General features: G+C 54.4%; 12 protein-coding genes and 1 long non-coding RNA gene across 23 annotated transcripts in view; 2 read left to right on the forward strand and 11 right to left on the reverse strand.

The window, feature by feature from the left end:
- Nucleotides 1-1,324: 1,324 nt before the first annotated feature.
- Nucleotides 1,325-4,987, reverse strand: LOC137844574 (keratin, type I cytoskeletal 16-like). Its single transcript, XM_068661045.1, has 8 exons — nt 4,507-4,987; nt 3,647-3,729; nt 3,316-3,472; nt 2,963-3,124; nt 2,568-2,693; nt 2,233-2,459; nt 1,987-2,075; nt 1,325-1,598 (listed from the first exon to the last, which is right to left on the reverse strand). The coding sequence occupies exons 1-8, from the start codon at nt 4,978-4,980 to the stop codon at nt 1,579-1,581; spliced, it is 1,338 nt and encodes a 445-aa protein (XP_068517146.1). The 5' UTR covers nt 4,981-4,987; the 3' UTR covers nt 1,325-1,578.
- A 4,570-nt stretch (nt 4,988-9,557) lies between these two features.
- LOC137844575 (keratin, type I cytoskeletal 13-like) lies at nt 9,558-15,738 on the reverse strand. The gene is made up of 8 exons (XM_068661046.1): nt 14,966-15,738; nt 14,091-14,173; nt 13,480-13,636; nt 12,708-12,869; nt 12,246-12,371; nt 11,790-12,016; nt 10,613-11,007; nt 9,558-10,160 (listed from the first exon to the last, which is right to left on the reverse strand). Exons 1-8 carry the CDS (start codon nt 15,731-15,733, stop codon nt 10,135-10,137), a joined length of 1,944 nt encoding a protein of 647 aa, XP_068517147.1. The 5' UTR covers nt 15,734-15,738; the 3' UTR covers nt 9,558-10,134.
- A 6,604-nt stretch (nt 15,739-22,342) lies between these two features.
- On the reverse strand, nt 22,343-28,619 carry LOC137844566 (keratin, type I cytoskeletal 15-like). The gene is made up of 9 exons (XM_068661034.1): nt 27,921-28,619; nt 27,240-27,322; nt 26,484-26,640; nt 25,904-26,065; nt 25,295-25,420; nt 24,875-25,101; nt 23,965-24,284; nt 23,354-23,455; nt 22,343-22,864 (listed from the first exon to the last, which is right to left on the reverse strand). Exons 1-9 carry the CDS (start codon nt 28,617-28,619, stop codon nt 22,839-22,841), a joined length of 1,902 nt encoding a protein of 633 aa, XP_068517135.1. The 3' UTR covers nt 22,343-22,838.
- Nucleotides 28,620-34,720: 6,101 nt separating this feature from the next.
- LOC137844617 (keratin, type I cytoskeletal 13-like) lies at nt 34,721-39,771 on the reverse strand. The gene is made up of 8 exons (XM_068661089.1): nt 39,131-39,771; nt 38,176-38,258; nt 37,448-37,604; nt 36,853-37,014; nt 36,284-36,409; nt 35,927-36,153; nt 35,322-35,452; nt 34,721-35,012 (listed from the first exon to the last, which is right to left on the reverse strand). The coding sequence occupies exons 1-8, from the start codon at nt 39,617-39,619 to the stop codon at nt 34,987-34,989; spliced, it is 1,401 nt and encodes a 466-aa protein (XP_068517190.1). The 5' UTR covers nt 39,620-39,771; the 3' UTR covers nt 34,721-34,986.
- A 4,768-nt stretch (nt 39,772-44,539) lies between these two features.
- Nucleotides 44,540-49,696, reverse strand: LOC137844618 (keratin, type I cytoskeletal 13-like). Its single transcript, XM_068661090.1, has 8 exons — nt 49,112-49,696; nt 48,097-48,179; nt 47,375-47,531; nt 46,973-47,134; nt 46,475-46,600; nt 46,130-46,356; nt 45,672-45,817; nt 44,540-44,892 (listed from the first exon to the last, which is right to left on the reverse strand). Exons 1-8 carry the CDS (start codon nt 49,694-49,696, stop codon nt 44,867-44,869), a joined length of 1,512 nt encoding a protein of 503 aa, XP_068517191.1. The 3' UTR covers nt 44,540-44,866.
- A 7,221-nt stretch (nt 49,697-56,917) lies between these two features.
- LOC137844620 (keratin, type I cytoskeletal 19-like) lies at nt 56,918-61,333 on the reverse strand. The gene is made up of 6 exons (XM_068661093.1): nt 60,011-61,333; nt 59,561-59,643; nt 59,140-59,296; nt 58,893-59,054; nt 58,457-58,582; nt 56,918-58,262 (listed from the first exon to the last, which is right to left on the reverse strand). The coding sequence occupies exons 1-6, from the start codon at nt 60,542-60,544 to the stop codon at nt 58,002-58,004; spliced, it is 1,323 nt and encodes a 440-aa protein (XP_068517194.1). The 5' UTR covers nt 60,545-61,333; the 3' UTR covers nt 56,918-58,001.
- A 5,049-nt stretch (nt 61,334-66,382) lies between these two features.
- LOC137844569 (keratin, type I cytoskeletal 14) lies at nt 66,383-71,513 on the reverse strand. Its single transcript, XM_068661039.1, has 8 exons — nt 70,786-71,513; nt 68,990-69,072; nt 68,533-68,689; nt 68,114-68,275; nt 67,899-68,024; nt 67,574-67,794; nt 67,172-67,221; nt 66,383-66,670 (listed from the first exon to the last, which is right to left on the reverse strand). Exons 1-8 carry the CDS (start codon nt 71,302-71,304, stop codon nt 66,573-66,575), a joined length of 1,416 nt encoding a protein of 471 aa, XP_068517140.1. The 5' UTR covers nt 71,305-71,513; the 3' UTR covers nt 66,383-66,572.
- A 4,175-nt stretch (nt 71,514-75,688) lies between these two features.
- On the reverse strand, nt 75,689-80,765 carry LOC137844570 (keratin, type I cytoskeletal 14-like). Its single transcript, XM_068661040.1, has 8 exons — nt 79,969-80,765; nt 78,698-78,780; nt 77,998-78,154; nt 77,308-77,469; nt 77,093-77,218; nt 76,768-76,988; nt 76,289-76,326; nt 75,689-75,956 (listed from the first exon to the last, which is right to left on the reverse strand). The coding sequence occupies exons 1-8, from the start codon at nt 80,476-80,478 to the stop codon at nt 75,859-75,861; spliced, it is 1,395 nt and encodes a 464-aa protein (XP_068517141.1). The 5' UTR covers nt 80,479-80,765; the 3' UTR covers nt 75,689-75,858.
- Nucleotides 80,766-93,999: 13,234 nt separating this feature from the next.
- On the reverse strand, nt 94,000-96,639 carry LOC137844607 (uncharacterized). 8 transcript variants are annotated; one of them, XR_011089953.1, is made up of 3 exons: nt 95,282-96,639; nt 95,052-95,127; nt 94,000-94,278 (listed from the first exon to the last, which is right to left on the reverse strand). XR_011089953.1 is itself a non-coding variant. In XM_068661077.1 (2 exons), the coding sequence occupies exon 1, from the start codon at nt 96,605-96,607 to the stop codon at nt 95,327-95,329; it is 1,281 nt and encodes a 426-aa protein (XP_068517178.1). In that variant the 5' UTR covers nt 96,608-96,639; the 3' UTR covers nt 94,905-95,127; nt 95,282-95,326. The 8 variants fall into 8 exon arrangements, 1 of the variants encoding a protein (XP_068517178.1); XR_011089955.1 differs by having other exon boundaries at nt 95,052-95,119; nt 95,222-96,639; XR_011089951.1 differs by adding an exon at nt 94,393-94,739 and having other exon boundaries at nt 95,052-96,639.
- Nucleotides 96,640-97,697: 1,058 nt separating this feature from the next.
- EIF1 (eukaryotic translation initiation factor 1) lies at nt 97,698-99,104 on the forward strand. Its single transcript, XM_068661028.1, has 4 exons — nt 97,698-97,866; nt 98,119-98,282; nt 98,427-98,528; nt 98,883-99,104. Exons 1-4 carry the CDS (start codon nt 97,836-97,838, stop codon nt 98,925-98,927), a joined length of 342 nt encoding a protein of 113 aa, XP_068517129.1. The 5' UTR covers nt 97,698-97,835; the 3' UTR covers nt 98,928-99,104.
- Nucleotides 99,105-103,395: 4,291 nt separating this feature from the next.
- On the forward strand, nt 103,396-104,386 carry LOC137844394 (uncharacterized). Its single transcript, XR_011089891.1, has 3 exons — nt 103,396-103,493; nt 103,850-104,082; nt 104,191-104,386. It is a non-coding gene; the product is annotated as an uncharacterized lncRNA (long non-coding RNA).
- A 106-nt stretch (nt 104,387-104,492) lies between these two features.
- On the reverse strand, nt 104,493-118,473 carry HAP1 (huntingtin associated protein 1). Of its 4 annotated transcripts, none has more exons than XM_068660745.1 (17): nt 118,149-118,466; nt 114,849-115,096; nt 114,159-114,353; nt 109,613-109,689; nt 109,372-109,488; nt 109,176-109,276; nt 108,914-109,022; nt 108,692-108,770; nt 108,469-108,599; nt 108,293-108,367; nt 108,075-108,212; nt 107,917-107,984; nt 107,652-107,819; nt 107,107-107,426; nt 106,781-106,999; nt 106,253-106,355; nt 104,493-105,526 (listed from the first exon to the last, which is right to left on the reverse strand). In XM_068660745.1, exons 1-17 carry the CDS (start codon nt 118,199-118,201, stop codon nt 105,145-105,147), a joined length of 2,583 nt encoding a protein of 860 aa, XP_068516846.1. In that variant the 5' UTR covers nt 118,202-118,466; the 3' UTR covers nt 104,493-105,144. The 4 variants fall into 4 exon arrangements, with proteins under 4 accessions (XP_068516846.1, XP_068516847.1, XP_068516849.1 ...); XM_068660747.1 differs by lacking the exon at nt 104,493-105,526 and adding an exon at nt 105,574-105,895 and having other exon boundaries at nt 118,149-118,473; XM_068660748.1 differs by lacking the exon at nt 106,253-106,355 and having other exon boundaries at nt 105,251-105,526; nt 118,149-118,465.
- A 2,349-nt stretch (nt 118,474-120,822) lies between these two features.
- The window catches only part of JUP (junction plakoglobin), a 19,342-nt gene continuing 6,834 nt past the window's right edge, over nt 120,823-133,330 (reverse strand). The window contains exons 2-15 of the mRNA XM_068660750.1: nt 129,179-129,408; nt 127,889-128,142; nt 127,205-127,443; nt 126,309-126,510; nt 125,666-125,810; nt 124,925-125,028; nt 123,960-124,298; nt 123,403-123,558; nt 123,143-123,262; nt 122,821-122,971; nt 122,568-122,689; nt 122,255-122,294; nt 121,792-121,962; nt 120,823-121,710 (exon numbers count right to left, since the gene is read on the reverse strand). Of these exons, the coding sequence (XP_068516851.1) occupies nt 121,817-121,962; nt 122,255-122,294; nt 122,568-122,689; nt 122,821-122,971; nt 123,143-123,262; nt 123,403-123,558; nt 123,960-124,298; nt 124,925-125,028; nt 125,666-125,810; nt 126,309-126,510; nt 127,205-127,443; nt 127,889-128,142; nt 129,179-129,408 (2,248 nt within the window). The 3' untranslated portion in view covers nt 120,823-121,710; nt 121,792-121,816. The remainder of the gene's footprint in view (nt 121,711-121,791; nt 121,963-122,254; nt 122,295-122,567; nt 122,690-122,820; nt 122,972-123,142; nt 123,263-123,402; nt 123,559-123,959; nt 124,299-124,924; nt 125,029-125,665; nt 125,811-126,308; nt 126,511-127,204; nt 127,444-127,888; nt 128,143-129,178; nt 129,409-133,330) is intronic.

Below are 133,330 nucleotides of genomic sequence, written 5' to 3' on the forward strand. Positions count from 1 at the left end.
CAGTGCTTACTTATATGCACTTACTGGAGTCCAGGTCCCCATAACCCTGCTCAAAAAGGTGTCTCCACAAGAGGCTTTGACTGTATTAAGTACAGCTGAGGCGTGAGCGAATTCTGGCAGCCTTTGGAGGTGAAATTCGTGCTTGCATTCGCTTTTCATCCCTTTCTCTATACTTAGAACCTTAAAGGAGCTTTTTGCTTTGGAGAAGGGCTTTCTTCATACAAATTTCTAATTCTGGCCTGAAAAAAGTCGGTTTGGAAATGCAGTTTCTCAGCATGAACGGGGATTATCTCCTCTTTGTGGATACTTACTGTAGACTGCAATTACGGTACTGTGGTGGCCGAGCCAGGCCACGTAATTACCGAGAGAAAACCTAACCTAAATAACATTCTTCTAAGCTGTTTATGATGAGAAAGCCTTTCATTTATTACCCTAACAGAACAATACCCTCAGCCCTAAGTGAAATGGCAGGTACTAGAGACCAGATTTGATCGGGGAGAAGGGAACGAGGAGCCCTTGGAATGAAAGCTGTCTGATTTTGTGACATTGATGTACGCGGTTATGGGTTAAAAAGGGGCTTCACTGTGATCTTCAGAAAGGAAAACATATATAAAGTACCAATTCTAATTTAGTATTGCCCTCTCGTCTCCAATTGTATTGCATATTCTTTGTCTTCTTAGAGAAGCAGAAACATGCAGCATAGGAAATACTTCCAGTGCATGAAATGTGTCTGATTCCCTGGAAGGTCTTGTAGCAGCCAAGTGATAATACAGACAAAAACTGGGTTCTTGCCATCATAGTGGTATTTAAATTGAAATTTCTACCATAAAACAGAAATGATTTTGGGGCATGACACTGAGTGAAGCAGGCACATTGCCTTGTTGGCTGGGTTTCCTAACAGGAGTTGGCAATACGTAATTCTCTGCATGGTCAAAGGTGGAGAAATACATGATGTCAGGAAACCTATGTGTGCTGAAGCAACCTATCCTGAGTCACACTTCCCATAGGAACTATACCAATAATGAGCTGAGTGAAGCCAAAGGTGAATGGATTCAGATGAGTCGGAGCTGTGGCATTAAGCAGAGTTTAGTACATTAATGGTTAATTAATCTTCACGGATTACCCGTCGTTTTCTTTCTCCTTTCCTGTAGCTCAGTGACACCTCCCAGGCATGATGTCCATTTTCTTAAAGCAAAACAATTTGTTCTCAAAGTATGTTACAAACTCTGAAAGAATAACCTGTATTTTATTGCACAGCTTGGTAAATCTTAATCAACGTGTGTTAAATTAAATTTCTGAGACACATTTTTATTTGCATCAAAGAAGTAATGTTTATTGGAGGCAGTTTTATCAGCAGAATTTAAGCCTTTAAGCAAGAACCAGTTGACAAAGACAAGTTGAGTAAGACAAACATTGCAGAATGGAAGAAGAGGTGACGAGGCAGGGGGCCAGGCACTCCTTCCAGATCCTTCTGGTTGCATCGGCTGAGCTGCAGAAGCGCTTGGGTTCTATCTCTCGTTGTCCATGGGTCACTTCAGTGCATCTTAGATGAAGGATGCCAGCATCACTGCTGTCGCTCTAGCACACTCTTGCCTGTCCTGTGGAAGACCAGAGCAAATTACAGTCTTAAGAGGAAATCCGATTTTCCCTGCTTATCTGACTCTTTTCACCTAACCTGCAGTGTTAGCAAGAGAAGAATGGGAGGAGCTCACAAGGCTCCAAGCCCAGCGAGACCCTAGACAGTTTCTCAGAACTGTAATTTTTTAATTCCAATGTCCCGAAGAGCAGATCCTGTCCTATAAAGTTTATAATCTGTGTTTTACATTTAGGTACAGGGAAGGGCAAGACAAGGCTTGTCCGAGACAAAATGGTGATGTTGTTTCTGGGCTCCTCAACCTGGGAATTTTGCCCAGCCCAGAATAAAACATTTTTTTTTTTCTGACAAAATGTATTGTCATCAGGATAGGGGTAACAAACTATTCTTACCTGAAATGTCACCAGTCTGGGAATGAGAGTACGAAGTAGAAGAATAGGAATGGGAGGATTTACCACCTTGGAAAGCTCCCTGGGAGGCACTGTGAAAAGAGAAAAATTCACCAAAATTTAACAGCTAAGCACTGGGTATTCAGTCAAAAAAGATACTGATGTAGCTGCATGCACAAGAAGTCTCTGTTGGAAATAATGTGCTCAAGGATTTCTTTTTATACCCGTGCTCTAATATTGTATACATACACAATGTCCTGCTGTCCCTCCTGCAGCAGTGAGCGGTACTGAGCGATCTCCTGCTCCAGGCGGGTCTTGATGCCCAGCAGCATCTTGTACTCCTGGTTCTGGCTCTCCATCTCGCAGCGGATGCTGCCCAGCTCCTCCTCTACGGAGTTAATCTGCCCTTGGATTTGTTGCAGCAGGCAGCCGTAGCGAGATTCGGTTTCTGCCAAGGAGTTCTCCAGCGAGTTTTTCTAGGAGAGGAAAGGCAGGAGGGTAGCACCGGAGCTCTACGTCCCCTGCCTGATGAGGGAGCTTCCCGTTGTGAGGAGGAGAGAGCCTGAGCACCCCTGCCCCAGTACCGTGCTGAGCTGCGCCTGCAGTTCGATCTCCAGGTTCTGCATTTCGCGTCTCAGTTCCGTGAGCTGGTGGGTGCTTGTCTGGATGTCCTGGCTGCTGGAAGTGACCTGGCGGTTGACCTCTTCGATCTGCAGGAGCAAAGCACCAAGCACATTGGGAGTTAGAAAATCCCTTTGCAGAGCAGTTGGCTGGCTGAGGGTCAGGTAGGCAGCAAGCCTCCCCCTTTGCTTGGCCCCTCATGGAGGACATCCCAGTCTTTGGTCCACAGCCCCTGGCTTTCCATCCGTCCTTGTCCCTCAGACCTGGCCTACTGCCCTCCCCACTGCAGCCTTTTCCTTCGTGGCCCTCCCTTGCCGTGCAAGGGAGATGATGGGAGCACTTCAGCATTGCTCCGTACCTTGACTTCATACCACTGCTCAACCTCTCTGCGGTTCTTCTCAATGATCTGCTCGTACTCGTTTCTCAGGTCGTTTAGTATCTTTGTCAAGTCTTCACCAGGAGCAGCATTGACCTCCACGCTCACGTCACCACCGGTCTGAGACTGCAGCTGTCTCAGTTCCTGCATGGAAAGGAGGAGAGAAACAAAGAGCACCGGTCATTCCTTCTGCTGAGGACAGCAGGTGAAGCAGTATCAAGGTAGGAAAGAATGATAGTCACATCACATAAGGCTGATTTTTGATATTTAACTTCAGGAAGCCCCAAAAATCAAAAGAATATTTCTTGAATGTGCTATTGATTTCTGGATCTTACCTCCTCATGGTTTCTCTTGAGAGCAATCAGCTCATCCTTCAGGGACTCAAGCTCAGATTCCAGTGAAGACCTGACCAGAGTCAGATCATCCAGGAGATTTCTCAAGCCATTGATATCAGCCTCCACAGTTTGACGGATGACCAGTTCGTTCTCATACCTTTACCACAGACAACAGAGACAGATATGAGATGATGACAGTCAACAGCACACGTATTTACATGTCAGTATCCCAATAAACATGGAGGCACACCACACAACTGTGCAATGTGTTGTCTACTGAATTTGTCAACGGGACAGAAAATACATGCAGGGTTCCCAGTGAGATACTCACTTCATGCGGAAGTCATCAGCAGTCATCTTGCTGTTGTCGATGTCCAGAAGCAGCTTGTTGTTGTCCACAGTGGCAGAAATGATCTGCAAAAGAGGAAGTTGGAGAAGAGTTTGAGTTCAAGACATCCAGGAGAAAAAGAAAGGAGACCCAAAGCTTTGAGAGGGCTTTGTTGTGGATTTCAGACTCATTTCTCACAAGGATGTAGGGATCATACATGTATGAGAGGATTAGCTACAAATTTACTTGTCAAGGTAACTCAGGCTGCAATAGAGTGACCTCCAAACTCCCTTTTCTTTTATTCTGTTTCTCTAACAGTTCCCCACATCACCCAGGGAATGTGTTCATCCCTTCTCCCACAAAGTGCTCCTTCTCAGTCTGTTTACTGTAATTTCTTGGTACTGATGTAAGATAGCTGTAAGGGAAGGCCTCGGTCCATCCAGGTGGTTTATGTAGGAGTGTGCAAAACCAGAGGGAATTCAGATCTTGCAGCCCTTGCAAGATCTTTGTGCTTTGGCTTTGCACTGCATCCAGCTGAACGGGTTGGGAGTGCTGTGGAAACCCCCCTGGAGCCACCGGCACAGTGCGGGGTTTGAGCTGCATGCACCAGCAGGTTTGGGCTGGTGGAGCACTGCTCGGTGCCTCGGGCTGTGCCCCCCAAGCACAGCCGTGCCCTTGTGGGATGGTGAGAGCTTCGCTTGCCCAAGAACTGGGCAGCAGGCTCAGCTCTGCAGGCTTCTGGCTGTCGGGCAGCATTAGGCTGCCCCCGAGCTCCCTGCCAGCCCCCAGGAGCCAGGGCAGGAGCAAGTTCTCACGCCAGGGCGTTATTAAGGGCTGAAGCCACGTGCGTTGGTCTGACCTACCTGGTTCTGGAGCTGCTCAATGGTCTGGTAGTAGGCGCTGTAGTCCTTTGAGGCGGTGGGAGCTTGCTTCCTGTACCACTCACGGATGTGGTGCTCGAGCTGAGCATTTTCTTCCTCCAGCCTCCGCACCTTGTCCAGGTAGGCAGCCAGGCGGTCGTTGAGGTTCTGCATGGTGACCTTCTCATTGCCACTCAGCAGGGCGTCTCCCCCCATCCCAAAGCTTCCTGCAAACCCACTACCAAAGCCTCCTCCCAGGCCCCCAGCGAAGCCCCCAGCAACGCTGCCAGCGCTCATGCCGCCCCCGTAGCCGATGCTGCACACTCCCCCTGCAGAGCTCCCCCCGCCGATGACGGAGGAGGCATATCGCCTGCAGGACACGGAGGAGCTCCGGCCACCACTGCCACCACCGCAGATGCCTCCAGCTCCTCCGCTCCTGTAGGAGGTACTCGATGTCCTCTTGATGCTGCAGCTCATGGTGGAAGCTCTCAGATGTTCAGCCCCAAATGCAAAGCCCCTGCACAGCTGGATAGAGAAAATCAGAGTGCTGCCTTCTGCCCTCTCCGGTGCCTTTTTATACGGTGCTGGGTGGGTGTCACCTCTCAGGCAGCCCAGCTTCCCATGAGGTTTGCCAGCCGGAGTGCTCACGCCAAAAGTGATGTGCTAATGAAATTTTGGTCTTGGGTAAGTAATACGCATTACCGTTCTGCTCAAGTATGTCTGTGTTGATTCACACAAGGCATGTACGATAATTTTATGTGGGTGGCTCTTTGCTAGATATTTTTGTAGGATAATACAATATCTCATAGCTTTTATTAATCTGGCAATATATCTCTAGTAATAGGAGTTAATGAAGGCTCCGCCTTGGTTGCCTGTCTCCTTCAGTCTTCAGTGTGGTGAAATTCGGTATTTCAGCCTTTGACTTCCTTCTTCCATCATAGGCAATGAGTCCTAGCTCCGGCAGCCTCCAAGTGGCTCCCCATTCATTACTTTATTTGGAATTTACATTCGCTATGTGAAAATCTGCTTACATTTACGGAAAGAAATGGCTCATTTTAAAAACTGTGTTGCCATGCCTCATAAAAGGGAACTTTACACGGGACTTTCTACTGTCTTGCTGCTGCTTAAGTCAAGGAAGTTCTTGCTGGTATTTATCTTTCACTTATTTTTTCTGACAGTGCAGGATGGTGGCAACAGTCATTTTCCTGTTGTAGAAAATCGGGTTCTAGCCACAGAATTAATATTTTGCAAGGGAAAACATACTGAATATTTTCCCATCAAGCAGCTACCGATTTTATTTTAGCTGTTTAAAACAGACTTGTAGGGAACTGAGAGGAGAAATCCCTAATATTTCAGATTTTGTAGTCATATTAAAAATAACCATTTCTCAAAATACACTGTAGAATGATGTAATACAGTTAAAAAATCATTTACATTAAAGGACATGGTGCCAAAAACTACATCTGAAAAAATACATTAATTATCTGGACTCGTTACAGTGAATTGTGTTTGCCAGTGGTGAAAGAATATTTTGCAACACGAAACAAGGTGTAAGAAACACTTCTATATATTTTCCAGTGTCTATGCAATATCAGATCTTCAGTGAGTTGCTTTTTCCATCTTCACCTATGAAGCTTTTATCAAACAGAGAAAAGCCTTGCAGGGAAGCATGTTCTGGTTTCCAGTTGTCCATTAAATACCGGCACTGTAACCCCTACACAAGGCTTCAGCTAGCACAAAGGAAGCCCACGGAGCTGGTGGGAACTGCTGTGAGTTGCAACATCAGAATTGGCTTATCCACGTTGAGGGAAGATGAATTCAGCCTAGATTTATTTTCAGGAGAGATTTGGTAGTACAGAAGGAGAAATAAACCCACTAAAATTAGCAAAAGGAGAATGAGAAAGGATTAGGTTGCCTTGCACATGAAGGTAAGCATCAGAGGAGTGTTTGAATTGGAGGACAGTGTGCCTGTATGTGCCATGCGGCTGTAAAGGAGCGGGGGCTGGAGCACTGAGCAGGGGCAGCTTTTAATTTTGCTGTGCTCTTGCTCCTGGCGACTGCTTTTTCCGCTCTGAGACACGCGGGGAAGCAGCACTCCTCTTTGCCAGCCTGGAGCAGCGCAGGCACCGAAGGGAACCAGGCACAGACACGGCTCCTGCCGCCGCACCTCCGAGCACCGACAGGCAGCTACTTGAAAACAGACAGCTTCAGCCGGGGAGAAGCTGTATTCTTGCAGAGTCTTCGGTTTTGTGGGCTGGGTTTTTTAGGTTTATTGTTTTGCAATAGTTATTTTGTATATCCATGCGCCTCTTTTTCTTCTGTAGTCAAAAGAACTCTGTTGGCTTACCAGTAAAATGCTGTCAAGGTGGAATGGGAGGGATGTGAACTGTTACCACTGGAATATCCTCTGCTACCTGTAGAGGTGCTTGGTGCTTAGAAGCTTAAGACGTGATGAGGTATAAACTCGAGGTGCTGAATCCCAGCACTTGAATTCATCTGCCTAAAGGCATGTCCTTGCCTGTGGCTTGCAAAGAAGCTAGAGATGTTAGCTTTGGCTTCTGAAGGAAAGGGACGTCAAAAATGAGTAAAATAGTCCTTAAGACAGAAATAAATTTTTGAGCTTGAAGTGAGACTGAGTCATGAAAAGATAGCTACAAAATTATGATGTAACAGCTTTAAATCGACTAGCTTTAGTTAGGAACACCTTCATGTCAGTCCTGATTTTGCAGACTGCTGTGTTTAGACAGAATGCTGTCATATCCTTGGGCATCATGTGCCTCTTTCCAAGGCTGAAACACTCTGGGATACTACCTGTTGTTCATGCAGATTTTTTTTTTCTATGCCTTTTCCACCATTCTCTGAATCTTCTTCAGCTCTTCCGCGTTATTTATAAAGTGTCACCAAAACTTCCCACAGCACTCACAATAGAGCTCATGGTATCCTCGCACCCCAGATTGACAGTGAAATAAATGATGTTCTTCATTTTGATCTTCTGTACACCAAGCAGAGAACCATCCCTGTGGCCATAACCTTCAGTGGGACCTGGTGCCAAGTCTCACAGCTGACAAACCCCAGCTGTATGCCGTTCATCCAGCATTCCTACTCTCTAAATCCACAGGGTTTTCCTCATCTGTGTAAGACACAGTGAGATTCGTCATGCTTCTCATACTCTCTTTCAGTTTCCTGAGTCACAGCAGTGTCTTTTGCCTGAAAATGCTTCGTTCCCTCTAAGCAGCCTGCTGACTGGGTGCTGTCTCCACCCTGTGTATTTCAACGCCTTCAGACTTCATCATATGGTGCGTAGGGCTCGGTGCCCCTTAGGTAGCTATGAGACAGGAGAATAAATTCGTTGTAAAGGTTACTCTTTAAGTGTGGTTTAAATACACTTCAAAGAGTAGATTGACATCTGTGGAGGCAGTTGTACCATACAGGGTGCAAGAGGTAACGACACAATGCCCTCTAGGGGAGTGTGGCATAACCACAGGAGATTACTTCGGAATAATCTCCCTGCCGTTCACTGCGAGCATCGCTTCTCTGTCTAGGTGGTGCATGCAGGTAGCACTGGCAATATTTGTGTAGCACGGAATCTGTTTAACAGGCCTGATAAAACTTGCAAGCACAACACAAGCAACTGCAGAGTTCAGTTTGGTGAAGATGAGGTATTTCTATTCCCCTGAATGGTTTCCAAGGGTTGAGAAAGTTTGCGTGGCACCGTGACATGTATTTCTGGAATGTATTTCAATTTTACATCTATTCTCTGCGTCCACACCCTCGTGCGTTGGCCTATTAGGTCTTCAATCAGTGGCACTAGTGTCTCTTGCACAAAAACCACATTTTCTTTGAGCTCCACTAGAGGCCAGTCCCTGAGCGCACAGCCCTCCGTCAGCAGTTAGGCCTGCAAGACCACGTACGGGTGAGATTTGTGCAGCCTTGGGGAAATTTTGGCTCCATGCTTGCCCTGGGTACTTGCCAGCCTTTGGAGCTCTTACCTCTGTGTGCCTTTTTTTCAAAACTTGGATTCACCATCAACATCCCAGCTTGGCCTGGGTAATGCAGAGCCTTCTGTTGTCAGCTGTGTGAACTGAACCTGCCTCAGAGGGGATATTTTGTGTTCCTTTCCTTCTTTTCCACTGCTCACATTACTTGAGGACTGCACAGCCTAAAGTTGACTTCTCTTCTGCATTGTCCAGGTGGTAGCTGTACAATGGACTGAGCCTTTCAAATGAGTCTGAGGAATTTGGGTGCTGCCTGCTCATTAAAATTACTAAAGCTGTGGTTCAAGATCTGTCTAATCTAGCAGCCATCTCTCCTCTAAAGTAGCACGCAGAAATTCCTGAGATTCCTGAAACGTGTGTGCCTGAGACTGCTTTGGAAGGCCGAAGACTGGTTTTCATTTCCTTTGATCTCTGAAGTTGTTCGGCTCCAGGAGGAAAGGTCATTTGGTCAGCCAAGTCGCTGGAAATGGTTTTATCCCAGGGGGTGGGCTGCAGTGAAAAAGCTAGCTTTGTTTTTATGAACAAAATTGTCCCAGTCACTGGAGAACGCTATGCTGTAAGTTCTTTGAAGTACTGAATATAAGGAAGCGTAGCGCACGTTCAGCTGGACAGAAGCAAACGCAGCCTCCAGAGAGAGCTAATGACAAGAGGGAGCTTTGTGGTGTGTGGTTTGTTGGGCTACTCCGAGCTGTTTTGCAAACTGGAGTTAGGAAAGTTTTCAGGGAACAGCTGGATGAGGTTGAAAGAGTTTATGTTAATTTTCTTCACAGTACAGATCTTCTTATATCTAAAAATAAACATTCCAGTTACTTTCATGCCTGCTTCATTTGACATGGGTAGGGCCCAAATGTTGCGGTTAATATATAGCATTTTATGGAGTGGAACTTGGTAAAGATCCTTTAAATTATGTTCCCCTTTTTTCTCTTTTTCCCTTCTGTTCAAAAACAGATCGCTAGTTTGTACATTTCTAGTTCAAACTGATGAGTGTCAGATAAGTTTTTGCGACCACAAATTGAAACCGCTTTCATTCCATGGTCACAGTCCTGTGATTGTTCATGTCTCTTTGTGTTTCAGCTCCACAGGAGTATCAGGCACATTATTAAAAACCAAAGGTGTAGCAGGATGCTGTGGAAGATTATGATCTGCCCTGAGTGCTCAGAAATTGAGCTTTAACTCTAAATTTCATTATCAGCTGTTGTAATGTATCATCAGCCTTCCTGCCTGGAGGCAATCATTGGCTTGGCTTTGTACTTTCTTTTTAAGTGTTTATACTTGCAGAACAGGAAAAAAAAATCGTAGACACAAGATTCTGGTTGCATCAGACAGAAATGAAATTTTATTAGCGACATTTTCCTGATACAGAACAACGCAAGTAACAAACTGGTTGAATCTGTAAAGCAAGAAGTTCAAGTGCAAATGATTGAACCCACAAAGCATTCTAGGTAGAAGAAGCACGTAGCATGCGTGGCAGGTGGTCCATCTGAGTAGCTCGGATGGGCCTTTTTGGATAGATGGCATCAGCAGCACTGAGGAACCGTGAGGAGCATCTCGTTCCTCCGGAGCGCGGGGAATACAGAGGATTTGGGCCAACTGCTGTTTGAAACGTCTTGCGCTGCAGGATCCTCAGGGTGTGTCCTTAGTCGAAAGATTTTCTTGCATAACCTGTGTAGAGATAAAGAAAACATTAATTTCTTCGGTACTGGCACCCAGTCTCTGGGGCATCAATATGTACCAGGCAGAAAAGAAGCTTGATTATGTGACAGATGACCATAAGCTGTTCCAGAAGCATAAAGGGGAACTTTGGCACAGTATGAAAGCAGCATTTTTAGGAGCTTCTGCAACGAATTAGATGAGGAAAACCAGCTGGAGTTTTAACTACGTGCTATGGTGATACCATCCATGAGATTGGATAGAAATTGAATGTGTGCATCTTAAGTAGGGTTGGTCCTTCACGTATAGATAAAAAAGAATTTTCAATAAAAGTAAAACCAGCACTTTCAAGAAGTGCTTGTTTATCCTCAGCACTGTTTGCCCTCAGGAGAGGATGTTGATGTGGTGTATAAATTGTTAGGGATGGGACTGCGAGAGCACTGTGTCCGTGTAACAGTTCTCACCTTGGCTTTCACCACCGCTCCTGCAGGCCTGAGACTGGGAAGATGAGGAGTAGGAGTGGGAGCTGCTGACACCTCCTGAGATTCTTCCTCCTCCGCTTCCTCCTCCAATAACACCGCCGCAGCTTCCTCCACTTCCTCCTCCTATTCCTCCACTGATTCCTCCACTGATTCCTCCGCTTCCCATTCCTCCGCTTCCCATTCCTCCTCCCATTCCTCCTCCCATGCCGCAGCTAGAAGAAGAGCTAACACCTCCATAGCCACCGCTTATGCTACCACTTCCTCCTCTTCCTCCTCCAGAATAGCTACCACCTCCTATTCTGCCACCTCCCATTCCACCTCCCATTCCTCCTCCCATTCCTCCTCCCATTCCACCTCCCATTCCTCCAGCTGGGACTCTGTGAAGAGAGAGAAAGAAAGAAAAAAAAAAGTTAATCACCCGCATTTTTGATCTCAGAAAGAAACCTACCTACAGGCACTGCACCCAGGCCTGTCTGTACTTTGCCTTTTTGGAACCTCACACAGATCAGAAAGACAACTGATGCGGTGCCAAAAATCAACCTCCCTTTCAATTTCGGCTTGAAGATGGGAGTTTCTGCTTTTTCCACACACTCCTCATAAACTTCTTATAAGATTTAGCGCTGCTGCTTTATGAATTGCACTACTCTAAGGATCACCATGCTCCAAAGTGGAAAGGCAGCACATGAAGCTTCAGCTGTTCTGTCAGGCACCACGTATGAACAGAAGTGGGCTGGCTGTGTAAGGGAAACCAGAGGAGCCTGAGCTTCCATGGAATCGCACCCTGAGACTTTTATGGAAGTCATCATTTTTCTGCTTCTATTTTTTTGAAGGAGATTTCTATTTGTTGAACTCCTGGCCTTTTCTGGAATCGGTAAAAGTAAGGCCATGTGCATGGGTTTCCTTTTCCTTATCCAGCCCCAAATTAGTAGGTCAGAATTTCTGCACTAAAATTTCATCACGTAATTTTTACCCTGAATAGACTTGCCAAGAAATTTATAGTACCTCAAACCTGGGAGGTGATTGGTCAAGATAGCTGAATTAGCCCCATTTCAGTCCGAAACCTGCTTTGCAAGTCTAAACTGTTCATTTACTGTCTTTGTGACTAATTAGGCAGCCCTGGGATTCACATAACGCTGTGTTCTTTTGTCAATGTACATACACAAGGTCTTGCTGTCCTTCCTCGAGCAGTGAGCGGTACTGAGCAATCTCCTGTTCCAGGCGGGTCTTGATGCCGAGCAGCATCTTGTACTCTTCGTTCTGGCTCTCCATCTCGCAGCGGATGCTGGCCAGCTCCTCCTCCAAGGGGCCGATCATGCTCTGGATCTGCTGCAGCTGCATGTTGTAGCGACGTTCCGTGTCATCCAGGTTGGATTGCAAAGAGTCTATCTGTAAACGGAAAAAAAAATAAAAATGCAGTGGTTATGGGAATGTGGCAAGTCTAACTCATTTTGGTGGAAAAATAGATCTGCACAAAACAGAGAAAAGCATGTCTCTGATGATGAAGCAATCCAACAGCCCATTCTCTACAGATGGAGTAAAGTCTAGGCATAACCAATCTCTGTTTATTCTGGTGGCACATACTGCCTGTATCACAGAAGCAAACACCTTTACTTACCATGCTGATTTGCGACTGCAGCTCGATTTCCAGGCTCTGATATTCACGTCTAAGCTCAGAGATCTGTTGGTTGCTTGATTGGATCTCCTGGCCGCTTGAGTGGACTTGTTGGTTAACTTCTTCCATCTAAAAAATACACATATAAATTTGAGATATTTCTAATTATAGGAAAGCAATTGGGGGGGCATCATAACAGCATTTATAAAGCAATGAATATGTGTAAAGGGAGATGTAATGTAGACTGTGTATATTTCCCATGTGCCAGTCCACTAACCCACACCAACCCTCTGTGTAATGCTGCCGGAACACACGTGTTTTCCCATGTAATCCTCCAGAACTGACTTGTTACAGTAAACTGCTTAAAATCATTTAAAATGAATGTCCCTTACTTAATGCATGGGGACATCCAGTCCTTCCAATTCTTTGTGAAAGAAGTAGTAACTAAAAAACCTTGTTCTTTACCTTGGTTTCATACCAGCTTTCCACCTCTTTCCTGTTGTTCTCAATAAGCCGTTCGTATTCACAGCGCATTTCATTCAGTTTTTCCATCAGATTAATACCAGGAGTGGCATTGACCTCCACATTGACATCACCACCAGATTGTGTTTGCAGTCCTTTCATTTCCTGCAAAACACAAAAAAGCCCCACCGGATTCAAAAAAAGTTGAAGGAAAAGAGAAATGTCATAGTTTCAAATAAAGAAAGGGACACAAATCCTCACAGATCCATATCACTCCTTCATCTGCCCTTGTGAAAGAAAGCAATTTTGCCATTGCTAAGCTAAACTTCACAGTGAGCAGTAGCCAGGCACCACAAACTCCTTGATCCTGAGTTTTTCTCTTCGGGAGGATAAGGAATTCTGTGCAGCATGCTCTTTGTGAAAATCCTGCTGTGTATTGTTCTTCTCAATGGGAAATACCACTGCAGATAGTATGAATGTTTTCCTTTGACTCCTCCATATATCCTACCCAATTATCCTTCTGTGATTTCAACAAGAAAATTGTGCCTGGTACTGAAAGCCATTCATTTCCCCGACCCCATTTTTCCACACGTTGACCTAGGTGTCTGGTTGCAGCTGTGGCTGCTGCATACCCCTGCAAATCAAAGCCAGATTGGGTCAAGTCGGATGATCAAAGCCAGCCAGATCTGGTTACTGCTAGCAGAAGAAACACACAGGAAATTCTCTGAGGGTTGAGTTTTCATTAGTTATTAATTTAAAGTGCAGAGAAATTTACCTCTTCGTGGTTCTTCTTCAGATAGATCAGTTCTTCTTTAAGGGATTCAAACTGTGTCTCCAAGTCAGACCTGGCTAGAGTCAGTTGATCCAGAAGTGGACGTAATCCATTAATGTCACTTGCCACACTCTGGTGGAGAGTGTATTCAGTTTCATACCTAAATCACAGACAAGAAAGATTGTAAAGCTGCTGCCAGAGCTCTCTGTTGTCCTGCTTATGAACAGCTCCCACCAGTACATCTTTGGTTGTTAGTCCCATTGCTTAGTTCATAAGAGAAAGGACCTAATTCTCTTTCCATCTCCAATAGGTTTGTTTGATTTCAGTAGAATTATTCTGTGGGATTTATTTGAGGAGGATTATGCTTATAAATCTACAAGCAAAGGTGGAGAAACACAGAATGTAGCCCTTTAAGCAGAACTCCTCAACAACTTCTCTGAAGCAAAATAGCAATGAAAAGCCCTTAAAGTCATTCTCACAATGCTCTTCCCAACAATTATCTATTCTGTTGTTGGAGCCAAGACACTGTAGTATCTACAACAGGAGAGTGGCAATGCAAATTCATGGTGGTAAAGGCAGGGAAGATGGCATGAGCCAGGAAGGGAAAGACTCACTTCAGTCTGAAGTCATCCACAGTCATCCTGGTGTTGTCGATGTCAAGAAGGATCTTGTTGAGGTCCACATTAGCACCAACAATCTGGAAGGGAGAAGGCAGATGTTGATCAGGCAGCTGTCTTTGCAGTCTGACACACAGATAGGAATAAAATACCTGTGCTTTAACACTTTTCAGAATATCTTTGTAAGCCTGACTAGTGCTGCTGGTGCTATACAGAGAGGTTTATTGTCCCCAACCAAAAGAGAGTGCCTTTATATAACATCAGCACTGGTTGGTGCCTTTACTGTCAATTTTAGTTTACAAATATCCATCAAAAGTGCAATACCTTGTTGGAAAAAATAATCAAATAAGCTCACCATACTCCCAAAACAGTGGGAAAACATTACCCTTGCATCTGACAGCAACAATATTCAGGTAGGAGAGCAAAAAATGGCTGAGAGCTAGGATTAGACTAAACACAGTGGCCCACATGTTAGCTCATGCTGTATATTCACCAAAAAGATTCAGTTTATCTGGCCACAGGTAACACAACGTAAGCAAGCACTGATTCTATCTCCTGCTTTAGAGATTGAGGAGCAAATGAAAAAGGGCACTGCATTGAAGGAATGGGACAAGCCTCCCAGTGGGAGCACTACTAAAGGCCTGCTGTTGCACCAAATGATGCTACATGTGCCAAATACAAGTGTGCCAGAGCACCCGTATCACCAAGAGCAAAGCAAGACTGGTAATCAGGCTTGGTCACCACACCAGGATGCTCCTGGCTAAAGCAAACCAAGGAATACATTGCCCCAAATAGGAAAATGGTGCCATAGCAGGCAAGTGCCAGGCCATGCTAAGGAGAATCTACCCAAAGTTAGTCAAATTTTATCATACCTGGTTTTGCAGTTCTTCAATTGTTCTGTAATATTGGCTGTAGTCCCTGGTACCAGTGGGACCTTGCTTTTGATACCACTCCCTGATCAGACGTTCGAGGTGAGCATTTTCTTCCTCCAAGCCTCGGACTTTATCCATGTAAGAAGCCAGGCGGTCATTAAGGTTCTGCATGGTCAGCTTCTCGTTCGTGGAGAGCAGCCCGGAATCTTCACCGAAGCCCATTCCACCGAAACTACCTCCACCAAAGCTGCCACCACCAAAGCCACCACTGCCACCACCAAAGCCACCGCTGCCACCACCAAATCCACCGCTGCCCCCGAAGCCACTAAATCCACCTCCGCTATATCCACCACCACCGAAACTGCCTCCGCTCATGCTACCTCCATAACCACCTCCCATTCCCCCAAAACCACCTCCACAAGATCCAAATCCTCCTCCCATGCTTCCACCCATTCCTCCTCCGTAGCTGCCGCTGCTTATTCTCCCACCATAGCTGCTGCGGCCAATCCTTCCGCAACTGCCGCTGCTAAATCCCCCTCCATAGCTGCTCCTGGAGCCTCCTCCACCAAAGCTTCTGCCAGAAAAGCCTCCGCTTCCTCCAGAAGAGGTGTATCTTCTAGAGGAGACCGAGGAGTATCCACCAGACCTGCGTATCCCACAGCTGCTGCCCCCGCCACCACCTCCGCTGCTGCATCCGCCACCACCACCACCACCACCACCGCTGGTAATCTTAATGATGCTAGATGAAGATTTAGTGCCACAGCTCATCGTGACAGCAGGTAGGAGGTAAACCACAAGCTCAAGTCTAGGTGCACAGCCTGATAAGATGCAGGACTGTAGATTTTCATCCCCAGCTCTCTCTATTTATACGTTTGACAGTGGGTGTCACCACCAGGGTGTTTCCTTCTCCCAGGGCATTTAACAGCCTTGTTGTTTGTGCCAAGAATAATTTGCTGAACAATATTTTTGTGCTCATATCTCAGGCAATCTGGCCTATTGCTGGGTTTATGGTATTTCTTTAAGACCAAACATTTCCCTTTCTTTGGGTGGCATTCTCTTCACGTAGCTTTTCTGGAACAGGTAGCCTGATGCAACCTAGATCTGCTTTTCGATGCAAAAATCACCTTAGCAGGGTCCTGCTGAAGCTAATGTTGGAACTGATGGTGCTACACAGAGAGAATTGTTCTCAGTTCTTCCCTAAAAGAAAGAAGATGAAACACAAATCTCTCATGCTAAGACTGTGTGTTTATTTATTTCTCTATTCATCTGCATTCCTTGCTCAGTTCTATGTAGCTGCTGTTGTCCAAGACTTCTGCTCTTCTACATTCTGTGCATTTAAGATCCTTTATGCTTCTTGTATTATTTTATTTTTATTTTTCACACTATATGTGATAATGCAAGAGTTTTATTACTAGGACAGTGTGACTTGTCTATTTAGATTGTCCAATTTGTGTATCCCTGCCCTCACTGAGAACACATTTAGTGGTGAGAAATCTCCTTCAAGCAGATTGGCATTCGTATTGAAAAATCAAAATTCTTCCTTTGTGAAGAAGGCACCAGACCAGTGCACAAGATAGCTAAAAAGTGGAATTCAAAGAAAATACATATTTTTTTTTCCCACCAAAAAGCTGTTGATCTAAAATAATGGGAAGAGTAGGGATACTTTAATTATGCTGTAAAGTCAATTGTAGCACAATTAGAAGCTTTATTAAGCCAGGCAATGACCTATAAACCACTGTGTGGAAAGACCTGTAAGGTTTAATATAAACAGCTCATTCTCCCTATTGTTTCTGTGTCGTATATTACAGAGCACAAAGTAATTGTGCATGCTGCTTATGGCACGGAGATCCTCGAGGCTCTAAAACAGTAGTCAGAGGGAAAAACCAAAAGGTTTTTTTATACAGATCAGTAGAAATCACGCTGTTGAGACCACCAAAGAAATGAAACCATTCTTCAGTCATGCACTGATCCCCAGAAGTTTACCCAAGATGTTCCCAAGAGGTTTTCACCCTCAGCTGTTAGATTTGGTGGCAGAGCAGAGTATCTGAAGACAGAATTGCACGTTTCTGAAAAAGCTGTAAGAAGATTCTGAGTTTTGGCAAGTGGTGCTTGATTCCAGATGTCTGTCACCACCTCCAAAACTACGTTTACGTTGTGATGTTTCATCTTTGTCCAGGGTGAAAGCTAAATAAGTTGGTTCAAATGCAAATCTCTTTTTTCTCAGCATCTGCTTTGCTCTATTCTTATATTGCTTCCTTTTGGGAGAAATTTCCATCCTACTTTTTAACACAGTGGATATTTCATTCGTGCAAACAGCCAGACCTTACTGCTTGACTGTACGCAATGGCAAAGCCAGCAGCACCTTGGTCTTGCTGGAGAGATGGACCCCGAATATTTGCACACAAAATGGGTAAATTTTTGCACTTTGGCTGGAAGAATGTGTACATTTTTACAGCGACTGTTTTGTTGGATGTTACTGAAACTTCTTTATTGCTCTTCCTCTCTGGTTACTGATCTTCTCCTGGCTGCAAGGCGTTTGTGCAGTTTAGTTCTCCCCTACAGCTGAGGTGAGGGGAGCAAAGAAGGGGACATCTGAGGAACCGTTGTCTGCTGTGTGCTGCCCTTTTCTTGGAAGCTTCAGAACAACCTCTTGTAGCTGGCAGCTCAGTCCTTGCTTTCCAAAGGTGGCCTCGATCTACAAATTCATTATGTGTTGCTGCTTTTTACACCCTGCTGTCAGTATCCATGTGCGTATTTCTTCTACAAGCTCCATTTCTGCCCTTTCTGGTCTTTTTACATGAAATTAAGCATCATTGAACATTTTCTGACTGGCTGAATCCATCGTCCTGTCCTTCGTGCCGTGGTTTTGCCAACATTGCTGTATTGCTGCTTATGCAATCTCTTTCAAAAGCTTTCTGATCTTATCTTGCTATTTTATACACTCAATGGCTCAAAGATGATGAAAGTTTTCAAGTAGCTGGCGATGTGATAATATCTCCTGTTTCACAGCTGGAGGATGGTGGTGTCACCTCAGCAGCGTAAACACAGTTTCTGGGCTTCTGCTTGTTCTCTTATTGGTGTCGAAAGATGTAGTTTACTAAGGAAAAGTGATTTTTGCTTTTAATTTTGTTTTGCCCCTGTGTCTGGGTAGTGTGATTTTGGGCACTGGGGGACCTTTTTCACAAATTCCACCCCAGCAAGTAAAATTGATCATCACATTCAATTTTCCATCACTGATTCTAGAGATAGTCCTTGCTGATACTTTTCACACAGAGCAACCTATAGGTTTGTTAGTGGTAAGGAGCAAAAAACCTCTCTAAAATTATTGCAACAAGAGGAAGAACATTTGCCAAAAGAGTCTTTTAATCCATTTATGTACTTTCTGAGAACATACATTGTTTTCTCTTTTATTTATACACTTTTCCTGTACATACTCATTCACTGCAGGGACTTGTCCGTGCTGGAAGGTTATCCTGATAAAGCATCTTAATGTATGCTTGGAAAATACTTAACAACAAAAACAAAATGAAAGAAAAGGGAGAGTGAGGGTGGAGAACTTCAGACAGCCTCAAAATTTCATTTTAGCTCTGTATTATCACTACTACTTATCTGTGACGAACACAAACAGAAGAACTGCCTTTAGACCTTTGGTGACTTTTTTTAAGTCACATGCTGGTGGGATGTTCCTTTTTTTGTGTTGCAGTTATTTCATTTTTGTTACCGGTTTGATCTTAGTGCCCTTTACAGAAATCCTACTGGCTGTTAGGATCTGCTCTATTCTTTCGAGCTGAAAAATTTCCCCTGGGGTGGCTTGTTTCTATCACAGTCACTGAGCTCTCAAAAATGTAGCCTGTCTCTTCAGACCCTAATATTAAGTACCCGAAAAATACAGATGAACTGTGATTGTTTCATCTCCTTGTAATGTTGTGTACGTTGTATTCCCTCCTGGTGTATTTTAACTTATTGATTATTAAATATTTAACTGGGTAAATATCTACAGATCAGAGCAGACCTGTTTTGTGGACAGAACGATTGTTTTCTTTCTGAGCTCATGAGCTTTTAAGCATTTTTGTTCTCTGATGCTTTCCATTACTGAGTTTTATGGATGATGTAAGGCTTAGAGTTTACTTAAGAACCTAATGGGACCTGGCAATTTTAGGACCTCTTCTCACCTCTTTCCTATATATGATGCACAGCTTAATCCTTCAGGCTTTTGTGTTGCTGCAGCACCCGGTGTGCTATATAACATTCTTATTTCCAAGTCAGCCCAGAACAAGGACATTTATTGCCACAGCTCCCAGCATTACTCAGCCTGCAGAGTACCCAGCTGTTTTGACACTGTGCACTGCTTCTCGTTGAGCTCAGCTCAGGCCACGTTTCAAGTACAGCTGACATTCTTTGACGCTCTCTCTCAGTTATTGTTTTCCTTTTGATCAGGCCTCCATGATGTATATCAAAGAAGTGACTGCCCAGAATCAGAATGAAGACAAAGTCTGCTACTGAACACTATAAGTCAATGACTGCCCAAGCAATGTGTGTTCCCTCATCATGAAAGTGAACAAAAACCAGCTGGACATAAATGTTGAGATGGGTGGGCTCCAGAAAGACTTGCTCATTTCTTCCTCCCCCCAAGCAGTGCAGGGAAATGGCACATCTTGCTGTACTAATTCTGGGCAGAACGCAGCCTTGTGCACTTGCACATGGGCTGACAGTCAATGCTGAACAAAAGAGAGATCAGCAAAATATATGCATAGGCAATTTTGAAAATTTGAAATTGCTTCTGTGCGTTCAAATGGACAAATGAATTGCTCTGGGAGTTCTGAAGCCAAACAGGCAGGAGTGTGTGCCCACATTTATTTTTGCCTAAGGAGGTTCTGAAGGTCTTGTTTCAACACGCAGTGCAATTTTCCTTTCAGAGCACTAATAGGAACACCAGATAAGTATCTAAATTGCAACATTTTTTGCTCATAAAATTAAAGCTTATTATGCTGATTAATGCCTAACAAAATGCATGCAAATAAAAATTGCAAGGCTATCCTCCCTACTCCTGATATTGCTGGAGTCCCACTTTAAGCATGCCCTAAACTTTGACACCCGATGCTACAACATTTGTAATTTTTAGTCCTGGTTTGCAGTAGTTTTGGTTTCCTCGCTCTGTTTGGTCACATAAGGGTTTTTTTCATTGTTCTTATTATCAGCCTGTTCTCTCAGTAAGCATATGTGATTCTGTGATTCCATGCTATGTCAGTGCACCCGCAGCCTAAATGCAGATTCTGTATAAGTAAAGTGGAGAAAGGACAGAATTCTTAACCTCGCACTTTTCTTCCACTTTCTGGTAATGCTAGGAGCATTGTAACAACACCATTTTAAGACAGGTACACATTTTAATTAAGGAAGAAAAAAATAGTATGGACAAGGCTGAGTAGTAAAAGTAGTAATAGTGATATCATGCTATTTATCCTAAGTACTCAGAATTTTTTCCTTATTTCTGTGTGTGATTATAACATGCCAATGTAACACTCAAGCTAGCAGCAGAATTGCACCGCATGTTCCCAGACATCCCATCCTAACGTTGCATGTTCATGCTGCTGTACGGCTTTCCCAGCTGCAGTGATGAGCTCCATGCGTCCAACTCTTCAGGCTTCATTCTGTGCTGGTCCCCCAAGGGCTGCATCACTGGGGTTTCTTCTGCAGGGCTGGGTGCATGGTAATTAGGTAAGTGGTAGTAAGAGCGTGAAAAGGAAGCTGTGGTTTTGGAAGGAGGTGTAGGATCAAGGAAAGGGAGCTATCCTTAGTCCTCAGAGCTGCTCCTACAGCGCAGAGCAGCACATTGCTCCACGCAGACGTCAGTAACCTCTCCGGTGCTGCTGTATGGCCACAGGTCAGGTGGGTACAGTCAATCGCCCTATAAAAGCCAGGAAGCACGAGCACAGCAGAGATGTCGTGGCTCTTGGAGGAGGTATGAGAAGCAGGGCTGCTCTCTTGAGAATATTATTTAATTTGGGCTGTTAGTTTATGACCCCGTCTAGTCGGGTGTTAGAAAGAAGTTGTCACAGCCTCCAACAGGTGGAAAAGGAGCAGAGCAAACAGGGAAGGTGTGTTTAGGGTTAGCTAGCAATATAGAGGCACATGGGATTTGATGCTGCAGAGGGTTTACAATGAAGTAGGTGATTTTGCAGTCAGATGGAGTTGGGGGAATTCTTGCAAACGGGATCCACATTGCCTCTTTGCATGTCAGATCAGAGATATCAATAAATGTTTATGTATATGAAGTAGTCCTTTATATATATATATATATATATATATACCTTAGACAAAGGTTGGCCAATTGCTCAGACACCCATAGCGGCAGTGGTCAGGAGAATTTTATTTTATTTTTTTCAAGACTAGTCACACTGGCTGAGAGCCTGGTGTAAGGCAATGCAGTGAATCACTGGCACGTATCTGCCTCCAACCCGGGCGTTCAGGATTCCCGTTCCCACGGTCTCCCACTCGATCGGCGTTTCTCAACCTCCTCCAGCAGGTGATGCCTCCCTCGGAGTGAAACAGCACAGCTCATGACTCCAGCGTCTTCTGCAAAACCAAGAGAGAAAGACTGATGCCAGTGATAATCCTATCTGGTTCATTTGGTTTGTGTTCAAGGAGATGAATCAAGAAATGCAAAGGATAAAAAATGAATTAGTTAAAGAATTAAAGAATGGACAGGGCTGATGTGAGAAGCCGTCTGAATTATTTTCAAGTGAAATTCCCCCCAGAGTTCATTTCAGCAGTTCTGCCCATGGAAGTTCTGCTCTAACAGACCCCACACTTGAATTATCCTCAACAGAAATGAAAAGCCCTGTATGGGGTGCAGCATGGGAGCAGGCAGAGGGAACCCTCTGGCCCTTTAGCACCCATCCAGGGCATAGGAGAGGGATCCGTGGCTATAATTAAAGCAAGGAGAGGCTCAATCTGTATCTTTCAGAGCACCTTTACCCCTGTGAGCCACCCCTCTGCTGGGAGATCTGTAACCAGCCCCTAAAACCAGCTTGGGAATCCTTTCCCTTGGATTTCTTTTTGTTTCTCTCAGCCTGCCAAGGCACACTGGGTTTTGTAAAGGTACATCCTAAATGTGAATAGTTTGCCAGTCTTTACCTAAAATCTCTGTTCATTCATATACAATAGAGATGCCCTGAAGTGGAAACACAGAGAAGAGGCCAAGTATTGCACAGCTCCCATGGCTGTGCTCATTAAAACCAGGCTGAGAATCCACCTTCTGTAAGACCGTACACATGCAATTCGGTTCCTACTCCAGCTTTATGAATTTATTTTACAGTGCAGATAGCTACTGCCGCAAAGTAGAGTTAGGCTATTGCTGAACTTTGCACTCTTCTTATCTGATGTGAACCCACGCAGGCAGCACTCAAAATGTGTTAATTTGTAGTCTTCAGTGTTTTGCCTGGTTGCTCTTAAATGGTGAACGTGCCGCTGTTAACTTTTGGGTCTTTTGCATAACCTAATTGAGTTGTTATTGTGCACTCGTGTGGGGCTGATGTTTGTAACCAGTTCATATAAAGATGTGTGCTAAAAGAAATTGTGTCAGACACGGCTTTCTGGTTGCATCAGAGAGAAGTAAAGGTTTATTAGAGGATTTTTCTTTCCACTAGAATACCAATCACGGTAGAGATTAACTCAGGTAACAGTGATTAGGCACAGAAAGTCAGATGGAAGAAGCGGGTGGGCCATCCAGAGAGTTGGGATGAGCCCACGGAGAGGACAGTGCTGAGTTATAGAGCTAGGGCTCGCCCTTGCTCTTCACAGAGCTGTGATCAGGTGTCCGGGTACGTTCTGCTTGGTCAGAAGGTCCTGCAGTGGATGATGCCAGCTTTGCCCATCAGTGCTCAGACTTCCTAAAACTCCCTGTGGAAAGAAGAAGGAAAGCAGGAAATGTTATCTCATTCAGGATTTGTAATCTTTTTGTTACTTCGTAATTAAAGGCTGGGCAGTTCTCAGTGGATTAGAATTTTTCCCAGTGTCAGGCTTCATATTTGTCCATACATGCTCATCTGCAGCTTTGTCACTGAATATATGGAACTGCTTCTACTCTTCCCTCTGTAAGTGCAAATCAGGAGTCACTTTAAATTTAGAGCAGCTGTAGCAGTATAAATCTAATACAGATGGGCTTAGAATCTGTATTTGTTTGCTGGGGTATTTACACCAATTCTTTAAAAATTAAAGTAGGATGGCATGTCATATATTTCAACCTTGCCTACCAAACATTAACACACACAGGACTGCTGCAAGTCAGGTAGACTGTTTGATCAAAGCTTTCTAAAAATTATGACCTTCAGCTCATTTTCAGTGTTTTCAGGCATTTGTTTGAGATGTTGTCAGGACCAGAATCCTTACCTGATCTTATAGTTTTTATGGCCTCGGACACTTCCTCCATTGTTGCTCCTCTATCCAGTGTTCTATTCCCTTCCAGGCAGAGCTTCAGGTTTTCAGCACCTCCTGGAACCACAGCCATGAAATCAGATATGGAAAAGACCTTTTGGTCACTCCCCATCTTTTGCTGCTTTAGGACTTTGGCAGCTAACGCTCCTTTTATTTTAAGTGTCATGATTGTTGCGGCTACTTCACTCTGCTTTAATCATATTGCTCCCTTAATACCCATTACATTTCTAACATTTGGCTTCATTCTGATACTACTGACTTCTCTGGTTCCCTGTATGCTTTCAGTTGGGCTTTAGTTTTCCTTTTCCTCCTTTATTTCCTCCTACATATCCTCTGATGAATCTCTTCATAACATCCTTTACACTTGAGTCGCTTGTGAAAATGCCACCGTGTTCATTGTGTTACTGTTTAAGAACAAATGTCGGAGTGAATTTAAAACATGATGGTGAAAGAAACAGCAAAAACGTCTCCAGGTTTCCAAATGTGGAAGGAAGTTGTCAAACCCTTCACTGCCATTGCAAGGGAGAAGTTAATGGAAGGAGGTACGCTTTTATTCCAGTTCTTACCTTGGCTTTCACAAGATCTGCCAGAGTGGGAGTGGGAAGACGACGAGTGGGAGAGGCAGGATTTTCCCCCTCCTCCTCCACCGCCACCTCCTCCACCTGAAGTTCTTCCACAGCCTCCCCCTCCAGCTCCTCCTCCACTCCCTCCTCCGCCGCCTCCAGAAGCTTTTCCGCAGGATCCTCCAGTTCTTCCTCCACTGCTTCCTCCACCTGAGGACCAACTGCTTCCTCCTCCACTGCTTCCTCTCCCAGAAGACCAGTTAATTCCTCCATGGCCACCTCCTCCTGAGGATCCGCCGCCACCACCTCCTCCCTGCGAGGAGCTGTAAGAAAGGAACAACACACACACAAAATTTATTGCAGAAGGACTGAGGTCCGGCATCCTCGTGACTTTATCGAGGCCACTCTAGGACTTTTCTCTATGGTTGAGAAAGCACTACCATGTGAAATGTGTTCTAGAGAACTGTTTTTGAACATTCCTAAGTAAGAACAAATCAACTGATGTGCACAGAGGAAGAAAAAGAAAGAGAATGAATGGCTTTGGCTGTCTTTCAAAAGTCAAAAATTTGTACTTTGGATATTTAGAAAGTACAGTTATTCTCTTGCTTGTCTTTCATTTTCATACATAACTTCATAGTTCCTGATTGGACTTAGTGGAACAGAAGGCAAATGATAGTTTTAAAAACTTTTCTACATGTTTTTGTCCAGTTCACAATAAGTGTAGAATAATACAGCTTTGTGCACTGCCAGCTAAGCTGTAGATTCAGTATGAATTCTTGTGGTTGTAGTAAATATCCTGATGATGAATCAGTTGCACTGGTTCCCAATATAAATATTATTACTGTCATCTCTTATTGCTGTCATCTCCACCTGTTGGCAGAGTTGGCATGTTAATTAATCTGGATGTACGTACCCAATGCCATGCTGTCCCTCCTGCAGCAGTGCCCGGTACTGAGCGATCTCCTGCTCCAGGCGGGTCTTGATGCCCAGCAGCATCTTGTACTCCTGGTTCTGGCTCTCCATCTCGCAGCGGATGCTGGCCAGCTCCTCCTCCAAGGGGCTGATCATGCTCTGGATCTGCTGCAGCTGCATGTTGTAGCGACGTTCCGTGTCTTCCAGGTTGGATTGCAAAGACCGTACCTGAGAATGGAAGAAAAAGTACAGTGAGTACAGGGCTGTGGCAAGATGAGCCCTTCCTTATGCCCAAAATGAGAAAAATCTTTGATGGTGTCTTATTCTTTATGTGTAGAGTCTAGCTATAGCTCCAGATAGCTGTATCTCCTGTGATTCCAGCAACTCGCATTTCAGAGGACCAGGAGCAATCGTTGCATACCATGCTGAGCTGAGACTGCAGCTCGATTTCCAGGCTCTGATAGTCACGTCTCAGTGCAGAGATCTGCTGGGTGCTTGATTCCAGTTCCTGACCACTTGAGTGGACTTGTTGACTCACTTCCTCCATCTGAAAAATGAACATACAGGCTTGGAGTTTTTTGGTTTACCTATAATAAGTCACCCCTCAGAGGGATTCTACTATTTTTATCCTAAAAGCAATTGAATAACTGGCATTCGGGGTATCATTCATCTACAGGAAGTTCTTACCAAAAGTTGGTGTTATTTTGCTTTTCTAATACGAACATTCAAACCTCAATCTTTCTGGGGTGCAGATGAGACACCTAACCCCCTTTTGTTAGAGGGAAACATGGACTCAATGATCTTTGTGGGTCCCTTCCAATTTGGGATATTTTATGATTCCATGAGAAATAATAAGTTTTCATTCCATTGTACTGATTTCTACTTATATAAACTATGTGAATTCTAGATGCTTCTGACTATATTTGTAATGAAATAAATCAAGAAAACCTGCTTCCTTACTGCAGGGACAGTTCAGATCAGCATGCCTTAGGACAATTACTTTTTTAAACTTTCAGTGCTCGTCATTTACCTTGCTCTCATACCACCTTTCAACCTCTTCACGGTTTTTCTGAATAATATGCTCATATTCTTGTCTCATATCGTTCAGTTTCTTCAGCAGATCCTCTCCTGGAGCAGCATTGACCTCCACATTCACATCACCACCAGATTGGGTTTGCAGTGATTTGATTTCCTGCAGAGAAAACCCAGGCCCAAGGCAAACAAACAAAAAGGTGAAATTACATCGTGAAAGAGTTTTGGAGTCATTTCACTTCCTCTGAAGTCATAAACCATCCTGGAGCCTTTCAACAACATACGTATCTGTATGTTTTGTTTTGTTGTTTTTGTTTTTGTTTTTGTTTTCTTGTTGCAATTATTCAGCCTTGACTTCCCAGACACTGCTTATGGAGGGGACCTGTGCTAAGAGATGCCCTGGAAGAGCCCGGGCCTGGCACTGAGGCTGTCTCAGGCTTCCCCTGGCTGAGCTGCTGCACATCAGGGGGGCAGGGAAGGCTCCTTGGTGCATCAGATGTCACCTGGGAAGCCTTTATTTCTAGTATTGGAAGTGTTCTTGTTTTCCCCTCCAGTTTGAGGCAGGATCTGGCTCTCACCTCCTCATGGTTCTTCTTGAGGCCAATCATCTCCTCCTTCAGGGACTCAAATTGCATCTCCAGGTCAGACCTGCTCAGAGTCAGATTATCCAACAAGGGTCGCAGGGTGTTGATGTCAGCCTCCACGTTCTGCCGGAGACCATACTCGGTCTCATACCTGCACCAAGGAGAAGGCAGAAACGTCAGCCCTATTCTTGGGCTCTCAGTCCTTCTCCTGCTGACTTTATTTACAAAAAAGATCACATATTGCGGTGTCTCAGTGCCTGCTTTTGTGCCTGTACTCTGTAGCAAACAGCATCTCTCAACCAGCAGAATTATGAAAGCTCTTACTTAAAGTTTAATGTTAATATTAAACTTTAATATGAAAATGCATTCCGTAGTCTATTTCATCACTTCTCTTTCTGTAGATTTTGTGTAGGTTTCTTGTGTCTGCTTCATTTGACCTTCAGTGAGAGACAGTCACAATTTTTCTACCCTTAAAAGTAAAGCTTTTTTAAAGCTTTTCCCTAAGCACACGTTTTAAAAAAAAATCATGCTTTGCTTCCACAGTCATAGGAAGTATTCCCATTGAAGACTGTTACAGAAGCAATGAGAGTTTTGATGTCTTACAGATTATTTCACATCTGCTGTCATGGAGCCAGCAGGAACCGTAGGCTCTGTGGATTGATATTTCTATGTTGAATGAGTTTCTGAGAGAAGGTTGGGGCAAGCAGGAGGGAGGAAGTCAAAGCCTGGAAAAGAGAAATACGTATTTACTTTATCCTGAAGTCTTCTGCAGTCATCCTTGTGTTATCCAGGTCCAAAAGTATCTTGTTGGTTTCCACAGCCGCAGTCACAAGCTAGAAGAGAAGACAGTAGTGAGGACAATTGTCCCTGTGAATCTCTCAGATTTGCACAAGAGACACACATAGGAATGGGATGTCCCAGGTGTCTGAGCGTTTCCTACATAGAAGGGCCTAGAAAGGTCATCTATGGTGCAAAACAAAGAGGTACCATTATAAAAACAGCATCAGAACTGCAAAAAAAAACTACTTGGGGAATGCAAGAGGGGAGTGAGGAGTCCAACCAAGAGGCTTGGAGCCATCACAGCAGCTGCCATGCCCGTGGGCCAGGGGCTGTACCCAAATGTCAGACACTGCACACCCTGCAGGGTAATTGTTGCTGTTTTTTGTAGGCTCTAAGACCCACTGCAGGCAGCTGAGAGCCTGCACTCACTGCCAACGGACTGGGATGTCTGTAGGGGTGTGCATTGTTTCTCCACTTTGGGCTGGAGAGAGTTGGAGGCATGCACAGAAGGCAGAGTTTCAAGCACACGAGGTACTTGCAGTGAGACACTTAGTGAATGTAAAATATCCACATTGGCTGCCTCAAAGATTTTTCTCAATCGCAAAAGTCCATCTGATGCTTCTTAAGCTTCTGCGATGAAGAACACCCTACCTGATTTTGAAGGTCTTCGATTTCCCCGTAGTAGTGACTGTAATCCTTTCTGCCAGTAGGGCCTTGCTTCTGGTACCACTCCCTGATTAACTGCTCAAGCTGAGCATTTTCCTTTTCCAAATTTCTGACCGTGTCCAGGTAGGAAGCCAGGCGGTCGTTAAGGTTCTGCATGGTCAGCTTCTCGTCGTTGGACAGAATTCCCATGCTCCCTCCACCAAAGCCACCACCGCCAAAGCTGCCACTGCTGAAACCAGCAGCACCTCCACCAAAGCTTCCTCCATAACCACCACCAAACCCGCTCCTGGCTGATCCGAAGCCTCCTCCCATGCTGCCACGGCGCATTCCTCCTCCGTAGCCACCACCGCTCATCCCTCCGTAGCTGCCACCACTCATTCCCCCTCCAAAATATCCGCCCCCACCTCCTCCTCTGCAGCTACCGCCGCTCATTCCCCCTCCGTAACTGCAGTGCCTGATCCTTCCATAGCTCCCACCGCTCGCTGCTCCCCCGTAGCAGCTTCTGGAGCTTCCTCCACCACAACTGCCACCAGAAAACCTGCCGCCACCACTTGTCCTAGCGGTGTATCTTCGAGAGGAGGCAGAGGAATATGTGCTGCCCCCTCCGCCACCGCTGCCGCTTGCGCCGCCACCGCTGCTCCCTCGGTGGCAGCTTGTAGAGGTCTGCTTGGAGCCACAGCTCATAGTGGCAGCAGGGAAGGATTCAGCTGGTTTTACAATTGTTCTGGAATCATAGCTCCGAGTCCTCCCCTGCCTGGTCTGAATTTATACCTGAGACAGTGGGTGTCACCAGCGAAGGGAGTACCTTGCCATGTGTATTCGCAAGCCGTGCATTTTATGCCAAGAGTAATTTGCCAAAGGGAGATGTTTGACAGTGTCAGGAAGCTTAGCCCATACTCGGAGTGTTCCTGACCGTTTGTTTGTTAATACAAAACATGTAATTTCTATTGGGTGGCTCTGAATTAGGCAGATATTTTCAGTGATCTAGTCCACTGACTTACAGTAAACAGAGTTAAACTCATCCCACTCACCTCGTCCCATTTGCATCTCCTTCAGCACAACAATAAACTGCCACAGCATGAGACAGTGATGGATGTTGCCATCTCTCTTCTAACATGGTCATTCCTCATGTTCTTTCCCCTTTCAGTTATGTGTCAAGGAATCCCAGCTAATTCTTTATACGCAGGCAATATCTTACTACGTTCTGGTTTATGGGTATCTTCTGCCACGTGCTCCTTATTTTTAGTCTTTTGTCGCTTTATGCCTTTAGAAAACATCACAGGATGTATTTTGTAGGTACACTTGAACCATTGAGACTTCTTAATTTCTCCTAAAAACTTAGTGAACATTGGCAAATATGGTACATCAGCAGTTTGTCCCAAACATCCAGCTGCAGTTATGTTTTAAAAACAGCTTATTACGAAAAATTTTATGTCAACAACTTGAAAATATCTCTGTGCAAAACTGCAAGGAAGAAAAATGTGATGGCTTGTTGCAGGAAATATTTGCTCAGACCAACTGAGGTTACAGCACAGTTGAGGGACCCGGGGAAGCATCCTGGCTCTGGGCTGGTTTCTCTTGGCACATCGGTGAAGGTGAGCGACGAGCAGTGAGGATGTGTCCCCGCTGCTGGAGGGATTGCAGAGTTTCAGCCAGGATGTTTACTTGTCTCAGTGCACGTCCAAACATCCTCCCCCCTGTAGGAGGAGGTTAATGCACAGGAACACCTGCGCTGCATTACCTGAGTATATGCGGGCTGGGTTTTTATTGGGAAAAGGCGGTCATGTACAGTAACTCGGCCTTACACTGATGCTGTGTGCATCGTGTACAGAGAAGGTTTTGTAAACTTACATTTTGCCCTGGGATTTCTGAAGAGTAGTGACAGCGTGGAAGATACTACTAAAAATTAATGTGGATATAACAAAAAAAAACCACAAATAAATTGTGAGTTGGAGTTCTGATAATGACAGGATGCTCAACTGATGGAGTATAAAACAAATAGAAACATGGACTAGAAGCACAGAATGAGTGAAAGATACAAATGGTAATGTCAATGCTCTGTTAGCTGGCACCGTGTAGGCTGAACTAGTTGGGTGATGTCCAACTTCCCCTATTGATTGGCTGTTTTATTTTTTCCTCATTAAGCCTTTGTGATGTTGATTGTTGCTAATTTGGAGGTTTGGTTGTTATGGGCTCATAGCAAGTGTTTGTGGAAACATCTTTTTATAAACACCCCTCCCAGCACACCCTCACCCACACTGTTGGGCACACCTAAAGTTTCAGCTCCCGCTCCGTGTCATGAAATGTCCCAGGAAGCCAGGCCTTCTGCAGCCTGGGGAAAATGAAATTGTTCACTGCAAAACTTGGTGGAGTCTCAGTGATGAGAATTTTAGCTTGTTCTGGTGAGAAATCCTTGTCTCTTGAAGCTCATGCGTCTGTCTCCTGTCCTAACAGCTGCTTTGGCACACGGAGCTGTGGGGTTACCTTCTGCCTGTTGGCTTCCAGTCGCTGACGTCCGTGTTATAGGAACATTGCTGGGTTGTTCTGTGTAATTCTGCAGAAGGGAGAGGCTTACTTATTTATTTATTGGAAGGATGCTTACTGCATCTATTGTATTAGTTATTCCTTTTGGTTAGACTAAGCTCTGTGTCTTCCGTTCCCAAGCAGAGCACGTTTGCTTTGTTTGAGCATCAGTGAGTATCCTTGGGCACAACGTACTTCACAGCTCGATGCTCAGTTAGTGAAAGGAAGACACGGTGCCACTTTCCCCCCTGAATCCTTGCAGGTATCATACCTCCAGAGTGACGACTGGCTCCTTAAAACTCAAGAAGCCTGATGGGTTCTGTGTGTCTGCACTCATTGGGATCAGAGAGATGTTGTGGAGCAAACGGTTCCTGAAAGGAATGTTTTATTTCAGATTGGCTGTGGGATGGAAGTCCTCTCCACCAGCTCTTTTATGAGATGGTAGTTACCTCTGCAGTTATGTCTCATACAACTGTCTAGGCATCTGTGAGCATACTGAGCTAATCAGAGGATTTTAGACAATGTCTTCTGCAAAACCCAGAAATAAGTGCTACCAGAGAAGCTGTGATGCCTGTGCCTCACACACCGGTATAGGAAAAGAGGCGTGGACTGAACCGTAAGCTGAGATTTAAAACATGGGCCTTGTTTTGAATCAGAGTATTGTTTTTGGCACTGAGCATAGCTAATGGAGAAAACATACAGTCACAACATACCCTCAGAGCCGAGAGTTTCATGACATTCAGGACAAGCTGCCCTTGTGCATTGACTGACATGCTTCAGGGCACAGCCAGAATGGAAGAGGGTGGAGGAGGAGGAGGAGGATGCTTTGAGGGCAGATGACACCACAGCTGCTTGCAATGAGGTTTCCTCCCTTTCCCTGTGATGGAAACGTTACGAGTTGCTGCCCAGGAGAGGTTGGTGGACTATTTAAGCCTGAAAGGCTCACCCAGTACACCCAGACTGCAGGATGGCCATGTGCTGTGCAGCAGGGCAGATGTGTCCTGGCTGCGAGCAGAGGCCAGCAGAGAAGGAAGGGAGTCTCCTTCCTCTGGGGGGCAGGAGTAAGGGCTGGAAAAGCCACCGTGGCCACCTGGAGGGTGGGCTTAGCACATGGAAGGTCCTGCCTGCTCCCGTGGCACTGCCTTTTCTGTGTTCACAACCTGCTTTGGGGTTTGGGAGAAGGCACTGAGGCTGCTGAGCACATTTGTGGGGTACAAGGGCCCTGGTACCCAGCCTTCGTTGTGCTTTTGTGTGATGAATCCTTTTCAGTCCTTCCCACCTCTGGCCAGATCTGTCAGAAGTCATTTTGCTTGTGTTCCTATAGAGAAAAACCGTGGAAGATCTATCTGGGGAACGTGACTCACCCACTTAATTATACATTATAAACTAACTCCCATTATATAATCATCAAGCAATTTTACTAATACCAGGTAATTCCGGGGATGGTATTTCTCCAGAGTGAAGAAGAAACCCAGTCCCTGCAGCATGACGCGGCTGGAGGCAGCACGTGGTCCTCGTTCTGAGGAGGGACACTGCTCTTCCACTGCGGGTCAGCATGGAGCTGCTCTCCTCTCCATTACAATGCATATGGCAAGATTTTGTTCTTATCTCAGTAAAATCCAAATGTTTGAAAACTGGAAAATCTGAGAAAAACTGATTTGGATTAGTTGAATCGTATTAGGGCTTGGTCGTGCTTATTATTTTAGAAGTGCATCAGCTGAGAGTTGCAAACAAAAGGTAATTGCTACCTAATGAGTCCCAGGTTTTTTCCTCTGTAATGAGGGCACAGAGTGCTTTGAAATCTGTTGTTCCCACAAACACAGCTGGTGGTGCCTGGCAGCAATTCCCACCTGAATTTTGGGGGTTCAAAATGTCAGTACTAACAATTTCTAGCAAAAATTTCATTTTCTCTAAGTTCATTTTTGTATTAGAAATTGTTGTATTAAAAAAAAAAAAAAGAAAAAAACTGCCCCATTCTCGTCCTAGCAGTGAGATTGATGGCTGAGAAAGATATCGTGTTGTTCCCACAGCAGTTTGTACAGCTGCCACGAACCCAGAAGGAGCATCTTCAAATATTTTTAGCATTACTTAGTGGCACAGTACACAGAATGCGTCGTTCGTTCTGCTTCTGCTTGTGTTTATTTCTGGCCACATCTCCTAAAACAAAGCAGCGCCTTCCCAGAGCTCCGAAAAATTTAGCCCATCTGCGTACGGCCATTCCCTGCATGCCAAAATACTTCTACAGAAGCGAAGGTTTTTAAAATACCTGTTTTGAAGTGGGGGAGCGAGGCCCCACCTCTGCTGCGCTGTTCTGCAATGCAGGGCGTAGCCCTGGGCACCTGCCCGCGCCCCGTGATGCGCGGCCAGGGGGCTCTTTGTGCCTACAAGGCACCCACCCAGTGCCACTGGCAGCCCGAGCATGGAGTGTTCCCCACCCCACAGCCACCCCACAGCCCCCTGGTTTGGGGTCTGCGCTATCCTAGCCAGCAAAAGCTCTCCAGCAGGAAAACAAGCAATTCCTGCGTGCCGCCTTCTGGATCTGTTACTCATTCAGTATTGCAGGAACCAGCGCTGATGAAACCATAAAGGGCACCTTCAAAAGCTCCACCACCCACTGGAACGATGGTGATTATGATAGGAGCAGTAATTAGGTGAGTCAGGGCTGTGAGAGGGACTTGGACTGTACAAACCCTTTGTCGGGGACTTCGTTAGTTCGGGTCTGAGCAGCCCTTTGCGCAGCCGGCTCGGTGCTGCCTCTTTGGCAAGACCTTGGCAAGGGCTTGGAGCTGCAGCTCTGCCACCCTGCGGAGAGCCTGGCTGCCACCACACGCTGCAAAACCAGCCCAGCACCATCCGAAAAACATCCGTGGGTGTCAGCAAATGGGTGCAGCGAGTTTCGGGGTGGCTTCAGTCCTGGGCACAGCCAGGCAGGGGAACACATTCGGGGTCTTCAGAGGCAGGAATAAAACCCGCGTTGTGTCCTGCAAGTCACTTTTGCAGAATCAGGCCACATCAGCCTTGCTTGCCATGAATGTGACCGATAAATGGAGCTGGAGGGGAGCTTCTGTCTGTGTGTTTGGCTACCGGCATCCCTGCAGCACGCCTCTGCTCGGGCACCCGCTGAGAGCCCCCGGAGCTGCACGTTGGTGGCCTCCAGCCTTACCCACGGCCCTGGCAGTGAGAAGTGATGTGTGGGGACACCTGGGGATGTCGTGGGGACGTGTGGGGACACATGGGGACACCTGGGGTTGTTATGGGGATGCATGAGGATGCACGGGGACACCAGGGGACACCTGCAGACGAGCTCCTCCTGCGTGCTGGGGGCCAGCCCGGCCAGCACCCACCTTCCCAAGCACTCTGCGTGGCTCTTCGCGTATCGCAGGGCGTTAATTCCCTCATTTCCCTGTACCGCACCCTGATTTCATCGCCTACCAGCACCGGCCCCAGCCCTCCTGCAGCGAACGGCTGACACCTGGCGGAGCCGAGCCGTGCCGAGCCGTGCCTTGCGCGTCCCCGTGTGCTCGTGCCCGTGCCCGTGTGCGCGTACCCGCAGCTCCTGCCCGCTCCTCCCCGGCCGCGCCGCCAGGGGTCGCGGAGCTCCGGGCTGTTTTGGGGAAACTCGCTGGGTTTGGGCTCCGGGTGTGTTGTATTTCTTCATTTCTCGGCGATCCCCAGATCTTTCCTGCAGCTCCAGCTCTGAGACATGATTGTGCTGTGCTGCTCTGGGCTATGAAATGGGCTTTGGGGTCATCTGCTTTTCCCACACGGATTTCTCACTCGTTTCAGGCTTTTGGTTGTAAAGGGGATACGTTCAGACTGGGCGTTAGGAGGAATTCTGCACTGTGGGGGTGTGAGGAACCGGGACAGGCTGTGGCTGCCCCATCCCTGGAGGGGCTCAAGACCAGGCTGGATGGACCTTGGCCAACCTGATCTGGTGGGTGGCATCCCTGCCACGGCAGGGTTGGAGTTAGATGAGATTTAAAGTCATTTCCAACCCAAACCATTTCATGATTCTGTGCTCTGCCTGCAGGGGCTGCCCGGGAGGAGCTGCTCGAGCCCTGCAAAGTTCACGAGGTCACTCTTTGGCTCCTGCTGCCAAAGCCAATTTGCTCCCCATGGAGCAGATCCCAACCATTTCTGGGGCCCCTTGTGCGTGGCTTCCCAGCTTCTGCTGGCCGGGGATGTGGTTTGCACCTGGACCAGCCCCTGCTTTGCTAAAGGAACTCAGCTTGCAGACACGGGTTTCTTGATTGCATCAGGCAGAAGCAAAGTTTTATTAGAGAAGGTTTTTCACCAGCAGGTACAGTAGTGATCCTGACTAACTCAAGTAACTTCTAGGGGTTGCAGCATTACAGAACAGAAGTAGCAGAACAAACAAAAGGGAGGCCCCCGAGAGGCCCCCTGAGATACACGGCAAAGCATCGCACCATTACTTCTACTTTCCCTCCGTAGAGGCGTGCAGGGAACAGCGAGTGTTCCTGTTTTGTCTGTGGGGTTCTCTGTACGTCACCTTCTAGTCCATGCATCCTCAATCACAAATTCTCCTGCAGGTCACTGGAGAAAAAAAAAATAGAGAGAGAAACATTATTTTGATTCAGAGACAAGATCTTTCAAATAACAACAAAAATCAGCCAGGAGTTGGGCTCCATGAACCTTATGGGTCCCTTCCAACTTGGGATATTCTGTGATTCCCTTATTTCAGGAGCAGACTTTGTTAAGCAAGAGCACGTGGCAGACAAGCCAGGGAAACCCAGAAATTCCCTAAATAATTGTGTTTAGTCGGGAGTTTGCTTTGCCTGGCTTTATTGCAAAGGAGCAGACTGGAATAAAAATGTTTTCTTCTTGTGGAAACCCGACTCTTACCCTGTATGTCTCCGGTCTTGCAGGGTGGGACTTGCGGCTGGCAGTGGGAAGACGAGGTTGTAGTATAGGTGTGGCTTGTCCTAATGACTCCTCCTCCTACGCCAGTTCCTACTCCGATTCCTCCTCCGTGACTAGTGAGAGAAATTTGGTGGAAGAAATAGGCAGTTTTAGAATGTTACTGGACACTACTGAGGGCACAAAGTGTCAAACTACGTCTTTACAGGGGTTAGAAATGTCTGAGTATTTTACACAGCGCTCTTTTTTTTCATTTTGCTTTGCATTTGTGCCCCCTTTTGGCATGGAAATGGCAGAGCACTGCAATTAATTTTCTTCTGACAGTTCTCACCCGTCTTATTACAGAACAGAGATGGTGACAAATGCTAACAGCACTAATAGCTACAGGGCTGGAAGATTTGGTTCCTCTGCTTTGCAGATCCCAAGGAGTAACTTTTAGTTCAGACTTCATAGTAAGGCTGCTCGTGAGACAGCTTTGTCATCTCAGTGAAAACATTAAGATGGGCCAAATGTGGTGTCAGATTCCAAATCCATAATTCAGATCCTTGATATTTTCCTTTATTCTCTAACAGATTCAGGGATTTACGTACATAAGGTCCTGCTGTCCTCCTTCCAACAAGCAGCGGTAGGTCTGAATCTCCTGTTCCAAACGGCACTTGACATCCAGTAAGGTCTTGTACTCCTGGTTCTGGCACTCTATTTCCGCCCTAATTTCAGCCAATTGCTGCTCCACGCACGTGATCTGGTTCTGTAGCTCCCCGAGGAGTGTGTTGTACTGGCACTCAGTCTCAGCCAGAGAGGATTCCAGATTATTCCTCTGGTAAACAGGACAAACAAAGAAACAAGGTTCATTTAGGTGTGACCATGGAGTTTATTATTTCCAGTGCAGAAATGGAAGAGTTATTCAGCAGTATCCAAACACAGCTGTAAGAGAGCACGCCACCCACCTGGCTGAGCTGAGCCTGCAGATCGATTTCCAGGGCTTGCAATTGGCGTCTCAGTTCGGTGACCTGGTTGTTGCACGTCTCGACCTCCTGACCGCTCGTAATAACCTCCCGATTCACCTCCTCAATCTGCAAAGCACCAAGCCAGAATAAAGATTGTCAGAGTATATCTGTGTAATTTGGACTTCTTTTACTGAAGCAGAACACAGTGAGCTGCTAGCAAAACCAAAAGTGAGCACGGTGAGTTCTCTGAACTGGGCGTTAACCACCGCCTTCAACTGCTTGCTCTTTTACAAATCGCATTAACCTCATGGCTATTAAGTCTCTTTAATCCAAATGTGGGGTATTTCAGTTCCAACACCACACCACAAGGCCTCGCGGTTAATGCTGCCGTTCCAGATGGGGCATAGCAAACTGGTCAGGCAGGCCCGGGTCTCCTGCAGAACACAGGGTGTAAATGAGTGCTGAGCCTGGGCTTCATTGCAAAGGGCAACTGCTTATTTTCTCTGAAATGCTCCTGTGCTCTGAAATGTGCTCATCAGTTCGTTTCACAGCAGGTGTGTGTCGCTTACCTTGCACTCGTACCAATCCTCAACTTCCTTGCGGTTGCGCGCTATCAGTGTTTCATACTGGCATCTCAAATCCTCCAAGATTTGCCTGAGATCTGGTCCAGGGCAGGCATTGACCTCCACACTCACATCTCCAGTTGATTGTTTCCTCAGACAATTCATTTCCTGGAAATACAACCCAGATTAGACACATTTTGGCTTTTAAAACAGCACAGAAGAGCACAGAAGAGCAGAGCTCGGTGGCTGAGAACAGCTCTCCCTGCCCGGGGTGCCTCCCAGCTGTGGCTGTGAACCACTGAGAGATGGTGCAAGTGTTTTCCCCAATAAATCTGTTGGGTAATCTCTTTTCTCACCCACTGCAGACAGCAGCAACTTTCACCCCCTCTGGCTCTCCCAGTGCCAGTCCCAGAGAGGAGCAGCTGCCTCGGCCTGAGCTCCTGCACCACCCAGCAGGCAGGCAGGTCTCAACCCCAGACCTGTTTGATGGGAAAGCTGTGGTATGGATCGGCTCCTCTTTGCTTCTACATTCAGAGCACGTTCTTGTAGGCAAAATGATTTATGCCAGGGCTGTGGTGCTCCTAGAGGAGCAGGAGCCTACCTCCTCGTGGTTCTTCTTCAGGCAGCAGAGCTCCTCCCGCAGCGACTCCAGCTGTGCCTCCAGGTCAGACCTGCAGAGAGTGAGCTGATCCAGGACTTGGCGCAGGCCGTTAATGTCAGCCTCCACGCTCTGGCGAAGGGCCAGCTCCGTCTCGTACCTGGATTGTGCAAAAAAAAAAAAAAAAAAGAAAGAAAGAAAAAGAAAATCAGAACTGAAACATCTCCACTCAGCTTCTGCAAAGATTTCCTCTTCCCATCTGCCTGCTCCGTACTTCATTTTGCTGGCTAAGCTGGATGCACTGTGTTTGATTTCTGCCCTGCACTTGATGTCTGTTATGTGCCAGCTCTTCTTCCCCATGTCTTCCTCCCCCTTCTGATAATTCTGTGTTTGGTATCACTCACCCAGCTGCATTTCTGCTTTGTTGATCCCGATCTGCACTGGTCTGTGATGGAAATGCTCCCAGTATACCACTAAGGGCCACTCCCTGCAGTGTCAGTCCCAGGCCCTAACCACCAAACATCATTGCCCAATGTTTTACCCAAGAATACTAATTATGGGATGTCTGAGGACCAGGAGCAAAATGCCTTTCATCACTCCATCCTGCCCTAACGTGGTGTTGCAGGAGACTTGTCCTCAGCCTCTGCATGGGGTGTGCTGGGACGCCGCGAGTGAGATGCGAAGGAGCAGGGAGGAGGCAAGGGGGTGCATCGGCACGGAGGGGCACTCACTTCACACGGAAGTCATCAGCAGCCATCCTGCTGTTATCAATGTCCAGAATGATCTTGTTGTTATCAATGGTTGCGCAGACAATCTGGAAAAGAGCAGAGCATGAGAGATGGCTCCCTTCTCTCTGCTGCAGTACTCTACAGGTGTATCTAGGGGACAGTTAAGTATTAACTCTTTACAATTTCCTTTTTCCATCACCTTTCTACTTAAATTGCTTTGTTCCTTGAGCAGAGCAGCTGCAGGAGGTAGCTGTGCCTCCTTGACTAGCAGGCAGTAAAGAAGAGAGGTAGGGAGTTAGTGAGAGGGGAATTCCCAGTCTCAGAGTATGAAAGGAAAGTTCCAAAGATGCTTCACAAAGAGGTGAGCATAAAGAACCTTCCTTGAGACATCAAAGCTCAGCTGACATTTAGGCTGGCTTGTTCTTGACTTCAAGCTTAAGGATTTTCAGGGAAGAGAGTTAGAAGGTACCTTGAAGCCTAAAGCTCATCTACAGCTTGCACTGAGGATATATTAGTGTCAGGGTCTTTGTGCCACCTCTGCAATCAACAGACAATTTTAAATACTCAGCTTTTTTCACATAGCATTTATAATGCTTTATTTGATACATTTTCTATGTGTGTTTTCCTCTTGCTCTACAGTTCTCATTGCTTTGCTTTTCTTACTGGGCTGACACCACTGCATTTCCTCAGAGCACAGTCAGTAATATTCAACTATACAGCCAAATCCCGGCGTAACAAGGCATCCTTTTTCCTTTTTAAGAGCATTATCCTACCTATATCACCTCGCAGTATGCGTCCACACTCATACTCAACAATGTCACAGAGGAAATTGCTACAACTGATGTTTGCAAAGACATTTTACAGCAGTAAAAGTATCTTAAAGAATTGCAGTAAGTTCTAAATGCGAATTAAGAAATGAACCTTAACGATGGCAGGAACAACTGAAAAATGGGGTTACCTGATTCTGAAGATCTTCAATTTCTTTGTAATAGCAGCTGTAGTCCCGGGGCTCGCAGGAGAGGCCCTGTGTAGCATACCACTCTCTGATTCTGCATTCCAGTTCAGCATTTTCCTTCTCCAAGCACTTCACCTTGTCCAGATAGGAGGCCAGGCGATCGTTGAGGTTTTGCATGGTCACCTTCTCATCGCAGGATGAAAGCAAACAGTCGCCACCAAGACCACCAACAACCACACCGCCTCCAAGGCCAAACCCGAGGCCATTGCCATAGCAGTTGCCACCTCCATAGCTCCCACCAGCCAAGCTACCAACACTCAGTCCCCCTCCATAATTCACTCCACCGCAGTAGCTCCTTCCAGAAAAACCTCTGCCACTGCCTATCCCATAGGAAGAAATCCGTGCTCCACCACCACCACCAATGATACAGCTGCCACCACTGCTCCTGCCTTTGCTAGACACAGTAATAGTCTCCTTAATGTTGCAACTCATGGCGACAGCAGTTGGAAATGCAAGCAGAAGCCCAAAGCAAGTTGCACAGCTTGATATTGAATCAGACTGCGAGTTGTCCGCTGCCACGAAACTCTATTTATACCTTCCACAGTGGGTGTCACCACTGGCTCCTCTTCCCATAAGGCTGGCTACTCCAGCCATTGGTGCCAAGAATAATTTCTCAAAGGGAAGTTTCCTTTCAAGATTCCCCATAGACAAGGAAGATACTTTACATGTCTCTTGCTTATTTCAAAAATACATTAGCAATAATGTTTTATGAATCATCAGCTTTTTGTTTATGATGCAAACTTTACAACATTAAGCCAGGAAAAACACTGTCCTAAATTATATACCAGGAAGAAATCATTAAAGGTTATTGCATCAAAGAGCTCTTTATCTCTCATTAATTTATTTTCATCTTATTTTGAGTTGAATAAGCAGTTTTCTTACAGGGTGCTGATGTTTGAATATGTAAGATGAAAAAGAAAAAATACATACGAAGTTTGACTCTCGAATGATGTATGAGGAATGATGTAAGAACTTTGTGGAAAGATCAGAGACAGAAAGATTAACCTTTAAGTCTCTCCACTGGTGAAATAATTCCCGAAAACTCAGCTATAAGACGTGACGCTTGTGGAGTGGGCTCTTAAGGGCCACGGACAAAAGATTCTTCATTTGTGAGCTGGGCTCTCCGGCAGTTCACGAAGGTTTGCTTCTTTATATGGAGAGCATGAAATAACATCCTAGGATTTTAAACATTGTCCTGACATTCAGTGAAAGATGTTTCTGTAGTTTTCATCAGTATGGATAGTGATTGTTGCTGGGGAAATATGTTTTGTTTTGTTTTGTTTTTTCGAAACAGTGAATGGGGCTGGAAACATCCCATGGGCAATGTCTCTGTCAATATGTGCTGCGTGCTTCTGAGAGGTTTGAGACCACTGTCCTAGGAAATACAAAGACAGAATTGCTGATGAAGCTGGCAGAAAAATTGTTCCCCACTACACTTCTGGACTGGTTTGGAAAAGATGGATTAAATAAAACCAGAGGTTATTCTCTACCCCTAATGTCTCCAAATCTTAGCTAGGCAGAGAAAGGAAAAAGCAAGAATCCTTCCCCTCTTCTGACATCAAAATCCAGGCTAAGCTCATTTTCCTGAGGTATTTGGCTAAGACAAAAGTGCAATGTCCTTCTCGGTAGGGAGAACCTGTTTTTAGCCACTTGTTGAGCAAGAGGCAGGCATTCCACAGCTCCCTGAAACTAACCGTTCCCTGTAAGAAATTCTCCAAGCTTGTTTCCCCAGAGAAGAAGTGAGACGAAACTCCTGCTCACATCCCTACTCCATGTCAGGATGGCAGATTGGAGTTGCTGTTATGGCAAGTAGCTAATCTCATTTACTGAAGGACTGAAGTGTCCCAGTGTTCATGGATTTTACCATCACTTTATTGCTCTTACTCTAGTTATTCCTTTGTAAGGACGCGTCCTCTTATCTCTGCATCCTTGGATGTCACTGTGCCAGCAGTGAAAGCTGGCAGTGATATCTCCAAGCAGGCTGGAGACAGAGGTGTGGAGGCACTTGCTCCGAGTGCTTTACTCAGAGATAAGGAGCACGCCTCTGGCAGAGTCTGGGGATGCTGAACCCAGGTCTCCTGGATCTGTCTGCAGTGCCTGAATGTCAGCCTGCCCTTCCTTCCACCTTGTGCTCTGCTCAGCGCCTAAATGCAAAGGAGCCGAGCTAAGAATAGGTAAAAAACCTTAATAAAAAGTTACTGTGCATAGAAAGGAATATCTGAATTTCATTACTAGGACTGGAGAGCATAATTGGAGTCAGGGTGTGGTGGTAGGAATGAACCGAAACTGATGTAATGCTGCATTGCTTGAAGCTTTGCCTGTCCTGCGTATGATTCTTCAGGAGTTTCCCAATAGCTGTCTGCAGCAAGCATCTTTCCTGAGTGAGCACACATTCCTTCCTCTCCTTCACAGTTATCATTTTAGCACATCAGAATAATGCAGGCAGAAACGTGGGACTTGCTCCTTTGTGGGAGTGGAGGACGTCTACATGCTTATTGTGGTAATTGCTGCAGAGAGGATGGCTCCGGCCCCTGGGAGCACGCTGGTCCCCGGGGGGACCTTCCCCTCGGACCCTCCTCTTCGTGCCTCTGCCCGGGATCCTTGCATGGTGCACTCTTGCCCTCTGTTTTGCTATTTTTCCTTTTTGTCTTCAGGAAAAGGGTGCGCTAGTTAAGCTAAGATAAAATTAAATCACTGCTCTGAAGATCTAAAAAAAAACACAAAACAACAACCCTAACCTTTCCCTCCTTATTTTCATTCAGTTGTGTGCGCTCATAAGCTTCCTGGGTCTAGTCTGCGTGGCACAAAGAAGTATGGAAATCTCATGGAAATGTAATTTCCAGCCCGGGGCTTGCAGCTCCATAATTTGGAGCTCCCTAATGTATGGGTTGTTTCCAGGGTGTTTGCTGCTGGGGAACTGTTTATCCCAAGCCACCTTCTCATGAGCTGCTTCCCAGACGCATCCCGACTCGTAGGTCCGGTGTCTTAGGAGCTGAGTCTGTAGGTCCCTGGGGGCTTTCCAGAGGCATAAGCATAACCTCAGGATCATTACAGTCCTGCAGCCTGTGTCATTAGGTCTCTTTCACCTCTCAGGAATTTAGGACAGCTCCTTTGTGAAAGTGCGTGCGTTGTTCCTGCCGGACCTTGTGCGCCGGGTGGGAAGGCCTTTGATGTGAATACAGGGAATCCGATGGAGCAGCTAGATGTCAGTAGCAGGTTGCAAGAGAAGGAGGCTCCCCGGCTGGTGGGAATCAGCTGGGGCTCCCAGAAGAAAGCAGCAAGCTTTTCTCCTTTGGGGGTAGCCTGGAGTCTCCAGCAGACTGAAAACTGGAGGCATGTCTGTAAAATGTCCTTGTATTTTTAGAGGAAGACTGGCAGATTGGGAAAGGTCAAGACCAGAAAGGGAACTTACCAAGACCAAGAAGGGGATTATCTGCCTGTCTTTGCACTGAACAAGGCAGGAGAATACAAAGGGAAAGGAACGTGGAAGGACGTCCTTCCAACTGCTCAGCTGGAGCTCTGGGAGCAACTGGGATATACGCAGAGGAGTCCGACCACTGGAAAACTTCCAGTATAACCACAATAAGTACCTCTCTCTCTGCTGGGAAGCATCTGCCAGCATATCCCTTGCTATACACGTCTACCAAGGGATTCCTGCATCAAGTCCAAGACTTTCCCTAGGACTGGAACTTGTCTTTGGAGAAGACTTGATTTAGAGTCTTGGTTTAAAAGCATCTACTGATGGCAGCTGTTCTGTGTCAGTTCGCAGTAGTTCCAGTGCTGCATTTTCTCATTTCTCTTTATTTCTTTTTATTTCTTACTATACTCTAGCCACTGGATAGTCATGGATTTAGTGTCTCATAGATAAAATCAAATAAATACCACTTACTCATCTCTCCATGCACTTCTAGAGCAGGAGACGGGCATCCTTCACCTCCCTGACATACCGATGGTGGAATTTCTTCAGCCACTTGCTGCCTGTGAGCCTTTGAGAGGACACTGGCCTGGAAGGTGTCAGGTTGTGTTAAGTCTATTTCTGTAGCAACAGAAAAATCAGTTCCTATATAAGAGGTGAGGCTAGAAAAGTGCCACACCAGATTGCACATGTGGTCCTGAAATGTTTTTGTCTCTATACCCTTTCTCCTTCTCCCCATGAGGTTGACCGCTTCGTAATCTCCAGCTTGTGACAGCAAAGGAATTACCGGGGGGGGTTGCCTTGACAAGTCACCCCATAAGTGAGTGTGACTCTGTAACAGCCACATCACAGCGCACCAGAGGTGACAGCAGCCAGTGCTTTAGCTGTAAACCTGCAGGATGGAGTGAGCGTATAAAACCAGTCGCTGCATGGTTTTCTGCTCCAACAAACAGTGTAATGCTCAAACCCCTCCAGCTCGTACTGGCTTTTAACTGAAAATTCCCCAAACGCAGACTGACCCCCGTAAGCCCGTGGCTGCACCCACCAGAAGAGCTGCGGGGCTGTTACCGAACTGCTGCCCTCGGTTTTCTGCCCAGGTCAGCCTCAGGACGCACGCACACTGCCCATCTACACCGACTCAGCACCAGCTACCTCTGCTCTTTGGGGGCAGAGGAGGGGCTGATCTTTGTCTTGCTTGTGAGGTTTAGGAAATAATGGCTGTGTGTATCGAAAGATGCTAGCTGGCTTTTTTTCTCTATCGTGTTCTCTGCTGAGCTGCACTTTTTCAGCCCCCACCCTGCCCCCTCTGGTTCTGCAGGGGGTGTGATGAGCGTAGAGCTGCTTCTGCAGCAGTTTCTGATGCTTGGGTTGAAACTGCTTGAAACAGGATGCCCGGTCAGTGACTCAGTCCCCAGGTGAGAATAGGTAGGAAATGAACTTTTTGCCACCACTCCTTTTCTCAGTGGGAAGGTTCCTATAACATGAAAGGGCTGGGGCTGAGCAGAAGCCATCTCAGCAGAAATTAAATCAGTTGTGGGACCAAGATCTGTGGGCTGGATGGTGAATTACAGCAGGCACAGCCCAGACGCGCCACCCAGGGCTGAGGCTCTCTCTGCCTGTCCCATCACTGACCTTCTGCCAGTTCTCTTTTTTCTCCTACATACTTTTCTGTAATTGTGCTTTAGCAAAGTGCCCTGTGAGAGGAACGCAGGCATCTCCCTGCAGGGGCTGCCCGGGAGGAGCTTCCCGAGCCCTTCGAGGTCCACGAGGCCGCTCTCTGGCTCCTGCTGCCAAAGCCACTTTGCTCCCCATGGAGCAGATCCCAACCATTTCTGGGGCCCCTTGTGCGTGGCTTCCCAGCTTCTGCTGGCCGGGAATGTGGTTTGCACCTGGACCGGCCCCTGCTTTGCTAAAGGAACTCAGTTTGCAGACACGGGTTTCTTGATTGCATCAGGCAGAAGCAAAGTTTTATTAGAGAAGGTTTTTCACCAGCAGGTACATGAGTGATCATAGTACTGGTTAACCCCAGTAGTAGTCATGGTGGCTGGGCACACGCAGCAATACAGACTGGAAAAAGCAAATAGCAAAATAAAGCAGAATGTGGCCCAACGCTCTGCTCATCCCTCTGACATATTGCTTAGCATCGCTGAGTAATACAGAAGGGCACGTTCCTTGCTCTTAGCAGAGGCATACAGTAAATATTCTCTCTCTTCATCCACGGCTCTGCTGCAGGGATCTCTTGTTGTATACTCTCATTTCTCTGCTTAATCACAAATCCTTCTGCAAGGCACTGGGGAGATCAAAGAAAACATCACTTTGTTTAAAGCAAGAACAGATTCTTTCCCACACTGTCACGCCGCACACATACGCAGCACGGTCATCCCACAAGCCACCTCAGCTGGAATTTCGGATAAATACCGAAAGGAGAGGCCTGGTCGCTGCCTGCCCATCGGGCAGATGTGCTCTGAGGCTGCCCTTTTACACCGGGATGCCCAAGGTGGGAGCTGCAGACCCTGCACCCCCAATAACCTGGGTGAGGGACCAGCACCAGGGGCCCCACCAGCTCGGTGCCCCTGCCCACACCCATTCTGCTGGACCAGCTGCCACCACGTTCATGTATTTTGCTTTCAGTTTGGCTGGAAGTTTCCCCCTGAAATAGTGCTAGTAATTTTCTACCAAAATCCTCATCGTTCCTACTTCTTTTTTGGTTTTCACTCCTTTCTCCTGCTCTCCCTTTGCCCTAGGTTTTGTGCTGGTTCTTTCTCTGTGTTCTCTGCCTGTCTGTGGCTTCCCTTCACTGCCTCTCTCCTTATGTCTCTCCCTCTTCCTCCTCACTTTTTGCAGTTCTCATGCTTCTGAGCAGACTGACAGCTGCTGCCTGCTTCCTGAAACCACTCGCAGCCACTCCTCTGCCTTTCCCAGTAGCTTCGCAATAAAACAATAAACACCCCCTGTAAACTGCATTAAATACCCCCTGTAAACTTCACTGGAAAGGCCTTTGTTGCTGCCTGTCCGTGTTGCACGAGGAAGGAGAGGACTGTGGAAATCTTGCCGTGTTGCAGCTCTTACCTTGTATCTCCGCAGCTGCACAAGATGGCATCTGGGAAGACGAAGTGTAAGTGTGGCTTGTTCTAATGATACCTCCTCCTCCTATTCCACCTGTTCTTGCAACTCCTCCTCCTAGCCCTGACGATTGACTGATTCCTCCTTGCTGACTGTGGGGACAAGAAAGTGACATTGAGTGAAGGGTTTGTCAGATAAATCAGAATTATGGGTTGCTCGTTGGCCCTTCTGCTCTTGATCTGTTTTCCTCTTGGGCATAAAATGGGCAGAACTGGCACAGGATAGGGAAGCAGATTATCCTCACTGCCTTCCAATCACCCCAAATAAGTGAGGAAGGGAAAGGAGCTGGAAGAAAAAGGAAAAGGAACTGGAAGAAAGCCTCCACCTGTAGCTCACTTTGAGGCTGTTTCAAGATACCCAGGACACAGGTATTGTGCCTCTTGGTGTGTCTAGAGGGTACTCACATGAGGTCCTGCTGGCCGCCCTCCAGCAGGCAGCGGTATGTATGGATCTCCTGCTCCAGGCGGCACTTGACATCCAGCAGGATCTTGTACTCTTGGTTCTGGCACTCCATTTCCGTGCGCAGGTCAGCCAGCTGCTGCTCCACGCACGTGATCTGGCTCTGGAGCTCACCAAGGTGGTTGTTGTAGCGACACTCTGTCTCAGCCAGGGATGCTTCCAGGTTGTCCCTCTGTATTAAAACGTGGCACGTTAGAAATACAGCATAGGAAACACTGTGTTTACCCACAGAGCCTTCCACCAAAGAAGAACTGTGCACCAGCTGAGCTGTGCAGCAGCACACCACCCACCTGGCTGAGCTGAGCCTGCAGATCGATTTCCAGGGCTTGCAATTGGCGTCTCAGTTCGGTGACCTGGTTGTTGCACGTCTCGACCTCCTGACCGCTTGTAATAACCTCCCGATTCACCTCCTCAATCTGCAAAGCACCAAGCGAGTGTACAGGCATTAAGGGGATGTCCCAGTGTGAGCCAGACTGAGGATTAAGGAAAGAGCAGAGGAGCTAGCGAAAAACACGGAATGGGGAGAGTTTGGGTGAAGTCTCTCATCCTAATGAAGTAAACCCTGCGTGTAATTCCTTTTCTAATAGTGCCACTGCCCAGTCCTTCACCCTCCTCATCTGCTTCGTGAAGAGCTCCTGCCTCGAGTCCTGATGGTAGGTGGCAGAGGGGCAGCATCCCCTGCGGCACTTGGTCAGCCGAAATCAGTGCCAAATGCTGTTGGTTTTGCTTAAGTTAAATAAGTGTGGAAGCATTGCCTGGAAAAGTCAAAGCTGAGTAAATTTGCTCACCTTACACTCATACCAGTCCTCAACTTCTTTGCGATTGCGTTCGATCAGTGTTTCATATTGGCACCTCATCTCCTCCAGGATCTTTCTGAGGTCTGGGCCAGGGCAGGCATTGACCTCCACGCTCACATCTCCAGTCGATTGTTTCCTCAGGCAGTTCATTTCCTGCAGAAAATCAAATCATTTTTTTTAAAAAACAAGGAAAACAACTGCAAGAACCCAGTTTCCCTGTAGGGAAGAGCAGAGCCCCCCGCAGAGCCCCTCTCTGGTGGGCATTCTCAGCTCCTGCGTGGCATGCGCCGTCTGCATCCATCACTTGCAGCAGAGGAGGAGAAACCCACCCGCAGCCAGCAGTGGCTGCAATTAGCAATTAATGCTTTTTGCACGAGAGGAGCAGGAGCCTACCTCCTCGTGGTTCTTCTTCAGGCAGCAGAGCTCCTCCCGCAGCGACTCCAGCTGTGCCTCCAGGTCAGACCTGCAGAGAGTGAGCTGATCCAGGACTTGGCGCAGGCCGTTAATGTCAGCCTCCACGCTCTGGCGAAGGGCCAGCTCCGTCTCGTACCTGGGAGTGAGAAAGGAAACAAGACAGAGCAGTCAGAGCCTGACCTCACCATCCACTCTTTTTTTTTTTTTTTTGATGTGACCGTCCATCTTTCTTGCAGTGGTTTCCTAGCAAGCCTCCCAGGACATTAGGGAAAGCAAATCCGGCTTGCTCGGTCAAAGCCTGCCCTCAATCCACTTTCTCTGGAGCTTTCTCACCGGGGTGGAGGTGTCACTCACCGCGTTTCCGTGCTCCAACAAGAAAAAACAAAAACTTCCCTTCTGCAAGGCACCGCGTGCCAGAATGGCAGCTCAGGTGAACCCGCGCCCATCCCTGTCTGCGAATCCCTGCAGCTGGCTGCTTTCTAAAAACCTCCGAGCTCCTCACAAAGCCTTGCTATTGCCCCAACCTGGAAGTGCCACCAGTGAAGGCAGCTCAGAGGCACTGGATGAGAGTTTTCCACGTAGCCTCCAGCCTGTCCTGGGCACAGGGCTCGGGGGACCTGACCGAGAGCTCCTTGCCACGAGGTTTTAGGTGGGGGCACGGTGCCAGAGGCAGGGGTGCTGCGTGCTGGGGGGGTACTCACTTCACTCGGAAGTCATCGGCTGTCATCCTGCTGTTATCGATGTTCAGAATGATCTTGTTGTTGTCTATGGTTGCGCAGACAATCTGGAAAAGAGCAGGGTTTGGTACTCAGTCCTGAAGCCTCTTCCCTGTGTCCCCAGGCTCAGGTGTGCCCAGAGCAGACCCCGAGCTCTCCCTTCTCTGATGCTGGCTACCAGGCAGCTGAGCGTGGCAGTCACAGGGACGAGTGAAGTACCGTGGAGGCATTAAAATGCTAAAACACACAGTTCAGACAGCTGGGGAATTATAATTAGTGTTGTCCAGAGCCTGCCACGATCCACCCAACCTTTTAAGTCTAAATCTCACTTTCATGGATAAGAGATACAAAAGCTTTGTTCCGAGACTTAATTATAAGTCTGCCTTATTCTGTCTGTTTCCTGGATTCTTTTCACTTTATTCCTCTTTGTGCGTTGACATCCTAGAATTTTTGCCAAATACACTTTGCAGGGAAATGTTTTTAATTTTAAATTGCATACTCAAAATGCATTCAGGCAATTCTCTCCTTGTTCTTGTTATTAATTACACGTCCAATACATCCAGTTCTCTGTGAAAGAGTAAACTTTAAATAATAAAAAAAGAAATAATTTTAAGCTGGATATCTGCAAGACTGGTGACAGCACAATATAAATTCACGTCACTCATTATTTATTTCTTGTTCAGTTGTTTTCTTGGCATACATCTGTTTGAACATGTTGGCACAGATCTAGTTCAGACTACTGAGCCAAGCAAGTTGTATTCTGTGAACCTAACACTTTCCCTTTCAAATATATCTGACGAATAAAAGCAATGGAAACAGTCCAAGCACCCAAGATTTTTACATTTCAGCTCTAGGGCATTCTACGGGCAGTCGTCTTAATGTCTGTTTACAAAAAGCATTGTACAACGAGGAAATGTTACTCTCGATAACTGCAGTAAGTTGTGAATCAACAGCATGAGAGAAGCTTACGAGGGAGAAAGCAGCCGAGAAATGGTGTTACCTGGTTTTGAAGATCTTCTATCTCTTTATAATAGCAGCTGTAGTCCCGTGGCTCACAAAAAGGGCCCTGCTTGGCGTACCACTCCCTGATTCTGCACTCCAGGTCAGCATTTTCTTGTTCCAGGCACCTCACCTTGTCCAGGTAAGAAGCCAGGCGGTCGTTAAGGTTCTGCATGGTGACCTTTTCGTCACCAGAAAGAAGAATGCCATCACCAGCAAAGCCACCTCCAACTACCCCTCCACCAAGACCGATACCAAGGCCACCTCCAATGCCACCGCCGAAGCGGGCACTGCCACCGCTGAATCCGATGCCCGGACATCCTCCGAGGACGGCGGCTCCTAAGCCACCTCCATAGTTTCCACCAACCAAGCTGCCAGTGCTCAGTCCTCCTCCGTAATTCACACCACCACAGTAGCTTCTACCAGAAAACCCTCGGCTACCACCTATCCCACAAGTCGTGTATCTTCCAGAAGAGACTGAGGAGATCCGTGCTCCTCCACCACCACCACCGCCACCAATAACACAGCTGCCACCGCTGGTCCTGCCCCTGAGCGAGCCAGTTGTCTGCTTAATACTACAACTCATTTTGAGGACAGCTGCAGATCCAACCCAAAGCCCAAAGCAAGATGCACAGCTTGATATTGAATCAGACTGCAGGTTGTTTGTTGCCGCAGATCTCTATTTATACCTTCCAAAGGGGGTGCCACCTATAGGGTGTTTCTTCTTCCCACGGGGCTGGCTAGTCTTGCTGTTTATGCCAGGAATAAATAGCCCATAGGCAGTTTCCCTCTAGAAATCCCAGTTCACAAGGAAGATACTTTACATGTCAGCAGCTTATTCCAAAAAGTAAAATAATGTTTTATGAGTCATCAGCTTTTTGTATGATGCAAACTTTACAAGAAGTCAAGAAAAAAAAGTTGCCCTAGATTATGTACAAAGAAGAAACATTGGTATTTATAACATCAAAGTCCCTTTTATCTTTTATTAATTTGTATTTATTTTATTCTTAGTCCAATAAACATTTTTGTATCACATGCTATGGTACAGTGTGTGGAATAAAAATGGGAAGTTAATATAAATTCACACTTCTGAAAAGCATGAATAATAGCGACTGTAGTAGTGAAAAGGCAAGGGATATCATGATGTAGATGTCTGCCACCTGGCACAATGAAAGACAGTAGGTCTAATACATGCTTTGCCATGAGGTTTCTTAAGTCACTCTGTCCCTGTGGGTTTAGTTCCCCATTTGTAGCTCACATTGCTCTGGTCGTGCAAGCACCAAAAAACAACTTGCTGTCATGGTCTGCGAAGAACAAGCCAACTAAATGTGGGACGTTCCTGCTTGTCCCAGACTCGGTGCAAGCTGACACGAACAAAGTACCTCTCTGAAGTTATTTTTCAGTTAAAGTAATTGTTCTCCATGCTGCCTCAATTTGTGGTGATCACAGATAAAGGAAGAGATGAAGGAAAGGGAATATCCATGAGCAATTTAGCCGGTTCCCTGGCTGGACTGTGATGAGATCCGGCAGGTCATTGCCATAACTACTAGCCAAGATTTTATCGAGCACAAAATAAAAAGGAGAAAAGTTTTCCACATGTATTAACTGAGTTTGTCGGAGCGGTACCAGGTAATGGCACAGCCTGGCCATTGCTCACAGCAGAGCAATCTCCCAAACCGGGCAAGCGATAGCCAGAGGAGCCTTCGGAGAACTGGCCCAGCCAGTGCAAGTGTCTTTCTGCGGCAGACTGCCATAATGAGAGGATATTCTGCTCTCCAGGGGACACAGGCTTCTGTTCCCTACAGCGTGCAATTCCCCGGCCACTCTTACTCACAAGCAGCCTTTGACTCGAGGACGTCCATCTACCCGGCTACAGGAGCGGCTGTGATCGGTCCCCTTTGGAGGTGAGTGTGACACCTGCCCGAGCAGCCAGCACCGGCGGGGAGAAGGGCAGAGAAAACCCCACAAGGGTGCTCGGCAGCTGCTTGGGTGCTCAGCCACTGCTCCCTTGCTGGTGGCTGGTGCTGTGCCTGCGGGTCGGAGAGGGTCCCTGAGCACACAAGGATGCGACCACCTTTTCACAAGCACGTTAGGGCTCTCTACTCTCCAGTGAGCTAATTTACTTCTTTATTTAGATCAAAAATGATAAAAGACGCCTACCCAAGGCTGGCAGCATCCTGGAATATTCATTATTCATATGGTACAGTGAAATAACTTGCTCAAGGACAGAGCTGGAGTCTCCCAGAGCTCACATTTCTAAGACCGCAGTGCCTGAAATACAAGTCCATCTTCCCCTAGAAACACATCCCCCGTGCTCCCCACACAGCCTAGACTTACCATAGTGAAAATAGGAGCAAAAAAGGAGGATAGGGAGTAAATCTGGCTTTCATCAGTCATTTTGAGGAATATAATTGAAGACAGGGTGTGGCTGTGAGAGCCTAGAAAAATTAATATAATGTCTGGATTGCTTGGAGCTTCGCTTCTGCTGTGTAGGTTTTCAGAAGTTGCCTAACAGCAGTCTGCAAAGAGCAGGGCTCTGCTCTGAGGTCGCCTTTCCCTCCCTTAAGGTTTAGGGGGACGTACTGGGGATACTGGACATCACTCCGCAGGTGGGCACAGGGCACTGCCTCACTTCATCACTTACAGGTCTTGGCCACGAAGCAAACTGGTTCACATCATTGCTCAGCCTTTTATGCACGTCCTGCCTCAAAGGTCCACAGGCTACAGGGTCACATTTACCGGTGAAGGTTAGAACCAATCCTACTGCTCTTCCAAAGGACTCGTGCTGGGGATCCAGACACATCCTTTGGAGCTTTACTGGGCTCCTGCCAGTTTCACTGGGAGATGGACATGGGGCTGGTGCAGCAAATGCACCCAGGAGCCAGTCCGTGGCCAACCAAGCTGTATTTTAGAAGCAGTTTGATGTTTGCTCCATGTGCTGGATGGCTGCCGTGGTGTTCGCTGGCAGGCAGGCAGCTTGCAGAGCCATGGGTGAGCTTCACTCCATGCCATGCAGGGCCGTGCTCTTCCTTACGACCATGACAAGGCTCCAAGCTGAGACCTCACCATGGATCAGGTGAAAATGTGCTGTTGTGTTTGCTGGCTACATGGCACTCTGTGTTCTCCAGCTGTGCGCCACCATCTTGTGCTGAAACATCCCCCAGTACCGGCTCTTTTCTCCACTAAACTAATTCCTTTTCCTCCTGCAGCTGTTATTTGTGCTCGTGTAGACCAGGAGCATAGCCTCGGGGCAGAGCACTGCGTGGAAAAGGACTGGGCAAGCCCGAGACATAAAAATGTCCCCCAAGGATTTACAACCCAGACGTGATGGAAGGAAGCAAATGGTTTCGTACAGGTGGAAGTAAAGGAAACAATGAGACTCGGTTCACCAGCAGGATTAGCAGTGCTGTCAGCACAGTGTCCGTGCAAACACTGGTAACTTCTGTGGTCATTAAAGAGAGATGTGAAAGCAGATGGGGAGGCAATGCGGGTAAATACCGACACAGGGATGGGCACTGGGGGGGCAGCAGGACAACGTTACATTTTCAAGGGATGCGATGGGTGGTGGGGTTTGGTCCTCTGGCCCCATGGCCGTCCCAGCACCCAGCCTTTTTGCCGATCGTCAGCCTGTCTCCTCCACGTTCTGCTCGCTTTGCTTATCAAAGCTGATAGTGTTGCCTTGTGTCAACTACGAGAAGGGCGTGTCTAATTTGACAACTTTGCTTTCATAAGCATTGCTTCAGTGATGTTTGTGCAACCACACTGGAATATGATTTTATCTTGTCACTTGTAATTACCATTAATGATTTGCATAATAGCCATTAGGCATCACTTATTAAATCCTTCTTTGATGTGATACTGAGCCGGCTCCAGACCTCATGCTCCCATCCTTCAAATGCAGACCACGACTTTTTTTCTGGCTAGTGACTCACTGATTTATACCACCAGGTTTAGCAAAATTCCTGTAAGGCAACCGAAAAAATTGCCACAGGGAGCTTGGTAATAGAGTGATCTTAGGTCTTAAATGCACCTCGGTGACGAAGGTGATAACTCTGTGAAAGAAACTGAAAGTTCCTTTCTTGCTGACTGTTCACATCTCCAAACTACCTCTGAACATTTGCTAGTGATGAAGTTCGGCGGAATATAGAGGTGGAGAGAGACGGATTTCTTCCTCCTGAAGCTCACAGCCTTTCCTGATTCACTTTGTGGAGAGTTTTAATTTCTTTCCAGTGCCAACAGACCATGATGGTGCCACCAGGCTTCCCAGCCTCTGCACCTCTGGAAGCACTGCTGATTTCCATGGCAAAGGAATAGAAGAGAAATTGTGTTAGGATAGGTGGGAATACTGATGGCTGCATGAGACTAGAACAACTTCACTGCTGCATGGAAAGCTGTTTCCAGCTAAAACAAGGCTAAAACAAGGTTTTAGCCTGTGGTCCCTGCTGGCAGAGCCATGGGGGTCAAACCAGAACCTGGCAGGCAGGACTGGAGTATTTCAGGTGCTTCCTGAGCTCAGGTACTGTGCAGCGGCACAACAGGCAGGTGGCCAAGGTCACAGGCCAGCCAGAGCCCCCCCTTAAGAGTTTTCTTGTTATCTTTATTTAATACTTGTACTAATATGTCTGTTTTCAGTGCACCTTCAGTATGTGGTGATACAGGCAGTTTAAATGAAATTATTCAGTGTATTGGGCTGAGAAATCTCCTGCTTGCTTATAGTAGTAATTTACTTATGTAAATACTTCTTTATAAATGTTACACAACCCAAGAAACAAAAATACAGGTTCCACAGATAGTTGCAAGGGTGTGAGTGAGACGGTGCCTGTCTGCATCTTTCATAAAACAGACTTATATAGAGAAATTATAGTTTGTACATTACACCAAAACACGGCTTAGTATTAAAAATATGTTGTGCCTGTAATCAGGTATAATTGCGTGTGCAGCGCAGTCCTTAGCTCATGGCTGATTTCCAGCATTAGGAGCTTGCCAATCTAATTGTTTTACTTCTGCCGCTTCGCTCATGTCTTAAACCTCTGGTATGTTCGCTCCTCGGGGATTTTTTCTGATGATGTTGTAATTCGCATGTGTCTGTTCTCTCCGTAGAAAAAGGTGCTGTGTCTGCCAGGGCGATCACAGCGCGTCTCATCGACCCCGTGGGCGGCGATGCCGATAGCTCCTGCTCGCCCTCCCGAGTGCTGAGGCAGCTCTCCCTCATCTCCCTGCGGCACCCACCCCTGCTCTTTTTATCCTTAGGTTCCTCTCCCGGTCTTACACCTTCAGCCTAAGTCTCTGTCTGTCCTTGACCTACTCCTCCGTGCTGGCTTTACAAGGTTTGCACAGTAAGGAAAGAGCGGGCTCTTGCAGGCTGTGCTGGCGTACTGCATCTGTGCAGGCTGTACTGCATCTTCTGTGTTTCATTTGTCATCCCTTGCTGCCTCTTCTTGTGCTGTTCCAGGTTGGAAATCGTGCAGGTTATGAAGTCTTTGGGCAGGGGAGGCACCTTTATGTTCCTGCATCGCGTTTAATGCAGCGACCTCGGAGGTGCTGCAAACAGGTTAAATAATGCTGAAGGAGTGCAGTTGGTGCTGCTGGGGCTGCAGGTACAGAACGAGCCACAGCACTGAGCGCAGAGCCTTGTCCACAAGCTCATTACAGCAATTAACCCACGGGGGTAAGAGCTGCTTCTCACTGGGCCAGTGATGGGAGAGGCCGTCCCCAAAGGGACATCTGGGGCCATCCCTCGATTGCTTCACCACTGGCCCTCCGTGGAGAGCCATCTCCGTAAAGGCACTGCTCAGAGCCGAAAGGGCAGAGCAGGAGAGATGTCACAGCAGCAGACCAGGCTTTCTGCAGAGCGAGAAAGAAAGCTGGCTACAAAAAGTCCCATCTTTGCTGAAATTTTTGCCAAGAGAATAATTAAGGCTCATCATCTCCCCTGAAGTCTTCTTGTTGGAAGCCTTCATGTTGGATTTGTGTATAAGGTTAGTCATCAAACCCCAGCCGGTGTTTGGGTAGAGAAAAGGGCTAACAGAGCTGCCTAATGAGGAGCAGAGGGGGTAAGCACCATCCGCAGCCTCTCTGATGCATTTAGGGGAAGAGAGGAGGAGAGGGCTGGATCCTGAGCCTTTGCTTGCACAAGCAGCAAAATGCAGCTGTGTTCCCAAATGTGTAATTCCTTTCTCTGTGGTAATGAAACACCACCATCTTTTTTTTTTTTTTTTTTTTTTTCCCTGCTGTTTACTGTATCTTGCTTTTAAAAAACTTCTCTCCCACATATTAATTTGTCTCTCCCTTTTATCTTCCCACATGTTGCCAGCTGGTTCTTCCTGTTTGCCCTTTTCTTGTTTAATCCATTTAGGGGTTCTTTATTTAGCATTTTCTCTTGGAAGTGTTTCCCTCTACCAGAAGGGCGTGTCAGGTCCAGCAGAACCTTGCTTTCAAAATTACTACTCGGGATTATTGGGGAAAGCTTGTTGTTCTTGATTTTATCCTGTTGCTGCACATTCACATTAATACCTCAAAGGTGTTGTGAATTACAGTCCATTATATTATATTAGCACACGCCTACTTAATGAAAACTTGGTTTTCACTCAGATGTCTCTTTCAATAGGAGATCATCAGTCGGACTGCCCTGAAACTGCTTCTCTGTGCTCTCTCCAGCCTCCCTGAATGTTTCTTTCCTTATCACCTTCGACTTCATGTCTTAGCTTACGCCTCCTCCCCTGGAGGCCAACAGCCCTTTGTGCAGCACCAGCTGCTCCCTATCCTCCACCAGCATCCCACAGCCGCTGAATTCAGCAGGAGCAGCGTGGCAAATGGGAACACTGAGTGTTTTTTCCTTTTCCCTTAAAATAACTGCTTCGTGGAAGTAGATCAAACACTTCAGAGAAGCCCTGATCTGGGTGGATTTCAAGCCAAGGCTACATTATAAATATAAGTATCTGAGTAACAGGATTTTTTAAATACTTGTATTATAAATTACTTGTAGAATTGCTTTGCAGGTTCAAGGCTGTATCAGTAGTAGCAGAGTTTTATTAGAGACAAGCTTTGGCAGCTGTTAGACGACCGACCACGAGACAGATTAGCCCACGGGTGGAGGTCCGTGGCGGGCTCCAAGCAGCGTTGCAGGAAGAAGCAGCAGGCAGAGGGGCGGCAGCACGGCAGCGGTTCTGCAGGGTCCCTTCCGACTGGTGCCATGCGCAGGACTGAGAACTGCCAGGTGGCGTTTGCCTTGCTTTTTCCAAAGGATTTGTTCTTCGAGAGACCTCCTCAGAGGGGCGTGCGGTGGGACTGGCAGGGAAGCTCTCTTGTCTGCAGTGACCTGCCAAGAGAGAGGAGGAAGCACTGCTTGTCCCGAGGTTTCCTCCACGTACCCCTTTGTCCTTTTTTTACGTTCCCCCTTCCTCTTGTACTGACATTCCTTTTCCCTCTTCTCCCTAGCTTGCTTGATCTTACGTCCTTGCTGAAAGGCTGATGACTGACTTTCCTCCCCCTGGCAGCTCTTCATTTTCATGTCGTGCTTTATTGAAACATATCTACTCCTGGTAACTCCCCAGTGACAAAACTGTTTTCTTTGCATAAATGTCCTGTGGGTGCATCCCTTCCTGCTGCTTTCTGCTGTACCTAATTAATCCCCAAGCTCTGCCACCAGCGGTCACACCCGCGATCCTGCTGTCTGACCTGCACTGCCTTTCTCCAGGAAAAAAGAAACCCTCTGCAGCTCCTCACCGCCCAGAAAACCTGGGCATCTCTTCCTCCTCTTCCCTGAGAAAATGGCTGGGCTAAAGCAGCCTCTCGTGGCCACCCTTCCAGGCTCCTGGAGGACACCTCACCTTGCCTGCTCTCCCCAGAGCCTTAGGACAGGCACGGCTGGCACAGGCTGGCTTTAAGCCCCCCGCTTCTTGCAGCCGGTGGGACTCCAGGGACTCCTCTTCCCGCTGGCCCTCTGTGGAAGGGAGACAGCTCTGGTAAGAAAAGCCCCCGTCAGTCCCACCCTGGAGAACTGCCCCGTGCCAGGCAGTTGTCCCCGTGTCCCTTCAGCCTCTGGTGGCCTCGTAGGGGGCAGAGGCACAGCTGAGGTCCCGTTTCCCCTTCGAGCCATGAGGGTCATTAGGAGCAACATTTCGCACACCTTCCATCCCCCTGTCTGTCCTGACACTCGGGACTGCCTGAGGCTCTGCGACGAGCTCTAACAATTCATTTCAGCCACTGCAACTGGCATTTTGGAACAAGAGCCGATTTTTCATGTAACTAATTTAGGACTGGAGGGCCTAGGAGAGCCCGCTTCGGGGCACTACCATTAAAATACCTTTTTCCAAACCAATGGAGCAGGTGGGTGCTCGGGCTGGTTATGTGTGTCTGCTGCTCTTTATGATATTAACAGCATGCCTCTCTCTTTCAAAATCTCCGTCAATGGGAAGCAGGGAAGAGCCAACTGCTTTGCATACAAATTAAATTTCCCCAAACTGTAATTAAAATTGTTGTGCAAAACTGAAAATGTTTAGATAATTTATTGTTTCAGTTAGTTTAACTGCCAGTCCCTAATCCTGTCAAGCAGTGGCAAAGCCAATAAAGCTCGGTTAAAATGGCAGTTTTCATAAAAGCCCTTGCCCAGCTCATGCTGAAAACCTCCCTGGAAGGTGGCGAGGTGCCACGCCGTGCCGGGTGGCAGCGGTGGGCTTGGTGGGCTCTCCAGCTACCTGCACTGCCCCAGGAGGAGAGAGTGATCTTCGGCTCGCACCCAGGACATTGAGCAAAGCCAACTCCTCAGGTGCCTCGTGATTTGCTTCCCAGCCCTGTCTGGTAACAGGTCACTACTGGTTGCTCACCGCAGCGTTGTTTTTACCCCTTGTATCTCACGTTTTCCTGTATCCCCTAGTCAAAGCCTGGAGGTTTTACTGCGTCCCGCTTTGTCTGCAGTCTGCGTACATGATGTCGTGCTGCCCGCCCTCCAGCAGGCAGTGGTAGGTCTGGATCTCCTGCTCCAGGCGGCACTTGACGTCCAGCAGGGTCTTGTACTCCTGGTTCTGGCACTCCATCTCTGCCCGTATTTCGGCCAGCCGCTGCTCCACGCAGGAGATCTGGCTCTGGAGCTCAGCAAGGTATTTGTTGTAGCGGCATTCGGTTTCTGCCAAGGAGGACTCCAGATTTTCTTTCTGAGAATGGAAACAGGAAAAAGGAACCCAGGTACGCTGCAGGCTTAGCCCACTTGGTCACAGGGTGCCGTGACTTCATGGGAGAGGTCCCACCAAAAAGCTGGATCAGGGTGTCCCAGCTGGACAACTCTGGTCGTGCGGCTTTCCAAAGGAGGTGGGGAGTCTGAGATGCAAATCGTGGTGGCATCGCTTACCATGGTGAGCTGGGCTTGCACATTGATCTCCAAGGCCTGCAGCTGGCGTCTCAGCTCAGTGACCTGTTTGTTGCTTGACTCTATCTCCTGGCTGCTTGTGATGACCTCCAGGTTCACCTCCTCCACCTGCAAAGTCAGCACAGAGCACTCCTTCCCTCACCTCGCCGCAGCATCTCAGCGAGCCGGAGGGCTTCGACCACGCTGCTTCTGCTCATGCTGCATCCACCCAAACATTTCCAAATCCCCTTTCCTCTGTGACCCACCACGCAGTGCCTCCTCTGCTGTGAGCACTGTAATTGGCAGTATAATTAACAGCAGAGCACACCCCTGGCAGGATTGCTGCCACCCAGACGTCCCCACTAAGCGGAGGTGACTTAATCTCTCGTTTTTCCCCCCGATAGGCAGAGTAGGGTAGAGCTGGGCACGTGTACAGTACCTTGCAGGCATACCACTGCTCGGTCTCTTTGCGGTTGCGCTCCATCAGCGTTTCGTACTGACACCTCAGGTCCTCCAGGATCTTCCTCAGGTCCGGGCCGGGGCAGGCGTTGACCTCCACGCTCACATCGCCCGTCGCCTGTTTCCTCAGGCAGCTCATTTCCTGCAGGGGAGACGCGCAACATCCACGCTCAGCGGGGACGTGGCTTCTTTCCGCGTGTTTCTGGAAGAGCGGGGAGGGATCTGACCTCCTCGTGGTTCGTCTTGAGACAGCACATCTCCTCGGTCAAAGCCTCGCACTGCAGCTGCAGGTCGGTCTTGCAGCTGGCCAGCTGGTCCAGGACGGGCCGTAGGTTGCAGATGTCTGCGTCCACGTTTTGCCGGAGGCCGCATTCGGTCTCGTACCTTAACCACAGGCAAAGAGGAAAGCCAGCGCGTCAGCACAGCACAGCAAGTCCTCAAGATGGGTTCATGGGGAAAAAAAATGAGGAGCAAGCTCTTCTATCGCTTCAGGCATGCTATGCCATGAGCGTTGCCAATGCTATCCGTGCCTTTCACAGAGCAATGGTGAGCCCCCAGCACTGCGTTAGGGTCTCCGTGTCACCATCGCTCGCCTGCCCGTCCACGGGCAGTGCAACCTGCTCCATCCAGCACAGGGCCTGTACTCACTTCACTCTGAAGTCGTCGGCAGTCATCCTGTTGTTGTCAATGTTCAGCAGGATTTTGTTGGTCTCCATAGCTGCACACAGGATCTGCAAAGGAAGCCAAAGGAGAGAGATTTGGGCTGGCAGGCTCTGCTGGCTCCAGAAGGCCCTGGAGGAAACATCTACCACGGTACTGCAACCCAGTCCTTCCAGAATCAATTCATATATTGGTGTTAGTAATCTGTTAAATGGCATTTCACCAGGAAAATCTGCATGCCACCTTGGTTGAGCAGCTGCAGAAACCTCAGTTCTCCATAAAAGCAGTGTGCTGCTCGCCCAAGCTGTCACACTGCATATAAGCTGTGGCTCCACGTGCACCTCCAGAGACAGATGCTGCCTCTGCCACTTCACATTGGACATCTGCATGCGAAAGCAAAGCCCCAGAAAATTATTTTCTTGAAAAGCATTGATTTACCTGGTTTTGAAGATCTTCGATTTCCTTATGAAAGCAGCTGTAGTCGCGCGGCTCGCAGCTGGGCCCTACTTTGGCGTACCACTCCCTGATCTTGCACTCGAGATCCGCGTTTTCTCCCTCCAGGAGCCGCACCTTGTCCAGGTAGGAGGCCAGGCGGTCGTTGAGGTTCTGCATGGTGGCCTTTTCATTGTTAGCGAACAGGATCCCCTCTCCGCAGCCAGCGCCAGCCCTGGCGAAGCCCCCAGCGACACCACGAGCGCACATGCCCCCGCCGCCAAATCCGATGGTGGAACAAGCCCTCGGCGCAGCTCCGAAGTTCCCACCGGCCGCGCTGCCGGCGCTCAGCGGCTTCCCAAGGAATCCCTCGCTGGAGCTGCCTCCTGAGAAGTTGCCGGCTGCAGCCACGAAGTCACAGGCGGCGTGTCTGCCCGAGGAGGCGGAGGAGACCTTTCTGCCAGCCCCAGCCGCCGAGCTGCCGGCGCTGCTCCTGACTTGGGAGCAGGCAGTGACGACCTGCCTGACGGCACAGCTCATCCTGAGAGCAGCGAGGATCCAGCCCAGAGCCCAAGGCAAGCTGCACAGATCGCCGCGGGATCAGGCTGCCATCCCTCTGTCCCCACAGCTGCCTATTTATACCCTTCCCCGTGGATGTTAGCGCTGGAGAAGGGCTGTTTATTCTTCCTCCTTGTGACCTGGCTAGTTTTCTTTCTCTCTCTTTTTTTTTTTTTTTTTTTTCCAGCCTGGAATATTTCCCCATAGGCGTTTGTCTCCAGCAATCCCACAACAGAAAGATGCTTTGGTTAACAGAAGCGTGTTTCAAAACTACATCAAAAATGGTACTTCCTGAATCATCAGGTTTGACTTGTGATGACAACCAAACAGCAGTGACACAAAAAAAAAAACGACGATACCCAAGAGTGCCCGGGGATTGAAACACGGCAATTATCCATCCCTGGCGTGGACAAGTCTGCCCGGGAAGTGAGAGCTGTGGGAAAGGTGCCCACCTCCTGCCCGACAGAGCCTGTCCGACCCCTTTACGACCCAAAGTGAGGGTGCCCATCGTGCAACTGCCTTGGGGTGCCTGGGTTTGGGGCCAGGAGAAGGTTTTTGGCTGCGCTGCCCATCCCAGAGCGCACGGCACTGGGGACCCCTGGTGCACTGGGGGCGGTCAGCTGGGTGAGATCCTGCCGGCGTCTCTGACATTGGACCTTGAGACTGGAGAGCACGTGAAAATAACACTGTGCTCGAGTGTACTGGTGGTTGCTTGGTGCTTCTCTGTCTCTTGCATGCACCCAAATACCCCCTTCCAGAGGGGACACACCAGGATATTTGCTCTGCTGCTCTTGAAGATAGACAAAATATGCAAGTATTTATCCAAAATGAAAGAGAAAATGAGATTTCCTGAGTACCAAATGTTGCAGTCAGCTACGAATATTCACTGCCAAGAGAGGACAGCCACATAAGATGCTTCATGAGATTTCTAAAACAGTAGCATAGAGAATTTTAGAAGCAGCCTGATCCCGTGTAGGTCTGACCCAGTTCCAACCAGCACCATGGAAATTCTTTGAATACCATCTAGGAGAAGCGTGTTAAATTTAGAAAAGAGAGAAGAAAAGAAAAAGGATATTAAAGCTAATTTTTAGTCTTGCAATGCTGAATTGAGGAAGAAGGGAAATAATTAAAATGTTTTGTCATCCGGATCTTTCATTTTATTAATAGTATTAATACAGCCATGGTAATATTGGCTGCCTTTTCCCCATTTGTTTTTCAGCATTGGCTTTGGCGTCCAGGTCACCTGGACACTTCACATAAAGGATGCGTCAGGTGCAGCCTGGTTCAGAAATATTGCTTATGCCATTTGGGTAGGTTCATTAGTCTTGATTTTATCTTGACACTGCAAATCCAGCGCACCTTAAATGTGGTGTGGATTCCGTCTATGTCCATCCTTTGTTACGTCCCTAATTAGCGAGTGAAGCCTGTGCCATGGTGCCATGGCATGCCTCATCGGTGGCGAGGTCGGGAGCGGAGGCTGTGCCAGGGCTTCTGCCTGCAGCTGCCCACACATCATTCAGCCCACACAGCATTGGGGCTGAACTGTCAACATCAGTTTTTTTTTAGTGAATTGCGATGTTGAGCTTAAATTGAATTCAATTTAATTGAAAAATATTTTTCTACGAGAAAAAAAGCATAGATGATATTCGTTTTTTTTAAATTATTGAGAACTAAGCAGAGGTGTCCATGTTCCTTGCTTATATTTTGAGCTTCAGTCCTTGTTCAGGTCTCTGTAGCCAATGGTGAAATAGAATCTGCACAACTTTTGTAAAGGAGAGCGATTTCCCTCTGGATTTGACTGGACTTTACTGGATTTGTATGTTCTTCATGGTGGCTTTCTTCTTTTCCAAAATCTGACTTTCTTCCTTTCCAAAATCTGACATTTTTATTAAAACCAGCTCTTGCTTTTACACCAGCCCATACCTCAAGACCCGCCAGCAGCTGCAGTCTTCCTTTTATTAAAGGAGATTTCCATTTCGGATGAAGAGCTCTGCTAACGATGCTATCTACATGCGTAATGGAAGGCGCTTTGCAGAGCCCGCTTTTGTTGGCTTCCAGACTGGAGTCTCCAGTAGGAAACGTGCTCAGCGCGGCCGCGGGCGATGCCTCCGACGAGCCGTCCTCGGCCGACCTCGGAGCCCCTCGGCAGGCAGCGCTGTGCCCGGGGGCACGGAGCAGAGGAGGGAAGGCCCGTGTGGATTCCCCAGGAGGCATTTCAGAAAAGAGCAGTGCAGGCCTGACAAGGAAAGATAATTTCAAATAACAAATGAGCTAGGGAAAAGCCTCCCCTAGGCGAAGGTGCTGTTCCCATGTGATTTCGTGAAAAAAAAATGGAAAGGAAGGAATTATACCACAACTTCACATTTACTTCTGGCACTCCGCTTTAAAAAGGAGAGCAGGACAGTGGTAGAGGATGGGCTCTGTGGCATTATTCCCAAGGGCTGGTCTCCTGTACAAAATCATCAGGTTCAAAAGAGGGATGAAAATGAGAAAGGACTGGATTTCCCCGGAGAGAAGTCCTTTGGTCGTCTCGGAATACTTTAAGACTTGAGACTGTTTCTTAAGCAGCATGAAGTAGAGAAAGTGTAATGTGCCCCAAGAGGGAGATGCAGCATTTCACATTATTCCAGGTATCCCTGAGTCATGAGCTGTGCTCGCACCCAGAACTGCCCCGCAGACGTCGTGACTCACGCGCGGCACCGGAGCCCCGAGCTGCCGCCCCTCGCCCTGCCTGACCGCGAGCCCACGCTCACGTCTGGGCTCGAAGCAACCACCAGGGAGTGCCAAGGGAGAGAGGCTGAGCACCAGGCAGCAGCTGGCACCCAAAACACACGGCCAGGGCTCAGAGAAGTCCCTTCAGCCTGTTCATCTCTGGTTTCTGGCTTGGCGATCCTTATCAGGAGGCATCGGCACAGCGGTGAGAGCTGTGAGCGGCCCCACAGCTGCTCTTTCTCAGCCAAGCTTCAGGATTTCGCCCCTAGAAAATTCTCGTGAATACTGTTTACGAGTATTTTCTTATCTAGCTGTTGACTAAACTGTCATTCCCAGGTTTTCAGGGTGTTACTGCTGCACCGAAACTGTTTTCCGACTCGCTGATGACGCCAGAAGCGCCAGGGTTCTGAGCCCAGCTTTGTAAATCACTCCAGGCAAATCGTTCAGCTTGAGTCTCAATTTCATGCTCTGTAGGACGGAAATAACAATAATAGTAATCCTTTTCTTAAGGGCGTTGTAGAACATCTGATGTGAACACGGAGCTTTAAAGGTGGGAAACACAATCCTCATGTTAAGTCTTACTCATTGCATGTACTCCTGTTATTACACATCAAGCTTGACACCAGCACATCCTACACACTTGTCTCCATGTCTCAGCTGATGAAATATCTCTCAAAGACATTCTTGGTTTTCCTTTTTTGTTTTACTGTCCATTAAAGTTTCACCACTCTTTGCAGAGGACTTTTATAAATCTTTGCTGAGTCCCACCAAAGCTTTTCTTGTTCTTGCATCTTGCAGAAAACTCGAGAAACGCTCCCCAAAACCAATGTTTCTCCATCTCTTGGGTGTGATAATTTGTCCACATTTCACAGATGCAAGCGGTAATTGTAGAGCAAGGTGTAATAATAGAAAATAAATTCCCTAATGGCTAGGTGGTATTTTCCTTCTGTTTGATCACTGTAATGCAACACAGCAATCACGTACGTGTGCTAAGCATGGCCTTCCATCCTGTTTGTGGTAATAGGGTTATGAAGAGCCTTATGCAGGATTTAAGCCTTTTTGTTAAAGCAAATATATGTTGGTGAATCAGGAAAATGCCCGATACAATCCTCCCAATGGAACTGAATGGATTACAAAGCTGGGCTTCCCATCGGCTCTCCCAGCTCACCTCCCAGGCATTCAGTTCAGGCCATTCCTGCAATCTCTCCCTTGCGTCCTTCTGGCCATGCCTTACTGGGCCACCAGCAGAGGCAGTGCTCTTGGGCTGGTGCCTTCTTTTAGCCTCCTACTTACATTGAGATGGTTGTTTTTTTTCCAGAAAGCCCTTCTGTGTTCGGTACACTTGAGGCATTCTGGCCTGAGAGTCCAATAGCTGCCTACATGTACAACTGAAATAAAATCAATCTCTTCTGATGGCAAAAACTGACACATTTTGGTAGTAGGGTGATGGTTGGACCAGATTATCTGGAAGGTCTTTTCCAATCTTAATGATTCTATGATTCTGTGATTTTCAGTTTAATCAGAATTTCCACTCTGCACCTTGTCCATCGCCATAAAGGGCAGGACAGCTTGATGCTACAGGACAGTTTTGCTTGATCTAGTTTTTATTTCTGAGACGGGTGTAGCTCGCTTGGGTTGGGAGACTTCCTCTTTCCGCAAGGAAGGTCTGCAGTTGAGCAAAGCATGATACAGTCAATGAACCCTGCACTCTGGTTTTTGTTTCATTTCCTACTTTTTTTTTTTCTGTAATTGCTGAACAATAACACAGAATGATAGCATCACCTCTGAACACACTCCCTTTTCTGGAAAGACCTGGCGGGTTCCCCACTTCTTCGATCACCTTCCCGTGCCTCTGCTTGTCTCGTCATGCCTCACATGGCATCGTCAGCTCTTTTCAAGAGTCTGCTCAGGCCGGGTGCGTGCCTTTGTTCTTGTTCAATAAGTGCCTCGATGCCTTTCCGGAGGCTGAAGAGGATGAATCATCAATAACAATCCAAGAGACAAACCTGCCTGAATTAAGCCGCAGAAGCCCCTTGTAGGATCACAGAATGGTTTGGGTTGGAAGGGACCTCAAAGCCCACCTCATTCCAACCCCTGCCACGGGCAGGGACCCCTCCAGCAGCCCAGGCTGCCCCCAGCCCCATCCAGCCTGGCCTCGGGCACTGCAGGGATGGGGCACCCCCAGCTCCTCGGAGCAGCCTGGGTGGTGCTCACTGCCCTCCGAGTACAGAATTTCTCCCTAATATCCTTATATTGTGTATTTTTGGATCTAAGTGATCCACCAGCCTTTTGGCTCTGAGATGACGTTCTCTCCCATCTCTAGCCCACAAAATACACGTGGGGGACGTGCGACAAGCGCAGCACCCTTTGGTTCCTGCTGCTCTCCGTGGGAAGTGAGTGGGCAAAGCAAAGGCTCAGCCCGGTACCAGGCTGCCCGTGCGCGGGTTGCATCACCTCGTCCTGCGTGGCAGCGTGCCCGCAGACGGTGTTGACATAACGATAACCAGCTCATGTTTCAAGAAGGATTTTAGCAGCGATCTACTAGATGTCACAGTGATAAAAAGTTATTGCCACTCATCGCGCTGCAGATTAAGCAGTGGTTACTTTAGAGCCTGTTAAACGCAGCCCTCGGCAACGTTAAAATGCCTGCATGAAGTTTTCGTGCAATGCGCCTAATAGTGTGATTTTAAGACAGGCAAATGAGACAGAAGGAATGTTTGTGCAAGGTTTGCCAAGCCGTCTGATGCTGTGCTCGTTTAAGTTCAGCCTGTAGGTGAAAGGGATTCTTTACAATATCAAGACTTTGAGAACAGAGCTTTGTTTTGTTGGCTTTAATCAGCTCCTGTTTGGCACTTTGTCCGAAAGCATCCTTGCCTTCGTTTCACATCAAAACGATCAGTGTACGTCTCAGTCATCCCATGGGCCTGTGCTCAGTGTTAAAAGCTGCCCCGAATTATTTTTGCGCCAAGTGGAACCCGTGCTCCTCCGCTCCCCTCCCCACGCCGGCTCCTTCATGTGGTTTCTCAGGACTTTCCCTGGCGCGAACACACAACCCCGGGGCTTTGCGAGATCACCTATCAGTGACAGACAAGTCTGCAGTTGCATGGATGAAAAAAAAAAAGCTTTATTAAATGTGTACAGAGTGCAGGTTAGCACCTGCGCAAAAATCAGGGTAAATCAGGGCGCAGAAGCAGCCGGGTGAAGCTGCCTGCGGCACAGCCCCAGCAAACAGAGCCTCGGCCAGGGCTTGGGTCAGCGGCCACGAGCCTGAGCCTGGGGCCGAGGGTCCCCAGCACCGTTAGCGGGTGGTGAGGGCGACCTGCTCCCGGGAGGACACCACCTTCCCGTCCTGCACCTCCTCCACGATTGTGCGGACCTGGCGGGAGGACGTCATCCCTGCGCAAGGGAAGAGGGAGAAAGTTATTTGGCGGGCAGGGAGGGGAGAGATCTCCTACCAGGGGCTCGGGTGCTGCACGAGGATGATGTGGGAAATCCCACGGGGTGCCAGCCAGCACGGCTTGGAACAGCTCCGTAGGGCTGGAGGAGGGAAGAGCCAGGCTGCTGAGCAGGCTCGAGAAGGCAAAGGGCCCACTCCCTAAATTCCTGGTGCGGTTTGGTCCTGCAGGTCTGCCCCCAGGTGCAGCGCTGGCTGCTCGGTCACAGGGCTCATTTAGGCCGAATCATTCCTGCGATAAAGGCATGCGAGGCATTTCCCTTCCTGACAGCTTTTTCCTGTGGTTACTCGTTGTAAGATGCTCGCACGCCGTGTCCTGGCTGCTGACACTGCCTCAGCCGGCGAGGCACACCTGAGGACTGCTCCTCAGCCAGGCTGGCAGCTGCTCTAGGAGCAAGCCTCGAAGCTGTGTGCATGGCGTGCGGGGCAAGGTGCGCTCTTACCGTCCCTGCCGGAGTGCGAGGACATCGCAGAGGAGTACTGGGAAGAGATGCTGCAAGAGAAGGAGAAAACAAAAGAGAAGTTAGGGACAAACTTTATTGCTTTGTGGGCTCTGTACTGAGGCAGAGGAGCAAAACAGAGAAGTCTCATGGGGGCTGCAACAGCATCTGCTGTGCTCGGTGTCTCCTGGAGGGAGAGGGACCATTGCCCCCTTCCAGATGGGACCGGTGCCCGCTGCAACATCCCACTGCAGACAGAAGCCAGGGGCAGAGCCATTGGGGCTGGCATGAACAGCAGCACGAGCCCTGAAAGCTGCAATCAGGGTGAGGCCCTGGCCAGCAAATTTTTCTGCCTACTGCCTGTCCCCTCTGACCCCGCTGCCCCAAGCGAAGCCCTTTACGCACTGGGCGTCCTCGCCCTCCAGGAGGCGGCGGTACGTGGCGATCTCCTGCTCCAGGCGGCACTTGACGTCCAGCAGGACCCTGTACTCGTGGTTCTGGCGCTCCATGTCGCAGCGCAGCTCGCCCAGCTGCTCCTCCACGCTGGTGATCAGCCCCTGCAGCTGGGCCAGCTGGGCGCCGTAGCGGTTCTCTGTGTCGGCCAAGGTGCCCTCCAGCGCCGCTTTCTGTGTGTAGAGGAGAAGGACGGGGTCAGAGGGGGACAAGGGTGATGGGGAAGGGAGGGGACCAGCCAGGGGACCCCCTGCCCACAGGCAGCAGCCCCTCGTACCGTGCTGAGCTGGGACTGCAGGTCGATCTCCAGGCTCTGGATGGTGCGTCGCAGCTCCGTGATCTCCGTCTTGCCGCTCTGGAGCTGCTCCGTGTTGATGGCCACCTCGCGGTTCAGCTCCTCCGTCTGCAAGAAGGCCAAGCCGTGCCGTTACAGCCAGGTGAGGGGGCTCAGCCTTGAGCCCCAGGGTTACGTGGGCACGTGAGCGAGCTCACCTTGCTGAAGAACCACTGCTCGGCGTCCCTGCGGTTCTTCTCGGCCAGGCTCTCGTACTGCTCCCTCATGTCAGCCAGGATCTTGGTGAGGTCGATGCCAGGAGCAGCGTCCATCTCCACGCTGATCTCTCCACCCACCTGCCCACGCAGGGCGTTCATCTCCTGCAGGAAAAGACACATCGGAGTGGAATCATCATATTTTCACCGTGACAAATTTCATATCACTCCTGTTATTCACACCCAGCAGCCGAACCTCACAGACCTCCTGTCTTTAGGGATCACCGCCCTTCCCCATGTGCATTTTTGTGTCTCCTGACAGCCCTCATTGCAGACAGTCCTGCACGCTGCACCTGGCCCCCTTTCCATTTCACACAAGGTCCATTTTGTCAGCACCAGTTTGTGCCCAGCTCTGTGCTCACCTCCTCGTGGTTCTTCTTGAGGTAGGCCAGCTCCTCCTTCAGGTTCTCAATCTGCATCTCCAGGTCAGCTCTGGCCAGGGTCAGCTCATCCAGGACTCTGCGCAGGCCGTTGATGTCAGCCTCCACGCTCAGGCGCAGAGCCTGCTCCGTCTCAAACCTGCGGGCACACACTCACAGTTAATCCATGGAGCCCTGCTGATACAGATTTTTTCTTCTTGTTTTCTTCCCTAGCGTGTGCATTTCTGCCAAGCACCTTGCATGACGTGCATGCACAGCTCTCTACAGAGCAGGAATGTCAGGACAACGCTGTGTCCAGGAAGAGATGCACATACCCAAATGTCCCACAGCCAGCAGTGAGCTGGTGGTGCGACTTCAGTTGCAGAAAGCAAAGAGAAGCCTTTAACGGGCTGGCTTTTCCCTCCCTCCTCCCAGGAGCTCCGGGAGGCATTGCACTTACTTGGTTCTGAAGTCGTCAGCTGCCAGCCTGGCATTGTCGATCTGTAAGACGATGTTGGCATTTTCGACGGTAGCAGCAAGAATCTGGGAGGGAAAAAAAGAAAAAAAAAGGAGTGAAAAGGTCATTCCATAACTTGCATGTTGCTGTCGGAGTTCCTGTTCAGGACTGCAGCAGCACAGAACCGCCTGCCCTTGGGCTGGACTTCCACAGGGACTGCAGACAGAGGCGGGATGCTGCAGCTCAATCCCTCCTTGGCACGAATTTGGTCTTGTGAAGGCACCGGCACGCGCACGTGTCGCAGCCTGTTCCCTGCTGGAGCGGCATCTCCGGACACTCCCGCAGCGCTCAGAGTCCTGGCAGTGCCCTGGGCCACGTCTGGCAGCACTGAACGGCCCAGCCGAAAAGGGAGGTGAGGAAGGAGTGCCTTGTGCCCGGATTGCTTTCGTAATTGCACCCCAGGTGCGAATATTTGTTCTGGGATTCAGAAAATGATTGGCCATTTAATGAGCAGTAATTTCTGTAGCCACAAGCTAATGAAAAGCTCGCGCTGAGCTGTGATGCTTCGGGGGGTGTTTTAGCAGTAATCCAGGAGGGAATATTGAGCTCGCAATTTGGCAGCTGCAGGGGGAGGGAGGAAGGGGCTGCCTCGCCCTGGGCAGAGGCTTTCTGAGACCAGCAGTTCACTGCTCGCCTCCGCAGCTCTCCGTGCTGCAGGTCAGAGCGCGCCCGATGGGCTGCAATTTGAAGAGGAGCTTCGTGTGTCAAGGCAAGAGCCTTTCACCCCGTCGTGAAGCCAGGAGAAAGGGAAAAGAACTGAAAAGTTCTAGGTTGACCAGAGCCTGCCAGTGCCACTGCCCCTTTCCCTGGCGTTTGCCACCACAGGCAGGACAGATGCCCACCCGCACACCTCCGTCCCCTCCGGTGGAGCCTGGGCTGACCAAGGATGCTGTCACCTGGCGTAGGCAGTGCTGAAGGACCACACAGTCAGCTCCCAGTGAGTAATATGGGCAGAGCTGGTCGTGGGGAGGAACACGATGGCAGGGCAGGAGGGGAAGGACAGATTCAGATCCTTTTGCCCAAGGACCTTTGCCTAAAATCAGCCAGGGGGCTGCTAGGAACAAAGGAACAAGCTGGGCCGTGATTTCCTGTGCTGCGTTTCAGCTCAGCTGAGTTCAGCACCTCTGAAGCCACCTCCTGCAACCCCTCTGCCCTGGCTCCTCCTGGTATTTCACTTGAGCCTGTGCTTGCACCTCCCAAAGAAGAAGCATCCCATGGGGCAGTTCCTTCATTTTAAACTCCTCTGCTCAGCCTCCTCTCAGGCTAGAAACGATCTGATTTGTAGGATCTTCACCAGAACTGCTTGGCATCACAGCTTGCAAATCATTCTTCAGGAGGGAACAGGGGCAAGGAGATAACGTGTCCCTGCCTGCAGAATGCTCAGTCAGGAGCCTGGCAAAGGCAGCACACACTTGGGACAGGAGCAGCATCGAGGAGAAGTGGGCAATGCCTGAGAACTGAGCCAGTGTCCGATACCCTCAGGCTCCAGTTTTCCTTCTCGCCTTCCTCCCTGCACTGAAATACCCAACTGAAAGCACATCCTTGTGCCTCGTGGAGGAATTGGTCCATAAACTGCTGCTAACAGGTTATGGCTACGATTTCCAAGCAAGGTATTTCTCTTTTCCCATCTCAGACCATTACCTGTCATCTGTTAATTCTTGTCCCTTTAGGTTTTAGGGACAGGCTCATCTTTAAAACAAGGGACTTTAGTGAGGACTTGGATAACCACAGCATCCTACCTTGCTCCTGAGCTCCTCGATGGTCCTGTAGTAGGGGCTGTAGTCCCGGTCGGGACCAGGTCCCTGCTTCTTGTACCACTCCCGGATCTTCACCTCCAGGTCGGTGTTGGCATCCTCCAGGGCACGCACCTTGTCCAGGTAGGCGGCCAGGCGGTCGTTGAGGTTCTGCATCGTCTCCTTCTCTCCGGCCGGGAGGATGCCATCGCCCCCTCCAAAGCCACCTCCGAAACCGCTTCCGAAGCCGGCCCCGAAGCCGCTTCCGAAGCCGGCCCCGTAGCTACCCCCGAAGGCAGCGCCCAGGCCCCCTCCGACGCTGCTGCAGTAGCTGCCCCCATAGCCGCTGCCCAGCCCCGAGACGATGCGCGAGGAGACGGAGTAGCTGCTGGAGCCTCCGTGGACGCTGGGGGCTCTGTAGCCTCCTCCGCGCACGCAGGAAAGCCTGCTGGAGCCCCCCCCCAGGCCTCCCAGGCCCTTGAGGGAGGAAGAGGAGGAGTACTGCCTGACAGTGGTGGTGCTCATGGCGAGGGATCAGTGGAGCTGTGGCGCTGGAGAGGGACACCCGGCTCGGCAGCGCAGACAGCGAGAGTGAGCTTCCCCCGGGCTTGGAGCCCTTTATAGCCCGGGCAGGAGGCGTTGCCGGCGCTTTTTTTTTTTTGTTGTTGCATTCCCGATGATTTTCATCACTCCTAAAATCTGAGCCAACTTCCAGAATCGTCATTTTTCCTTTGTTCTTTCATGCTTTTTGTCATATTTCACTCGAAACACCTTATCTCAAGAAGGGCGTTTTAAAACTTCTTCCGTTTCCAAGTAAATAGTCAGGTGTGATTCAAAGGAGGAGGCTCCTTGCTCAGGGCTACATTTTAATATTCCTTTGTGGTGTTAGCTCAGAATTCAGCCTGTGTTTGAGTGGATTAAGTCAACATCTCTTTTGCTGTGTCTGTTTGTCCCAGCTACCGCCGTCCCCTGCTCACACTGTCCGCACAGCCTGGCTGCAAGACCACGACCAAGCAGGGAAGCCCAAAATCCATCCACATCTGTGAGCCCAGCGGTGCTGGAAGGAATTTGGCTGCCAGTCCTGGAAATGCAAGTGCTCCATTTCATCCAGCATTGAAAAAGGAGTCAGTCCTTCAGGGCTCATTCAGTTCTGCCCTTCTGAGACCACCCAAGAGCGGAGGAATAAGGGCAGGCAGTAAGGAGGGGTTGTTCCCCCTGGTTCTTTGTGAACAAGCTTTGAAAACTGTTCAGAAAGGGCAGGGCATGGCTACTAGCTGCAATAGCTTAACAAATCAGTGGATTCTCCAGGAAAAAAAATGGAGAATTGCATCAAGCAGATGAAGGATGTTGGGAAAAGGGCTCCTGGTCACTGAGCACTGGGGAGCAAAGAGCTGGAAGCTGGCAGCACCGTGGCGAAGCAGCTAACGCTAACACTGCTTTTGGTGTGAACATCCCAATCAGTTGTGAGCGGGGAGGACGACTTCAGTGTGAGTCTGGAGCTCACAGCTCCCGTGTAAAGAGGGATTTGGGGGATCTTGGCTGCCCTGCAGAGCGAGGAGGCTCCGGAGACCCGTGTCCCATGCGTGGTCGAGCTCGGCTGTCGGTTCTCCGTGCTGAAACCGCAACCCTGAGTGTCACTCGCTAATCATGCAGGGTGTGGAAGAGCAGATATTTCTCATGTGTGCGCACGGTGAGCTGTTCGACTGTGTTCATCGACAGGCCCCAACAACCCCTTCCCAACAGCCAACTAATTCGTTAGATCACTTGCCAGGAACGGGGGGGAAAGAACTTGGAAATACGCAACGAAGGTACGGGCTAAGTAGCTTTGAATGGCACGACGCCCTCCCATCTGCGAAGGCAGCTGGGAGCGATACGGGGCTGGGACGTGCCCTTGGGATTCCACTCGCTGGCAGCTATGGGGAAGCACAGCGGCAGATGTGCCCGCTCGGAGGCAGATCTGCACAGCAGCCCGCTGGCAGAGGAGGAGGAGACCCAAAAGCTCCTCCGTGTGCTCTCCGGATGGAGGGAGCCTTCGGTCTCTTGGCGAAGGCACCTTCTTGTGGTGTGAGCACCAGCAGCCGAGGCACGGAGCCGCTTGACACCCGTGTTTTGTTCCTCTCCTCTTTGGACACAGCACAAGGGAGGCAGGGGCCGGGAGCTCCGAGCCTGGCACTTTCTTCTCCAGCTCCATCCACAGCTTCACCTCGATAACGTCAAGAGGCAGAGCTCACGGATCATCCCCGCTGAAAGGGGACCACCAGCGACACCAGCAAGTCCCCCTCCAAGCCCAAACCCTCAGCCTGGACGCTGGTGAAGCCTTCAGGACAGTCAGCCAGCAGCAGTAACCTGCTCCCCACAGCCCCTACACAGGATACAAAACCATCACAGCGTTACGAGGCGGACAGCAAGTCCTTTCCTTACATGAAATTGCCTTTTCTTTCATCCTTTGTTCTCTGTTAAACCGCTATAAGTGTTGTAAAAATACACGTCGCTCAAAGTGTCTAGGATACTTTGATAATACCGCCCAGCAGCAATTAAAATTAGGAGGTGTTAATTAAGGCTTAAAACAACAAATTAAAAATTCTAAGTCGTTATGTAGCATGACCTCCCATTGAACACAACCACTAATGACTACATATTGTTTGTTTCACCTTCTCTTTTAAATAAAAGGCCACCTATTAATAAATCAGGCTCCCGTGCACACTAGGAGCCTGTTTCTTACATATTTCAAAATCAAAATGCCATTTCTATGGCATAACAGTCATTTCCTGGTAGCGTGTTGGTGTTTAAACATGCCGTTCTGTCTCCAGGAGGAAAATGGAGATAAAAATCTGGCTCCAAACATGTATTCAACACACAGACATGGTAGATGGAAGTATTTGGACAAGAACACATCTGTGTTTTTTTTTAGTGGGCTTGCGAATATCAAATTATCACACAGAAGCTCCCTAAAAGGAGTGGAAAACCCACCCCTTTGTATCTCTTAATAAAGTGGTCTCTTATGCCAGATTAAATCCCTGTATCCTGAGAAGTCAATCCGTCTCTCTGGAATAAAATCCCTCTTTCTGAAACCTGCCTCAAGCTGCCGCTGCCTGTCTGCATAAGCCACCACCTGCAGCTCCCTCCTCAACGGGTTTCTTAAGGTGAGGACTAATTGTCAGCGCTTTAGGCAGGAGAGAATCCACATCTGCTTTCCACACCTATCTTGCAATTTGCAGTAGCAGGCGTAATTAAAATAGGGGATTTTGTTAGCGAGCTGGTATTTATTGTTTTTACAGCAGCGTGGATGTGCCCGGGCTTTTCCAGGAGAAAAACACAAAGCAAGGACGGATTCCAGAGAGGCTCTTTCAGCATCTCCACGCCAGGAGTTGCAGGGCAGAGGGCTCAGAGGAGCTGCGAGAGGTCCTGGTGGTCCCTGTACTGCTCATGGGGAGACCTGGGGGTCCCTACGAGGTGACTTGGGGGGTCCGTCCCCTCCTTTCTCATCCATCTGAGCTCCGTGCCTGCCCGCATTCCGCACGGAGCCCTTGCGGGTGCAGCGGTCGCAAGGAGGGCAGAGCAGCAGCAGCACCGCCTCGGGGCAGGATTTGTGCCGTGATTTACTCCTGGGCTGTCCGCCACCGGTGTCAGTAACAGCGGTGTTAGTTGCCTTCCTGCCCACAGCACTCCTTCCCCGGGATGTGTTCGTGTGTCCTTTGGTGGAATCCCAGTGGAAATGAGATCACCGATTGTCAGCCACGAGCTTCCAAGCCAAAGCCACGTGTGCTGCAGCTCGGGAGATGCTGGGCGTGCTTTCAGCTGCCTCGCTCGGGTACCAGCGCCGTGCTGGAACCCCAGGGGGGTGCAGGCTGCAGGGGGCACACGGAGCAGAGTGCCCTGCAATGGATGGGTTGGGTGCAGCCCACCCAAAAACAGGCTGGGCTTCACGGGGCTGCACCCAAAACCAGGCAGGAGCCAGCTCAGGGCTAGACCAGGCACCCCTGTGCCTTCCCACAGCACGGGTGCACTGTGGGGACCCTTTGAATGTTTTGGGGATCAGGAATTCTGATTCTATCTTATATCTGCATACAATGCAGGCAGGTTTTCTGGAAAGGGGACTTAAAGCTGCGTGGCCAGCTCTGTTCTCACACACATCGAGCAGCACCTTTCTGAATCACCCCATTGATCTGAAAGGTGGATTTATGAAGTAATAATGGCAGAACCCAGCCAAGAATGTGTCTGAACTGGCTTTCCAGGAACAGCTGGGCCAGCTGACGGCACCGAGATCTGCTGTGTCAGGAACACTGCTGACAGCCAGGAGTGCCAGAAGGACCTCCCCAAAGAGCTTCTGTCTCTGCTTGCAGAGCCCATGCCCACCACTTACTACCCCTTGTTCTCAGCATCCCTTTGCAGTGCTTTGAGAGCAAGAACTAAGCGAAGCCGTATTTCTAGAGGGGCACCACCCCGTGCATCCCTAACCCATCCACGGCCTCATTTCACCACGAAGTTTGTGTCTGGACTGCAGGACAACCGGGGCAAGGCCAGGAGCAGAGCTGCTCGCAGGGTCCTGGCTGCGTGTCCTGCTTTTTGTTCCCTTCCTTGCTTGGGCTCCCTGATCCAAAAGCTTCAGCTCTGCTGTCACTGCACGTGGCAGAAATTCACGGTGCCTCGGTTGAGCCAAAACCCCTCTCAAGTCTCACCTCCCGTGACCCTGTAACCTGCTCCTCTCCCAGTTCCTCTCTCCACCTCCACCCATAGCCAAGCAGCAAGGGCTCGGGTGCTCAGAAGCGTGGGTGTCTCACCCACCACCTGCAGACCAGCAATGGAGAACGCTGCTGCTTCCAGAGGAGCTTTGCCCTATAGGTATTGGGGCAGCCTGGCCCTAAGGAGCAGCACCACCAGATGCCACAAGACTCGGGTTTGCACGAATGCCAAAAGCTTTATTTGATTTCCAAGCACGGCGCTTAGAGAAAGGGCGAGGGACGCAGCGGTGGGATAAAAAGAGAAGCTGCTTTTCCGGAGCTGCGTAGCCGGAGCACACAAAGCTGGCATCTTCTCGCGCTTTGCTGCGGGAGGTTTGCAGGAAACCACGCCGCCGGCTCAGCGGGCAGCCTGGGTGACCTGCTCGCGGGAGGAAATCACCTTCCCGTCCTGCACTTCCTCGAAGATCGTGCGGATTTGGCGGGTAGTTACGGGAGCTGCAGTGGAGAAAGAAGGAACTGTTAGTTATTTCAAGCAGCTAATCATAAATTTCGTGGGTGGATTTGTTATTAGCAGCAGCTGCCTCAGAAATACAATTAAAAAACAGCATTCCTGCTCCTAAATACTTTAGTAGAGCTTCAGTCTACACCAATAGTGTTCTAAAACATGGTTTGGGTATATCAGAAGAATTGCTCCTGTCAATTCACATTTGGAAAAAGCTAGTAGAGTGGTTATTTTATTATCTTAGTAAGTATGAGTCTGTACTAAGACGGTGATAAGGATGTGACAGCTCGGTGTGATCAGTGCTGCAGAACTGAGGCGTTCTTACCTTCTTTCACAGGCTGCGAGATGTAGTGGGAGGACATGCTGCAGGAGGGGAAAAAGGAAATACAGTCAGAACGGGGAACAGAGTGAGCGGTCTCTAGGACACCACCAGTATCTTAAACCCTGCCTTTTCTTCTCGTACCAGAATATAATTAAAATGCCTTCAGAAGACTACTTCATGTTAAGATTGAGAGGAAGAAAATGATCAGGAGGTATGAGTGCCGGGGGGGTTCGGGCATTAAGGCAGCACCCTGCCCTGCTGCAATGAGCAGCGCTGGTACCTGCTCCTTCCCCAAGGATGCTGCAGTGCTTTAATAACCCCCGGGCTGTTCTGCATGAGCAGGAGTGAAAACGGAGACCTGGTGGCATGCCACGGGTCAGGAAATGGGCTCACAGGACCCTCCAAAGAGTATAAGCTGCTCATCTTGTATTTCCTTTGCTACCACCTGTCCCCTTCCAACCCGAGCGAAGCCCTTTACGCACTGGGCGTCCTCGCCCTCCAGGAGGCGGCGGTACGTGGCGATCTCCTGCTCCAGGCGGCACTTGACGTCCAGCAGGACCCTGTACTCGTGGTTCTGGCGCTCCATGTCGCAGCGCAGCTCGCCCAGCTGCTCCTCCACGCTGGTGATCAGCCCCTGCAGCTGGGCCAGCTGGGCGCCGTAGCGGTTCTCTGTGTCGGCCAAGGTGCCCTCCAGCGCCGCTTTCTGTGTGTAGAGGAGAAGGACGGGGTCAGAGGGGGACAAGGATGATGGGGAAGGGAGGGGACCAGCCAGGGGACCCCCTGCCCACAGGCAGCAGCCCGTCGTACCGTGCTGAGCTGGGACTGCAGGTCGATCTCCAGGCTCTGGATGGTGCGTCGCAGCTCCGTGATCTCCGTCTTGCCGCTCTGGAGCTGCTCCGTGTTGATGGCCACCTCGCGGTTCAGCTCCTCCGTCTGCAAGAAGGCCAAGCCGTGCCGTTACAGCCAGGTGAGGGGGCTCAGCCTCAGGCCCCACAGTTATGCAGGCAGGCAAGCAAGCTCACCTTGCTGAAGAACCACTGCTCGGCATCCCTGCGGTTCTTCTCGGCCAGGCTCTCGTACTGCTCCCTCATGTCGGTCAGGATCTTGGTGAGGTCGATGCCAGGAGCAGCGTCCATCTCCACGCTGATCTCTCCACCCACCTGCCCACGCAGGGCGTTCATCTCCTGCAGGAAAAGAGACACACGTCTTCATGGATCCACCAATCCATGCATAAGGATGTTCTTCTCAAGACAGCTTTTCAGGAAAGACAGCATCCTCCTGGACATACTTCTGGGGCAGGTAGCAACAGGGACCAAACTGGGACCTATGCTCTGCTATCACAAATAAAATAACCCAAATTCTATCTTAAGAAATCTCCATTTGAGTTAAATCTGGCTTTTTTTCTGAGAATAAATCAGAGCTTGCAGCTGGCTTCGTTGCTCGTGAGATTGGTCTGCCATGGCTGGAGCTGCTGGGATGTCAATAAACCTCTAACAGCCACCGTGGACATTACTGAAATATCAAGTGGTGACCGGGTTTTACCCCGGCTCCATAGTGGATGCTGTCATCCATAACACATCATCTCTGCTCCCTTACCCGCAGGTCTCATCTTCCCCCCCAGCAGAGGAAATCCAGCATAGCCTAAGACTGGACCAGAGCTCGTATTTCTGGCCCCAGTCTGGAGACTTTTCTGAGCCCGGCTCCGTGCTCACCTCCTCGTGGTTCTTCTTGAGGTAGGCCAGCTCCTCCTTCAGCGATTCAATCTGCATCTCCAGGTCAGCTCTGGCCAGGGTCAGCTCGTCCAGGACTCTGCGCAGCCCATTGATATCAGCCTCCACGCTCAGGCGCAGAGCCTGCTCCGTCTCAAACCTGCGGGCACAGGAACACTGAGGAAGGACGCAGGAGATCCTGCCCTGCTGGGACAGAGCCCCTCAAATGCTTCCCACGTCCTCCGCACTGCTGGTGTTGTGTCAAAGCTGCGTGACCCCCGTGGTGCACACATGGTGAGTGCTCCTGAGTGAGGGGAGCACCTGAGAGCACGGTGCCCCCCTGAGTCCTTAATACTGCCTTCCCCCTGACATGGTGGGGCTTTATCACTGGGTCTGGGCACTGCTGAGCTATATGCACAGAAATTAAAAGCATAGCAGAAGCTCAGCGCAAGCTGTCCATGCAGGAGAGCTCAAACCAGAGAGCAACAAGCTGTGGGATTATAATAGTGAAGGTCTGGATGGAAGCAAGACAACCCCTAAGTGCCTACAAGATTTAGGTAATGAGCTGCTTTGGAAATGACACCTTCATTTTTAAGGCTTTGCCTCCAAGTTGCCTTTCTGGGTTTGGGGTGGTTTATTTTTCCCCTCGTTTCATCAAATATCTCTGCAGACTCCGTTCCTGTCTCCAGGAAACGTGGCTTACTTGGTCCTGAAGTCATCAGCTGTCAGCCTGGCGTTGTCAATCTGCAGGAGGAGGTTGGCGTTGTCGACTGTGGCCACCAGCACCTGGAGGATGGAGAATAAATAGAAAGCACAAAAGGATTGTCAGAAATGGCTGATCAGCGCACACGTGAGGTAGGAGGGATAGGACCAATTTGGGGAAAGTTTGGGATTTCCTGAACTGAAGACTACACTGAGTCACGACAAGAAGTGAGGCACAGCTGAGACTGACAGCGTCTGATGTCCTCCCTTTCCTAAAACTCCGTGACCTCCGCTTCCAAAATTCCATCACTAAGGATTTCAAAAGGCAGCATGAAGTCACACGAGATGGGTGAGATCAGACAATAGCACTTGTTCCCATGCTCCAGGGCACGCGGTGATTATGCAAGGGTCGGGAAGGAATTGCCGCTCTCCCATCCACGGCACCGTGCGCAGATGGACCAGCAGGTGCTCGTGGCTGGCAGCCCTTGTGCCGTTCGTGCTGGGATGGGTTTAATTTGTTGACTGCAGAAATGGAGCAAAGTGCAGTGAGCAGGTGCCTGCAGCTTCTGGATTTTATATTACAAATAAAGGAGCAAATAACCCATGTTGGGAAAAGACTCGGGGCAGAGCCTGGGAGGACATCAGGTATGGTGCCAAGGAGGCAGATTTGTACGGAAGCAGTAACAGAGAAGAACAAAGTCAATTTTTGAGCAATTCCCCCGAAAGGGGGTGTTGGGAATCAAACCAGAACTGGGGGAAATCCTGCCTGGGTTGGTGGGTTTGCAGCAAGCCTGACCCTGTGGCAGTGACTGCTGAAAGGAGGCAAAAAACTCACTGCTGGCGAGTTCCATCTTTTTCTCCTTAGCGCCTAAATTACATCATTACAAGGAGCTGAAATAAGGGACAGTGTTCTGCACAGTCGCTGAGTGGATGTTTACAAATACCACGTGGTGTTTCATAGTCTGCAGGCACCTCCAACTTTCCCAAGTGCGCATGTTAAAGTCTCGGGAAATGCACATTATCAGTGCAGATCTGTCTCTAATTCTTCATTTTTGCACTTTTACCTCTGCTTCTTTCGGTGAAAACGGTCTTTGTTCCCACCTAGAAGGATGCAATCAAGACCTGACATTGAGAAATCTCCCAATTCCCAGCCTGGCACTCTGTGTGTGTATCTGAGGCACGCGGTTACCTAACTAATTAGAGGTAGCAGTGAGTGTTTCTGCTTCCTCTCTAATTACAAGATGTCCCACTGTGTTAACCACAGCATCCTACCTTGCTCCTGAGCTCCTCGATGGTCCTGTAGTAGGGGCTGTAGTCCCGGTCGGGACCAGGTCCCTGCTTCTTGTACCACTCCCGGATCTTCACCTCCAGGTCGGTGTTGGCATCCTCCAGGGCACGCACCTTGTCCAGGTAGGCGGCCAGGCGGTCGTTGAGGTTCTGCATCGTCTCCTTCTCTCCGGCCGGGAGGATGCCATCGCCCCCTCCAAAGCCACCTCCGAAACCGCTTCCGAAGCCGGCCCCGAAGCCGCTTCCGAAGCCGGCCCCGTAGCTACCCCCGAAGGCAGCGCCCAAGCCCCCTCCGACGCTGCTGCAGTAGCTGCCCCCATAGCCGCTGCCCAGCCCCGAGACGATGCGCGAGGTGATGGAGTAGCTGCTGGAGCCTCCGTGGACGCTGGGGGCTCTGTAGCCTCCTCCGCGCACGCAGGAAAGCCTGCTGGAGCCTCCCCCCAGCCCCCCGAGGGAGGAAGAGGAGGAGTACTGCCTGACAGTGGTGGTGCTCATGGCGAGGGGCAGTGGAGCTGTGGCGCTGGAGAGGGACACCCGGCTCGGCAGCGCAGAGAGCGAGAGTGAGCTTCCCCCGGGCTTGGAGCCCTTTATAGCCCGGGCAGGAGGCGTTGCCGGCGTTTTTCGTCACCCCTGACACTCGTAGCCAAATTCCAGAATCATCATTTTTCTCTCCCCTGGTTTCTTGTCTTTTGTCACATCCCACTAGGATCACTGCAGCGCACACAGGAGCTGCTCTTTCCGCTTTCGTTCCCAGCACCCAGGCGTGATTCAGGACTGAAGGCTCCTTGCTCAGGGCTACGTTTTAGCATTTTGCTGTTGCACCTGAGAGTGGAGGTGTTCGCTCCAACTCCACCCCGCTGCTCCTTCGTGAAGTAACAAGTGAATCCCCTGAGACATGCCGAGCTGCCCACGAGTGTCTTTTACCCTGAAAATCTAAAAATCTATTTATTTGCTTTTTAAAAGAGTCAAAAGCCAACGAAAGCTGCTGACTTAAGAGCTCTGAGCATCCATAATCTTTATATTGGGCTGATCCAAAGCCAGATGGAAACGTTCCACCCAGGACCTCTATCCCGGGACAAGCACAGACCTGGCAGTGTTTGAGCACTGATACTGCGCTTGGCAGAAATTCTGGAGTTCAAAACAGAAGAAACTCCATTAATTTCTGCTTATGCACTGGTTCAGGGTGAATCTCTGCAGAGATTGGAAAGTCCCCTTAACAGTGGTGTTTCAGCCTCTTTAAACTGCAGGTGCCTGACGCTTCCCACTTGCACCTGGGCACTGGGGTCGAGCCTCCGACAGCTCCTGCGCTGCTCCATCGCCTTGCACAAACTGCACAGAAGCAGCCCCCGACTGCTGCAAGGTTTGTAGAAGCCAAGTGTTTCCGTGCCTCACTTTCTCCTATCTCATTGCTGAGGCAAGTTGTAATGTTTAGGTAGTCTAAATCAGATAAAAAGAATTGGAACTGCATCGTGCACCCACTGCCAGGACACTTTACATACAATTCGGTGGGAAGAATAAGATCAGCCCTCAGCTACCCTTCTGCCTGGACACAGATCTGCTTTTTCCTGCAAATTTGGAGCCGCAGGACAGTAACGCTAACTGAATTCAGCAGGACCAGTGTTGCCTGAGTGATGGGCAACACAAACAGCAGTGAGGAACAACACCAACTGCAAGGCAGAGGGTTTAAGCAGGAGAACCCGGAGGAGATGCGCAGAGGTGAGGTAATGCAGCCATCCCGATAGCCACACCTGCGCTGTGTTATTAAGGGATTGAGCCTTGTGATTACAGTAATGCAGCTGGACAGGTATTAGCGTGAAAAAGCAGCAGAGAACCAGGAAGGGAGACACTGCACTGTTTTATTCTTTGCTCGGAAAAAAAAAAAAAAAAAAATCCTTTTAGTGGTGTGGCGCCAGGTCTTGCAGTACACAGTGGAAAATCGCACGCCCAACCAGCTGGCCTGCCCGGCTCCAGAGATGTCATTCACGGATAAGAGGAGTTATTCTTTCTTTTAACAGAGGTGCCTGTGAGGTAGCGAAAGAGTAAGAGGGATTAGGAAGCCTTTTGTGATTTCTCTCCTGTGGTGATCTCCTTCCTTCCCGGGCCCCCTCTGGCTGTTTTCTCGTTCTAAGCACTTAACTGATTCTGGAGTTGCTAAAACGTTCCCAGAGCCTCACCCTTGGTAATTCATAGTGCCTCCTTTCTTTCATCTGTTCCCTCAAGGACACAACAGCAACAACCCTGTTAGCTCTCAGGGACTTAACAGAGCGTCGATCTCAGTCCTCAGCAGCTTGCAGAGGGGTTTTAGGATTTTTCCGGGTAGCCCCCCTGGGAGCAGCGTAACCAGAAGCAAACCCCAGATCCTCCCAGCCCGAGGCTGTGGTCTCTGACAGCACCACCTGGGAGCTGCCCTGCTTCACATTTGGGGTCTGGGCTCTTGGGACGCACACGTGCCACATCTGGGGGAAAGAAGGGGACCGGGAGCACCCCGGCACCAAAAAAAAAGCAGAGCACGTGGATGTGTGCGCTCAGCCTGCAGCACGGAGCTGTGCAATGCATCGAGGCTCCGAGCAGCGTTGGCTGCTGGCCCGCTTCCCTCCGAAGCGGGGGGTTTGGTGTTTCCCAACAGTCCCCGTGGCACAGCGTCGTGGGGGAGCTGCGTGAGAGCCATCCCTTGGCCACCCCTGCGCCGGGCTGCTCCAGGTGTGCTGGCTTCGCTCGTGTTCCAGCTCCCAGCGAACACCCTCCGGCTCCAGGCAGCTCCTGCCTTGGCCCCGAGCCCCTCGTGTCAGCCCAAACCTGTGCTCTCAGCTCCAGATCCCTGCTCGGGTCACCCCCCATGATTTAGGCCAAGTCAGCCTGGAGGTACAGCTGCCATACGGAGAGGCAAAACCCCACAGGGAGGAAATAGCAGGGTTTGGGGCTTTTATTCTGCACCATCCGAGTTCAGATGTTCAGCCCACGTTTAAGCTCTTTTATTACAGCCGGGAAGAGATCTGGACCTGGAGGTCATCCTGCAGAATCGGCTTTTCTTGGTCTTTTCTGATCGATGTGCTGGCAGCCTGCTGCTGCCCAGACCTCTGGCTGGGTGCTGCTCAGCAATCCCAAACTCAATTCCCAAACTTTGGGGGACCAAAACCCTTTGCACCAAGCTGCCCTCGCGCCAAGCCCTGCCAGCAGGGCACCGTGACGCAGCCGGAGCCGTGCCGGAGCCGCGTGCGGCGCAGCAGCTATTTTGTGCTACGGGAGGAATTCAGCCTCCCAGGCTCTCCTGAAACACTCGCCCACAACAAATTCCCTTGAGATAAAAATACATCATCGCGCTCGGGAGATGCTATCGGCGTCTGCTCCAGCGAGACGCACGTCGCAGATGTTATCTCGCCCTCAGGTGTGCTGCAGGGTGGGATGGAGAACGGGACCGGGACCGCTTGGATTGCACGGGACGGAGGGGAAATTATCTGCTGGGGGTGGGCAAGCAGAAAGGCAGCGGTGAGGGTTGGTGTGAAAAGGCCCAGGGTCAGCAGTGTTGCAGTTGCCTCAAACAATAGCACATAATTGGGCTTTTAATGTAATGAATATGAGCTAATTAGGAGTCATCGGGTTTCCCCTGTGGGCCAGGTTCTCCCGAGTGCACCTCAGCAATTCAGAGCTCAGTAGAAACTCGCTGAAGGTCACAACCCTGAGAGCGATGTCTCCTGCAGGAAGGGACCGGCTGGCTGGGGCTGCGCTCCGTGACTCTGAACAACACCGAGATGGGTAACAAACGCAGCGAGGCGTGGAGTGAAATGTGCTGCCTTTGTTCCTATCTCAGCTGCTGATTCTTTATCAACTGCTAGGACGTGTCCTGACAGCCCCCACACATTATCTGCAAAAAAAAAAAAAGAAGCCTTCTTAGATTTGTTACCATGAAAGGAAATTTGGAGATGTGCGCGCAATGGAAATTCCCTCCTGGGCAGGTTGAGCCATGGGGCAGCGGGCACAGCCTAGGGGTGGGACCGGCTGGTCCCTAAGGTCCCAAACCACGCCGTGACCCTGCGGTTCTGTGACCCTGTGCTGTCCTTCTCCAAACTGGGTCCCACCAGAGGTACCTCCAGGCCTTGCTGTGCCTTCAGGCAGCCTCCACCAGCAGCCAGCGGCAGTCCCATGGCACCACCAGGCTCCCAGATTTGTCCTCCTCTCGGTGCGCGTGGAAGCGAGCGATGCTGCCCCGTGCCGGCTGGTGTCCTGAGCCGTTAGCAGAGCACCAGCCCGCGGCGTGGGCCTGGCCCTGCTCCATTCGGTGCCTCGGCTCCCCGGCGAGCACCTCCCCGGAGCTCCGAGCCCAGCTCTGCCTGGTGCAGCGTGGCGTGGGCTGAGGAGATCCCACTCGGAAGCGATCCCCGGTGAATCAGCGCCGAGCACGCAGCCACCTCGTGCGCTGTTGCTTGTCTCAGCCGAGGGGACGGGTGGCACTGAGCAGTCATCTCGGCTTTGCTCAGGGGAGGCAGACCTGGCTGGCGCTGGGTGTGCTTGCAGCAGGCATTTCGATCTCTTTCCCCTGGCCCTGCTGCAGTTTTACACCCTCGGGGCCACCCAGGCGCTGCGACCTCCCCTCGTGTCGCCAGCTCACCGAGTCTGGCTGAGCGCTTTTCTGCTGGCACCTTTTAGCCATGAGGTTTTAGTCCTGAGGTTTTAGCCGTGAGGTTTTTAGCAATAAGGATGCTAAAGCGGTTTGGAAAACAACCAGCCTCGTCTTCTAAGGCCTGCTCAGCCCTTCTGTCCCTGCCAGGGGGCGAGGACCCCCTTGGCTGTGAGCAGCTCGCCTCCCTCTGCGGTGACTCCCCGAGCCGGGACCGAAGGTGGGGAATCCCTGGTCCAGAGCCCAGAACCCTGCCCCTGAACCCCTTCGAGGTGCCGTCAGAACCATGCCCAGGGAGCCCTTGGGTCTGGTTCTGGTCAAGGAGAGGCAGGCAGACAAAGCCGTGCTCGTGTTACCCAGACAAAGGAATGTTTTGTGTGTCTGAGGCAGAGCCAAACTCCCGAGGTCTCACAGGCTGTTTGGGCTCTATCTCCACAGCAAACTCCAACCTTCGGAGTTTCCCACATTATTTTTTTTTTCTTTCAGCATCTGTCTTCCAGATAAGCAAGCAGCTCCTGCGTTTCCTCACCTCTCGGCTCGGTGTGGCAACGCCAGCCCGCCCCGTCTGCTCGCTCCTCTCACCCCGGAGCGGGGCAGGGAGCCGGGCACCTCCTTTCCCATGCTGACTGCAGGCAACGAGTGGCGGCTCCAGCTTTCATTCTTCGCCCGCACCCAGCACCCACGGTGACTCCGAGCCTCCCAGCCACGCAGGGTGAGGCCGAGCAGCCCCGAAACACCCGGGGAAGGGCAGCGATCGCCCTCCTCCAGCTCATCCCTTCCCCCTGCCCTGCGGCGCGGACGCTTACACCCGGTGACCCCATGGGGATGTGATGGGGACCCCCCTCCGGGATTTTGTGCCCTCCTGGTCCCAAAGCTTGTCCTGACCCCTGTGCAGAGCCACTCCACGAGCATGGCCCCGATGATACCGGAGGATGGATGCAAGAGATGCCCTGGCAGAGAGCAATTTTCTAGGGAAATCCCACTCCTGTGGTGGGGTCCTGGAGCTGAGCTGGGCCCCCTGGGTCTGGGAAGGGAAGGGAAGGGAAGGGAAGGGAAGGGAAGGGAAGGGAAGGGAAGGGAAGGGAAGGGAAGGGAAGGGAAGGGAAGGGAAGGGAAGGGAAGGGAAGGGAAGGGAAGGGAAGGGAAGGGAAGGGAAGGGAAGGGAAGGGAAGGGAAGGGAAGGGAAGGGAAGGGAAGGGAAGGGAAGGGAAGGGAAGGGAAGGGAAGGGAAGGGGCTGCCCCAGCCCTGTTGCATTGGGGTGACACATGCCACTGCCCCTAGAGCAGTCCCTATAAGCTGCGCTGTCACTTCCCACGCGGTTGTAATGATTTGGCCACTCATTCATGCATACTTGGCGGGCGGTTTAATGAAGTCATTAATCAGGCTGAAGCAGCCCGTGCCCGAGAGGTGCCCGACCACAAACCTCCCCGGCAGCCCCACAGCCTCGTGGCCCCGACCTCGCAGCGCTGCCGCTGCCCCCTCGCCCTGGTGCCCCCGGTGCTGAGCTGCACAGCTCCACCCGGGAGCCCCGATGGTTTGGAGCCCCGATGGTTCAGAGCACTAATGATTTTCCGTAGGGGACTTCAAAGAGAGAAGACAAAGCCTCCTGTCAGCTGGCTGGCTGGCATCAGGCAATTACCTGCCCGCGCTTGGCACCGCGCTCTTGCCTGGAGCGCAGCTGATCCTCCTGATAGGCAGCAGTAATTACGGGCTGCATCCTCCCAAGCTGCTCTTTCCCCTGTTTTTTCTTCCTTTTTTTTTTTAAACCCAAAGAACTGCGCTCGAGCAGCCACTGCAGGGAAGGGCAAATGCTTGTGATCCCCCCCCACCCTGCTCCGCACCGCGCAGCCCCTGGAGAGTCCTCGGCAGCCCCGGTGGCGGTGCCAGCAGCTGGGGGGGACCCAAAATGATATGGGGGGTACAGGGACGTGAGTGGGGGGATGTGCTGGAGATGCTCTGGGACTTTTCAGGTCCTGACATAGGGCTGTGCTAAGCTTTGCAGGGACCTGCTGGGATCTGCCAAGCACCGCATGGATCCATTGAGCTCCCCTGAGCCCTGCGGGGACCTCCAGGGACCCCCCCTGAGCCTTGCTGAGACCTGTGGGGACCCCCAGGGACCCCCTGAGCCTTGCTGAGCCCCTCTGGGACCTGCTGCAGCCCAGCAGGGACCCACCGAGCCCTCCAAGGACCCTCAGGGACCTTCTGAGTCCCTCAGGGACCTCCCATGCTTACAGGAACCTCCCTAGGGCCACCTCCGGGACCCCCTGAGCCCCTCTGGGACCTCCCTAGGGCCTCCTTTGGGACCCCCTGAGTCCCCCTGAGCCCCTCTGAGACCCCCTTAGGGCGTCCTCCGGGACTCGCTGAGCCCCCCTGGGACCCTCTGGGATCCCCAGAGCCCCCCTGGGACCCGCAGGGACCCCCCCAGCCGTGCGGGCGCTGCCGCAGGGCGCAATCGCTGCCCACGGGCGCCCTCCGCTGGCTGCGCTGCGGCGCAGCGGGACCGGGAGCGGCTGCGGGGGGGGCACCCATGGGTGCTGGGGGTGCTGGGGGTGCTGGGGTTGGCCGGGGGGGGGCTGCAGGGGTCGCGCTGGGGGCGTGCAGGAGGGTGCTGTGGCGCACGGGAGTTTGCAGGGGTGCAGAGGGTGGTGCTGGTGTTGTGGGGGAGCAGCTGGGGGGGGCATTGGGGTGTTTGGAGGGTGCAGGGGGGGTCATTGGGGTGTTGGGGGGGTGTTGGGAGGGTATTAGGGTGTTGAGGGGGGTGCTCTGGGGGCATTGGGGTGTTCCGGGGGGTTCTGGGAGAGCATTGGGGTGTTCAGGGGAGGTGCTTGAGAGGCATTGGGGGTTCATGGGGTTTTGGGGGGGGCACTGGGGTGTTTGGGGGGTTGCAGGGGGAGCAGGGCTGTGCCGGGGGGGTGCAGGGGTTGCTCCAAGGTGGGCACCTATTCCCTGTGTGCTCACTGAGAGCAGGGCCAGCTGCCAGCACCCTGCGGAGAGGGCACGGAGCACCACAGCACCACAGGTTTTGGGCACCCCAGATGGCTCCGAAGTGGGGGTCCTGGGGGGCTCTGCACCCCCTACGGCTGGGCTCATCCCCACTCCCCCGGCAGGCAGCAGCCCCCCAGCCGGTACCTGCATCCTGCCCGCATTGCTGGGCCCTCACCTTTCCCGGGGGGGGGGGGAGAGGGGGAACATGCACACATGTGAGGGGTGCACACGCGTGTGCAAGCATGTGCATGCGTGTCCATAGCTGGTTCTGACTCATCACCACCGACAGCACCAGGCGCTGCTCAGCACACCGAGCTCTCGGGGTGTGATGTGGGCCCCCCCCGTGCTACCGTGGGCTTTCCATGGCTGCTGCCCCTGCCCTGGTGCAGCCCCCGGCCCCCCACCTGTTACCGCCCCCAGCAGCATGCAGAGACCTGGCAGCGGTGTGCAGGAGCTGTGCCCCTCGGGACACCCTCAGCGTGCCCACCCTGAGCCCCCGCAGCCAAAGTGCCCTGCCAGGGCCCCCAGGCTGCCTGGCCCCGTGGCACAAGGCTCCCCAAGTGCTGCCAGCCCCATGCAGTGGTCTCTCTGAGAGCCCCGCGGGGTCCTGCTCCCCACCAGCGGAGGCATTTTGGCACCCGCTGGCTCACAGCTGCCCAAAATGTGACCCCCTGGCAATGTGCTGAGGATGGTGCCTGCGGAGCTGGCTAAAGCGGGGGGACGCTTTAGGGGGCTGCCTGAGGGATGCACACCCCTGCAGAGCCAGGAGCAGCCTTTCCCCTGGGTCTGGTGAGACCCCCGGGACCGGGGTGCTGCGTGCCCAAACGTGGAGGAGGCTCAGTCCCCTGGGCGAGGACAGCGAGGGCGATTTGTGGGTGTTCAGCCAGCCCCGTGGCACGTGCAGGAGGCAGGACACGGGGCCCCCCCGTGCCTTCAGGAGCCCAGTGGGGTCCCCCCCAAGCACCCAGGCTCCGAGTGCCCCCATCCATGCCGTGCGCCCTCGGGTCCCCGTGAGTCACCTTGGGCGCGTTCCTGGGGCAGGAGGGGACAGGAGCTGCAGGGACAGGTCGGCTGCGTCAGCCCCCGCTCGCTCCCACGCCTGGGGCTGGGGCGGCCCCGGCTCCAAGCTGTAACTTGCCTGGCGGTAATTACAGGGGACTTCAGAGGATTTGCATTCCTTCCCCAGCCACGCCTGGGAAACAACTTTCACCATCAGGCAGTTCCTGAGAAAGAGCTTTCCACCTGCGTGGCCCAGCCCAGGCTGTACCCAGGGAGCTCTGCGGGCACAGGGGACGTGGGGGCTCTGGTGGCCCCGTCTTGGGATCATCCTGGGCACTGCGGGCAGCCCCCTGCCCTCTCCTGCTGCCTCAGGAGCCCCCACAGGTGCTGGGGAAGGCTCGTTTCTGCCCTTCCCCTCTGCAGGGTGCAGAGCAGCTCAGTGCCCCAACACAGCCGGGCTCTGCGCGTCCTTCCCCAGGGGCTCCGAACCTGTGGGGTTTGGTGGCACAAAGCTGGGGGCATTGCACCAGTGTCCCCAAGAGATCGGAGCCTTGTGCGTGGCCAGGGCTGGGCTGGGTGGGACCTTTGGCCCTTGCCCTGCTTTGGCAGGGGATGGCTCCCCAGTGACTGCTCTGGATCCAGGCCCGAAGAAGGGGACAGGGTGACCTTGGGGGGACAGGGTGATCTGTGGGGGACGGGGTGATCTGTGGGGGACAGGGTGATCTGTGGGGCCCGGGGGCCTGTGGGGCCATTCCTGCTCAGGACACCAGTCTGCCAGTACCCAGCAGGGAGTTGGCATACCCCGAATCACAGACAGGGCTGGACCCGCCGAGCCCTTTCTGACACACGTCGTCCCTCCTGGGAGCTAAACCAACAAGAAAGGACCCGAGTCCTTCCCGTCCCCTGCGCCTTGCCCTGTCCCCCATGACCCCAAGGATCCAGCACCATTGCACAGCCCTGGCTGGAGCTGCCAGCTCCCCAAAATTCAACCATTGCTGCGTTTCCCAAATGGTGCCAGGGACCCAGCGTTGAGGCCCCCGTGGGATCGCTGCGCCGTTGGCACCGCTGTCCTGGCCGGTGCGTGCCGCAGCACCCTGCGCTGAGCACCGGGAGCTGCAGGAATGTGAGCTTCCCCCAGGAACACCGCGTGTCCAGAGCCAGTCCCAGGCTCATCTACGAGTCCTTGGGATGTGTCTCACCCCAGCCAGGCCTGCACAGAGCTGGTGCAGAGCTGGCACGGCCAGCCCCCCCTGCATCTGCTGCTGGGACCAGGGCTCGGGGCTGCAGTGGGGCCAGGCACAGCCCAAGAGGAGCCCCAGAAGGGTGCGAGGCACGCGTGCCCACACCATGGCCATGCTACAGCCACGCACAGCACGTGGGTCCCACGCCATGGGGCTGCTCCACGCTCACTGTGCACTTCCCCACCTCCATCCCCTCCCCACCTCCCTCCTCCCCATGCGCGCAGGGACCCCAAACGGGGCTCGGGGCATGATCGGGGGCTCTGCAGGCGGGGGAAGCGGGGGGCGTCGGGGCTTCGAGTGGCTCCTGGGAACTGCTGGGAATGCAGGGAGCCAGCACAAGCACCCAGCCCAGGGAGTTTTGCAATCGGGAGCGAGCGGGTGGCTTCCTTTTTAGGCAGCGAAGCGGCGGCTCCCGCGGCACACACCTGGCTGGCAGCGCCGGCGAGGGCGGCGGTGGTGACGCGGGCGATGGGAACGCGCCGGCGGCCCCCGCCTCGCTAATCACAGCCTGGCGCTGGGCGTGGGGGCAAGCCGCGGCAGGGCGGCGGCAGGGCGGCCACGTCAGCTGGAAGAAACGCGGGGCTGACGCAGCGGGAGCGCACCCCGATGCGGCCTCGAGGGGCCGAGGGGGTCTCCAGGGCAGCCCCGTGCCCCTGGGGGGTTTCCTTCAAACGGACACGGCGGAGAGACCCCAGGTTGGGGAGGTTGCGGGTGGATTTTTGTTCCTGCTCTGGGTTAGGATATGAAAAGCAGAAAATGAAACTGAAATGGAGCCGTGTTTGGAGCAGGAGGGCCATGGGGGAGCAGGGAGCCGGGCAGTGCCTGTACCCAGCTGTGTCACCGGCTGGAGGGGGCAGCCACCCTCAGACCCATGGGTTTCACCCAAACCCTGCTCCCAGCTCGGGGTGCCGCAGCCCCCAGCCAGGGTGAGCGCAGGGCTGAGCCCACGGCTCGAGAGCAGCAGCAAACGGCAGCAGAAATGCTTGCAGAAAGGCAGCAGCTCCATCACAGCCCGGCTGTCCGGGGCAGCCCCGTGCCACCAGGGCTGTCGGGAAGGCTGTGCATGTGTCAACTGAGCAGTGCCCGTGCTCAGGGACTGCAGAAATCACCCATGGCAGAGGGGCAGGGGAAAAAAAGCAGCCCAGAGCAGTGCCTGGAAGTGCCTCGGAGGAGAGGAGCTGGGGGATTCAGGGTCTCCCGGGGAAGGCACAGCCCCGGCTGTGATCACTGGGGCGCTGCCACTGCGCAAAGGAGTTCGGCACTTTGCTCGCCACCGTCTCCTAGCCAAAAGAAGGGGCTGTGGCCAAGCTGTGGCCAACCTTTGCACAGCCTGTGAAGGTTTCCCTGTCCCCCAGCCAGGCTGGCACGGGCTGGCTTGCTGAGATAAGGGGCCTGAGCACCGTGAGATAGGCAAAGCTCGCTGCTGCTGCACCCCGACATGCAGCCGGAGCAGCACAAGCGACAGACGGCTGCAGGACCTGGCAGCACGGGGACCTCTCTGACCCCATTCAGGGCACCAGGAGCACCCATCCCAGGCTGCTGGGACCCCGGAGCGTGAGCGCTGCCAGCTCCCATCCCGGCTGGGCAGGGCGGGTGCCGGAGCCAAGTGTTTTGTAAGAGGCAAATAAATCCCTGCAGCGCCGGGCGCCGTGCCGGGACGGGGCTGCGCTCTGCCAGCCGTGCGGGAAGGCGCTGGCCAGCAGCCAGTGTTTGGCCCTCGGGGAGTTGCTGTGTGTAGGCAGGGCTGAGCGTGCCTGGCCACGGGGCCGGGAGGGGCTGCAGGGGTTGGGGTGCGCTGGTTGGGGCTCACACCCCTCGTGGGTTTTGCCTGGTAAGTGAAAAACAAAGTGGGGCAAGGCGGCTGCTGACCAAGGGGTTTGGTCTGCCCTGCCCCTTCGCTCTGCTCGAGTCAGCAGAGTGGGGATTGCCGGGCTCTGCCGTGTGCCTGTTTCTGCTGATGATGCCCCCAGAAGCTCTCTCGTCCCTTTACCCCTGGCCCAGCAGGAGGTGGCTGCACCCCAGAGACCTCTCTCCCATCATACAGGACAGGGAGCCTGGGCTGCCTGCGAGCCGGGCTGGTTGCACGGAGGGGCTGGTTCCTGCCTCGGCAGGAGCAGGAGCAGGAACAGAAGCAGGAACAGGAGCAGGAACAGGATCAGAAGCAGGAGCAGGGGCAGAAACAGGAGCAGGAGCAAGAGGGAGAGCCCCAGGCAGGGCCGAGCTGAGCCAGGCAGTGCAAAGCCGGAGGGAAGGGGCTGCTCCTCCCGTGGGGAGCTTGGAGACCCCCAGGCTCACGGCAGGGCTCAGCCCCCCTGCCCCTGCCTTGGTCCCCCTTGTGCGAGGCAACATCAGGGCACGGGGCTGTGCCTGGGGGCACCCAGAGCGCAGTGTCGCTGCCTTTCCCAGAGCATTTGGGCTACCCCGTGGCTGGGCACCCCAGCAGGGGCCTGGCATGGGCTGTTCTGTGGCCACAGACCTCCCTGGTGCTGGTGCTGGTGGTGAGCATCCAAGGGACCAGCAAAACCCAGCTGCCAGGCCCACCAAAACCCCAGCAAAGGCCCTGCCCGGGTCTCTCCATGACCCAAAATCTCTCCCTGACGTGGAGCAGGGCTCCACGTGCACATCCCAGCCGTGCTGCAGGGGGAGAAGCAGCAGGAGATGTGGTACAGCCCCAGCTGCATCCCCCCTGGCTGTCCTGGGATGCCCCCACCAGCACCTCTGCCCCTTCCCACGGCACCCATGAGCGGCTCAGAAGCGACGGCGTGAGCCAGGTGTGAAAAAGTGCAACGCAGCAGGGCACACCCAGCGCGAGCACGTCTGCTGGCGTGTGGGAACACAGCCGGGGCCGAGGCACGGAGGTGCTGAGTGGGGCTGATCCACCCGGCACGGCCGGTGCCAGGGCTCTGCGTCAGCCCCGTGCCACCGCAGCTCCCCCTGTCCCGGCTCCTCCAGCTGCCCTCAACGCCTCCTCCGAGCCCCCCCGGAGCAGAAATCCCTCCGGCCTTGCTCTGTGTCACTGAGTGAGGTGGGGGCAGCCCTGGAGGGGGGGGACAGAGGTGGCTCTGGGGGTGGCACGGTCCATGCCCAGCTCACCGTGTCCTGGAGCAGCAGCCCAGCTCTGCACCAGACGCCCCCACGGCAGGCAGGGGGTCTGCAGGGTGCTGGTGGTGGGAGCTGCTCCCCTCCTTCTTTCCCCTTCATCTCCCTCTCCCCGCTCCCCTGCTGTGGGTTCGGGCTCTGCCGTTGCTCCCGGCTGATGCTGGGTCCCCAGGGAGGGCTGGGGCTGTGCGGTGACCCCGCTGCAGCGGTGGGCATTTGGTTAATGCCTTCCCTGATAGAAAAGAGCTGACTGCACGGGGCTGGAGCCTCAGCTGGGGGCAATTCCCCACTGCAGGGCAGGTCCTGGCACCGCAAGAGTGAGCCAGGATGCGGCCAGGGCTGCAGGGGGGCTTTGGCTCCCCTTCTCCGCAGCAAACCCACGGCACCCCCCAGCCCCAAACACAAGCAAGCGGCCAAACCCACAGCACAGGCACGGATCCCGGGGACGGAGCTGCAGCCCCCAATTGTGGGGGCTTCCCGACGCCCACCCCCCAGTCATGGGGAGTTTTTCCCCACCGGAGGAAGCTGCCTGGCCCCGCTGTGAGCGTGCAGGCAGGGAGAGGCTGAGCAGGGCTTGTGCCTGCTCGCAGCACCCAGCGGCTCCCCGGCGCTGAGCCCCGTGCTCAGAGCTCTCCTGGCACCTCGCGGAGAGCAGAGGTTTCACAGCCGGGTGTCGAGGAAGAGGAAGGCTGAGCAGGGAGGGAGGAAGGCCCCTGCTAGGAGAAGGAGAGCTGGTCATGGTGGGAGCCCTGGGGGCTGCAGCTCAGCACCGAGCCCCGACCCCAGCCCCACAAAGCCCAGGCTGCGTGCGCCCCGCTAGAAAGCAGCAACAGGCACGAAGCCGGAGGCAAATTCCTGATGGAGGGTCCCCGGGTGAGGCAGGAGCCAGGGGTGGCCTTGGGACAGGCTGCGGTGTCCAGGGGGATGCTTTGGAGACTGCCTTTGAATGTCCCCATTACAGCCCCTCCGTCCCTGCAGCATCCCACAGATGGGGGGGGTGGGGGGTTGGCACAGAGAGCATCCCCCGGCCTTCATCATGGGTGGGCAGAGGTCGTTTCCCTCACTCATTATTATTTTATTTTTTTTCCCAGGGTTTGCAAACTTTGGGATGTGAATTTCCAGGAATTCCCACGTGCACAAAGGGAAGGTGGCCTCTGAGCACACAGCGCGGGATGCCCTGCGCTGCCGCTGGCCCCGTGACAACCGGGCTCACCCCGGCTGTGCCCCAGCGCTTTCCAGGAGCAGGTTAATTAATCATCAGGGCTAATGACTGTCGGCGCTGATTAATGGGATCAAACGGCGTGCGTCAAAAATCCAGCTTGTCCCGAACCTGGGTCTGTGCAGTCACGTGGAGGCTGCAGGAAGGATGCGAGAGGAGAAAAGCTGATTTGTGGGTGCTAAAGGCTGGGAGGATTCCCTCCCATCCCTAGAGCACGGCGTTGTGGCCTCACCAAAGGTCAGTCGCCCACCCAAAAGCACCCAGGACCCCGCACAGAGGGTGCACACACGGTGCCCTCGGGGGCTTTTCCCCTTGCAGCTCCTCTGCAGCCGCAGCACGGGCACTGGGCAGCCCCTGCCCTCTCCATCTGTGGGTTTCCTCGCCGCAGAGCCCGGCCGTGCCCAGTCTGTGCCCCTCATTGCCAAGGTTTGAGGTGGTTTCCAAAAGCCAGCCCCAGCCCCGAGCACCACTGCGGTGCTGTGGAACCAGGAAAGCAGGACACAAACTGCTCCGGGGGCTCTCCGCTCCGCCTGGTGACCCCAAAACGCACCTGGAAGCTCCCCAGACACCGCCACGGCCCCACACACTGAGATTTTCCTGTGCACAGAGCTAGTGGTCAGCCTGGAGGTGGTTTTATTTTATTTTATTTTATTTTATTTTATTTTATTTTATTTTATTTTATTTTATTTTATTTTATTTTACTTTACTTTACTTTATTTATTCTATTTTATTTATTTTATTTTATTATTATTTTATTTTTTTATTATTGTACTATATTTTGTTTTATTATTATTTTATTTTATTTTATATATTTTTTTAGTATTTTATTTTATTTTAGTATTTTATTTTAGTATTTTTATTTTTTTCCAGGCACTGGGCACGAAAGCGCCTGCAGCAGCTCAGCCTTACCTGGCGGCAGAGCTGCTCCTGCACAGGAGAGCAGCATTGCCACCTCGTGGGGAGCCCGGGACAGGCAGCTTCTGCCCTGAAGGATGGAAAACTGGTGTTAAAAACATTGAAACCATTTCTTTGGCAGTGGCCAGCCCCACATCAGCACTGGGCCCAGCTCTGGTACCCACACACTCGCCTTTCTGGTGTTTTACCAAAGGTTCTGGGGGTCTGGTGGTGAAGATACAAACCCTGATGTATGGTATGGATGCCAAATCTGCAGTGACACTGATAAATCATCTCTCTGGTACATCCTGGCCCAGCCACGAGGCGAGCGTGCCCAACAGGAGGCAGAAGACAAGAAGTGGCTGTGACTCCGTTGCCCATTTGTGACTCCAAATAGGATGCGCGGTCTTTCCCCCAGCAGATGCACTTGGAGCGAGATGCACTGGAAATGCCCAATTCCCCCTCTGGTGCCTGGGCAGCCCAGCAGGAGGCCGCTGGAGATGGTTTCTGCTGCGGGAGAGGAGGAAAACGTGCTCAGAAGGCGAGGAACAAGAGCCACACGCTGCTGGAGCGCGGCGGCCGTGGAGCACATGGACGGCAGTGAAAATATTCCAGTGCTGCTGCTGATCCCTCACATGGGGACACAGGAAGGGGACGGATGTCTTAGGAACACCAAAATACAGCAGGAACACAAAAATACAGCAGAAACACCAAAATACAGCAGGAACACTCTGCCTGGTGCATGATAAATGCTTTATCTGAAGGCCCCCAGCAACGACGCGAGGCCCAGGCCGCGCGGCAGCTGCCAGGCCCCACTGATGGCAGCGCTCCCAGATGCCAAGAACCTGCCAAAAAATACCCGATATTTCCCAGGGGGCTCCAAACGCAGGCCAGGAACACCTAACAGCGGGAGCTGAGGCTGTGGGAGATGTAAAAGGAGCTGAACAGCTCCGGGATAAACAGCCCCTGGCACGACCCACACTGACAGAGCCGTGTCCCCGTGGCAGCGATATTCCGGCCCTATGAGCAGCTCTGACCAGCTCCCAGAAGAGATTTTGTGCTCTGTCTGGATCTATATGGCTTCTGACCCCGTTATTAATTGTGTAGGAGATTTGCTGGCCTCCATATCTGGGGTTTCGGTGTATTTTTAGCACACACGACGCAGCTTCGGGCTGCCTGGGCCATCCATCTGCCGGCGGCCCCACATGGAGGCGGTGCTGGGAGACGCTCACCGCTTCGTGAGGGGTTTTGGGGCACACGGCAGGCACCAGGAAGGCTGGAAATGATCTCGGCAGCTCACACTGAACACCGAGATGCAGGCTGAGGGCCCCCGAAATTAGGATTTGGGAGAAGGATTGAATGTGCCTGGTTTTGAAGGGCATCTGGTCACATCCCGAATGTGTGTGGGGTTTCAAGGGAAGGACCCGAGGCCTCTCTTGGGCTCGTTCCCCTGCTGGGATGGCTCCGGAAAATGCTTTTGTCACAGCACATCCCCAAAGCTTGCCCCTTCCCACGATGTGATCGGGGTGACGGGGGTGTCCTGACCAAGCCAGGACGTCACGATCCCTCATCTGCCCAATATGACCGGGACCAGGGAGGTGACGAGGGGTGGCCGGGCTGCGCTGCCTGGCCAGGACACGCAGCAAAAAGGGGCCAGGGGACATCAGTTTTCCCGAAGCACCAGGCAGGAAGCACCAGGAGCCCCATTTCTGCCGTTTCTTGAGAAAAAAAAAGCGCCCCGGCCTCAGGGGCCCACGTGAGGTGACGGGGAAGGGGGACGTGGCGGTGTCACCCCCCTGGGATGGCAGCGGGTGGGACTCGTGGGGCTGCCAGTGATATAGGGACACGGTCATGGGCCCCCCCAGGGCCCACCATGGAGGTCACCACCTCTGTCCCCTGGGGGGCTGCTGAAGGGGGACAGAGGGAGCAAGACCCACACTGTCCCCTGCCCCCTCCCCATCTTCAAGTCCCCCCTGTTGCTCCCAGTACCCCCTGCCCCCAGGTCCCTCCTTTCCCTAAGCCCCCTCCCCCGTTGTCCCCAGGGTCCCCCCCCCACTATCCCTAGGCCCCCTTTTCATCCCTAGCCCCCCCCAGCTGTCCCCAGGTCCCCCCTTTTGTCCCCAGGTCCCCCCCCTTTGTCCCCAGGTGTGTCCCCCTTTGTCCCCAAGCCCCCCCCCCACTGTCCCCACGCCCTCTCCCTGTCCCCAGCCCCCCCTCATTGCCTTTGGCCCTTGTCCCCAGCCCCCCTCCCTGTCCTCAAGCCCCTCCCCTTGTCCCCAAGCCCCCCCCTTTGTCCCCAAGCTCTTTTCCTGTCCCCATTACCCCCTCCCTGTCCCCAAGCCCCCCCCCCCACTGTCCCCATTCCCCCCCCCCCCCCCCCCCCCCCCATGGCGCTGCCCAGGCCCCCTCGAGGCTCAGCCGCACCGCGCATGCGCCGCCTGCCTCCCCCCCCCCCGCACCCCCCCTCCCACCGGCGCCCTCCGCCGCGCATGCGCCCCTCTCCCCTCTCCCCAGCCTAGGGCGCGGCCGCGTTCGCCCGCGCGCCGCGACCGCCCCCCCCCCCCACTTCCCCCCCCCACGGCGAGGCAGCCAATCACCGCCCTCGCTCGCCGTGCGTGCTGACGTCACGGCGGGCGGTATATAAGCGGGCGGCCGCAGTCCCGCCCCCCTGACAGCGTCTGCAGCCGCCGCCGCGAGAGCATCCTCCGCGCCCACCGCCGCCGCCTCAGCCACCGCCGCGCCGCCGCCTCAGCCGCCGCCCGCCGCCGCCGCCTCGCCGAGGGAAGGGAAGCGTATCGTATGTCCGCTATCCAGAACCTCCAACCCTTCGGTGAGCGCCCTTTGTGCGGCGGGCGGCGGGGCAGGGCCGGGCCGGGCCTTTGCGGCCCCTCCCCGGCCGGGCCCCGCCCCGTGGCGCAGTTGCTATTCCCGGGGCCGGTTGCGTCAGCCGAGGAGGGGGGGGGGGGGGGGGGGGGGGTAGGGAGAAAGGAGGGGGCGTGGCTTCGCGCTGACAGACAGGTGGGGTGGCCAATGGGGAGCGCGGAGGGGCGGGGCGGCCGGCTCTGATGGGCGCTCTCCGCAGACCCCTTTGCTGATGCAAGTAAGGGTGATGACCTGCTTCCTGCCGGCACTGAGGACTACATCCATATAAGGATCCAGCAGCGGAACGGCAGGAAGACCCTCACCACTGTCCAGGGCATCGCGGATGATTACGATAAAAAGAAACTGGTGAAGGCCTTCAAGAAGGTGGGTGCAGCCCCGGGGCGGCGACAGATGGAGGGAGCCGGGTGGTGGCTGCTGGGGGGGGTGGTGGGGAGCTGCGGGGGCAGGTTTTGCCTTTTTCTTGCTAAAAATCTTTTTTTCCGTTCTTTTTTTTCTCCCCCTCTCCAGAAATTTGCCTGCAATGGTACTGTGATCGAACACCCTGAATATGGAGAAGTGATTCAGTTGCAAGGTGACCAGCGCAAGAACATATGCCAGTTCCTCGTGGAGGTAGGGTTTGTTTTGTTCTGGTGCACGTGATAGCTAATTTTTACATCAAATGTGACTTTTCACTTTAATCGTGATGCAGGTTCTCGTGTTCTTGGCTTTAAGATACCATACTGATGGAGGCAGATTCCCATTTTCCTGTCTTTAAAATATACTGATGGAGGAAGCTCTTTCTCTTCTTACTGAATTTCTTAAGTAACATGTTGTCCAACAAGGTTTTGCAGTTGCAGGATAACTTTTATTCCATGCTTCGGGGGGAGCAGAGATCTGACAGTTCTACAGCATCTGCAGTGTGTGGATCTCCGTGGAGTCTTGTCTGGTTTGAAGTGCTTTAAAGTGCGTTTTTTTTTCTTGCAGATTGGACTGGCTAAAGACGACCAGCTGAAAGTCCATGGGTTTTAAGTGCCTGTGGGTCACTGAAGCTTTATGCAAGAAGATTTCCTTACAATGAAATTCCCATCTGTCCCTTGTCATAAGTTTAAAACCAGCCGGTTTGTGTAATGTAACAATCTTGGGTCCACTGTTCAGTCTGGACTAGTGTAATTCAGTGATGTAATAAACTGACACGAGCCCATGCTATCTCGTCTTGCTGTCCCTCATTTAACAGAGGTAAATCGGGCGTTTGGCACTGCCCGGCCTGAAGCTAAAAGTAACCAGATGTTCCAAGTTAAGCCAAGGGACTCGGCCTGTCAGTCCAGAGACCGTCCGGATCTCTCCTCAGTCCAGCGGCTCCTCCGTTTCCATGGACGGTAACTGGCGGTGCCTCCTGCAGCCCCACGTGGAGCGAGGCATTGAGCGCGAGCTGTGGCATGGCCTGGGGAGACAGGACCTTCACTCTAGGCAGTGTTTGCTCCTGGTGGTAGAGGGATTTGGGGAAAAAATTTGACTTTTGAACGAGAAGAGTGACTGAAGAGTGACTTCAAGGCTGGATGCCTGCAATTCCGGCCTGGCAGGTGCTGGTGTCGTACAAGCCCAAAGATACCGGGCAGTGTACTTGAAGGAACCAGTACCTTGGGTTAAACTTTTGACAAGGGATCAATTTTGGACTAATGTAACAAGTATCGTTGTAGATAGAGCTGCAGAGCTTACGTGTTACTAGCAACTGCTGCCTAATGCCCTGTGAAGTAACAGATTTTTGGTTTCATTTTTAATGTTTTATGTAATGTATTTAAAGTCTTATTTAAATAAAAATGGTTTTCAAAAGCACTTGATGGGTGGATTCAGTTGTGTTGTGGAGCCAAAATGCTTTGCTTTAAAGAGGTGGTGGCTCTGGGGGACTGGCAGCTTCTGCTGCTGTGTGAGTTGGAGCCTGGTGGGAGGACGAAGCAGGGTGGTGGGCGCTCTGCGCTGCCTTGGGCCGCATGTCCTAGTGTGACCTGATGCAGGAAGGGGAAGGCAGAGCAGCTGTGGCTTCCTCCTCCCTGGCCAAAGTTGAAGTAAACAGGCCCAGAGCGGCTGTTGAGTCATTCCCTCTTGGCTGGGGCCTGTTCACCCTCGCACCAGGTCTCGTGCTTGTTGCTTGCGAGGTTTGCAAGGTCAGCGCTCCCGCTTCCGGCCAGCAACCGCTGCCACAGGCACACGAACCCCGGCGGGGTGCAGCACCTTCCTCCCTCTGTGCCTCGGAGCCACCGAACGAGCCACGAGGGAACAATTTTACAACAGCCCTGCTTGTGGGGGGTGGGCAAATGCAATGTGAAATGTCCTGAAATCCCCAGAAATGAGCAGAAATCTTTGTGTTTCATCCTGCTGGTGGCTGTGTCCCACACTAGGGGGGTGTTGCTGCATTGCACCCTGTGTGCTGGGGGAGCTTACACCCTGCCCCGCAGCGGATCCACAGAGGGGCCCCTCGTGGTTTTGTTCGCTTGCTGCTGTGAAGCTCCTGCCACAGCCTGGGTTCTTTGTGCGGCGCTCAGCCCTCTGTGGCACCATTTACTTCCCTGTGAGACTTTGCTCTCGGCCACCAGTTTGCTGCAATCACACGAGGTGCAGGGGGACAGCGGGTGCCCTCGTGCCCTGCCCGCTCCTGGCAGAGCGCCTGCAGGCGGCGGTGAGGCTCGGCCTTGCTGCCTGCCTGAGCTCCTGGGGGCTCTCGTGCTTGGTGGAGCTTTTCACAGAGCCCCTGTAGCAAACAGAACATGGGGTGTTTAAGCCATGGGGCTAGGAGTGAAAGCTGAGGCCATCAAACGTCCTCGGGATGCAACCACACGCACCCAGATCTGGTCTGGTTGTGCCTCAGTTTCCTTCACTGCGGGGTCACCGGCCAGCAGGGTGCTGAGGCTGAGTGCTGGATGTCCTCAGCTTTGGGCTTTGCTCCTGCACTCATTTTCTCCTCCCTTCCCTCCCGCTCTCCATTTTGATGTCCGGAACCTCCTCCCTTCAGCACAACCACTGCTCCGCAAACCCAGCTCGGGGGTGCTCCCCGCTGCCGTTTGCCAGCTCTGCTGCAACCCCGCTTCTCTTGGTGGGCACAGCTGAGGCTGGGGAGCAGGCAAGGGACACGGTGACACAGTCAGCATGGATGGCCACTGCCACGGTGTCTTTTGGGATGTCCAGGTGGGATGGAGCAAGCAGCCAGATGAAGCCAGGAGAAGAGAATGAGCTGAGCACCCGCGGTCACTCTGCAAACATGCGTCAAGGCGCCGCCGAGCCGATGGGCTGCAGGAAGCAGCCACCGTGCCCCCGTCACCCTGACGGCTCATTTGGCCCGGATCGAGCCTTTAAAAGCCAGAAATTGCAAAACAATTTGTTTGTTCCTTGTAAAAAATGCTCCCGGGAGCGAGCCATCGATCGCTGCGGAGCACTGGAGGTGCCGGGGCTCTGGTGCTTTCCTGCCCATTCAAAGCCCGTTTGTTTCGGGTTTATTTATTTGAAGAGGGCGAATATTGAGCTTTGCAAACATGGCACGGGGGGCAAGGGCAGGCAGCAAAGCTCCGGCGTGTGCCCAATCCATAGAATATCACTTCTTTTATGGCAGGAGTGACACAAATGTCCTCTACAAACACAACGGGCTGAGGGTAAACACGAGAGGAGCGATCGATGATGAAAGGAAATACCAGACCCAGTGTTTTGCCCTGGTTTATGCTCCACTGAGCCCCTGGGACCCCCCCCCAAAGCCTCCCCTTGGATGGGGGGGTCCCAGCTGTGGGGTCCATGCATGTGGCAGGCCTGTGCCCAACAGTGGAGCACGCTGCAGGGTGCTCTCAGCCAGCACCCCGGCCACATGCTGCTCCCCCAGCACCCATCGTAGAGCCCAGCAAGGGGCTGGGGAGGTTGTGGGGCAGTTAGTCATGAAAATCAGCACATGCATGTAAAAGGCATGAGCTGTGCATGATGCTTGTAAATACACACACCCACCTGTGCTGTACATGCTGCAGCCATAGAAACATGCACACACAGGTATGTGCAGCTGTCTATGCATGCGCATGGGGAAAATCACCCCTTGTAGTTTTAATCTGTATAAATAAATGTTAATGTCTGCATGCTTTTCCAACCTTTATGAGTCCATCTTTTTTTTTTTTTTGTGCATCCTTTATGGTGCACATGGCCCTGGCCGTACGTTTGCGTATAGAGCTGTGTGCATGGGTATATGTAGGGTACACCTATAGCTTTGTGTATGTTTCTGTAGCTCACTACAGCAGTACATCTAGCTGTGTACATATAATTTTCTACACATTTCTGTACATAAATCAATGTATCTTTATATATATATAATCTTGATAGTGATCGATAAAGGTTCCATGCAACCAAACCTACACACACTCTTGGTCTGCCTCTTGCTCTGTATAACTATAGCTGTGTTTGTTTATGCATAACTATCTATGCATGTATGCCTATAGGTGTGTATCTAGAGAGACAGTATATCTATAAGCATATTCAGTATTTATACCTAGATCCATTTTTATGTGCATAAATAGCTGTATGTGTATATATGTTTAGCTAATCACACACACACACATTTCTGCATATAGCCATACACACAGGTAGCTAGGTAAAGAAATACACTTTGTACACCTACATACTGCCATGGCCAAGTGCCATAGTCTCCAGCCATATAAACCCATGTGTGCAGGCACACAGATACGTCTTGATATCGTTAACTCTTTTTATATATGTGCATATGTATAAGACCATGCATATAAAAACACACACGTAGAGGTATATTTGTAAATGTGCATGTGGCATTGTATGCTTGTGTGTGTAAATACATGTACGTGTCTCTGTACAGACATTGCTGTATGAGAGAGAGAGAGAAAGAGTGTTTATCAAGCTCTGCATGTATATACATAGCTATGTAGCTATACCTATATAAAACTCAAGCTAGTCTGTGACTGTGATATATGTGCACATAATTGTATGTGTTAAAAAGTGTGTGTGGGCAAAAGTGGACTATGTGTATGTATGTGTATGCGTGTATGTCTATACATTTGTGTCTCTGTGTGTATAGGTGCATGTATGTCTAGAGGTGAGTGTTCATATGTGTATATGCACGTGTATAGAATCATTTATGCTGGAAAAGGCGTCTAAGATCAAGTCCAACCACTAACTTAGCACTACATTTACCACTAAATGTGCATTTCTATGGATATATCATGTGTATGTATGCATACATGTGTGTGTATGAATACACATGTGCATATATACACGTGTGTATGGAATCATAGCATCATTTACGGTGGAAAACGCGTCTAAGATCAAGTCCAACCATTAATTTCAGCACTGCCAACTTTACCACTAATCAAGTGTGTGTATGTGCATACATGTATGTGTGTGTATGTGTCTGTACACACGTGTGTACCCCCCTGCACCCCCGGTCCCCCCCGCAGAAGCCGCCCCGGAGCCCCGGGGGTGCTGCGGGGCGCGGCGGGGGCCGGCCGGGGCCGCCCCTCCCGGGGAGGAGCGAGGCCGGGGGCGCCTTGAAAAGCGGGGCCGGGCTCGGCTGCAGGTGAGCCTGAGTCCTACAGCCAGCAGGTGAGGGATGGGGGGACGTGGGGTGAGGCTGGGAGGGATGGGGGGGGACATGGGGAAGGATGGGGGGACCTGGGGAGAGGCTGGAAGGGATGGGGGGGGGGACCTGAGATGGATGCGGGGCGACTTGGGGACCAGCTGGGAGGGATGGAGAGGGACCTGGGAGGGATGGTGGGGACACGGGGACCTGCTGGGATGCATGGTTTGGGGACCTGGGGACTGGACAGGGGGACAGGGAGACCAGGGGACCAGTTAGGATGGATGGAGCGGGGCTGGGGACCAGCCGTGCGCTGGGGATGAGCACCCCACGGCCCCACCTGCACCCCACTGAGCTGCTGGCCTCACTTTGGGGGCTGCAGCCCCTCTGCTCCCCTTCCCCTTCTCTCCACAGCCATGAAGGGAAAGGTGTGCGTTGGCCTCATCCTCGCCGTCGTGGCCACTGCCTGCCTGTGCCGGCCGGCCGCGGAGGCACCGGGTGCCATGGGGGACCCCCGGCGGCTCCCCACCAGCCTGGTCCGGAGGGACTGGCCCGAGCCCCTGTCCCAGGAGCAGCAGCACCTCATCTCCCGCTTCCTACCCCACATGTTCGCAGGTACCACGGCCCCACGGGACGCACAGGGTGGGCAGCCCCAGGGGAACCCCATAAGGCACAGCCCAGCCCCGGTCCCGGGTGGCTCTGACCCCGCTCCCTTTGCCCCAGCAGAGCTGAGAGACCGCAAGGGCTTCGTGCAGGGGGACGAGGGGGACGAGGCCCTGCACGACCACTTCTACCCCGACTGGATGGATTTTGGCCGCCGGAGCTCCGAAGACTCAGCTGCATAAGCATCGCCCCCGCCGTGCAGAGCACTGGCACCCTTGGTGCATCTTTCTTGCTGCAATAAAGCTTTGGCACTACAGCCTCTGCTGCTGGGCTCTTTGCTGGGAAAAATGGGGGCAGGTGGCTCAATCCCCAACCCCAAGGGGATGCGCAGGGCACAGCAGGAACGCACAGCTACAGACACAGCACACGGGAGCTGCTTCAGCTCTTCACATTTATTGGATAAGGGACAGGGCACAGCTGGGGGCGAGGGACAGAGCCGGCGCCGAGTGACAGCTACACCCGGAGACACTCGCTGCCAGCAGCCCCCCAGCAGTGCTGCTACGTCTATGTGGTGGGCAGGAAAGAGTTTTAAAACCATTTGCTTTAAAATCAGCCCGGATGCTGCCCAGGTGTGGCGGTGGGGGTCTCATCCTGGCACACGCAGCTCCTCCCGGCCTCGAGCCCAGGCTGAGCATCGCCCCTTGCTGCAGCCATGCCAGGAACCAGAACAGTTTTTATTGCTAGGAACCGGCTCCGGTGAAGGGTCCACAGCCTCTGGGTGGGGACAGGGACAGTGTCCTTGAGTGCCCTGAGGATCCTGCACCTGGGACCCCTGCAGCTGCGGGATGTGGGGCTGGGGGAGCAGCGCAGGGGGACCCTGTGGCATCGCAGCGTTGTGTCCGTGCAGCCAGGGCCAAACCCCTGCAAACCACCAGGAGGCAGCCAGGGCTTGGGCAGAGCCCAGGGAGCAGGAACCTGGCCCAGATCTGTGGCCCATGGCTGGAGATGAAGAGGAGGAGGAGGAGGACACATCAAATCTCATCTCATCCCACGCGTGCAGGCTGTGCTGTGCCATCACGTCGGCGCACCCCGGCCCCCCCTGTGCTCCCCTCGTGCGTAGGACAGCTCCCCCCGGGCCACCACCTTATCCAGCCCCAGGCGGCGCAGCTTCTCCACCAGGTTCAAGCTGAAGATGCTGCTGGGGGACGAGGGTTGCTGCTGCCCCCCCCCAGCCTCAGGAGGGGGCTGCAGGGAGCTCTGGGGGTCCTGGGCAGGGAGTGAGGGGGGCCACCAGGATACGGCTGAGGGTACCGAGGCTGAGATGCCCCGCACCAGGAGGAGCCGGATGAGTCCCAAGGGGGTGCTGGGGGGGCCAGGGGTGGGCAGCTCTGGTGAGGGGGGGCAGAGGTTCAGCCTCTCAATGGGCCCACAAGAAGGCACGACGGCGTTATACAGACTGGAGGGGGAGAAAAAGAGAGCAAGAGGGGGTATTAGGGGGGTGGCTGGAGCTGGGGGGGCTGCAGCCCCTTCTTCTCCTCCTTCCTACATGGTCGTGGCCCAGGGAGGGGGCAGCAAGGAGAGGAGGGGTCACAGGGACTGCTCCAAGGGCATTGGGAAGGCAAAAAGCTCTCCTTGGCCAGCAGCAGACAGCAGCCTCCAGCTCACCCCAGCAGGGGCACATTAGGGCTCATTAATTAAGGTGCCTGGTCCTCGCTGCAGCCCAGCCCCGGCAGGAAGCAGGGGTTTTGGCAGAGCTCTGCTCCGAGCCCTGCCTGGCTCCTCTCCTCCAGCACAACCCTGGGAGAGGCCCCAGGGGTTGAAGCAGCTGCAGGAGGAGGAGGAAGAACAGAAATCCAAATCAGCTCCCAGAACAGAGCCACCCCAGGCACCAGGAGCAGACAGACATTGCTCTCACCCCCAGGACCCCCCCCAAAAAAAATAAAAAAATCTTTTTCCCCATGATGGAAAGCAAGGGGAGGCTGCCCCCAGCCTCCTGGGGGTGCCGTGGCTCAAGCAGTGCAATTTGGGGACGTGTCCATGAGCAGCTCTCAGGGCAGCAGCAGCTGCGGGCCCCAAGAGTGCCGGGTCCTGGAGCTGTGGGAGGGGGACGGGGGGGGATAAGGGAAGGGTTGGGGGGAGCAGGGGGCAGCGGTGCAGGCGGTGGGGGGGCCACGCGCCTTACCTGGGTGTGACGGTGGTGATCTCGGTGGTGGGGTGCAGGATGTGGCAGGTGGTGATGGTGAAGGTGGATGGGGTCTGGGGGAGGTTGTTAACAGAGAGGAACACTGGAAGGGACAGGAGACACCGGGTTAACGGGCAGGAGGGGGGGGGGGGAATTTAGGAAAAGGGGGGCACATGCAGAGGCAGCGAGCAGGGCGCTGGGCATGCGGGAGCACCAAGAGGAGCACCAAGGCTGAGCTGAGAGCGGTCCTGGCCAGCAGAAACCAGCACCCAGGGCGCACACCCAGCAGCATTTGGGTCAGCACCCGCTCAGCGGGGGCTCGGAGCCAAATTCTCTCCCAGACCCCCCCCTCCCCGCATGCCCCCGTGCCACCGCGGCCAGAGCATCCCCACGGGGAGGCAGGGGCAAAAGGGAGGGACGCCGAGGGGAGAGGGAAAGGGGCTGGGGGGTGCGAGGGGGAACAGCAGCAGGAGGGCAGGGAGGGGCCGGGGTCCCCATCGCCCCCCCGTCCCCTCGCCCTGCGCTCACCCCCGGGGCGCTCCTTGGCTTTGGCGGGCGTTGAGGTAGGGAGCAGCTGGAAGGAGGCGGCCTCCACCTCGTCCTCCTCCAGGTCGGTGAGGCTGTACACCTCCTCCAGGTCGATGTCCAGCTGCCTGAAGTCTTTGGTGAGCACCCCGGGACGGGGCACCAGGATCCCCCCCAGGTTGGGCCGGGCCAGCTGCTGCCAGTGGTGGAGGGTCACCGAGCCTGGAAATGAGGGGGGGGGACACACACAAAACAGAGGGGCTCAGCCAAGCCCAGGGGCACCTCCAGGGCTGCACGGGGACACCGAGAAGCCCCCCCTAACCCCTCACCTTCCAGCGGCTTCACGATCTGCAGCTTGTCGGGCAGGTAGGTGAGGGAGCCCAGGGAGAAACCGGAGCCGGTGGTGAGCTCCGAGCCCCCCGAGTGGTTGGTGCTGGTGGACACGATGCTCTCGGTGGGGGTGAGGAAGCCGCTGGAGCCCTCCCCGTCCCGCAGCTTCCACAGCTTGCGCTCCCGCTCGGCCTCGAAGAAGGAGCCCTCCCCCGAGCCGTGGCTCTGCTGCCGTGCCGAAAGCCGCTGCACCGCCGCCTCCAGCGCCCGCCGGCCGGGGGGGGCAGCCCCCTGGGGGTCTTCTCCGGACCCCTCGCCCCTGCCAAGGGGATCAGCATCAGGGGGCTGGGGGAAAAGGGGGGGGCACAATCCCACAGTGGGACCCCCCTGCGCCCTACACCGCATCCACCCCGCTCCAGCCTGCCCCAACCTGTGCTGCAATGGGATTGAGATCACATAAATAACCCCAACCCCTCTGCAGGGGTGGCAGCTCCATCACACCCCCCCCCCCCCCCCCCACCACCACCACCTCCCCAGCACTCACTGGGTGCCCTCTGAGCCACAGCAGCCGGCCGGGGGGGTGCTGCCCCCCCTGGAGGGGACGGCCGACAGCTGCTTGGAGCTGGGCGCATGCAGGGGAGACTCGGAGCACGATTTGGCTTTGGCCGCCTGGTTCACCGCCTTCACCGTCTCGAAGACACGCAGGTAGCTCCTGGGGGGCAGGAAGCAGGCGGGGGGGTGGATGTTTGAACCAGCCAACCCCGCCCTTTTCACCAGGACCCCCTCCTCTTCGAGGGGTTGACGCTCACTTGTAGTCCGAGGAGGATCCGTCCGTCCCCTTCCTCATTGTCCCCTTGATCTCAGCTGCCAGCGAGTCCTGGGAACCAGGCAGAGGATGGATGAAGATTTGGGAAACGGGAGGGTGCACGGAGCCCCCCCACCACCCAAACCCTGATGCTGGGCTCACCACGGGCAGCAGGCTGGGCGCGCCGTAGCGGCTGACGGTGCTGTTGGGGAGGCTGCGGCTGCGCAGGCTCTTCACCTCCTCCTGGGCTTCCTGCAGCATCCCCCCGCACTCCGTGTACTTCTCCTGCAGGTCCCGCAGCTGGGGGGGGGGGGGGGCACAGCTCAGTGCAAGGCCCCCCAAACCCCCCTGACTGTAAGGGGCCAGCCCCCCAAGCTCACCTCTGTCCGGAGCTGCTCCTGCACCTCCTTGGCCACGGCCAGGTGCTGCTGGAGCTCCTCCACCTCCGAGCCGTACTGCGGGATGGGGGGGTCAGGGAGCTTCGCCCTGAGCCCCCCCATGGCACGGGGAAGGGGACACAGAGGGGACAAGGAGGGGACGGGGAGGGGGCTCTCACCGCGCGGCACTTCTGCTGCAGGTCCACCACCTGCGCCAGGAGCTGGCTGATCTCCTCCTGCTGCCTCACCGTGTCCTCTGCCTTGCGGGCCAGCTCGTCCGAGAGGCAGACGACCTGCTGGCTGGCTTCGGCTGGGGACAGAGCCAGGGGGGCCGTCAGCACAGCCCCCCACAGCAATGCCCGGCCCCCCCACCCACCCACCACCACCACCCTCCCCACGTACAGAACTGCTCCACGCAGTCGATCATCAGCTGGTGCTCCTGGTCCTCGTACTGGCAGGTCTCGATGGCAATGTTGGTGGCCTGGGGTTGAGGATGGAGAGGGTGAGCGTGAGGGGCAGCACCAGCAGCCCCCCCAAAAGGGGTTTTAGGGCATGCCGCAGCCCTGAGCCCTCCATATCCCCCCACCAGCTTCGCCGCTGGGCACCCCACGTGTCCCCTCTCACCTCCAAGCGAAGTTTCTGGTTCTCCTCCTCCAGGCATTTGAGTTTCTGCTGCAAGGTGTCGTACTGGAAGTACTGCTGCAGGGACGAGGACGACTCCTGCCGGCGCAGCCTGGGGACAGCGTGGAAGGTGCTGAGCACCCGCAGCGTGGGCAGGATGGGGGTCACCCACCAACCCCATCTGCAGGACCCCAGACCCAATTCCTCCACCCACCCACCCCAAAGAAGCCCCAGGGGGTGGGCAGCGGGGCAGGGACCCACTCACGGCGTGGCGGTGGCCGAGGTGGGCTCGCTCTCCTCCGTGGTGGTGGTGTAGAAGTGGAGCAGATCGTCCCGCATGGAGACCTCGTGGCGCAGCTGCGCGATCTGGGAGGAGGAGAGGGGACATCAGGGCACAGCCGGGGACGCAGTGGGGCGAGGGCAGCGCTCTGTGCCCAGGGGCTGTGCCCAGGGGCCGGTACCTCCTCTTTGGCCAGCTCCAGCTGCTCCTCCAGCAGCTCGTTGCGCTCCGTCAGGCTCCGGTTCTGCTTCAGCAGGGACTGCCCAATGCGCGCCGCCAGCTCCAGGTCCCGCTCTTTCTGCAGGGGGGGGGGAGCTCTGTGTCAGCCAGGACCCGTCCCCAATCTGTCCCCTCTCCTGCAGCCCCCCAGGCCCACCCGCACAGCCCCGAGCTCCCCGTGCACAGAGCAGGCTGCGGCGTACCTCGTCCAGGAGGTTGGTGACGGCGTCGATGTCGTGGTAGGTTTTGGTGATCCTGACGGCCCGCTCGGTGCACAGGACTGGGGGAGGAGGGCAAAAGGAGAACCCCATTGGGGTGGGGGGCTCAGCACGGCTCCCCTGCTGCCTCCCCCCGTGCTGCAGCTCCCCCAGCACCATGCGTTGTCCCCTGCACTTCGCTGTGATGGGGACAGGAGGTGGAGCTGCTCCACGCTGGTCACCAAAATGGATTTCTCCGCAGCGTGGTGAGGGCAGAGATGCTCACGATGGCACCGTGGGGAGCGGGGCACGCTGCCGCCTTGCCCCCCTGCATCTCAGGGTGGTGGAGGCGATGTCAATGTCACCTGGTCACAGCCACCACCCTGCCTGGACAGACCTGCAGCCCTGACACAGGACACACGGCCAGGATGGAGAAAGGCTGGCAGCGGAGATGGGACAGGAGGTGACATCTCCAGCAAAAACCAGGCTGGTACCAACAGCGACGGGTGGCATCGTGCAGGGCTGGGAGGCAGCACCACGTCCCCTCCATCCTCAGCCCCCCTCCCCAGTCCTCCCCTGCCCTACTTTCTCCATGGGGCTGCTGACCGAGGCAGAGCCGAGCACAGGGATTTGCTCCAGCCCCTGCTTTGGTGGCTAGGAGGCAGGGGACAGACCACAGCCCCCCCATTTCCATCGCACTGTGGGGACACAGCACCAAAATTTGTCCTCAGGGGATGTTGTGTGTGCACCCACCCCGCTGCCCACAATCTGCAACGGGGCAAAGGCAGCTCCAGGCTGCGGCCCCAGGAACGGGCACAGCAGGATCACCACGCTCAAGGCTCGCCTCCCCCCCCAGTGTCTGGGGCTCTGGCACAGACGGGCAGCGTGGGGCCAGGGCCGTCTGTCTGTCCCCCCAGCCCCAGCCCCAACCCCACCGCCTGCAGACGCTGCCAGACGGCGCCGGGCACGCACCCAGATGGCAGCGCCGGAGCCACACAGCAGGAGGGAGCCAGCAGCAAGCACGAGGCCCTGAGCCCTACTCATACCCCAAACCCTTTCTGCACCCCACAGCTGCTGCCGACACCCCCTTCTTGCATCCACAGCCCCACAGGTGCGTGCCTCAGTTTCCCCCAGCAGAGTGGCGCACGCCCCGTGTCTGTCCCCTTCCCCCCCCAGCCCCAGCAGTGCTCCCCCAGCCGGGGGGGGATGTCTGGGGCAGGCAAAGTGGGTTAACGGGAGAGGCTCAGCCACACAAATCCCATTACAGCTGGGGTTGTGTAATGGTGCGTGCATCGCCATGGCAATGCCCCCACTCGCCACCCGTGTCCCCGTCCAGCCCCCCGCAGGCTCATCCATGGGGAGAGGGGGGCCAGCCCCAGCCTCAGCCCCCTCCCCATGCCCCAACAGGGCCTGGTCCCTGCAGGGGTCCCCAACTGCACCTCGTCAGGCCACTGAGCTGTTAATTGGAAGTAATTAGAGCATGAGCATCGTTATGGCGTGAGCAAGCGGCAGGCCCTGGGAGCCGCAAGGCTGGCGGACACGTACGCACCCACGCCAACCGCCGGGGCCTGATCCGGCACGACACAGGGTCCTGCGCCCCCCAGGAGGGCAGCCCCCCAGCCCCTTGGGGACACGGCACTGGGGGACCTCTCCCCATCCCTCCACTCGCCACTATCGGGGTGCTGATAGCTGGGAAACATGGGACTCCCCAAGGGCAGCCAATTTCCCCCCAGTGAGCGTGGTTGTGGGGGGTTGCCGACCCCATGGGGAAAGCCAGCGTGGCCCCAAACATGGGGTCCCGGTCTTAGGGCAGCACGAAAATGGTCACCAGCAGCTGCTGGGGAGACCCCAGCCCCAAAACCTCCCTGGCACCGCAGACTGAGACCGAGCCCCAGCCCCACACCAGCCCCAGCCCCGCTCTGCGCACCCCCGGCCCCAGGACCCCTCACCTTCCTCCAGCTCCCTGGCGATGGGGTCAGCGTCGCCGCCCCGCTCCGCATTCCCATTCAGCTCATCGTAGGCAGCGGGGCTGCTCCAGATCTCCATGGTGCCGAGCTGAGCCGTGCCGAGCCGCTCCCTCCCGCCCCTATTTATGGGGTCGCCCCGGCTGCGCGCACCTGCCCGGGCGCATCCCGGCGGGGGCGGTGCTGGGCTGGAGCGGGGCGGGGGCGGCGGGGCCGGGGGCTGCCCGCTCCCCCCGGTAGGACCCGGCACGGCACGGCACGGTTGGGTTGGCTGCGCGCTCCCCGTGCGTCTTGGGGACCCGGTCCCGCTGGGGGCGCTTGGGAGCCGCGCTCCCCATTCTGTGCCCCGGAGCACCCCAAACCTTTGGAGCATCCCAGGAGACTCCCCCCCGCTGTGCAGCCCAGGATCAGGTACCCCTGGGGGGCACTCCATGGACACGCTCTCCGTTGGGCACCCCAAGGCGGGGGTCCCCATCGGGGCACCCCGGGGACGTGGTCACCATTGGGCACCCCAAGGCAGGGGTCCCCATTGGGGCACCCTGGGGACGCGTTTCCCATCAGGGTGGTCCCGCTCAGCCCTGGGGTGCTGCGTCCCACCTCAGCAGGACTGGGACACGGCGGGGTCTGGGCACAGCAGCCCCCCGTGGTGCCAAGCTCTGACTGCCGAGAGGGGACACTGAGGGGTCGCTGGCTCCTGAGCAGCAGCTTTGCGGGGCTGACCCCAGCTGGGTCACACACAGGTGGCAGCTTCTGGCCCTTTGGACGGACAAGGAGGGGTTTCAGGACCCCCAAACCCTACCCGTGGGCACTGCCAGGTCACCACAGCGTGCTCCTTGCCCTGCACCTGGCCAGCCTCATTCTTTCACCCCAAACTGTCCCCATTGTCACCGAGCAGGATGCAAACGCTGCATGCCTGGGTGCCCAGTGCGGTGCTGGGACCCACGGGAAGGGTTTTTCCTTCCTCCTCAAACCTGCCCTGCTCAGCAGCCCCCTTTCTGAGCCCCATCACAGGCTGGCACATGCCTGTCCCCTATGGGTCCTGGGTGCCCCATGCTCCCCAGCTGGCACCCCCAGCACCTCCACAAATGCCCTTGTGCAGAGGCAGGGAGAGCTGAATAAACTGAAGTGTGGAGGAGCCACATTGCGCAGGGGTGGTGGGCAGGAGGGCAGCGGGGTCTGGGACCCTACAGGGCTGTGCAGAGCCATGGGGTGCTGAGCGGGGCCCTCCTCCAGCAGGATATTACCTCTGGTGATGCCACTGCCTGCCCCCTGTGCCTTTCCTCATTAGCACTGAGCTGATCAATGAATTGATGAGGCTGGGGCAGGAGCTGCCCTTCAGCACCAAACCATCCACTTGCCTGCGGGATTCCCACCCGCTGGCCTGCGCTCCCCTCCCTGTATCCTATCCAGGACCCTGACCCCTGACCACGTCCTGCCACAGCCACGAAACCCTCCGGGAGCTGGGGCAGGACCCAGGCGCCCTCAGCGCCCCCCTCTCCCTGCTCCTTGTGCGGGTGGTTTCTGTCTGGGGGTGTCACAGCCTGAGGGCACCCCAAGGACACAGCACCCCAAGGACACAGCCTGCGTCTCGTCTCGTCTCGTGGCGGACGGGCAGGAGCCTCTTCCTCCTAATCCCCCGACGGGGGATTTGCTCCTCCGGGCAGGTCCCCCACGCCTCTGCGCAAGCAGATTACAGGGGGCTATTTCTGATGGCAGCTTAAGGGTTTTGGGGTAAGGGATGGGGGAGCGCGGGCCCCTGCCACACCGCTAAGGCACAAACGTCACCCAGGTGCCAAGGCATGGGGAAACGTGACACGGAGAGGGAGCTGACACGGAGAGGGGACGGCGACGCACGGGGTCCTCCTGTGCCAGACACTGCAGGGCTGGGGGTCTGGGGGATGCAGGAACACCCTGGGGTCAGCCACAAGCAGGGGGTGGCCCCCAGCCCAGCCCCTTGTATATGGGCGGAGGGAGCCAGGCTGGCAGCGGGGCCCAGCCCCATCTGCCCCACATCCATCCCCCCCCAGCCCCTCGCTCTAATCCTGCCCCCACCACACGTGCACCAGAGGCAGAGACCCCTCTGTGTGCCCCCCAGACCCTGACCCCGTGCTGGAAAGGGGCCTTGCAGCTCCCTGGTTGGGAATCGCCCCCTCCCCAGCCAGGGGGCTGCGGGGGTCTCCCCCCAGGTGCCCGTAACCCCACAGGGCTTTGCTGGCAGGAGCAGCCCCACACCCCCTCGGCCACTCCAGGCTGTTTTTGGGGGCACAGCAGCACTTGGGGCCACCAGAACACCCCACATGGGTGACCCTTTGGTGTGCCACGCCAGAGAGATGCAGGGCACAGGGAGGGGGGACACACCGGGGACCCTGGGGGCTGTCGGAGGCTCTCTGCGAGTGTCCGGCTCAGCTCAGCAGAAGCTGCTCCCAGAATTAGCCCGGGATGTTCTGGGCGAGGAAATCCACGCCGGCAATCCCGTTAGCGGCGATTAACCCCCCCACAGCCCCCACAGCCCCCCCCCCAGCCCAAACCCCATCACCTGCGCCCCACTGCCCTCGCCCAGCCCCACAGCGCGGGACAGGGGCACTCACGGAAATACTGCAGGGTCTCCGAGATCTGCTGGGGGGTGAGGGGGGCTGCGGGCTCCGGGGGGGCAGGGGGGGCTCGCAGCCAGTCGTCGTGGTCGTAGCCGAAGACGGTGTCCGCCCGCAGCTTGTAGCGGGGCAGCTGCTCGCCCAGCAGGCTGATGATCTCCACCTCGGGGACATCGCCGCCGCTGCACAGGTCTGGGGACAGAGGGGCAGCGGGTCAGCCGAGGGGTGGGGGGGCAAAGAAATGGGGTGGGGGGGCAACGGAGGAGAGCTTCTTGCACCCCTCGGACCCGTCTGTCCCCTTGTGGTTTGGGGCTGGTGCCACCAGCAGCCAGCTCACCCCCAAAGCCACTCAGGAGGTGCGTGGGGGACTGGGGGGTCCCAGCGCTGGGTGGCTGGCACACAGGGACCCCCCCCCAGCTCTCCCCAGTCCCCCGTCCCCTCCACCCCCTGCTTCCAGCAGGAAGGGTCCTGCTGCCATCTCCTGGCCGCGCTCAGCCCAGCCAAGCAGCGCTGGGGACACCAGGGATGGGGACACGAGGTGAGGGACGCCGGGATGGTGGCTCAGCAGTGGCCACGCGATGGGACCGGGATGGGGGGGGACCAAGACGGAGCTGTCCCACCCCTGACACCCCCCCACCTCTCCCCGGTCCCCCACGGACACCCACCGGCACCCCGGGCTCTACCCACCGGTGATGGTGGCGACATCGCGACGGGGCACGGGGTCAGCGTGGGGCAGGGCAGCGAGCGGCGAGGCTGGGCCGGGTGAGAGGCAGCGGGCGGGGGGGCGCTGGCCGGGGGGGGTCTCTTGCGGGACCGCGGTGTCCAGTTTGGCTGGCGTTACGTGGGGGAGCCGGCTGCCATGGGGGGACGCACCTTCCTCCCTGCCCCCCCGGAGAGGTGCTGGCAGGAGGCAGAGTCCCTGCTCCGGCTGGTACCTGGGGAGAAGGAGGTGTTAGGGAGCTGTACGGGGGACGAGGGATGCATCCTGCCCCCCAGCCACGTCCTCAAGCACCCGTGTGGACCCTAAGGGTCCTCCCCACCGGCTGAGCCCCTCCCTGGGGGCAGCATCACGGTGGCACTGCTGGGTTCTGGGCTTTGGGGAGACCTGGACAGCAACACCAAAACTCATCCCATGGGCCAGGGGAACCAGGGGGACAGCCAGCACAGGGACAAGCCCCAGCTCAGCCCCCAGTGCCCTACAGGTTTTGGGGTTGGCGCAGGGTTGGCGTACCTGCTAAGCGCTGCTCCACACCCCCGAGCTGGTGGCCGCTATGTGGCGCGGGGTCTCGGCACCAAAGCAAACATTTGGTGACGTCCGGATCGGTGCCAGCTGGGGGAGAGGATGCTCCGAGGGGACCGGGCAGGACCCCGTTCCCCCAATCCAGGTGCTTGGCAGCGGGCGGGCACGGCTGCGGTGCTGGCAGCTCTCGCGGGAGCCCTCGGGAGCCCCACCTCGCCGAGCAAAGTTCAGCTGCCATCCTCCACCCCAGCGCCGATGAGACGCAGAGCGCAGCCCTGCCGTGCGCCCAGGGCAGGGCCGGGCAGCATCTGCGGCCGTGCCAGCCCAGCCATAAACACATCATGAGACAGGCCATAAAGCCAACACGTTCCCGGCACCTCCAACAATCCCAGTTTGGGCCGTGGCCACCGCTGGCACCACCGCCTTGTGGGGTGGGAGCCCCCCGTGCCAACCCTGTGCCCCCCATCTGTGCTGCAGCGGGGGGCTGCTGAGTGCAGCAGCCCCTCGGCCCCGGAAGCGGATCCAAGCCGGGCACGTCGCTGCCCTCCCTCCTGGCACGTGCTCCTGCCTGGCTGCTGTCACGTCCACAGCACCAGGGCTGGGCCACCCTGCGCCCGGCACGTGGGACAGCCACGGGGTGGCAGGGACATCCCAAAGCACGCCCGCAGGCCCTCTGCCCCACCACACCAGGACCACCAGACCCGGCTGGTCCAATCCTGCCCTGTGCTGCCCTAGAGAAGGGTTCCCTCACCCCAGTGGCTCTCTCCCTCCCCATTTTTCCCCCCAGGAAGGAGAGGGACCAACCGTGCCGAGGTGTCGGGCTGCCGCTGCCCCTCTCCCTCGCTGCCGCTGGCTCTGGGGAGCGAGCCTCTGCGTCAGCACGGAGCCCTGCGTCTCCTTTTGGCCCAGCTCCTGCACATCCATTAACTCTGCCCGGGCAGGGGACCTTGTTCAGACACGTGTGAGCAGCTCCCATCGCCCCCGGACCCCACCAGCCCACCGGCGTTCAGCCACTGCAGTGCCCAGCGGCTGACTTGGGGACGTGTCCCACGGAGGCTGGTGAGGGGTACGGGGCGAGAGCTGGGGACAGCGGAGCTGGGGGTGCCCCGAGAGCGGGGCAGGAGTTGCAGGGCTCAGCCCGTGCCCTGCTGCACGTGCAGACCTGCACTCGCTGCTCCTTGCCCTGCTCCGATGCTGTCACGCAGCTCCTGCCCGGGCTCCTCCGTGCAGCGCAGCCGTGCTGGGGCTCCCCCCAAACCCCTTCCCCACCCCGTGCCGAGGAAGCTCAGCAGCAGCTGAGCCGTGCCGCGGGCTGCGAGGTTTGCTCCGGGCTATTTTTTCCCCCCAGCTGCTGCTGCAGGAGCCTGAGGCTGGGTTGGGGAGCGAGGAAACTCTACAAGGGCATGGGCCAGGGGGAGGTGGCTGGAGGGGCAGAAGGACTTGGGGAGCTTCCCCATGGGGACGCACGGCTTGGTGTCACCGTGCAGGAGGGACAAAGGTGCCCAGGCCTGGCTGGTGCCACTGCTCAGCGCCTGGTGTGGCTGCTCCCACGCCTGCAGAGGAGCAATAACAATGCTCAGGGCAAGGGCAAGGGTGAGGCAGTGGCTCAGTCCCGGTGCTGGGATGGGGGTGACGACGCTGCTGCCCTGCCCTGGCCCAGGGGACATCCCCAAAGGAGTCCCTGTAGCAGTCCCCAGCCTCGGAGCATCCCTGCTGTCGTGCAGGGAAGGGCACAGCACGACCACAGCTCCTGCAGCCCATCAGATCCCCTCCCAGTGTTCAGGAGGCAGCCTCTGACCCAAGCATCTTTCAGAAACTGGCCTCTCCCCGCACCCGAGGACATCGGGGAAGGACGTCTGCCCCAGCAGGTAATCCCACGGGGTGCCTCACTTCCCAGGTGGAATTTGGCCCCCCCTCTTCCCAGGCCTCAGCACCGACTCCACCACCTTCGCTGCGTTGTGGCCCCCGGACACCTGATGCTTTGCCACAGGCACCAGAGCTCCCCCACGAGTGACCCCACGGTGGGTTTGGGGCTGAGCCCTGCGCCCTCCCTTCCCCCTAGAGAAATATCCTCACAGTGGCATCAACCTCTTCCCGTACAGCAGGAAAATCCCTCCCCGCTCCTGCGTGCAGACTTCCTGCTTCGTGCAGCAGCGGGGAGCACAAAACACAGCCAGAGCCCGGCCACCGCATCCGAGCCAAACCATCCCCAAGGGAATGGGGACCCCGTCCCTGCTGTCACCCCCCCAGGCCACTAAAGCCGAGAGAGGGAAAAATCCCACCCGGGGTGGGAGATTTTGGTGGCGAAGCTGAAAACTTGCTCAGTGTGCTGGGGCTGCTGTATGGAAGCGGGGCTGTGGGGATGGGGAGAGAAAAAGTGAATTATTGGGGGGAGGAAGGGGGGAAACGGGGACCGGCACAGCCCGGCACGGCTCGGGGGGCTCCCGTCGGACCTGGGGGGGTGCTCAGGGTGCCCGGAGGTGCCGGGACTCGGTGTGCCAGGGAAAAACGGGGAGAGCAGAGGGGGATAAAAGGGGGGGAACCAAGCGGGAGGCGCGATGCGCCCGGTGCGCCCGAGAGCGCCGCAGCTCGGTGCGCCCTGGCGAGGGGCCGGGGTACCGGGAGAACCGGGGGCTGGGGGGTACCGGGGGGGTACCGAGGGGGTACCAAGGGGTACCGGGGGGTACCGGGGGGGTACCGGGGGCTGCAGCCGGGGCTGCGCGGGGCCGGGCGCGGGGCGCACTCACCGCTGCGCGCTCGCTGCTCCCGGCGCGGAGGCGGCCGCGGGGCCCTCGCCCATCGCTCCCGCGGCCCCGCCGCGAACAAAAGCCGCTCCCCGGGCAGGTGCGGAGCGCGGCCGGGCATGCCGGGACCTGTAGTCCGTCCCGCCGCCTCCCGGGACCCCCCCTCAACCCGCCCCGGGGGTCCGGGTCCGCGCTGAGCTTCCCCCCCCCCCGGGCACGCAGCTCCGGGGGGACCCCGGGAGAGGCGGCGGCTTCGTTGTCCGCAACTCCCCTAAAAAAATCAACCGCCCCCCCCCCCCGCCCCGTCGGTGCAACCCCCCCCCAGCCTTGCCGCAGCGGGATGCGGGGGGGGGGGGAGATGCTCGATGTGGGTAGGGAGGGGGCACCGGCACCGCACGGGGCTGGGGGGGCGCGGGGGTGACAGCGAGGGGACCCCCCCCCCCCAGCTGGGGAGCTGCGGTTTTGCCACGGGGAGATGCGCAGGGGGGGTCCGGCCCCGGTACTGCCCGGCCTGGGGCACCCGGAGCATCTCTGAGAGGGGTCGGGATGGGATGGAGGTGGAGGGGGTCCCCGGGTGGGGGGGCTCCAGGCTTGGCACGGCCAAAACTCCAGGGCGAGCGGAGCCCCGTGGCACTGCGGAGCTGCCGGCAGGTGGCAACCGGGGGCCGAGAAGGGCGGAGATGCAGCCGAGGGCTGGGCGAGGCGGGGGGAGCCCCGGGGGGGTCGCTCCCAGCCTCTCTGCCCGGGGGTCTGCGGGCAAGGGTCTGGGGAAGGTCCCTGCCTCCGGTCAGAGCCCCCCCGGCCACTGCAGCCCCGGGTTCCCAGCGCAAGGCGGCAGCGCCTGGACCCCCCCGCGGCTGGGTCGGCTGCTCTCCTGCACCCCCCAGCCCGGGCTGGGGGCTTTTCTCCCCATTGCCCACCCCTTGCAGGGGCTCCTGCAAACAAAGGGATGCTTGGGTCAGGCCTCGTGCCCCCAAGCCTCATCACTGCTCTGCTGGGGCTCCTATGCCCCCCCCTTTGCCCCCCAGAAGTCACCCCTGGCTGTGTTGTCTTGCTGGGCCCTGATCCTGGCACAGGCTGGGGTGGGAAGCGAGGCTGCATCCCCGCTGCAGCAATGCTTGGCCACAGCCCTGGGGCTGAGCGGGGTGCAGGATGCCCCCCCACCCCCAATGGGGTGGTGCTGGAGGCAGCCCCACTGCCCCAGCCGGCTCCTCTGCCCCTGCCCTTCAGCTCGTCCTTGCCCCAGGCTGCTGGGGTTGTGCAGCACAGAGCAGGGACACGGCCCTGAGCGGCTCGAGGTGAGCAGGATGGGCAGCACAGCACGGGGGACGTGCAAAGCTTCACACCCTGCCCTGTCCTGCAGCAGCCTGGGCCCCCACCTCGCCTCCCCACCACGGCAGAGCTGAGCAAAAAAAAACCACAAGGCTGGAGAGGAGCCGATGCTGACAGCGAGTGGGAACGGCCACGACGTTGTTCCCAGGTCCCTTTGATCACAGCTCCCATCTCCCAGCACTGGTGGCAGCCGTGTCCAGCTGATTAGTGCCTCGCCGGGGGCTGCACAAAATGAGCTTTGCTGCAGCAGAGCGCAGGCAGCTGCAGGGAGCTGCCTCCTCCGTGCCATGCTGGTGCTGCACATCTCACCCCACGTGCACCGATTGCAGCACCCCAAGAGCCACCAGGCACACCTCTGCGTGTCCTTTTACTGCCCTGGTGGCATGGGGCTGGGTTCTCCCCAGGTCCCCCCCACTGCTGCCCAAGGAGCGCACGCAGCCCCCAGATGGCACAGGGCAGAGGTACAAACCCACCTGGGACAGGGACGTGGGCATCCCAGGGCCACCCCCATGTCACCCTCCCACCCCTAGCGTGTATCTGGCTGTAGGCAAACCCCCCCCCAGCCTCTGCAGGCAGCCTCACATGAACCTGCTGCGGGTTTTCTTCTCCTGACAGCCTCATCCAGGAGCTTCGTGCCCCAGAAAGTGCTGTGGGAAAGCCTGAGGCAGGCAGCTCCTGGCAGTGCCTGTCCCCGTCCCCCGCATCCTTCCCAGGGACAGGTCCCTGTGCCGAGTGGCAGGGGACGAGGGGAGGCCGCCGAGCAGATGGGCGGCCGTGAAGTTCGCGGGTAACTTCGGGAACAGTTTCCACCTCCCAGCACGATCCCAGCCTGGCGCCTGGAGCCGCTTCCACATCGCTCTCCAAGGGAGCAGCTGTCAGAGTTAGCATTTCAGTTGAGAATATTTCCTTGTGCCATCTGCTCTTGCTATTAAAGCCAGGCGAAGGCAGGAGAAGGCGACCCTGTCTGACTGGAGTAAATCACTTTTCTAAGCCTAGCTTCTTGCAGCTCCGTCCCGGCTCCGCTCTATCCATCACCGGGGCTCGCTCGCAGCGCGCGCGTTTATCCCCTGGAGCTCATTAAAACGAGCTCCGTGCAGCAGCAGCGGCGGAGATGAGGCGCCGGTGATGCTGCTTAATGAACAAACATCTTAATTACTGGGAGTTTTTACCTCCTGACGGATCAGACGAGCAGCCTGGATGGAGCCGGCATGCTAATGACCCAGCACCCGGCGACAGGAGGGCTAAGAGCAAGGCCGGGTGCCACTGTGCCTGCCCTCGCCCTCCTTCCCCCAAGGGACTCGCAACCTTCCCGAGGCGGTGGAAGAACAGGCTCTTGACAACCTGGGGCTGGGGGGGGTTATTTTATTCTTTGCTTTGGTCTATACAAAAACAACTTACAGAAATAATAAAATCTTCCATTCCTGAACCACACTCCAGTAACAGTCCATCCATTGCCAGTCGGAGCATTAAACCCTCAGCTCTAGAGCCTCTTTTTAAAAAAAAGTCATTAGGTAAGGAAAGAGGGGACGGAAACACACCACTCACCAAAAGAAGGGAAACGGGTTAAAATGTGCAACAGAGATCAGTACAAGGACACGGTTCCTAATGCTGGAGTCACTTCTCTATTGTTACTGTTAGGACAGGCAGTTACACAAAGTCAGCTCCCCAACGGCTGATCAGAAAGAATTAAACCGCAGACATCCCGATGGCTAAAACGAAGGTCTTGGGACATGGGACCATTTGTTTTCAGCAAACTCCGGATTGGCCTGATTAAGTAAGTCAGAGTTCGCAGAAGACAAAGGGTTTTCTCATGTTAGATTCCTTTCCTAGAACACTAACACGCAGAACGAGTAGTGGGGAAGTTAGAAAGCACAAACTTAAAGACGGCTAAAGCCGTTGGCACCATATTAAAAATAAAAAAGAAATATATATATTCATAGAAAAGACTATTTTGCCAATAAAAGGTTGATAATGATGCAAGGTTTGTGTGTCTTAAAGCTTCAGAAACAGTATCTTGGATGCTGGATGCGGCAGTAGGTGCTCGAAGCAGTCCCAGGAGGAAGGACCTTCTCCACAGACCCACAGCGAAGAAGAAAAAAAAAAACTAATAAAAATTGAGAAACAAAACCTCTCGTGGGAATGGAAAAGTTTGTCTTCTCAGGCACTTCTGTCTCCCAAGTCCTTCTCGCGAATGCTCAGCTCTGGGGCCACCCTCTGGGGATGGAGGAAACACCTGCGGCGCGGCGGGAGGGAGCTCGCGTCACCCAGCGCGGGGGGCTCGGGGGGCAGCGCCCCGCGCACCCCCCGGCGTTACCTGGTGCGGGGTCTGGGGCGCGGGTTTAGGCGAGCATGTGGTCGGCGAAGGGCGCCCGGACGCCGTCGCTGTAGGCGTCCATGGGGTAGTCTCCGTCCATGTCCATGTGCATGTCGATGGGGTCCAGGGGGATGTCACCCGAGTACATGGGGCGGTAGCCGGGGTCCAGCTCTGCCGGGGGATGAGGGACACGCAGCTCAGCTCCTGGTGCTGGGTTTGGGGCAGCACCCGGGCTCAGCCGTCCTCCTGCTCCCCCCTGTCCTGGGCAGCGGGGGACACCGGGGCCATCTGCCACCCCCTGCCCCAAAAGCTGCAGGCACAACGCGGAGCCGAGGGGCGCAGCTCTCGGGGAGCTGAGTGTCCCCACGCAGGCCAGGCAGCTGCTGGGGAGCTCCCTGAGAGCGTTTAAAACCAGCTCAGCCTCGCTGCGGGGTCCCAAAGGAAGGGTTCGCTCTGTACTCACCGTCTGAGTAGGGCTCGTTGATGGGGATCATGCTCTGAGCCTACGGGAGAAGGCGACACGGTTTTAAGACGTGGGGAACGCGCACACGAGTGCGCAATAATCCATGGCTACGCGATGCCCAGCCCCATCCCGTAACCCAGGGCTGCTGGAGAGCCAAGGCTGCAGCCCAGCCACCTCCCACCTCCATCCATCCACCCGTCACCCCCATCCCAGCTCTGCCAGGAGGCAGTTACAGGGTATGGAGGCAGGAGGTGGCCCCCAAAGGTGGCCCCGTCCCTGCAAGGCTCGTCCCCGTGCCCGGCGCCGTGCTCACCGCCTCCCACGCCGCGGGGTCGTGCTTGAAGAGGGAGTTGGTGAGCTCCACGGACACACGCTTCCTGTAGTCGGGGTTCTTGTCCTCGGAGATTCGGAAGAGCACGGCAGCCGCGTAGGTGGCTGCGGAGGGACAGGAGGCGCCGCTGACCCGGGCGGCGCAGGGACCCCGGCTCCTCGCCACGGTCAGCCCGAGGATTCCTGCTTCGGCCACGCCAACAAAGGGCAGCAGGGCTCAGGCCGGCTGCACTCACCTGTCCCCTCGTTCCTGGAGTGCAGCAGCTCCATGAGCGGAGCCGAGGCCCCCTCGGCATCAATGGCATCTGCTGCCTCCTTGTCCTGGGCCAGCTCGCACAGCACGCCGGCCGCCACGCGCTGGATGTTCTCCACCGGCGAGTAGAGGAGCTGTCAGGAGAGAGAAACGACAGCGTGAAGCAGTCAGCACGGCTGAATTCGTGGTCCTGGTGCAGCCCATTAGGTGCTGCCAGCTGAGTGCCACAGCTCCCAGCCCACCACAGGGACGTGCCAGCAGCTGGGAGGTGGCACAGCACAGCCTCCATGTCCCCAGCCCCTGACCTGCACGAAGAGAGGGATGGTGTTGAGCCGGAAGATTTCCATTCGGTTCATGGGGTCCCGGGCCAGGATGTGCAGCGCTCCCGTGCATCCCTCCACGATCTCCTCCATCTTCACGCCGTCCTGTGAGGGAACACGCGCTCAGCCAGCGTCCCCAGACCAGGGCACGACCACGCCGTGGGGACGTGCCACCCCGTGGGGACACCAGGCCATGCCAGGAGCTGGGAAGAGGGGAACGGGCAGACCCTGCCACGGGGGCTCACCGTGTAGGGCTGCTGCGTGCCGGCTGCGACGTGACGCTGAGCATCCTGGTGAGCCTTCACCAGCAGCTGGACCAGGCGGGGGATGACGGCCGCCTCCTGCAGCGGGGCATGGTTGGCCGGGCACAGGGCCAGGTTGCGGATCAGGCCGATGGTAGCCTGGAGAAGGGACCGGGGGGGGACACAGAAATTCGTCAAACAGGGACCGGAGGTGTGAGCGCACCCCGTGGGCCCCCCCTGCCTGCCCCCACACCACCTCTCTCTGCAGCACAGGCTGACGCCAGCTTCCTGCACCCCCCACACACCCTCCCATACCGGATCTGCCTCCCCCTCAGTGCGGGGGTGGCCTGGGGGGGGCGAGGATTGATTTCACTGCAGCAGCCCAGCACGAGCAATTTCCTCCCATTAGCGGCCGCCAAGGACGCAGCCCGACGGAAACTGCAGCAGCCACCGGTGCTCGCTGCCTCCATCCTCCAGCTGCAAACCCCACCAGGGACCAGCAGCCTGGAGGCTCACTCTAGTCCAGCCCCCAAATCCCCCCCCCCAGAACCACCCCACACCTTGACCAGTGGCCACTGGTTGGGCTGGTTGAGGAGCTTGACGATGGCGGGGATGCCGTAGTTGAGCCGCACGGAGTTCTGCGCCATCTCGGCCTCGGGGTGCCGGCTGGTGAGGTGCCGCAGAGCGCACACGGCCGGCTCGGTGATGTCCTCCTTGTCACCCGCCCGCAGGATGGTGTGGATCAGGGCCTCCACCCCGTTCGACTGCGTCACCAGGGTCTTGTTCTTGCTGTTGTTGCAGGTCAGGTTGGAGAGGGTGCCGGTGGCACAGGTCAGCACGTTCACGTCGTCGGAGCTCAGCTGGTTCACCAGGATCTTGAGGACGCCGTCCAGGCCCTCCTACAGGAGCCGAGATGGGAGGTCAGAGCAGTTCCCCCCACCACGGCCAGATCCTTGGTGAAAATCTCCTTCACCAACTTTTCCCTGCTGGAAACGCACCCACAACGCAGCCTCCAGCTGCTCAGAGCAACGCGAGGAGCCGGCGCTCCCCGAGCTGTCCCAGGGTGACCACATCCCCCGGGCCCAGCCGTGCAGGCAGGGCCAGGAAGGGGTTAAAGCCACGCGTCCCCCCCACGCTCAGCCGAGCCAGGGGACCCGGCTGCGTGCCTTCCACCGCCAGCCCGAATAGTTTCCACACTGCATCAGGCGCTAATCCGCACGGAGCCGCAGCCCGAGCGCCACATGGGGAACGCATCAGGAGGCGGCAAGGGGCTGGGAAGAGCAAGGGCCACCCTCGAGCCCCACGGCTCCTGGGGCTCGGTGCCAGGGCAGCATCCTCGCTGGGGGAAGGAGCTGCTGCCGTGAGCCAGAGCAAGGAGCAGCCCCGGGGATGCTGAGCAGCACGAGGACGACGCTTTGGGTTCAGCCTGGCGCTGGCACAGGGCTCCGTGGAGAGGGGCACGCTGGCGCGCCACCCACCCGACAGCCCCGAGGCGCTCCCCAAAAAGCTGTGCTGAAGCTCTCACCTGCTTGGTGGCCACATCGGAGAGGTTCCGCAGGGTCCAGAGGCAGTTCTGCACCAGCCTGGGGCTGGAGCTGGTCAGGTGCTTGCCCAAGGCCTGCATGCCGCCTGCCAGGGAAACGAGACACCGAGCCGGCTATAAATAAATATCCAGACATGCAAAGCGTCCCCAGAGGAGAGGAAAAGGGAGCAGCAGCAGCAGCTCTCTCTGCACGGCGAGGGCGGGCTGGATGCCACCCGACTGTGGCCTCCAACGCACGACGTCGCCTTGTGGCTTAGCGGAGGCTAAAAATGTGGTGCAGGAAGGCAGCTCCCTGCCCGCCAGCCGGGCCGGCTCCTGCCCACGCACAGGCCCAGGAAAGCACCTCAGCAAGCTGTCCCAGGCACCAGGTGGTTTTGCCTGGATGTGGAAGGCTTCAGAGCGCCCTGCGCATCGGTTGGGAGATGGCAGCAGCCATCCGGGGGGGGAATGACAGCAGGATAACCCCCCCCCTTGGATAGGGGTTGGGGTCCCCGCTTGCCACCCCAAGGGGCAAGGAGCAAATGGGTCCAGGAGGAGTCACTTCTGTAGGAGGACGAGCCAAAACCCTGCAGCTCTGGGGTCTGGCGCAAAGCGTGGCTTGGGGAGCAGCCTCAGGAGGCTGGACACCCTCAGCTGCATCACCCCAAAACCCCAAAACCCCAAAACCCCAAAATCCCAAATCATCCTGCTGTCTGCAGAGGCAGCAGCCCCAAAGCCTCTTACCAGCCTCGACGATAGCGGGCTTGTTGCTGGGGCACACCGACAGCACCTTGAGCACCCGGCTTGTGGTCCACAGCAGCTTCTCGTAGTTGTAGCTGCGCATGATCTGCACCAGGGCTTGGGGTCCTCCGTTGGCCAAAATAATCAGCTGTGGGGCAAAGGGGACAGGGTCAGCACCAGCCCTGTGCGCCGCAGACCCCTGTCCCATGAGGTGGGGTGGGCAGCATCACCCCCTCAATTTGCTCCAGGGACCAAACCTCAGCACCCCATGCCGTGCAGCCACGCGAGGCTGCAGCAGCTCGAGCGTAGGAGGAGAGAGCAGCAGCCCAGAGCAGCACCCCAAGAGCAAAGCTGGAGCCATTGCCCTGAGCAGCAGAGGGAGAAACCCAGCCAAGCCGCTTTACCGGCCAGACTGGGACCGTCTGCGCCGGCGGGGACGTCCTGCCCGCGAGGGGTCGGACGCGACAGCGCCGCAGACAGCGCCACTGCTCTGCCTCCAGGCACGGCCCAGGGGGGTGACACGGCCCAGATTTGGGGGGAGCTGCCCCCTGATACCCCCCTGAGCTTTTCCTCTGTGAGGTCAGGCAGTTTTCCCCCCCCCCCTCTCCGGTCCCCCCTCGGTGCCAGCGGGCGCCCCGGGGCTCACCTTGCTCTCCTGGTTCCCGTAGGCAAGGAGCTGAAGGCAGTCGGTGGTGATGGCCAGGAATTTGGGGTTGTTCTTGTTCAGCAAGGGCACCATCTTCTGCAGCCCGTCGGCCAGGCGCACGGCCATCTTAGCCCCCTCCTGGTAGAGCAGCAGGTTGTGCAGGGTGGTGATGGCGTAGAAGAGGACCGACTCGACCGGCGAGCTGCAGGCGCAGGAGCCACGTCAGCACCCGCTGCCGGGCTCCCCACGCTGCAAAGCAGGGCCCCGGGGCGCTGCCTGCACCCCTCTCTGCCTGCCCAGCACCCCAAATCCCCATCCAGCCTTGGGCACCGCCAGGGATGGGGCTCCCACAGCTCCTGTGGGCACCCACAGCTCCTAGGGGCACCCACAGCTCCTAGGGGCACCCCTCACCACCCTCAGAGGGAAGAATTTCCTCCCTATATATCTAATAATCTATCTCATCTAAACCTATATATATATTTTTTTAGTTTAAAGCCATCCCCCCTTGTCCTATTGCTACCCCCCAACCAAGGAGTCCCTCCCCAGCTTTTCCGAGGCCCCCCTGGGGCACGGGAAGGCTGCCACAAGCTCTCCCCAGTGCCTTCCCTTCTCCAAATTGAGCCACCCAGCTCCCAGCAGAGGGGCTCTGGCCGCTCAGCATCCTCGTGGCCCTGCTCCGGAGCCACTCCAAGAAGCTCTTCCTTCTGCTGATAGCCTCGGGCTCCTGGTGGCGTCTTTTTTTGGCACGGGAGGAAGCAGGAGCTATCCTTCTTCTGGAGGATGAGCCCTCCCTTCCCTTCTTTCTGCCCCCGTGAGCCTGGCAGGGACAACTTGGCTCCACCACCCTCTTAGGGCCACCCCGGTGCCGTGCTCAGCTCCTGGCATCACCCCAGTACCTGAGCATCCTGACGAGGGCCGGGATGCCGCCGGATTTGAAGATGGAGAGCAGGCCCTCGCGGTGGTGGGAGAGGTTGTGCAGGATGCTGGTGGTGCAGCGCGCCGTGTCCAGGTCGCTGGTGCTCTGCATGGTGCGCACCACGGCCGCCACGATCTGGGACGACTGCATCAGGGCACGGCGGGACGCCTCCTTCTTGGAGAGCTGGTTCACGATCATGGCAGCTTTGCTGACGACCACCTGGGGTTGGGAGAGGAGTTGGTGGGTGAAGGGGGTCCCAGGGTAGCCCCCTGAAGGCACACCAGGGTTCCTGCTCTGCTGTGGGTGCCCCCATCGAGGGCTGCTGCTTGGCACGAAAACCTTGCCCACCTCGCAGCGCAGGGTCTGACCCATGGCACAGGGAAAAGGGGGCAGGCAGCGGGGTTTGGGACTTTGAGAGTGGGCAAGAAGCCTGAACAAGGCCAGGACTATGAGGGCTGTGCCAGAGCAGCAGGGACAAGCTGCAGAGGTGGGCTCCATCCTGCTGCGGGGCGGAGATGACCACAGGGCTTCACCACGAGGGAAGGAGCTGGATAGCAGCAGCGGTTCGGGACCCCATTTGTGCCACCCTTGCTGGGGAAGCACCCCCAGGGAGCCCTGCAGCTGGAAGCTCAGAGAAAGGTGCAATCAAACCATGCTTCCTTACCGGGTCCTCGTCATTGAGCAGCTTGGTGAGCTCCGGGATGGCGCGGGTGGCCAGCTCGGCATCGTCCTGGTAGTTGATGAGGTGCACGATGGCAGATTTGAGCATCTGCGAGGGCTCGGCCAGGCGCTGCACGTTGGTTTGCTGCCCCTCCACCTGCGTGGTGATGAGCAGGGAGCGGTCCTCCACCGTCTCGGGGTACATGGCAGCCCGGACGCGCTGAGCACGGGTCATGGCCAGCTGAGCCTCCATATCCGCTGCAGGGAGAGAGCAGGAGGCAACGTCAAAGGCTGGGGTCTCTTGGGGGAGCACTCCCGGCCCCGCTCCCCAAATTTCGAGGATCTGAGCAAGAAGAGCTGAGCGTCGCGGCACCAGCCACGTCAGCAGTCCCAGCACGTCCTGCGAGGAGCTGGCGCTTCCAAGCGTAAACAGATAGGGCGGCGTGGAGATAAGACAACGCTCAATTAGGCGGCGTGATTAAGCAGTTGTCACACGAGGCCCGTTAATTAAAAAATTAAGGGTGTTTGCAACTCACGACCGGCTGGCATTGGGGATTAGGAGAAGGACACGGAGGCCTTCCTGGTTGGGGCTGCGGGGACGAGAGCAGCAGGAATGTCCCCAGCAGAGACCTGTGGTCCCCAGCTGCCCGCAGCAGGGACCGGGCAGGATTTGTCCCTCTCCACAGGGCTCTGCTTCCACTGGGAGCTCACAGCTCAGCTCTCAAGGACCCATCAATGGGAGGCGAGCCACATATTTGACTAGAGTAGATCTGCCCCCTTTTTGGGGATAAAGCTGGGGGAAGCAGCTCCTTCAGCCCAGCGGGCTGCGCCACCGTCTGCTTCGCCCCAGCGGCAGCGGGGGAAGGCGAGCGGGCTGTCAGGGCTTTACAGCGTGTACCCAGGGCTTTGCCAGGCACAGCGAGACAGGTTTCCCGAGCAGGCAGGTAGCAGAGCAGACGGCCGACCCGTGGGCTGGGATCAGATGTTCCTCTCCGCAGCCAACCGAGCGGCAAGCTGGGATGAGTGCGCACAGCTCAGCACCAGTGCGGGCTCTGGCTGCGCGCCCTCGACGCCAGAGCTCTCGGCGCAGGGGAAGGAGGACGGGAGGGAGGGAGGGAGGATATTTTAGGCAGCAACAACTCCCAGGGTGTGGAAGGCTGCGTGGAGGAGTGCCCAGAAGGAGCACGGTAAGCACAGGCCACGGGAGAGCCGTGGGGGAGGTGGAAGAAGGAAGCAGAAACGCAGCCAAGCTGGTGGCTGACCCCCTTGGCATCCCCCCCCACCAGACCCCTACCTTGTGCTTGGCTCTGGCTCTGGCCTCCTCCCTGGCAGTAGCTTGTGGTGGTCTTCTTGATGGTGTACTGCTTCCCGTAGACCTCGTCATCGTCCCCCAGGCACTTGCTGCTGACGGAGGGCACCTGGGTGTTGACGCCGGAGTGGATGCCCGAGTCGTAGGTGTAGGTCTGCTGCCACTCCGTCACCTTGATCGGCTGCTCCATCATGTTCATCACCTCCATGGCTGCTCTGTGGGGCAGGGAACCCAGAGCTTGTAGGGCAGAGCCCGGGGTCTCTCCGCGGCACCTTCCTGCCCCACGGACCCCGGCGGCGCCCCCGCCGCAGCCGAGCGCAGCCGCCCGGGCGCAGCCCGCCAGCAGATCGCTATCTGCCCTCCTCCCCCAAGCGAGATGAAAGGCGGCACCGAGCTGACGAACCCACAGCTCAGCACTTTGCTGCTCGTGTTCAGACACGAAGCGTGGCTGCACCCGGCGCTGAGCCGCCCGCCCGCCAGCGCCCGCCGCGCGAGACCGCGTCTCAGCACCTCGGTGCCGAAGCGCAGAGGGGGCCTCCCCGCTCCCGCACGCAGGCTGTTTAAAAACCAGGTTTTTGGAGAGGGGAGCTGGCAGCGAGCTGAGGACGAGGCTGGGACTTTGGGAATAAAATAAAATCTTTCAAAGGCTCTGCTGGGACGCTCCTAAAAATAAGCAGGCGAAGCCAGTGGCTCGGTTCTCTCATGGCAGCCTGGGTGCCCACGGTCTGGGTGCTCCCTGTGCTGAGTGTGGTGCCAGCAGCACGCTCGCTACCGGCTCCTGGGGGTCCCCAAACAGCCAGGGTGGGCTGGGGGACACCAGCATGGTCCCCCCAAGACTCATCCAGCAATGGGTGAGGCAAAATGTGGCACGTCCCCATGCTCACCGTGTGCCATGGCTGCAAAGAGATCAGGGAACAGCCAGAAACCTGGCGTCAGAGCCCTGGGAGGGGAGGGAGAGGGAAGTGGGGCAGCCCCATCCCCTGGGAAGAGGGGCCAGCAGCAGCTGGTGCTCACGAATTATCGCAGAAGGGTGGCAATGCTGCTCCAGCTGCCCCAGCAGGGAGGCTCACAGCACTGGGAAGCAACACTGGGAACACCCTGGGCATGGGGTCCCGGCACCCAACACCAGCGTGGGAGGCTCCGGGAGCAAAGGGGAGCCGGGACCCACGGGAGATCCCCAAGCAGAGAGGAGCAGCTCCCGCCCGCAGCCGCCTCCTGCGCATGGCGATGCCGTGAGTCACCACAGGGCTGGGGCAGACGGGAACGCTCCGCTCCCTGCTCTGCTCCCCGCCAGCCTCCAGCAGCTGCCTGGGCCTCCGGGGAGCCCGTCGGCAGCACGAGCCCTGCTCCAGCCCTGTCTGGCTGCTCCAGAGTCTCAGGGACCAGACTCCAATCCCCAAACACAACACGGCTGCTCCATCCCCAAAAACCCAGAACCAACCACCCTGGGGGTACTTTTTAGATATTTTTTTTTTGTTGCCGGTAGTTCAGGGATTTGGGGGAGGAGAGGCAAAGGAGGATATTAGGATATCGCAGCCCACAGGGGCAGGAAGCTGCAGGGCTGAGTCACCAACCCCGCACGCAGCCCCCGGCCGGGATGGGGGGCACCCAGCGAGAGCCCCCGGCCTCCTGCAGCAGCCGAGGCCGCCCGGGGAGGGGATGAGTCAGAGTTTCAGACTCGATAAGAGGCGAAGGGAGCAGCTGCCGTGCGGTGCCCGGCGGAGCTGGGAGCAGCTCTGCCAAACAGAGGCGTAATTACCACCTCCACCAGCACTGATTCATGCAGCAGGCTGGACCAGGGCGGCCGCGTGCCCGTGGCCCCGAGCCAGCTCCGAGCTTTTCGGGGAAAATCTGGGGGTCCGTAAAGGCTGGCACTGCCACCAGCATCGTCCCCAAGCAAGGTGAGGGTGGCACAATGAGCCAACCCCGGGGTGGGCAGCCCTGGTACCCCACCACCCAAAGTGAGTCAGGGCGTTGGGTGGTGGCAGAGGACGCGGATTGCGCAGAGCTGGGGGGGGGCCAGGGCGGCGCGCACGGGCTTGGCGCGGCTCGCCCCAGCGCTGCGGGCTGTTCCCAAGGAGCAGCCGAGCCCTGGCGAGCGGCACAGGCTGCCACTCACCGGGAAAACATCCCGGCACAGGTACCCAAACCCTTTCCTGAGGAGGGTGGAGGTCAGGGCGCAGCAAGGCTGGAGCATCCTGCACCCCACTGCCCACCCCCCGGCAGCCTTCCTGGCAGTGGGGGGCTGTTCCTGTCAATTCGGTGTTCTCGGAGCTGTAAAGCAGCGAGCTGCACGCTGCTCTGGCTTTAATGGGTTGTGCATAATGCATGTTTATAAGGCAGTAAAAGGCAGCCCTGCTAATGGAGGCCGCGGGAGGCAGGTTATTCCCATGGCAGGGTGCGGGCTGGAGCTGGGCTTTCCGATCAGTGCAGAGCAAAGGGGGGGTGAGACACAGCCCCAAGGGCAAATCCAGCCAAGCTGCAGGGGGTGCACAGCATGCAGCCAGCCCCAGATCCTCCAGCAAAGCCCCGCAGTGCGCTCAGGTGTCGGGGGGGTGTTGGTGAAAGAAAGCCCTCCCCACTTGGTGACCGTGGTGTTGGGAAGCCTGACAAAAACGCCACCAAAGCACGGCCACCAGCCACCACAAATAGGTTGGGTGCCTGGATCACGAGCTGAGGAGCCCCCCCCAGCCCTAAAACTAGGCAGCAGCATGCAGAGGACAAGGCTGGGGCAGGAGGGGGGAGGCAGGAAGGGTCCCACGGTGCCACCACGGAGCAGCTGGCACCAGCGGGGCTCACCAAAGCCATCAGCAACCCCAGCGAGCAGCAGCATGCAGAGCCCTGGCAGCAGCCCCAGCCACCTGCCAGGTCCCCACACCAACACTTGGAAAGCTGCCCTGGACAGGGCTGGACGAGGGGGGGGAGAGCTGAGCCAAGGGCATCAAAGCTCCTCCACGGCACAGCCGAGGTGTGGGTGGGAGCACCCCGGCACCCGGAGCTGGCAGGAGGGGCCCGTTCCCATCCGCACACACTCAGCCAACCTGCCACGGCTGCTCTGCAGTTCACAGGCGGTTGACAAGCACTTAATTTTTTCAAACACCCGCGAGTTGGGCTCAAACGCTGCCTTTTTCCATAGCTGTGCATTATGCATGAGCCGTCCCCCCCTCTCCGCTGCCGCCCTCCTCCCTGTCTGCACCGCAAGCCTCCGAGACATCAAAAGCGAGCGGAGCTGCTCAGATCTGCGACGGGCGCAGGTGATCTGCCCCAGACAGGCTCCGAGCAGCAGAACAGACCCAGGCTAATGAGCACGGGTGTTACTGTGAGATCCCAGCCCCGTTATAACAGCCCCAGCAGCATCGCCCCGCTGATGAGCACCAGCCCAGCACCGCTGTGGGTTTTGCTTTCTGCCACAAGCAGCTGGAGCTGGTGGCACCGAAGGTGACAGGGCCAGCAGAGCATGTGTCAGAGGCTGCAGAAGCAGAGGGAGATGTTTCCTGAATCCTGCGCCGAGCATCCTGTTGTTCCTCACACCTGACACGAGCATTTCCATCCCCTCTGCTGTCCTCAGATGTCCCCGCTCCTCAGCGGGGACCGAGCTGGCAGGTGACACTGCAGGCAGGGGATGCTGCTTAAGCCTGGTTTGACCTTCAGAAGCATCCGTCACAGCCACACCGAGGCTTTTTGGAGGCGAGCAGCTTGCAGCAGAGCATGCAGAAACACAAAAGCAGGACCCTTAGGACCCTCGCCTTCCCCGGCAGCTCAAGAGCCAGGAACCGGGCAGAGCTCTCCGTGCAGAAAGCAGCGAGCAGGGCACACAAGGAAATTCCTGCCAGGCAGGCGAGCAGCTCCAGCCACACCAGCACAGGGCAGGAAAAAGGTTAAATCCTCCCCCCCCCTTGCTTCCTGGAGCCAGGCATCCTGGTGGAAAAGCAGAGGAAGCCACCAGCGCTGCACAGCCCCGGCCAGAGGGCTCATCTGTCTCCAGAATTATTTGATCAGCAGCCAGACAACATCAGCTCCCCACGGACACCGTCTGCAGAGGAAGTCTCCAGTAAACTCCAGTAGACTCCAGTAAACATGCCCGGAGAGCCCCTTCCTCTGGGGACAAGCAGGACGCAGCCTCCGGAGCCCAGTGCT

Source organism: Anas acuta, chromosome 25, assembly GCF_963932015.1.
Source record: "Anas acuta chromosome 25, bAnaAcu1.1, whole genome shotgun sequence".
Taxonomy (NCBI): domain Eukaryota; kingdom Metazoa; phylum Chordata; class Aves; order Anseriformes; family Anatidae; genus Anas; species Anas acuta.

Bases quoted from the DNA above. Each gene is read 5' to 3' on its own strand.
- HAP1 (XM_068660745.1), bottom strand. From the start codon at position 118,201: ATGGGCGAGGGCCCCGCGGCCGCCTCCGCGCCGGGAGCAGCGAGCGCG. The intron at 109,489-109,612 runs GTACGCCGCAGC...CCCCCCCTGCAG, and splicing joins TCACCAACCTCCTGGACGAG to AAAGAGCGGGACCTGGAGCT. The intron at 106,356-106,780 runs GTGAGCGCAGGG...TGTCCCTTCCAG, and splicing joins AGCCAAGGAGCGCCCCGGGG to TGTTCCTCTCTGTTAACAAC.
- LOC137844620 (XM_068661093.1), bottom strand. From the start codon at position 60,544: ATGAGCTGTGCCGTCAGGCAGGTCGTCACTGCCTGCTCCCAAGTCAGG. The intron at 59,297-59,560 runs GTGAGTACAGGC...CCTGTGGTTAAG, and splicing joins GCCGACGACTTCAGAGTGAA to GTACGAGACCGAATGCGGCC. The intron at 58,263-58,456 runs GTAAGCGATGCC...TTCCATTCTCAG, and splicing joins TGCAAGCCCAGCTCACCATG to AAAGAAAATCTGGAGTCCTC.
- LOC137844618 (XM_068661090.1), bottom strand. From the start codon at position 49,696: ATGAGTTGTAGTATTAAGCAGACAACTGGCTCGCTCAGGGGCAGGACC. The intron at 46,357-46,474 runs GTGGGTGGTGTG...GTTTTAATACAG, and splicing joins TGCAGGCTCAGCTCAGCCAG to AGGGACAACCTGGAAGCATC. The intron at 45,818-46,129 runs GTGAGTACCCTC...TTGTCCCCACAG, and splicing joins GGCGGCCAGCAGGACCTCAT to TCAGCAAGGAGGAATCAGTC.
- LOC137844566 (XM_068661034.1), bottom strand. From the start codon at position 28,619: ATGAGCTGTGGCTCCAAGCAGACCTCTACAAGCTGCCACCGAGGGAGC. The intron at 25,421-25,903 runs GTAAATGACGAG...TTCATTTTTCAG, and splicing joins AAAGGTGGTATGAGAGCAAG to ATGGAGGAAGTGAGTCAACA. The intron at 25,102-25,294 runs GTATGCAACGAT...TTCCATTCTCAG, and splicing joins TGCAGTCTCAGCTCAGCATG to GTACGGTCTTTGCAATCCAA.
- LOC137844569 (XM_068661039.1), bottom strand. From the start codon at position 71,304: ATGAGCACCACCACTGTCAGGCAGTACTCCTCCTCTTCCTCCCTCAAG. The intron at 68,690-68,989 runs GTAAGTGCAATG...GTGTGCCCGCAG, and splicing joins GCTGACGACTTCAGAACCAA to GTTTGAGACGGAGCAGGCTC. The intron at 68,025-68,113 runs GTGAGCTCGCTC...GCCTTCTTGCAG, and splicing joins AGCAGTGGTTCTTCAGCAAG to ACGGAGGAGCTGAACCGCGA.
- EIF1 (XM_068661028.1), top strand. From the start codon at position 97,836: ATGTCCGCTATCCAGAACCTCCAACCCTTCG. The intron at 98,283-98,426 runs GTGGGTGCAGCC...CCCCCTCTCCAG, and splicing joins TGGTGAAGGCCTTCAAGAAG to AAATTTGCCTGCAATGGTAC. The intron at 98,529-98,882 runs GTAGGGTTTGTT...TTTTTCTTGCAG, and splicing joins TATGCCAGTTCCTCGTGGAG to ATTGGACTGGCTAAAGACGA.
- LOC137844575 (XM_068661046.1), bottom strand. From the start codon at position 15,733: ATGAGCTGTGGCACTAAATCTTCATCTAGCATCATTAAGATTACCAGC. The intron at 14,174-14,965 runs GTATGATAAAAT...TCTCCCTTCCAG, and splicing joins TTGAAGAACTGCAAAACCAG to ATTGTTGGTGCTAATGTGGA. The intron at 10,161-10,612 runs GTGAGAACTGTT...ATCTCTACACAG, and splicing joins GAGCGGTGGTGAAAGCCAAG to GTTATGCAAGAAAATCTTTC.
- LOC137844617 (XM_068661089.1), bottom strand. From the start codon at position 39,619: ATGAGTTGCAACATTAAGGAGACTATTACTGTGTCTAGCAAAGGCAGG. The intron at 37,015-37,447 runs GTAGGCTCCTGC...TTGTATTTCCAG, and splicing joins TGAAGAAGAACCACGAGGAG to GAAATGAATTGTCTGAGGAA. The intron at 35,013-35,321 runs GTAAGAGTCGGG...TTTTTTCTCCAG, and splicing joins CAAGACCGGAGACATACAGG to TGACCTGCAGGAGAATTTGT.
- LOC137844570 (XM_068661040.1), bottom strand. From the start codon at position 80,478: ATGAGCACCACCACTGTCAGGCAGTACTCCTCCTCTTCCTCCCTCGGG. The intron at 78,781-79,968 runs GTAGGATGCTGT...TCCATCCTCCAG, and splicing joins TCGAGGAGCTCAGGAGCAAG to GTGCTGGTGGCCACAGTCGA. The intron at 75,957-76,288 runs GTAAGAACGCCT...TCTCCACTGCAG, and splicing joins CTCGCAGCCTGTGAAAGAAG to CTCCCGTAACTACCCGCCAA.
- LOC137844607 (XM_068661077.1), bottom strand. From the start codon at position 96,607: ATGAGGGATCGTGACGTCCTGGCTTGGTCAGGACACCCCCGTCACCCC.
- LOC137844574 (XM_068661045.1), bottom strand. From the start codon at position 4,980: ATGAGCTGCAGCATCAAGAGGACATCGAGTACCTCCTACAGGAGCGGA. The intron at 2,460-2,567 runs GTACTGGGGCAG...TTCCTCTCCTAG, and splicing joins TGCAGGCGCAGCTCAGCACG to AAAAACTCGCTGGAGAACTC. The intron at 1,599-1,986 runs GTAAGAATAGTT...GGTCTTCCACAG, and splicing joins CCAGACTGGTGACATTTCAG to GACAGGCAAGAGTGTGCTAG.